Source organism: Equus caballus, chromosome 17 (assembly GCF_041296265.1).
Source record: "Equus caballus isolate H_3958 breed thoroughbred chromosome 17, TB-T2T, whole genome shotgun sequence".
NCBI classification, from domain to species: Eukaryota; Metazoa; Chordata; class Mammalia; order Perissodactyla; family Equidae; genus Equus; species Equus caballus.
Genome location: NC_091700.1, coordinates 95,019,453 through 95,163,631, shown reverse-complemented (window position 1 = coordinate 95,163,631; position 144,179 = coordinate 95,019,453). Strand labels below are relative to the sequence as shown.

The 144,179-nt window shown below is 41.3% G+C and overlaps 2 protein-coding genes across 3 annotated transcripts; both read left to right on the top strand.

Annotated features, from left to right (window-relative positions):
• Positions 1 to 36,774: 36,774 nt before the first annotated feature.
• ARGLU1 (arginine and glutamate rich 1) lies at positions 36,775 to 63,038 on the top strand. Of its 2 annotated transcripts, none has more exons than XR_011428085.1 (4): positions 36,775 to 37,392; positions 45,653 to 47,724; positions 48,151 to 48,234; positions 62,211 to 63,038. XR_011428085.1 is itself a non-coding variant. In XM_001493829.5 (4 exons), exons 1-4 carry the CDS (start codon positions 37,046 to 37,048, stop codon positions 62,373 to 62,375), a joined length of 822 nt encoding a protein of 273 aa, XP_001493879.1. In that variant the 5' UTR covers positions 36,775 to 37,045; the 3' UTR covers positions 62,376 to 63,038. The 2 variants fall into 2 exon arrangements, 1 of the variants encoding a protein (XP_001493879.1); XM_001493829.5 differs by having other exon boundaries at positions 45,653 to 45,878.
• Positions 63,039 to 70,473: 7,435 nt separating this feature from the next.
• EFNB2 (ephrin B2) lies at positions 70,474 to 111,621 on the top strand. Its single transcript, NM_001114943.1, is given in 5 exon segments — positions 70,474 to 70,595; positions 92,426 to 92,709; positions 108,838 to 108,930; positions 109,654 to 109,767; positions 111,233 to 111,621. Coding segments are annotated over 5 exon segments (1,002 nt in total).
• The last annotated feature ends 32,558 nt before the right edge of the window (positions 111,622 to 144,179 follow it).

Sequence of the window (144,179 nt, the reverse complement as noted above, 5' to 3'; positions counted from 1 at the left end):
TCCTGCGGCCAGTTCAGTTTCATTGTCTTCTGTCCCACAAAAGGCAAGAGAACGTCAAGCCTGCTTGTCCCTCATGCCATTGTCCAGTTTTCCAATTCGCATCTAAGGCTTGGGGAAGAACTAACAGACACACACACATACCCTCTAAGAACAAGCAATAATTTTTCAGGTGTAGAGTACTTTAAATTGTGATTCAAGGGGAAAAAAGAACATTGTCCATGATTCTGCGAGAACACAATCTTAGTAAAGTCTATAATTTACATGACTCAGCAGAACACTGACCAGCCCAGCGTGACGCACCTACCTTTATGTTATGCCACAGCAATCAAGGCTGTGCCAGATATCGCCCATCTGCCCTTCCAAACCCATTTGACCACCACTCACCTTGCTGTCTGCTTGCCCTCTGATCTGTTGGGAGTACAATGCCCTCCAAATTCCAGTTAGGCTTGGCCAGTGAGCAGTGCTGATGGGAGATCGGGAAGAGAATTAGAATATTTATTCCTCCAGCTCAGTCTCTGTAGGGTCCCCTGGAGCTGGCTATGTCCCTCCATCCTCCAAAGGCCATCCTGTCTACATGATTCTCCCAGGCCCCTGTAACTGCCCCTCTCCTTGTCTTTCTGGGGCCAGAGGTGGGAACAGTTCTGTCGTATTAGCACTGCTTACTGCACTAGTCTTTGGGACTCCCCAACAGCCCCCCCATACATGTGTAAGTAGTCCCTTTATTCAACGCCCCCACTCCTCCAACCCCCACCCCCAAATCATCCTAATTGAGATGTCACTGTGTCCTGGTGGGACACTGACTGACATAAGAGCTTTTCCAAGATAGACCTGCACGACTGAAAGAGCTGGGCAGATTTGAGCAAAGGAAGGGTCTTCTGGGAGTTTCTGAAACTGCTGAATGTTTTAAGTTCCTGTACAGTAGTGTTCCTGAGTCTACTTCTTTTCTCTTCTTCTGTCTCCACCCAACACTCTTCCTCATGCTATAGCCAGGCTTTTGTTCCCAAATACAATAAAGGAAAGTGTCTGAAAGTGAACAATACAAGTCTTGGCACCTATAGGCAAAATATATTCTTATACTTGTTTTCATGTGATCTGAAAAAGAAACAACAGGACAAGAAGAGGAATGTTATTACGAGCTGGCAACCTCCAGCCTGGTCTTTCTAGGCTAACGTTTATGACTTACTGCTTTAGAGTCTATTTTATAGAATATGTTGGCTACAGGCATATTTTTTCCTTTATAACCACTTGCTTTTTATATATTATTAAACATTTAACCCTGGACTGAGGTTCTATTGCATTTTTAAATTTTAATATTTCTCAAATGATTTGAAAATGTCCATTTAGAGTAATGTTAAAAGGGCCCAGAGATACTGTAATTATGGTGCTCTTCACTAGGGACTGGCAATTCTGCTTGTCTCATGACATACCCTTTGGGGACTGGGGAGCTGCATGCTACATTGGGGAAACAAAAGAAAATCAAATGTAAACAGTGAGATGGATGCAAAGCAGAAGTTTGGAGGCAGGAAGTGGCAGGGAGGGCTCTCAGCTGCCTGTGTGCCTGGCTCATGGATGCAGAAATGGGTTCAGGCAGTCTGGGGTAACGTGACCTCTGTTGAATATGGGCTGTAATTTTGCATTTCCCCATTCGTCTCTCACTGGGAACAGCATGCTGGTGATGGACGCAGCAGAGAAGAGAAGAAAGCCTTTCTGTTCCCCTCTAGGAGTCTTCTGTTCTCCAGAGAAGGTTCATGCAAGTGCATGTTAGGACCACCCATCGCATTGATTTCCCTCCGCCGGAAAACCATCCACCCACTGTGGTTTGTGCTGAGTGAATTGGGTTCACATGAGAATTGCCTCAGATGTCACAAACACAATTTTTGCCTCAGTTGTTTTCAAGAAGCTGGTATCACCTCACTCACTGATCTGGTTAGCTCAACCCTAGCAGGTCCACTGGGCCCTGCATTGAGCTGAGGGGGCAACGAGGCCTTCAGCCTCACTGCTGCCATGTGAGAGAAGGGAGAAGGAAGGAGCAAGAGAGAAAGTGAAATGCTGAGTTCAGGGGATGAAAAGAGATCCAAAATGTTGTTCATCGTGCCAGATGAGACTGTGGACTCCTTCTGTGTACAGTAGGGAGAAAGGGCCTGCTTCCAAGTAAGAGGAACTAAGTTCAAATCTGGAGTAAGAGGAACTAAGTTCAAATCTGGAATACTGCCTTTACGTAAATGGGTTACTTAAATTCTCCAAACTTCTATATCCTCAGTGGTAAAAGAGAGAAAATATCGACATCTCTAGGCTGATATGAAGAGCAAGATAAGGAATACGCAGGTGCGTGGCACAAAGACCCACACACAAGGAGCATGCTGTAATTTAATAGAATAATGTTAGAGAATGAATTTTAGTTTCAAAATTCCCTATTTTTCTTATTCCATGAAATGCTTACCATTCTCTCAACAGGCATTTCCTGAACGTTTGGTCTCAGTGAAAGGACTAGAATAGAGCATACTATGTAGACACCAATACAGTTTCAAAGAGTGACATGGGGAGTGTTTTGGCTCTGCTCTCCAGCATGCACCAGGTCTAAAAAAGGATGGAAACATCCTGGGCAAGACTAGAATGACTGAGAAGACGTAGAGGCCCAAACTACAAAATATGAAAAACAGATACAAAATGGAGGCTAATTAGCCTAAAGAAAAGAAGACTCTAGGGGAAATTACTAGGCACCTTCAATGGTAATAATAATGACAATCTGTTATTGAGTAGCTACTATATGCCAGAAACTGTGCTAGGTGTCTTACACACATTTTTCAAATCCTCACAACCACCCTGTAAGTCAGGTTTTATAATCACCATTTCACAGAAGAAGAGACCGAGGGTCAGAGAGAACAGGACCCTGTCTGCCCACAAATCCGTCTCACTCTACCCACTCCCTCCCTTCTGAGAGCCGAATGGCTGCCAGAGAATGGAAAATAGGCCTGTTTCTTTCTGGGTCTGAGACATGTAACTATGAACAATGGGTGGAAATTACAGGAAGACAGATTTCAGTTCGATAGCAGGAAGAACTCTGTAACGCTGGGGTTGTTCGCAGACAGAAGGCGCTGCCCTTGGAGACTAAATTTCCCATCGCGAGAGACATTTGAGACTTACTTGGAAGGGGGATTTTGGAGAGGGGAATGAGTACAATTCAAAAGTACATTTGCATTAGATGACTTCTAAGGTTCCTCTCCACTCACCTAAAATTCACTGTGTGTGAAACAGTCATTTCCCAGAGTCAGAGACTGAGGGACTCCTTTGCTCTCCCCTCCGTGTTCTCCTCTAATGACAGAGCAAAAAGCTCTGTAGTATTTGAGTGCTCTAGAGAAGACCTGCCCTCGTCCACGTCCAGCCCATCCCGTAAATGGAAGGGCTCTCAGTTCAGGAGATCAAAAGAAGCCCTGACACCAACCCCAGCATCTTAGCGTGTGTGATCTCAGCTTGAAAGTCCCCTGAGTCCGCACCCTCCAGAGAAGAACCACATCCAGGCCCTTAATCCTGACAACCATGCATTTGGGTGCAATAATGCAATATCTCACAAAATCTTAGCAAAATAAAATGAAACAAAATATAAAATAACACAACTTCCTTGCAAACAAAGCTTTAAAAAGAAAGCCAGCAAAGGTGTTTTAGACATCTCACAAGGTTCACATTGTATTGCAAAATTATTTTTAATGAAGCTGTTATTATGCTACGAGAATGCAATAAAACATCTGAAACCTGAAATTTCCTATTTTTATCACCTCCTGTAAAATTTTCAAAAAGGCCAAAATGATTTGTTTCAAAATGTGTACAGGAATAATTGGATTGAGAGTTTTCATGCCAACTTTCCATTTGGAATGAAATCTAGAGTCTGTTACTTCATAAACCACTGAAAATATGAACACAAAATGAAAAGGGTAAAATATTATGGACTATAAGAGTAATCAAACATAACATCCCCTGGAAGGAACCCGTGATTCACCATCTCCCAGTGTGTGGTTCAGCACAGGGACCTCTTTTATATGACAAAGTATTCACAAATAATTGGTTTTACCTGAATCCCCTAATTATTTCTGGAAAGAGAAATGCTATACACGTGAACTTCTGTATGTGAACGCACAATGCAACATGCTAATCCTGCACTGGTTAGTTTGTAAGCATAGTATTATTCTGGACTGTTCACAAAGATTAAATACTAGCTCTCAATTTTCTGTTTGCAACACAAATCTGAGTTATTCCTTGTTACAAACTCTGGCAAAAAATGTAATCTTTGGGTGCTAAGCAAATGCACTGTAACACACAAATTGAGTATGAGAAGTTTATTTCAGATTGTGATTTGTTATAACAGTCCTGCCAAATGACCAGAAATTAATCATAGGCCCAGATGTGTAAGCATACAGGAAGACGTTACTAAGCTGGAGTTTCAGATTTAATTTTCAGTTCACACCTTTCTTAAAGCCATTCTTGAAGATCAGTCACTTAGGGAACAGACAAACCCTCTTCAATTGCAAATCAAGTTTCTGTTTTTGGTGGAAGTCCTTTCCAAAACATTTATCTCTGTCAATGTATCCCATGCACGCTCCTTCATGAACAGCTTCCAGAATTAAGTAGAGCAATTCTGTCTACCATCTGGCTCTGTGAGCAAAAAGTTTTTTCTATGCGAAAATATAAAACTGACCTGCCCTCTAGTCTAAACTCATAAGCTTTCCAAGGATACTGTCCATAGCCCCATCCATTCCAAATGGATGGAATCTTAGATGGACCAGTAATCAGAGGTGAAAGGATTGGAATCTTATTTCATATGTTTACTTTAAGTTGTTTTTAAGAACATAGAAACTGGAATCACTTTTTTAAGAGTACCACCATCCCTGGGAATCAGCCCAATATTTACTTTTTACTATGTGACAATTGAGCACATTTTCAGAAATACAGTAGGAAACACTGCATAACAGAAGCGACACGGGTTGTATTTAACTGTTGCAGATGTTGGTGGTTAAAACTACCCAGATTTCACTGGTTGATCTGTAATTAGACCTCCTACCCTTGGTAACAGTTCTAACCACATAGATTTAAGCTAACATATTAGATAAAATTACAGTTGGAAAAAATTTAAAAAGCATAAAAAGTCACTATAACAAGGGTGAGTTTGATCTTTCTTTAATTGTTCTTTTAATCCAATGGCGCCTGTATGTGCAAAGCAAGCGGGGGTTTCAGTCACGGAGTTGTTTTTTCCCTCCACCTTTCTTGGGCCCACCAGAGCAATACACTGCATACTGACAAATACAGTCAAGGCCACAGCATCTGAGTTCTCCCAGCTTTTGCTGCTGTGAAACTTTTCAATTTATCATTTTTAAAACACTTAAATCACCATGAAAGACTTTCTTAAGAAATCTCATTGTCTTTGTTTTACAAAAAGTAATTAATGAAATGAGTGTCCACTGTGGGCTAAAGAGTATTCTCATCTGTGCCATGCAAATGTGTAGAATGGAGGCCACCCAGATCCCAGCTCATCAGTGTAGTATTCCGCCTAGAATCCGGAAGGCTGAGATAGAACCCTGCCTGCTAAATTAAGCTTCAGCACAAGACAGTCCCCTTTCAGACCTGACAGCACTGACAATCAGTCAGTGTTGCCTAAAAGATCTTGGTCGATCCACTGCGATGAGCTTGAGTCGTCTGGCCTAGAGTCCTACATCAGAAAAGCTCCTGCTTCTGGGCCCAGCCATGCCCTCCTCCAGCCAGAAGAGCAGTTCCAGCGGCGTGTGCTAACGCACGCGTGTGCTGGCCAGATTGCCGGCTGGAATCTGCCCCGCGTTTACTTGCTAAGTGACTCTAGGCAAGTCACTTAACTTCTCTGTGCCTCAGTTCATCTGCGCAGTGAATATTCCAATAGTGCCTACCTCATAACGTTGTTAGGAGGATTTAATGTGTTGACACTTAACAGGTTAAAGAAAGAATGAAAGTGATTCTTTCAAGCCCCTCACCTGTACTACTGACATTTTGGGGAGAGAAATTTTCAAAAGAACTCATGAAATATCAATTTTAACAAGCTGTGCCCGAGGAGAGCTGGAGGTAAAGCTATGAAATCCCTGTTCACAGTCTTTTCCCACCTTCTAGAATGCTCCTCCATCCTCTGTCCCCACTTCTCACTCTGTTCTTTAGCTTCCCTGGGGCATGAATTCACCCAGCTCCTTACAGGACCATTTTTCCACCTCTTTCCGGTGGTTCAGAGTTAGGATTTCAGACGGTTATCCATAGAAAGGAGAAAGAGCTGATAATTAATTGACTCTAATGACATATGCGTATCCATATGAACATATGACTTTAGTCCAAGGTAAGTGTACTATTTCAGACCACGTGACATGGTAAAATTTTTAGGCGCAGAAGAGTCTTCCTAACCTTTTTCTTATCACACAGCTCACTCCACCCTTCTTAAGACTATTGTCAGACGCAGAAATACAGGCATCCCCCTAGCATTACAGAGCTTATTCAGTAAAGCATGCTGACTCCACTCAAAAGGGCAATCAATGTGAGCAACGTCAATCTTACAGAATCAACTTCTTTTATATTGCAATTCAGATACAAACATTGAGATAAAAATGTTTTTATTTTTCATCAATTATATTTTATGTGTAATAATAGAAAAATACCTAAAAGGCTTGATTGTATGTTCTACCGAAAAGTTTGATTTATATAGTTGTAATTTTTCATGTGTATATTGTAATCAAATAATAAAGGATAAATGTCTCATGCTTTCTGACTGGACTGTCTGTTGTGGTTAAAAGAAAAGTTGAACCTCCTCTGAGTGATAAATGTTTGTCTTCTCCTGTTTTAATGTCTTTTCAGTCTGCAAGAGAGCAGGTAAGCCAGGGCTATTGTCAGCCACACGCCAACCGGTGATTGACCGTACTTGCCACTAGGAGGAGCTGCAGCTAAGACAGTGACCACACCAGGTCTGCAAAGAAGGGAGAAGGAGAAGCAGAGAAAAAGAGATGAGGAGGATGCCCAAATAAAGCAGGAAAGAGGAGGCTCGAGGAGAGAGAGGCGCTCCGGCTGGACATCAGGGAGACGTAGGGAATCGGGCATCAATTTCTTCAGGTTAGTGATTAGGAGTCCTGATAAACGAGCAAAGGTGGGGCCTGACAAAGCAAGATTGCCAGGAGCTTCCATTTCTGAGAGAAGGGGAATTTCTGCTCCCTCTTTCGTCTGTGCTCACAGGGAATGATGAAGGCAGGGAAATGAAGTCACAGGTTCCTGATGAGAACAGGGATTTGGGAGGAATTATCAGCCATGACATGGAACCCTCTAATAACATGCTTGGTTTCATTTTGTTTTTGTTTAGTTTTCCTGCTTAACACAAGCTCCTTCCATAACCTCAGTGAGACAGAGTTGGGGAGGGGGTGTTGGGCTAGGAGGGGACAATGCTGAGTGTGGGGGCTGCAAACCAAGCCCCAGTGACAGGCTCAGTAGAAATGAGCATTATACCTCCGAGTTTAAAAAAATCTCTCCTCCCAAAAGTCATGACCTACTCAGCATTTCCCAAAAATAATGGCAAAAGTCACCATTGAAATGGATTGTTAATTGTCTGGTTCCATCACTGATAAGAATAAACTTGCTGAGGCCAGCTGGGTTTTTCTCACTGTGGCTCGTAAGCAACACTGTTCCAGAGTGTGGGGATCCCTGGAGGATAGAGGAAGGAAGAGGAGACAGGAGGGAGGCCCCCGGGGCAGAGGGCCTGGCCCTCTGGGAAGAGCCTACCACCAAATGCCCAAATCCAAGGGGCCAGAAGAACCCACATCCCACCCTTGGCAGGGCCCAGAACCTGTCTCCATGGGAGCCTTTTGTGCCAAGTTAAAATCTGCACTGTACCCAGAAGACAATGGGAAGCCTTTGATAGCCAGGCCATCACTTTATCATATTATTCTAATTCTTGGCATGGCATTTATCACTATCTAATATTTATCTATCCATTCACTCATTCATTTCTTCATTGTAATTGCCTGCTCTCCCCACTAAAATGTAAACTCGATGAGAGCAGGGACTTGATCTGTATCACTCACGACAGCACGCCCAGAAAATAATCTAGGCAGGATGTGGCAAGTGTCCAATAGCTATTCCTGCATGAATAAAGATATGTATTGTAGAAAGCATCCTCCAGCAGCAGTGTAGATGATGGGCTGTGGCTTTGGGGGTGAAAGGAAAGAGCAAAATTGGATACTGAGACACAAAGTAGGAAATGTGCTTGTAAAGTATCCCATTTCCGCTCCCAGATGGGTTGTGATATCAGTGCTGGGAGACCGGAGGAGGCGAGCCTGAGTCTACAGCGTGTAGGGCAGGGAAGGCAGTTAAGGCACAAGCATAGAAGCAGTGTTTAGCGGGTGAATCAGAAAGTTGGCCAGGCGATGCAAAAGGGGGCAGTCCAAAGAGGCCAAGTGCAAACACAAGTAGAATCCGGCGGGTAGGAAACTGTGGAGATCCAGGCACAGGGTGTGGTTAAAGCATTGGGAGGAGATGTGATGTGCCCCCATCCTCAAAGGAATATGCATCAAAGAAAAAGCCTGAGAATGGAGCCAGGGGAGAACCAATGCTTAATAAGAGACAGATGAGTCAAGGGGAGTTTAAAGAGGGACAGTGGTGGCTTCCCAGGTCCCCTCATCATCCCCTAGCTGCTGGGGGTATTGCTGGCTCTGGGCTCTCTGCTGAGCCCCTCTCAGGGAGCTGCCTTCAGTGAAGAGAGCTGCCCTGCCCTAGTTCATGGCATCTCCCCAGGGGCAGCCCACATCCAATGACTGCTTGATGAAGGAGGGATATAGAGGCCTGGCCCCTCCCTCATGGTCGGACCACTCTGAAAGGCCATCCCAGCTCAGACTCCCAGTGGGATTGACTGAGGCCCTTGTTACTACCACCACAATTCAACGTCTAGGGCTACTTCCATTATTTCTTTAGGGTATAGACACCAAGGTTACTCCTTCCTCAGTAAACTTGTCTCACACAAATCTTCATCTCCAGGCCTGTTTCCCAGAGAACCTACCTAAAACAGTTGGTGCCAGGAGTGATCTGAGGAAAGAGACTCTAAAAGAGACAGAGCTGGATCATCCTCCTGAGAGTTAGAAACAACAACCCATCCCTGGTAGTACGGGAGGACCAACAATCCCTGGCTTCCTGGTGAAGTGCAATTGTTAAAACCTTCATTTGTGATGAACTGGGATGGGATAAAAGGAGTGGGAGAAAATTCCCAGGCTTTTGAGAGATTCAGAAAAGTTTCCACTTATGAGAACAATGGAATCTGGTGGCTCTTGTTGAGTCATTGAGGCATTAGAGAAAGACAATGTGAGGCTCAGGGCTATGAATCATCAATGGAAAGCAAAGTGTGAAAGTTGGAAAGCCTCATTGGTGGCATCCAAAGAGTGTCTTATCTCCTACAGCTGGAGGACAGAAAAAGCTGAGGATAGATAATGCCTAGGACTTAATTACGCAAATAGCAGCATTCCAAAGAAGTTCGAGTCCTCAGCCTGGCAAATCTGCTATGACAATGTCAGGGGCCTCATTGGGACTAGTGTCTGCTATGACAACATGAGGGGCCTCATTGGGAGAAGTGGGACCCTACGACTTGGATGGGGACATTACAGTTAATGCTCTCAAAACCTTGACACCCCATTCAGAGCTATGTGGGCCTGCAGAGGTGGCTGTCTTCTTTCTGAAGCTGTGCTTGTCCCTTGTTTGAACATAAGGCAGAAGTCGCTGCATTGCAAGACAACACAGGCCCCTGAAGGATCTACCCCCTCTCCCACAAGACCAGTAACTAGAGTCTAATGCAAAGAGCACCTGGCAGGGAAATGTTGGGCCTGCCGAGGGACGAAGGGAATACACCCCAGGGGGCTGCAGGATCCAGCCTGCATGTACTGGCCAAGCTGGAGATTGTTTATGGGACTGGATCCTGAGGGTGATGAATCAAAGGGAGTGAAAGAAAGATGCAGTTAGATAAGGGCGAGTTTATTTATACAGGAGCTGTCTCCTGGAATGTGTGATTTGCCTCTCTGGGAAGGACTCTGGGAGATGGTTGCATCACGCTGCTAGGATGACTCTTGGAACTATGGAGAAAATTATAGTCCACATTCAGTAAAGCTGAAATGCCAGAACTGTTGTCACAGATGGTAGAAGAAGTGATAAAACCAACCTCAATCCCTGAGCCAGTGTTCTGACCCAGAACTCACTAATTAAAGAGAGGTCAGGTCCTCAGGATTCCCTGTAGCAAGTGAATACAGTAATGATTCCCCTAGTCCTTTGCCAAAGGGATCTATAGTCATTTATTTAGGAAACCATGCACTGGAAAAGTGGAATATTCAAGAATGGAAGAGCCAGTGCACTGTAATCTCCTCCTGCAATAAGTCCATCAGGCAAGAAAAGGAGCAGTCATCCCGGCAGAGAGATTGACCCTGACCATCAAAAGGAGGTGGCCCTGCTTTGACACAATGGAAACAAGAACATATTTGGTACCCAGGTAATCCACTGAGCTGTCTCTTGGTGTTCTCATGACCAATACTGAAGGTAAGTGGACAAACACAGCAGCCACAGCCTAGGAAGGCCATGGTGACCAGGGGCTTACCCTATCAGAAATGAAGGTCACTTCACAAGATAAGTGACCTGTACCAGCAGAGGTGCCAACTGAGGGAGCAAGCACTCTGGAATTGGTGGTAGAGGAGGAGACACTGACTGTCAGTTGCAATCTCAACATCAGTTGCAGAGTCTGTATTTCACTCCGCTGTGGACTGAAGGTCTGTGTCCCCCAAAATTCATATGTTGAAACCTAACCCTTAATGTGATGATATTAGGAAGTCGAGCCTTTGGAAGGTGATTAGGTCCTGAGGGCAGAGCCCTCAAGAATTGGATTAGTGCCCTCATAAAAGAGATCCCACTGAGGTCCCTCACCCCCTCCACCACATAAGGACTCAGCAAAAGACAGCTGTCTGTAAGCCAGGGAGCAGGCCTTCATGAGACACCAGATCTGCTGGTGCCTTGATCTTGGACTTCCAGCCTCCAGAACTGCGAGCAATAAGTTTCTGTTGTTTATAAGTCAGCCAGTCTATGGTATTCTGCTAAAGCAGCCCGAATGGACCTAAGACACATCCCATCAACCTTCCTCTTGTAACATCCAAGGAAAAGAGACCAAACAAAGTCTTGAGGAAGCTGTGCCCAGAACTATTCTATGAAGGTAATGGACATGATAGCATAAAGAGTGGACTGTCATGGATGCTGTGGTGAGCTACTCAGACCTGCTCTATATCAGCTGAAGAGAGACTCACCCAAATTCATGCCCCCTCCCTGGGAAGCAGCCTTGACTCAACGACTGGTCCATGAGTCGGGGGTGGGGTGGGCAGAGTAATAAAAGTTGGGACAAATCCAAAGCACCATCCTATCTCCAGAGCTCCTCATAAGATCAGAGACCAAAGAGAAACGGCTAAAAAGAAATAGACAATAAACAAGGAAGTAGTATCCCAGAAACTAGAGAAGAGCTGCTAAAAGGAGTGTGTGGAAGTCTTCTGGGATTCGCTTTAATATAATCTAGTTAGAGGGCCAAAGACGGAAAGTGGAGCTATGTATACATGAAACTGGATTGGCCACGGCAATTGTGAAGTTGGGTAATGGGTACAAGGAAGTTCATTTATATTTTCCCTACTTTGTATATATCTGAAATTTTCTATAACAAAAAGTTAAAAAACAGAAAGGGTGTGGCTATCAATGAATACTGTTTAGGTGGCAAATATGGAGAACCAGGAAACCAAGATTTACCTTTTCCTCATCACTCAGCAGCACTGTCCCAGGCACTGGGGTTACAGTGGTGAAGCAAATGGGTAAAGATTCTTGCCCCTGTGAAGATTACATTCTAGTAGGGGGAGAGACAATAAACAAAATAATTAAGACTAGAAGGTGTTTTTGTGCACCTGTCTGTTGGCTCTCCTTTTTCTTCCCTCCCCTAAGGGTAAAGGATGTAGTCTTGGCAACACATAACTGGTTCAGAGATCAAGACAATGCAATGAAAATATTCCATGGAAGTACTAGGATCACAGATTGCATATACAAGTTCTTCCTGGACCATGCTGTTATGTACCCCCTAATCCATGAAGGAGAAATATAGTTTCCTCTGCCTCAAGTCTATCAGGACTTAGAGCATGGAAAGAAGCACCTATAGGGAACCCAGAGCCAATTTTGCATTCGACTGGGTTGATTTTTACTACAGGCTCCACAAGATGCAAAATGACTACAGCAGCTCCATACCCTACAACCTCTGTCGTTCAAGTTGGCCGGGAAGACCAGAGTCTCTTTCCCAAGATATTAATCAAAAACTCCATTATGTGTGATCAGCACAGATTGGACCATGTACCCTAAACCACCACTGTCACCAGATGTACATAAGCACTGATCAACTTAGGCTAAGTCCTATGCTCCTTGAGCTGAGGGTGGGGTCTTGCTCAAGGACAAATCATGTACTATGAACAGCATGATTCCTTTTGACAGTAGAGTTAACAGGACTTGATGAGGAATTTAAAAGGAATAGCAGAGCAGTGATTTCCAATGGTGGTGCCAGCACTCAGAAGGGAGTTTCAAAAATTTGTAGGAGCATTTCTGACTGTCACAATTATTAAAGGGAACTAGTGGCATTTAGTAGGCAGAAGCCAGGGATGCCAAATATCCTGCCTTGTACAAGGCTGTTTGCAAAGAGAAGATAGACCCGAGACCTGCACAATTTCCACATATCTCATCCAAAATTAAGCCTCCATGTGGGCTCTACAACAATGCGGGTTGCAAAGAGGAGATTTGTTTTCTGTAATACTATCACCACCCTTGACCCATATCATAACAAAGAAAATTATTTTGTCCCTACACTTACAAATAATAAATAAAGCTGAGCTCATTTATAAGATTACCATACTTCCTCATTTTTTCACTTTAACAGTCTTAGTCTGTAACTTGTCTTCACATGTTATCAATTTACCCACTTCAATTAAGGATATTTCCCTCATCCTCTTATTTTATGCACTTGTGGGGAAAAGACCACAGATTATGAAACTCCTCCAAGATTTTCCCCATGGTCGTCAGGGAAGGAAGAGCCTCATACAATCAAATAGAGAAGATGGTACAGCCTAACGCTCAGCACAGAAGGAAAAGGTGCAGTTGTACTCAAAAGTTAGCACACGTTTAAGGGGGGAAAAAGCTATTTAAAAGAGTATTGATGATATGCACTTTTAACAGGTTATATTTGTCCAGGAAAACATTTAGGTTCTATAAACAAATCACAGCGCTTGTGCAAGGAAGCAAAACATCAAGGATTTCATTGTTACTGAAGTTTTTTTTTAAAAGATTGGCGCCGGAGCTAACAACTGCTGCCAATCTTCTTTTATTTTTTTTCCTGCTTTTTTTCTCCCCAAATCCCCCCAAGTACACAGTTGTATATTTTAGTTGTGGGTCCTTCTAGTTGTGGCATGTGGGACGCCGCCTCAGCATGGCCTAATGAGCAGTGGCATGTCCACGCCCAGGATCTGAACCCTGGGCCACCGAAGTGGAGTGTGTGAACTTAACCACTTGGCCACAGGGCCGGCCGCAAGTTTTTTAACTTAGAATACATGGTATGAAGATCACTAGGCTGTAAAGGGGCTGATTTTTTGGTCAACACTGGAGTAATTCTGGTTTTCCTAAGACTAGTTTCTAATCTAACACTGGTTTTTAATCAGCGTCCACTCAGATCTCTGCTCTTTCCCATTCTTGAAATTTCTTTTCAGAATGACTTTTGATCCTACTTCTCTTAAATCCAAATGATTCCCTAGAAGTGGATGAAATAATTTCACTAATTCATCATGGATTGTTAGTATCTACTGCTGAGTAACCCTTTACCCCAAAATTTAGCAGCTTGGAACAACAACATTTATTATCTCACAGTTTCTCTGGGCCAGGAATCCAGGTGCAGCTCAGGTGGTTCCTCTGGCTCAGGCTCTCTGATAAGGCTGCAATCAAGATATTCACTGGGGCTGCAGTCTCATCTGAAGGCTCAACTGGGGATGAATCCACTTCTCAGCTCATTCATGTGGTTGTTGCAGGATTCAGTTCCATGCAGACTTTTGGGTTGAGAGCCTCAGTTGCTTACTGGCAGTGGGCCAAAGGTTACGCACAGTTTGTTTCAACATAGTCCTTTCTATGTGGCTGCTTCCTTCATCAGAATAAGCAAGAACCAGAGAGAGAGAGAGAGACAGAGAGACAGAGGATGCAAGTCACAGTTTTTATAATGTAATCTTGGAAGTGGTGTCCCATCATTTTGCTGTATTCTATTTACTAGAAGCAAGTCATTAGGTCCACCCTACAAACAAGGGGAAGGGATAATTTAATGGGAGCCATTTAAGAAGCCACCTACCACACAGCCCAAGCATTTGCAAATTAAAATATATTGTCCTATTATAGGGGCTGGCCCCGTGGCCAAGTGGTTAAGTTCGAGCGCTCCACTGCAGGCGGCCCAGTGTTTCGTTAGTTCGAATCCTGGGCGCGGACATGGCACTGCTCATCAGACCACGCTGAGGTAGCGTCCCACATGCCACAACTAGAAGAAGCCACAACGAAGAATACACAACTATGTACCGGGGGGCTTTGGAGAGAAAAAGAAAAAAATAAAATCTTTAAAAATATATATATATATTGTCCTATTATAAATTGCATTCTTTTTATTTCTCTATTTTATTATGGTTAAGGCATTTTATTACCATTTTCATGAGGTATAAGTTATATTATCAATGAATTTCATTTTAGGAAAGAAAAGAGAGCATTGCAAAATATTTTTTATAAAAAAGGGGGATATTGAGTCTGACAGAGTTGGGAAATACTGTCCCAGATTACGTACAGCTCCAACAGGAATAAAGTATCAGAGAGGAAAGATTGACAATGGAGCAGAGAGAGGTAATAGAAATCCTTGAGAAGCCAGAGGAGATGGGAATCAGAGCACTCTAGAGGGGTTGGATTTCAATAAGGACAGAAAAATATGTATCAAAGAAACTCAGAGGAAATGGGATAATCATTTTCAAATATCTAAAAGGCCATCCTGTGGAAGAGGAGTTAGATATATCCAATACTGCCCCGATTGATAGAATTTAGACCAATGAATGGGAATTAGAAGGCATGATGATGCATGAATAGGAAAGAAGAAATTTTTACCAAATCAAGCCATCCAGAAATAAACAAGGTTGCCAGGAAATGGGTTTAGCAAACCTTACTGAGTGCCTTTATTGGGCCTACACATATGTTACTTCATCTCATGACGGAAAGTTTAGAACACCAAGTGGCTGGAATAAATGGCCACTAAAATTCCTCCCAACCACAAGGTCCTCAGACATTCTGAACTGACATTTGCTGAGAGACTGTTTTGTGAAGACATCTATGCTAGACCCTTTTTGCATCCTCAAGGAGACAGTCTTTTAGAAGAAGAGAAGCATTGTCTTTTTTGTTTATATTCTGCTCATGTGAAAGCAGAAGTCAGCATCTACTCAAGGTTACAGATTCCAGAGGGCTGAATATAAGAACCAGAACAAGGACAATATGAGGCAAATGGATGAAGTTCACCAGAGAGTTAAATTAAATAATTCCTTCATTCAAAAATAGGTACTGAATACCTTCTGTGTGCCAGACTTGTGTTAATTATTGGGAACTGTGCTAGAGGCTAGTTACAATTTTAACAGCAAGATATCTTCATCTGAGTGAAACTAGGTCAGGGAGACAAAAGGAACTAGGCAGAACTTCTTAACTACCTCTGAAAATTTCACAGGTGATAGACTGGCAGCTTGGTAAAGATTAATTATGATGGTTAGAAATGCTTAATATTTGACACAGATGTGGAAAGTTTTCCTCTGAACATGCAGTGATGAGGCACAGAGGAACAGTATTATGCCGGGCTGCTAGAAGCAGAGCCTGAGAGAGGATACTTGCTCAAGACCTTTACTTAGGGAGTGACTTGGGAGAAGGGGGCACAAGATGCAGGTTAGAGCAGGAGGAAAAGCCAAGCAAGAACGTGGTTTCCCCAGAGACAAGCTTCGGTCTGATACCACAGGGAGGCTTGGAGTGGAGGCTGCACACAGAGTTTGTCCTACCTTGTGACAAGGGAGTGGCCATTTATACCCCTGTGTCATTTAGTCTTGGCCACAGTCCATGTGGATTTAGCAACAAGAACATCACTCATGACCTTCAGGAAAGTAGGTTCAGTGGTGAGTTGGTAGCACAAACCCACTGAGTGTATTCTGGAGGGAATGGGAAGGGAGAAGCTGCAGACAGCGGGTACAGACAACTCTTCTGAGAAGTACTACTGCATGTGGGAGCAGAGAAGTGGAGTCGCAGCTGGACAGGTACATGGGTTAAAGAGGGTCTTTTTTAAATGGAAAAAATTATCATATTTTTGTGCTGATAGAGATAATCTAATACAGTAGAAAAACTGATGATGCCAAGAGTAAGCTGAGACTTGAGGGAGTAAAGGAGAAGAAGCCAGTGCACAAGTAGGGGGCGTGGCCGTGGTGAGGGTAATTGATCTCTAGTATCACGGGAAAAGACAAGAGGATAAGAGAACATATACCAATAGGAGGGCAGGTATGGTGAGGGGAGGGTGTGGGAACTCTCTTCTGATTGATTTTAGTTTTTCTCTGAATGGAAAGCACTGTCACGAGTGGAAAGTGAGGGTGACAAAGACTGAGGAAGCAGAGATGTCGGAAGTTTGAGGGGAGAGGAGAAAGGGTGAAATAGTCACCTGGAGAGTGAGAGCAAAGGGGATGGGAAATTTAGGATTACTAATAACTTTACTAATTCAAGCAATCTTTTAGTTGATGATTTGAGATTCCCTAAACATACAGCCTGAAAATAAATACTTCTCATATTCTTTCTATATCACAGTGTGTCCTTTAGTTCTATTTCATTCTTATTCTAGTAGCCAGAACTTCCAAAACACTGAGTTCTGTTGATTTTCATCTCCTAAATCCCTCTCATTCTACTCCTTTCTCTTCATCTCAAGGACCACTACCTTAGGACAAGCTAACATTTCTCACCTGGATACGACAATAACCTCTTAATTAGTCTCCTGACATCTTGTCTGGCCCTCTTCCAATCTATTCTCTATTCCAAAGGCTGAGTGAGTTTTTCAACACACAGATCTGACCCTGTCACCATCACCTTAAACAGCGCAACGGTTCCCACTGCTTTTTGGCTAAAGACTCTAAACAACCTGCTCCTGCCTGTATCTCTGCTTCATCTCACGCCTCTCTCCTCACTCTGTGAGCATCAGCTACACAAGCCTTCTCAGCTTTCAAGTAATCACCTGCTGTTCCCCCTCAAATACTCTTACACCTTCCCAAGTTCGCTCACTTAATGCCCATTCGTCTTTCATTTCTTGCAAAATATGAAATAGAAGTGAAGAGCAATGCAAGGTATGTTGAGAAGATTAAAATGTGGTTAATTAGAGTTTCATAAGTAGTGGAGAGAGAAAGAGTGAAGAACAAGCAATGTTCTAAGATGTATTTACTGAGAACTTTCCACAAAGATATCAGTACATGTATTCAGGTACTCAGTAAATACTAAGCACAAAAAATAAAAAGAAATCCATACCTGGATACATCATAGAAAAACTGAAGAAGGGGCTGGCCCGGTGGTGTAGTGGGTCAAGTTCACGTGCTCTGCTTTGGCAGCCCAGGGCTCGCAGGTTCAGATCCCTGGCACAGACCTACCCACTGCTCATCAAACCATGCTGAGGCAGCATCCCGTATACAAAATAGAGGAAGATCAGCACAGATGTTAGCTCAGTGACAATCTTCCTCAAACAAAAAGAGGAAGACTGGCAATGGATGTTAGCTCAGGGCCAATCTTCCTCAGACACACACACACAAAAACCCTGCCGAAACTGAAGAATATCAACAACAAAGGAAAAAAAAAATTAAAAAAAGAGGAACCCAAAGCAAAAGGACAGATTACCTTTAATGGAGTGACAGTTAGACTTCCAGACGATTTCTCATGAGCACCAATGGAGGCCAGTAGACAAAAGAATGATAGTGTCAAATAATCATCATCAACCTAAAATTATGGACCACTGAAAATATCTTTTAAGAACAAGGGCAAAGTAAAAATATTTTTAAAGACTGAGAATTTGCCACGGGCAGTCCCTCACTCCACGAAAGCCTCAAGGCAGAAGAAAGTGATCCAGATGCAACATCTGAGATGAAAGAAATGAGGAGCAAAATGGAGTAAATAAATGAACAGGCAAACTGGTGATGTAAGGCAAGAATAGCGTGGCAGCGGCAAGAGTTTAAAGAAGGGTTGAGTCTTCCAAGTCCTTCGAGTTTCCAGCTGTAGGATAAAGCTATTGATTAATTTCTAGACTTTGAAAATGTAAGCATAATTGAACTTCTAAAATTCTAATCTTCGTATTTTAACTGGGGCATTTGCCTTATTTGCATTTGATTGATAAATTAAAGCTTAGATGTGAAAGGCAAAATTTTGAAACTTTCAGAGAAATATGGAAAATGTTTACGACCTTGAGGTAAGCAAGAATCTTTTGAAACAAGACACAAAGACCATTTATCATAAAAGACAAGATTGATAAACTAGGCTATATTAAAATTAAGGGCATGTGTTCATCAAAAGATGCCATAAAGAAAGTAAAATACAAGTCATAAAATGGCTGAAGGAATTTACAATATATATAATACCATTAGTACCATAGGATATAAAGAACTCCCATTACTCAATAAGAAAAGACAAGCAACCAAAAAGATGTAAACAGAAACATTACAAAAGAAGAAACTCATAGTCAATAAACACTTGAAATAATGATTAACCTTATCAGCAATATGGGAAACACAAATCAGAAACACAATGAACTAGCATGTCACATCCAACTGCTGGAAAAATTAAGTCTGATGATACTAAGGTTGTCAACAGTATGAAGCAATGGAAACTCTCACAGAAATCTTTGAGCAGTATAAATTTGTATGAGTACTTTTAAGAAATATTGGCAATATCCAGTTAGATTGAGAATGTACAATCTTATTACCCAGCAATTCAATTCCTAGAGAATCTTTTGCACTATGATACATACAATAATATTCCTATAAGCATTATTTGTATTAGCAAACAAAAAACAAAAAAACTAGAAAAAACATAAATATGCTTCAACCATAGAAAAGATAAATAATCTGAATACATTCATATAATGTTGTACTATACACTGAACATAATTCAGCTACCCACATCGACACAATAGAAATTCAATAATGATGAGCAAAAAATAACCTAGTCTTAGGATGCATACGATAAGATGTTTTATATAGCAAACCAAAAAATGTGTAGTTTAGGGAGACATACAAAGATGGAAAAACTGTAAAGAAAGGGATAGTTATCACAAAATTCAGGAAGTGGTTACTTCTGTGGGGGTTGGCAAGGGTATATGATTTAGGAACATCACACAGGAGACTTGCAAGGTGCTAGTGAGGTTCTATTTCAGATGTAGATTTCGAAATATATCTTCTAATTATACCAATAACATAGATTTACATATATAAACAAATACCTTTATGTTTTATATACTCTTGAATGCACAATATAGTTCACAATATATCTCACATCCTGAAAAATGAAAAGTAAATAGCAATTGAGAAAGCTACAGCAATACATATAGACAACTTTTCCAAGAAGTTTTTCTGTGAAACAAAACATAGAAATGGTCTGGTAGCTAGAGGAGTGTGACAGGTCAATAAAAGGTCCTTTAAAGCCAGGAAACAAAACAGCCTGTCTGATTCCCTTTGGGAACGACCTAGTAAGCAGCAGACAATGCAAACAGAGAGACAGGGTAACTCAGAAATAAAAGCCTCGAGCCAGCCCTGATGGCCTAGTGGTTAAAGTTCGCTGCTCTCCCTGCTTAGGTGGCCCGGGCTTGTTTCCCAGTCGCGGATCCACACTACTCATCTGTCAGTTGCCATGCTGTGGCGGCAGCTCACATAGAAGAACTAGAAGGACTTACAACTAGAAGATACAACCATGCACTGGGGCTTTGGGGAGGCAAAAAAAAAAGGGAAGACTGGCAACAGCTGTTAGCTCAGGGCAAATCTTTCCCTGCAAAAAAGAAAGAAAGAAATAAAAGCCTGGAGCAGGTGGGAGAGGGAAGATGGTGCTGATCAGAAGGGAAGGAGCTTGCCTTTGCAAAACAGCAGTGATGTCTCACTCTTTTTTTTTTTCCAGGAAGATTAGCCCTCTGCTAACATTTGCTGCCAATCCTCCTCTTTTTGCTGAAGAAGACTGGCCCTGAGCTAACATCCATGCCCATCGTCTTCTACTTTATATGTGGGATGCCTGCCACAGCATGGCTTGCCAAGCGGTGCCATGTCCACACCGGGGATAGGAACTAGCAAACCCCGGGCCGCCAAAGCAGAACGTGTGAATGTGTGCACTTAACCACTGCGCCACCAAACCGGCCCCTGATGTCTCACTCTTACAACAGGACGAAGGGGCAGATAGGTGTGTAGCTTTGGTGAAAGAAAGGTGAGGGATTTCCCATCTGGTTGCTTGGAAGTCAAGGTTGTCTGGTAAGAGACAGGGAAGAGCAGAGGAAGAGATGGAAGAGTTTCGAGAAGAGTTGAAAAGTAGGAAATATTGCAAAGAACGTAGTAGAACCACGAGGGAGTGTTGAGAGCTCACATGGGGCTTGTGGTCATGAATTTTCATTGCAAATCTCCCACTTGGTGTATAATTTTCCCAGATAACTTGTACCACCTAGCAGGTGACAGTGCAGAAGGGCTGGAGAATTGGGTGCCTGGGTTAACCAGGGTTGGAGGGTTCAGTTTGCTAAGAGTATGTGAACTCCATAAAGTTAAACTTTAGATGGGGACATAAATGTGCAGGGTGGACTTTGAGACCATAAAAGCGAGGATGAATGTAAAACTGCAGTACCTGTGATCTAGGTCAGCCCCTGCCTACTGAAAAACAGACGCCACTGCCTCCCACCCTCTCCTAGAGCCACTTCATTGTAAAGTCAGGTAAAACAAATACGCTTCACCTTTGTATGTGCAAATGAGATCAAACAAAACAAAAATCGAAACGTAGGACAGTTGGACAGAAAATACATTTACTTAAAATGACGATTGAGGCAACAAATGCTAATGCCAGAGAAGTACAGGCTGTGGGTGCAGAAGACAGGGTTGGTGAGGTCAGAGGATGCCACAGAGAGGGCGGGCAGGAGCCTGGCTTACATGGCAGGTCAGTAAGAGGAAGAAAGAGGGAAAATACATTTCAATTAAGATACAAATTAAGAAAATGAAATTATGGATAGTGTGTTTAGGAAAAATTAGGAGACCAATTGAAATAAAAAGAATGCTCTTATAGAAGAGCTGTGAGAGATAAGGGTGGCAAAGTTTAGATGTCTCACACACACACACACGTTCACATACACCCTATACACACACAGCATACACAAAGTACACAACATACACAATGTACACACACGTACACACAACATACACACGTTCACACACACATACTCTACACACACCCCCCATACACACAATGTATACAGCATACACACCACACACACAACACAGATCAAACATACCCCACTCACAATACACATGCACAATACACACACCATACACATACACAACATATACATAAAACACACAACAACACACATAATCCACAATACACACACCACACACTATGTACATAAAATAAGAGTAAATACTTAATTCCTTGATCCAAAACTAGTCATATTACGGACAAAATTACATTTATTTGTTATATAACTTAATTTATTCATATTTCTGTCGAAAAATATTTGTCTCCATCTGTTATGTTTCCGCCCTCCCCTGGCTTTGCACCCCTGCAGACATCTGGGGGGCTGGTGCCCGGTGGTGGACAGTGACAGGGGCGACCAGCAGTGTAACTGTTCTGTAACCGGACTTTCAACTTTTCCTCCTCCTTTTGACCCAGGCCTATCCATCTGCTACCACACCCGCCACTTCCTTTGGCTCACTTCTTCTTGAGATCCCCTTCTAGAAATGTTTAGATTCCAGACTCTGCCCCTCTCCTAACTCAACTAGCTACCATTTTGCTTCCACTTTCCAACTTGTAAAAATGTTCTGAATTCATCACTCATCTGACATTGTGTCTTCTCCTATTCATTTTGTTTTTGTGTTTATTGTTTATACTTTTGTATTAAAATGACTTTCCTGTCATCCTTTTGGGATTTGGGGAGGGTATGGAGATAGTTAATTACATGTGTTACTCTATTTAAATGAAAGTCCCTATAAAAGCTCTAATTGTGGAAATGAGAAAATTGTCTGAATAACAGTGATGATTAAAACTTATTCCCTCTCATCTGAGAGAAAGTTCTGCTTTTAATTCAGCCTCTAAGTTTTTTGAAATAAATGCACACAGAAGCACACACGGGCACATCCACTCCCACCCCACACCCAAGTACTGCAGGGCTTCTGAGACCAAACAAGGAGCACCACATTTAAAATAAAACCAGCACAGACTTCTGGCCGTAGGAGTGCTCAGCATGATATATGGCCTGTTTAGGCAAAAATAATAATAACTTTCCCCACAGATATAAATTGACTCTAAGCATGCATGACTTTGCATTTCAATCCTGTCACTATCGGGCAGAACCAACTTTTATGAGACAAACTTAAGCAATGGAAAGAAAAGTCAGTTATTTAAAAATGAGCTGGAGTCCCTACTCATCCAAACAAATAAGAAAATCATAGACTTAAATTTCTGCATAGCATAGGGTTTGGCTCCAGCCTTCAGATACTGGGCAGGTAAATAAAGCAGTATCTCATGCCATGCGCCAGGCTTTCAAAGGATGAGGCGGAGATCCTCAGCTTTCACAGGCTGCTGATACTAACATTCTTACTCTGCTACATCGTGCCTTTCTGCCTCACCACCAGTCCAGCCTCCGTTCCCTCTGCAAATACACACTCCATATTCAGCAATACAAGAAAGCAAGTGTTGATGAGCTCGTGGCACTGGTTTCAGTGCTGCTGCTGATAGGAAATTTAAAAGCTTTTTTAAAAGCCAGGATTGGTATGAGAAGGGTGTTACAGAGATAGTGTCCGGGAGGTTGAATTAAAAAAAAAACACTTTAATTTTTTTCTAAAAGACAATGAACTTGAACAAGGACTCTGGGATCCTCTAACACAAGCCCCAAAATGGAACTCCCCAAGTAGAATGGCTTTTGAGGCTAGGGGCCTTTGTGCTCCTTGTCATTGCTTTGTCTCCAGGATCCAGCACAGTGTAGGCACATATAGTTTTGTGGGGTGAATAAATAGAATTATTGAAGGAAAAATAGTTCAATAACAATCTGTACCTGTATTCTGGAATATTATGCAGCATTAAAAAAATGAGTTAACTCTGTATGTACTGGCAGGCAAAAACTCTAAGACATATGGTTGTCTCTTAAAAAAGTTAAATAAAATAATACATTTGATAAGTATAGGAAAAAAGTCTAGAGGCATATGCAACAAGTAGAATAGATGCTATCGCTGGGAAAGAGGATGGCGGGGAGACTTTCTTTTATCCATATTATATGAATACTTTCATCAAAAGCATATTCGTGTATTGCTTGGGTCGATAAAAAATAAAGCAAACGTTTCCAATTGCCAACTGATGTTTTTGTGTTTTGTGCACTAGTGATAAATTGTCATATTTTTTGTTGCTTTTTTAAATGTCCTGTTAATTTTCATTTTTTTAATTTAAAATTTTAAATTAATATTTAGCAATTCCTATTTTTCCTATTGATAATATTATTTTTACTGTAACAAATAACATCTAGTATTTTAAGTTATAATTTCATAAAATAAACACACATAAACAAATACTACATAATAACACACTTATTAACAAAAATTGTACCATACTATTTTTCACTCTGCATATTTTTTTACTAAACATTAGATCTTTCCATGTGCAGCATTATACATCTGTATCAGTAATCATAATGATTTCATTTTATTACTCTGTATAGATGTATTATAATCCTACAACTCCCTTATTTTTGGATATTTATGTTGTATTCCAATTTTTCACTGTTACAAATAATAATTCTAAGAAATATAAATTCGATTTGTTGCATTTTTAAAAAAGTTTTAGTAGTGCCAGTTACTATCCAGAAAAGTTTTACCAGTTTAAGCTTGTATGTGTGGCAATTCATTTTCCTCTACCAACACAAGAATTGACTTTAGCATTTAAAACAATCTGTATTATACGATAAGAGAAGAGAGTCATATTGTTTTAATGTACTATTCTTTAATTATAAGTGAAAAATGTTAATATTTGTCTTTATTTCTTTAGTGAAGTACCTGTTGATGCCATTCACCTACTGGGATATTCATTTTTCTTATCGATTTATAAGCTCTCTTTACCTATTAAGGCTATTTGGTCTTTGTAACATACATTGAAATCTTTTTTACACAGGTCATTTAACTTTAAACACTGCTTCTAAAATTTTTTGTCATAAGAAGCTTTAAGTTCTTATTTATTACAATTTAGTAATATTTTCTCTTATTGCTTTTTCCTCAGGGTCATGTTTAAACAATCACCCAAAATATAGATGTAAGAAAATATAAATTCTTAAAGCAATAATACGGTTTTGTTTTTTACTTTTAAATGTTTAAAATATGAATAAAAAAGAAAACGTGTACCAGAATATACAAAACAAAAATGAATCTAAAACATAAGTTTAAAACTTTAATTCATCTGGAATTTATGTACATATGTATGTATGTATTTATTTATGTGCATATGGGTAGGAAATGAAATTTATTTTTCCCCAAATGGTCAGTTAGCTAATTATCCCAACACCAATAAGTATCAATTATTTATCCACTGTTATGTAATACCATCTTCATTATATACTAAATTTTTATGTAAACTTGGGTTTGTTTCTGAATTTTCATTCATTCATTCATTTCTTCATTCAACCAAACTTTATTGAACACATACTATGTGCTAGACACTGTTTCAGGCACAAGGGACACAGCACTAAATGAGATGGACAAGAGCCCTGCCTTTTGTAGCTTTTGTTCAAGTGATAGGCACAGGCAATGAATGAACCGTGATAAGGAGGAAGCAGAGAAATGATGCAAAGTAAAGCAGGAGAGTGACACAGAGAGGAAGACAGGCGAGCTATTTTAGCAAAATGGTCAGAGTACACCTCGATGAGGAATATTTGAGTAGACACCTCAAAGAAGCAAAAGGAACATGAATAATGCAAGAGAGCCCCATAGGTAGTGAGGAAATAAACTTGGGAAAGTCTAGGGGTAGAGAAACAGCAAGTGCAAAGACCCTGGGGCAGGAACAGGTTTGGTATTTGGGGGAGAAAAGAAAAAAGGCCAAAGTAGTTGAACTGAAATAAATGAGCAGAAGTTCAGAGATTTGGATAGGGCTCTTTGCAGGCCATGAAGGAAGACTCCTTAGCTAGGGAGTGTGATCTGATTCACATTGCTTAAATGAGCACTTCTGCAGCTCTGTGGAGAACTGACACGGTGAGATGGGAACAGGAGAAGGGAGGCCAGTTAGGAAGCACTTGGAGTCTAAGAGAGACTAAGGTGGGAGTTATGAAGACGGTGAGAAGGGATCATGGGATTTAAGTGATGGAGCTAAGTTAGAGCTTACAGGACTTGGTGATTTACTGGACATGTCACTGTGCCAGATTTGTTTTTGCCCGCCAGCAGGAAAGCCAAACACTGAGATGACAAGACTGCAGCAGAGAGAGGGTTTAACCACAAGGCAGCCATGTGAGGAAGCGAGAGCATGAGTCTCAAACCTGCTTCCTCGAAAACAGGGATATTTATAGGGTGGGGGCAAGGTGGTCTGAAATATGGAGATAGGTGATTGGAGGTGAGGAGAAGTGAGACAAGTGATGATGTGTGCAAGCGCAGTCAGACTCTACGCCTCTTCATAGGACGCATGCTCAAAAAATGGCAGTGTGAGCATGATCTGAGGGCGGAGTTTTTAGCCTCTTGACCATCAAAAGGTCCCCCATCAGATATCTGGAGGGGCCCAGTGGATGGGTTGGTGGTCTCAACTGGTCTGGAGTTGACAAAAGGGTTCTAATTCCTGAAGAACAGCTCACTTACCCATTACCATGGTGACCCAGGCTCCAGGGAGATGTCATCTGTAGGAACCTAGTGAGAGTCAGATAGCATATTGCCTAAACAGCACAGTTAACAATGGCGGGGGGGGGGGGGGGGGGGGGGGGGGGGGTGGCGGTTAAACAGCTAAAAGCTACAATCAGTAATTGCAAAAAGGAAAAAAACTAGCTCCTGGCTATTCAATCATCAATGGCTACCTCTTTGTCAGTTTCAGACATAAGGAAAAGGAAGGAATTTGGAGATGACCTGAATAACCGAGGTGATAAAAACTGGCGATGCAGGAAGTTCCAGTAAGGAACATCAAGAGTTTTGTTTTGAACATGTTAAAGTTGGACTTATCAGTACCTATGCAAGTGGTGATATCAAGTGGGTGGTTGGACAGCAGGGGAAAAGTTCAGGCTGGAAATACTGGTTTGGGCGGGTCATTCACACTCCTGCAGGGCCTGGAGGATCTCCTGGGGAGACAGTGTAAATGGAGATGATCAGAGGGCCCCAGGGAAGAGGAGGAGAACACAGAGAAATGACCAGTGCAGGAGGACAGGGTGCCCTGAGACCAAGAGAGGAAGGTGTTTGAGGAAGCCAGGAAGGATCAAAGCTGCTGAGGGGTGAGTAAGATCAGGACTGCCAATGGCCCAGCGGGTTTGCTGAGCTGGAGGTCCCTGGCAACAGGGCCAGAGCCGTTGCTTAGAGGAGCAGGGCTCTAGCGGAGTAAAGGAAGTGGAAAAGAGAATAGGGCTGAAGACACAGAAATAGTGAAAAGAGAAATAAGTGCTCGGAGAGTGTGCAGAATCAGGGAACTTTTTATTTTTCTTTCTTTCTTTCATAGGAGCTAGTTCAGCATGTTTGCACACTGATGAACTAACCCAGGTGCAAGAAAAAATGATCTGTGCAGATGAGAGAGAGGGGACAAAGGCAGGCACCAGAGGGGACAGAACCTGGACCCAAATCAGGGCTTGAGCATCGTTCTGAGCAAAGACAGTCCTTTAATTTCCATTCCAACCCAGTCATCCGTCTCTCTAACCTTGGCCTAAATGCACTTAATTCTAGAAATCTGTGAAACATTTTAATGTCTGATAAAGTAAGGGATATCTTGCTGACATTATTTTTAATCCTTATTTTAAAAATTTATCATGAGTATTTTGGCACATATATATTTCCAGTTGACCTAAGTTTTTAGTATTAAGTTCATTTCACTTCAAGTGATAATACATTCATATGGTTCAAAATTCAAAAGTTACAAAAGGCATACAATGAAAAAAATCTCCCCTTTTGCTAGTATCTCCCAAACAGGTATTTCCCCTACCTAGAGGCCAACGGTGTCACCATTTCTTGAACATTCCTTCAGAAATATTTTTTTTTAATTTTGTATAGGAAAAAAGTATTGCACATCTCCAAGTTCTTTGAACTCTCATGGAGAGTTCCAGCTCTCAGCAACAGGTGGTATCTAACTCTACTCCCCCTAAATCTGGCCTTAAATTAGTTACTCACTTGTAACCAACGGAGCATAGCAGAAGTAAGCCATACAACTCCCAATGGTATGTGAGAAAAGGCAAGATAGATTCTGCCTCACTAGTTCTCTTGGGTCACTCACATTTGGAGCACCAACCTGCCATGAGGCCATCATGTTGTGAGGAAGTCCAAGCCACATGAAGAGGCCACATGCAGGTGATACAGCTGATAGACTCAGCTGAGGTTCCAGGCAATGGCCAGCATCAAATGCCAGACATGTGAGTACATGCAGCCCCTGGCCATCGAGTCACGGCCCTCCTTCCACCTTCTGCCATTGAGTCTTCCTAGCTGAGCCCTTAGACATTGTGGAGCAGAGACAAGCCATTCTCATCATACTGTATCTGAATTCCTGACCCACAGAACTTTGAGCATAATAAAATGATTGTTTTATGTCACTAAGTTTTGGGGTGATTTGTTATGCAGCAGCAGAAATACGAACATTATTTTTTCCCTATTACTAAGGACTTTTAGATGGGAAGCAAAGAGGAAAAACTCATTCCTAGTCTATTTTATCTTCACTCAAGGCCAACTAAAGCCAAAATACTGTATTCAATTTGAGAAGATAAATGAAATAAAACCTGTTTCTATATCTTAACTTTCTGCAGCACAGCTTCTTTGAGGAATAAATATAAGGCAATCCCAAGAGGTTTTTCTTTTTTAAATGTCACGAGATTTTCATATGATAAACACTTGCTCAGCAGTACAGTTCCCAAGCAAATATCTAGGCAATTCACACGTATACAAGATTTTTTCCTGTGGAGAAAATTTTTTGCTGAAAAATACAGCCTTACTTTTAAAAGTATTTAAAAGCAAAAGCAAACAAGAGGTTTCTCTGCTCTAAAGTAGAATATGGTCAGTTTACTTTCGTAATGTAAACATTTTTTTTCTAATTTTCTTAAGTCAAATAATGAGTAAAGTGGGATGAGGGTTTATATTGGTGTGAAGAGCTCTCAGCAGCCACTGAACGTGCTTGATGACAATCCAGCAGGGCAGACAGACACATTCAGAAACATGGAAAACCAAGGGGTTATATTAAGTGTTTCCATTAATTTCTTAGGGCCGCCATAACAAATTATCTCAAACTTGTCTGAAAACAATGGAATTTTGTTTCACAGTTATGGAGGCTAGCAGTCCTAAGTCAAGGTGTTGACAGGGTTGCATTCTCTCCAGAGGCTCTAAGGGAGAATCCTTCCCTGACTTTCCCAGCTTCTGGTGGTAGCCAGCAATCCTTGGCATTCCTTGGTTTGTAGCTGTACCATTCTACTCTCTGCTGAGTCTTCATGTGGCCTTCTCTGTGTGTCTGTGTCACACTCCTCTTCTTATAAGGACACCAGTCATATTGGATTTAGAGTCCTCTACTCCAGTATGACTTCATCTTAACATGATTGTATCTGTAAAGACCCTATTTCCAAATAAGGTCACATTCACAGGTACCAGGGTTAGGACTTGAATATATGTTTTTGGGGGACACAATTCAACTCACAATAGTGTCCTAAATAAAGATCTAAATAAAGTGCTGTAGTTGTGGGGAGACAGGATAATCAACTGCAGGGTATCCCTTTGTTACTTCTTTTGTAGTCTGAAGAACCTGGATTTAAACACTGACTAACTATGAAGCTGTGTAAAAGCCAGTTCACTTCTCCAGTCTCAGAGTATCTGTAAGTGGACATTAATTGAGACAAGTGTGGCCACACACCTGGGCATCACCTCATGAGAAATGCTAAAACTCAGGGACCTATAGCTGTTGCAGGGGGGTACAGTTGGCAGCCTGTACCAACTGAGCCAGAATTTGCATTTAAGAGATCTTTGCATTTTAGCCAGATCTCTGGATGATTCAAGTGCACATTAAAATTTGAGGAGCACTTAGCATAGTTCCTGGAGCATAATAATTTGGCAATAAATGCTAATCCCCCCAACCCATAAATACCACAAAAGCACGTAAATAAAACAGCTGAGTTTACATTTAATTTAATAACTGTGGACTACAATGAAGGACACAAGGGAAGAGAGTAGGCCATTCTTAAATCACTTCCTCCAAAAAGAAATTGGTTAACTAGCAATAGGCTAGTAGTGAGACATTAACTTTTAGGACTCTCTTAAATATCTGAACTTCTTTTTTTTTTTAATTTAAGGAAAGACTGCTCACACTAAATGGGAAAACGAAATCCAGAGAGGGGACACAGCTCAGACACACGTTTTAAAGATTTTGTTATCTGAAAGAAACAGGTGAATTCAGAGATTATTAGTCTGTAATTCTTGTTGGAATTTTTTTTAGAAATTATTTAAATGTAAAAAAAAACAAAAGAAAAACTTGGAAGTTACGTTTCCCTCCCTCAGAACAAGGAAAAAGCTGAACAAACTGAAAATCAATGACTTTTCTTAGATCTATCAGAGACATGAGGTCCACCCTAAAAACTGGAGAGACAGATGAATACAGACAATATACATCTTGTATACAACAGCTTCCTTGAAGCAGAAGCCACTGGAACCAGGAACAGGTAGGAGCACTTAAGTGGGACCTGCAACAAATTGCCAGAAGCTGAGGAAGGACTAACTCAAGAGTTAAAAACTCCTGGGGGCTCCATTCTAAGCAAGGATTCCCCTGCATTTTCATGGGTTTCCCTCCAGTATCCCCACCAGGCTCTCAAAGTGAAGAGAGGATAAAAATCCTCTCATGTTTGACTGGGGTTGGGGAGTAGCCGTTTTGAAATACACTACAACAAATGCCAGCAAGAGAAAAGACTTCAGGAGAGCTTTATCTAACCTGCGGTAAGGGACCTTAGCCAACTCCAGCCCACTCTAGCCTTCCCATCTCACTTGAGGGGAAGGAAAAAGAGCTGAGGAACTCTTATGAAGGTCACAGACCAGGGGTACAGACTCACTGAAACATAATTACAGTCATGCGTCACTTAACAACAGGAATATGTTCTGAGAAACGCATCGTTAGGTGATTTCATCATTGTGTGAATACCAAAGAGTGTACTTACACAAACCTAGATGGTATAGCCTACTGCACACCTAGGCTATATGATACTAATCTTATGGGACCACCGTTGTATACACTGTCCATCATTGACCAAAGCATCATTATGGGGCCCATGACTATTTAAGATTACATAATGGTTCCCTTCCTCAACACCTTACCATCAAATTAATAGGCCTCCTGTATTATAACAGGGGATTACAGCCAAAAGAACTGCAAGGCCCTGACTCTATTTAAGAAGGAGTCCCTAAGGAAACCCAAAGACAATGGGGAGACAAAAACAAGGACACTACAGGAAATTGAAGCCTCTGACACCTAAAGCTACAGTGAACAGTGAACACAGCATAACTCCTAGCCAGATAAACATAAAACTCCATACTAAAGGCCTACCTACTTCAGTTCCTATTACCCAGTATATCATGCCTGGCTTTTAACAAAAAGTTACAAGGCACACCAAAAAGCAGGAAAAAATACAATCTAAAGAGACAATGCAAGCATCAGAACCAGACTCAGATATGGTAGAGATTTTGGAATTATCATATTGGGAATTTAAAACAACTATGATTAAGATGCTAAGCACTCTAATGGAAAGAGTAGACTATATGCAAGAACAGATGGGTAAGGTAAGCAGAGAGACAGAGACCCTAAGAAGAACTCAAAGGAAATCTTAGAAGTCAAAAACATGGTAACAGAAACGAAGAATGCTTTTAATGGGCACATCAGTAGACTGGACAGGGCTGAAGAAAGAATCAGTGAGCTTGAAGATAATAGAAACTTCCCAAACTGAAATGCAAAAAGAAAAAAGAATGAAAAAAATTGAACAGACTATCCAAGAACTGTGGGACAATTACAAAGGTGTAACACAAGCTAATTGGAATTTCAGAAGGAGAAGAAAGAGAGAGAAAGGAGCAGAAGACATACTTGAAATAATAATGGCTGAGAATTTTCCAAAATTATTGACAGATATTAAACCATAGATTCAAGAAGCTCAAAAAATACCAAGCATGATAAATACTAAAAAATCCTACTCCTAGGCATGTCATACTCAAACTGCAGAAAAGCAAGGAAAAGAGAAAATCTTGAAAGCAGCCAGGAGAGAAAGACATCTTACCTATAGAAGAACAAGAGCAAGCATTTCATCAGACTTCTCACCAGAACCTGCACAAGCAAGAAGACAGTGAGTTGAAATATTCAGAGTTTTGACAGAAAAAAAAATACACCAACCTAGAATTTTGTTCCCTGCAAAATTATCTTTTAAAAGTAAAACAGAAATAAAGACTCCCTCAGATAAACAAAAACTGAGAGAATTTGTCACCAGTAGACCTGCCTTGCAAGAAACGTGAAAAGAAGTTCTTCAGACAGAAGGAAAAGGATAAAGGTCAGAAACTCAGATCTACATAAAGAAAGAAAGTCAGAGAAGGAACAGATGAAAACTCAGATTGTCCTTGGAAGCCCTTACAGTTGACAGTGTTCAATGTTACCTGAACCCCATGCTCCTGAGAAACAGTGAAGATTAAGAAATCTCCCACCCTCTGTATTCTGGGAAACATCTTACTGCAAAGAACTCCTCTTCACCAAATGACTAGATAAGACTCAACAGGAGCCCCCCTCAACTATCTAGCACAAGGCCAGATGCAGAGCCTCCAAATTCCCATTCTTTGCCTCATAAATGAACCATTTGGTCCCCACTGATAAACGGGAACAAAATGCATGTTAATCAAACTTTGGTTAAGCTTCCCTCCTGCCCCAGGTGCCTGAACTTCGGGCCACCCTCAGCCTGAGCCAGCAGGCGGCCCCTCCTGAGAACAGGCTGGCCTGGAGTGAAACGTTCTCTGCTCTACATCAGATCATGCCCCCTCTCACCCCACTCCCCACACCTGGGTCCTTCTAGCCTTGTTTAATCCTCTCCAGAAAAGGAAACCCCTTTTTGCCTATTTCTGGAGACACTTGCAGATCTTATGGTCATGACATTGTCCCTTTTTCCATAGTCCCCCTCCCCCATTGCAATAGGCTTCCTGCTCTGCACCCCACCCCCAACTCCTTGCAATAATCCTTTTGAATACAGTCTCTCCTTACTAAGTCAAGATTTGCTTCTTATTTGACACTAAATTTGGCTTTCCGCTTTGGACGGGCTCCACGTGACAGCCTGCCAAGTTCACACTCCCATCTCACAGAGATCAGCTCTAGTCACCGTCCAGTCTGAGCAAGTTTCCACAAGGGCTTCCTCTGCCTTTCTGTGCTCTCAGCGCCAAGGGCTTTTACTGCCTTGCTCTTCAGAAAAGATGGATCTCTGTATTTGTGGCTGCTGGATCTGTCTGTATGTGCTTCTCTGTCTGAAAACATTTTTTTCTGCTTTCTGAATAAAGGATTCCCTTTCTGTTTCTTAGGTAAACATTGGATTTTTTTTTTTTTTTTTGCATAGAGGCACACTACAATTTTACAATTAACCTTGCCTAGCATAGGGCCTCCTGACAATAGTTTTAGATGGAGAATTAGAGTAGCATTTGTCTTAGGGAAAAAAAGGCTGTATATTTTGTATAGAACTGAACATTTTGAAGTGATTCAAAGGACAGTTTTTGGAAGCTAGAGTTTTGCTGATTTTATTGCCAGAGCTGTGATGAAATTGGTTTACTCTATGTTCCAATTACATAATATTCTGTAATTTTGAATTGTCTAAAGCAGTTTTAAAATAACCTATGTTTTAAAGTTGCTAGGGGAAACTAGACAGCACATCCATGTTTATTTAGGCATTCAGATTGTTTTGTTGAATGCTTCCCATTTGCAAGATTCTAGGCCCAAGAGGAGTGAACAAATCAGACATGGTCCCCCTCAAGGAGTTCACTTTTTCACAAGAGAGATGGATACTAAATAACTAATTAACATTTTTTTAAAAAATTGCAAATATGAAAAGTCCTGCCAAGGAGAACTAATCTGCCAAACGGTAAGGAACTGAGTAGGGTAGGGAGGGCTGGGTATGAATAGGGTCTCAAAGAATCCAGGGAAAATTTAGGGAGACAATCTTCTAAGAAACAAGAAAGAAAACTGATCAGTGGATAAGTGAGAGATTGGTACCCAGTGCCCAAGGGTTCCACCTGTACTTTAAGTGTAGGTATAAATCCATGAGCCACTAGCACAGTATTTCGCACAAACCAGGCGCTCAATAATTGTGCCCTGAATAAATGATGCTTCATTAACACATTACAGGATACATCTCAAATTCTGAAAAGTTGGCAGAAAAGGTTGAGGATTAGTAATTTAAGAATGAATTAAAAATTAAGAATGAGTAATTTTAAGAATGAGGAGGAAAGATATATTCAGACACCTTGGTAGTATTTTTCACATTAGAAGATTGTTCTTCAGAATAATCTGGTTTTGAATGATCTGTTATTTATATTTGGTTATTGTATTTATTCAAAGAGGAACTGCGGAAACACTTTTATTGGGAGAAGGGAATGGAGGATGGGAGGCAACTGGAAATTTAAACAGTGTAAAATCTATGTACTCGCTGTACTAAATAGTGCAAAGATTTTCTTCCAAAGTCTTGTCTTTTATTTACACAAATATATTAACCCATTCATTTATACCAGTGTTTCTCATACTGTGGTTGATGGAATGCTTACAAGAAAATCATGTGGGGTGCTTGTTAAAAATGGAGATTCTGGGGCCCAAGTACTGTATAAAATTTCCCGGAATAAGACACAGGATTTTGTATTTAAAGTAAATCTCCAGGTGGTACAACCATTGCTCCACAGTCTCTTACTTTTATGTCTTACATGATTATAAAAAAAAAAGTATTTGCTCTTGAACATATTTAGATTTCAATCCATCTTAAATTTATTTTTGTTCCTGTTATGATGCAAAGATCTAAATTAACTGTACTTTACTTTTAATGTCTTTATTTTCTTTATGACAGCAGCCTTCATTAATAAACCATTCTTTTTCCACTAAATTAAACCATCATCCTTATCATACATCATTTTGCAGAGTTTCTCACATTCCTGTACGTTTTAAAAGAAACATCCCTTTATTGTTTTTCTAAAATATCATATACTTATTATAAAGAATTCAGGACATGCAGAAAAATACTAGGGAAAAGTTTTTTAAAAATGCAACCTTTGGGGCCGGCCCCACGGCCAAGTGGTTAAGTTCGTGTGCTCCACTTCGGCAGCCCCGGGTTTTGCCCGTTCGGATCTTGGGCATGGACCTCCCACCACTTGTCAAACCACGCTGAGGCAGCGTCCCACATAGAAGAACTAGAAGGACCTACAACCAGGATATACATCAGAGGAAAACAAAAATCCAAGCTGAAAGTAATTTGAGTGACCTTATTTGGAAATAGTGTTTGTAAATGTAATTAAGTTGAGGTCATACTGGATTGGGGGGAGTCCTAATTCAATCATTGGTGTCCCTCTAAGAAGAGGACACACGCACAGTGAATGAGATGTGAAGACAGAGACACAGACGGGAGCTGAAGAATGCTGAGGATTGCCAGCAACCACCAGAAGTTGAGAGTGGCACGGAACAGATTCTTGCTCAGAACCTCCAAAAGAACCAACCTTGCTGATGTCTTGATTTTGGACTTCTGAACCCCAGAACTGTAAGCAAGTAAGTTTCTGTTGTTTCATGCCACCAGTTTGCAGTGCTCTAGGAAACCAACATGCCAACTAATCAGAAATAACTATCTTTAACATTAGATGGGCATCCTTTCAGGTATGTGTGTGTGTATGTGTGTGTGTGTATGTGTGTGTGTGTACATATATTAGATTGACAGACATATTTCTAGTATAATGGGGTAATTCTATACATTCTACAGTATTAAATTTTTTTACTTGAATTTATCTGAAGAAAAATAATAGATCTATCCTTCTATTCCACTGATGATTTCCTATGTCTGTGCTAACACCTTGGTGATTAGTTTATTTTAATCTTTTATAGAACAATCCCTTACTACTCTTGTTTTTCAAGGGTTTCCTTGAAAATTAATATCCTGATAAGATGTTATCTTCCATATGAAATTTTAAATTATTTAGTTAGTTCTAACACATTCCCAAGAGAATTTGGTGACCCTGATGCTAATTGTGCTAATTTTCTAATTTGACTTGGGAAGAACTGGCCTATTTTTGGTACTGACTTCTCATCCAAAGATACAGAATGTTTTTCATTTGCTCAGGCCTTTTTTCTGCCTCTCAGCAAAGGTTGAGGGATTCCCTTATCAGGACTTTGTAACTTGTTAAAGTTTATTCCTAAGTATTTTATAGTTTTTGTTGTCATTGTGGACAAAATCTTTTTAATACTTCACTTTTAATAGGTTATTGCTTGTTCAAAGGGAAAATTTCTAATTTTCTTCTACTTCCCTCTCTTAAGTCTTTTGCTGAACTCAGTTTTAAAAATTGAGGCACCGAGCTTTTCAAGGTTTCCTATCATCTGTGAATAGTAATGTCGCCCCTTTCTGCGGCGCGATAGTCACACTGTGGTATCACATAGGAACATAGCTTTCCTGGCTAGGGCTTAGTGGGGTTTACTGTTTATGTGCAAGGGCTTTGCACCATAGGTACACAGCCCTGCTCTACCACGTGCTAGCTGTGTGACCCGGGCAACTTCTTCACCCCCCGGACCTCAGCGTCCCCATCCTAAAAACGAGAACCGAACGCGTTAACAAATGCAAAGCATGTAGAACAATGCCTGGCCCATGAAGCCCTGCATTAAACACTGGCTTCCACTGATCAAAGCCTGCTGCACACTTTATCTCCTGTAAGTCTCCCAACCACCTCGCGCAGTTATCTCCATTGCACAAATGAGGAAGCTCCGCTCAGGGAGGCAAGTGATCTGCCCAGGGTCACTCTGACACAATTCGGGGCTACCTGACAAAACCAGCGCCTCGAAAATAATGCAGTCAGTTCGTGCCGAGGCATGACTTCATTCGCACCCAAACGTGGACAGGTTCATCCTTACGATGTTGGCAATTTACAGAAAGCAAAAGCGCCTAAAGCACACGAGAAGGACTCTGGCTCTCGCGCGCCAGGCGGCGGCGTCGCGGGAGCTGGCGGAAGAAGCCGAGCGCGCTCGGAAACGTTCGCCTCGCCTTCGGTAACAATCGGCAAGGGGCGGGGCTCGCGCGACGGCGCGTTCAGCGCGGGGCATTGTGGGAAGGGCGGCCGGTGCAGCCGCGGCTGCCATCTTAGCAACTCCTGCTGTTGCGGCCTTGTCGTTGGAGGCGGCCTTCGTGGCGGCCGTCGACCTCAGGGAGCAGTAGAAAGTCAGCTGGCTGACAGCCGTCCTGTCCCCGGCCTCGACAGGACGGCCAGCCCGCGTCCGGAGGCGGAGGCGAGGGCAGCTGGGCGCGTGAGGGGCCCGAGGCCAGCGGTTAGTCACAGCGTCGCCCGGAAGGATGGGCCGGTCTCGGAGCCGGAGCTCGTCCCGCTCCAAGCACACCAAGAGCAGCAAACACAACAAGAAGCGGAGCCGGTCCCGGTCGCGGTCCCGGGACAAGGAGCGTGTGCGCAAGCGCTCCAAATCCCGGGAAAGTAAGCGGAACCGGCGGCGGGAGTCGCGGTCCCGCTCGCGCTCCACCAACACGGCCGTGTCCCGGCGCGAGCGGGACCGGGAGCGCGCCTCGTCTCCGCCCGACCGCATCGACATCTTCGGGCGCACGGTGAGCAAGCGCAGCAGCCTGGACGAGAAGCAGAAGCGAGAGGAGGAGGAGAAGAAAGCCGAGTTCGAGCGGCAGCGAAAAATGTGAGCGCCCGCGGGGGGAGGGGCAGGGCGATGGGAGGTGGCGGGGCTCGGGTGGCGAGTGGGAGACGGGGGGCTGGGGAGTGGGAGACGGGGGGCAGTGGGAGAAGGCGGAGCTCGAGGCGGGGAGAGAGGGGGCTCGGGCTTTGGGGGCCGCGAGAAGGGGAGTTGGAGGGGTCGCAGGAGCCGGCCCGAGAGGCTGCAGCCCTGGCACGTGGAAAGTCTGGGGCAGGACAGTCCCATGAGCTGGCTGGGAAGGTAAAATAGCGGGGCTCCTGCAGGAAAGGCCTAGAGCCGAGAAAGCGATTTTGGCGCGAGAGAGGAGGAGAGTGCCGGAAGCAGGGGGTGGAGTTCCGAGCGGGGTTGGGCTGCGTCGGTCGGAGCTATCGGCTATGCTGAAGATGTGGATGGTGAGCGTTTGCTGGCCCGCTGGAGAAGAGCAGAAAGCAGTTAAGCCGTGGGGTGCAAATCGCAGCTGGCTAGAGCGCTGGAGTATTGCGGCTTAAATTAGGGACAGGGCTTCTCGGGAGTAAGACGCGTTAGGTGTCCAACAGTACACCCCAGAAAAATGCGTTTTACTTTGGCGTATTTGCCTTGTTAAAGATGTCGCCATCACGTTTCTCGGGACTACTCGGTTTTTGTTTCTGTTGGGTTTTGAGGTGTAAAAACGAAATGCGTAAACATTAAGTGAACAGTACGATGAATTTTGACGTTTGAATTCAACTGCATAACTGCCATGCTAATCAGAGCCTATTCTCTTTGTGCTTTTTATTAATTTTGGTTTACATTTCTCCGTAGAAAACCGGTGCAATTCTGTTGTTTCCCCTTGTAGTGTGCTTACTGTTTAGAAGGCACTTGACTATTTGCTTTTATTTTTGCATTGCTCACATACAGAACTTTTATGTAGGGAAAATCAGAGTCACAGTAAGGTTCCTAATTTGAAGTACCGTTTGGGTAAAATTTACTTCTGAAAAAGTGTCACTTCTCAAGTATCTTTGGATCTAAGAGTAGGTACAAATAATCCCAAGTTAGTGAACTTTTGGGTTTAAAATGTAGGGTGTTGTTTTGGTTTAAGGCCATGGTACTCTGATGCTCTGGATATTCATTTTCCAAAGCCGTGTTGAAAGCTAAGGTTAGACAGATGTGCTAACCCTCCCTGTTTAGCCAGCCACCTTCCTCACTTCTTCAGTGCATGTTTAGAAAGTGCTCGTGAGGCAGGAAAGTTAGTGAATTTAGAATTTTTCTGAGAGAAATTTCTGTGTACTGAATTGTCTAGGAGTTTTAAATTTTTCTACATTTGCATTTGTGTTATATAGGTTTTCCATCAGAGCTTGTTTCTAAAAGCAAAGTTATTAAGAGGTAGGGGACCGGAGCACTAACTATAATATTACAGAGGAAGCAGTACCTGGAGAGCTATTTGGCTGCATTCCTTTAAAACATGCACCATGCTTTCATTTTTTCTTTACTTCTTAGAACTGTCAGTGATATACATGTATGTATTTAAAAACCAATTACAAGTAATTGTTTCACAACAAACGTTGATTATATAGAACCCAGTTTTTTGGTCTGGAACGAGATCCTTAACTGTAAAGATATGGCTCTCAAATAACTATCAACAGATGTACGTTTAAAAAATTACCTAGGACGTCTCTGAGATAATTTTCGCATGTGAAAATAAAGAAGACCTCTAAAGAGCAAAGAGTTGTTATTTCACTGAAAAGCTAAGACTCGTAGGAAAAGTGGAAGGAAACTTGGTATGCAGAGAGAAGCATTTAGCAAGCTACACATGAATAGCAGACAAGAAATCTAGGGATGAAATGAGAAAATAGAGCAGCTGTATAGTTCCAAGTTGATAGAAGAACCAAACTACCATTAACATTTATGAAGGGAGGAGGGGGCAGAGCTAGCAGCCACCTGGATACCATGCAGTAGACACTACTTAATATGGTCTAATGCCTTGGAAATAATGCGAAGGAAACAATGGAAAGACCTAGGTTTTGGAGCCTTGGGAATGGGCAGAAGTAGTTGTCTGTCTCCAACTCTGTGATGGTTAGTTCATTCATTCAATTAATATTTATTGAGGATTTATGTAAGATGATTGACCCCTCTCTAAGATCTTGATCTAGCTTGAAGACAGATAGGTAGTTAATAATGCAGTGTGGTGAATCCTGTGATGGTGATGTACCTGTAGAAAGGAAGCATTCTAGATGGGTAAACACATGAGATCTAGGAAGGAATGAGTGGCGGATAAAAATCCAAGACTGTCAGGCTAGGCATGGGAGGATGCATGTGACCAAAAGAGAGAGTCTCCTCCACCCCTGCCAAAATAAAGGGAGAGGGACAGAATGGTCTTCAAGTGGAGTACAAAGGTGAATGTTGACTGGAACAGAATGTTCTGTAAGTACTAAAGTCATGGAGTGACTGGAGAGGTAAATAGAAGGCTGGAAATCATGGGACGAATCTTGTATGCTGTATTAAAGAGCTTGGGTTTCATCTTAGATACAGGAAAGGTTTTAAGCAGGCAAATGGCATGGGGCTTTTTTTTTTTTTCTTCCCAAACAGATCACTGACTGTTGTATAGGATAGGAACTAATTACAATAAGTCTACAGAGGAGTAGTGAGGGAGTAGTTGTTGGAATGGAAAATGAGAAAGATTTAAGAAACATTTAGGGCAAATAGTTGGATGTGAAACTAAGAGAAAGAAAGCATTGATGTTGGCTTTCAAGTTTATATTGTGGCTATTGCATCTCAGCCACCAAATGTTTAACTACTGTGTGTCAGACACTGGTTAAAATGTCAGAAGTCTGATGGATAGAGAAGAGGGAAAAATCAAGGGGAGTTTCCTCTTGGCACTTGGGCTGTGGGCACTAATTTTTGGATATCGTGAGTTTATCCAAGGTTGATACAGGGGAGTGAAGCCTGGGGGAAACCTTAAGAGTAGATAGAATGACCCAAGAAGAGTATGGAGGGAGAAGAGCAATTAGTTCATGGCCTGAAAGAACCTAAGGGGGTCTTTGTATTTACAGTTGGACAGAGGACGACAAGTACGTGGTGGAAGCAAAGTAAGGGGTACCAGAAGAATGCACAGTGTCTAGAGGTCCAATGTGAAATGGAGAGAGACAGGAAAATTAGAATCTACTGTTGGGCTTAACCAGTTAGAAAGTCTGGTAAGATTGGAAACGAGGTTGCCTTGCCATTTACAGTTCTGAGGCCTTGAATAAATTGCCTACCCGTGAGTTTGATTTCTTATCTGTGAAATGGAGGTAACTGTCTTGCTTATTGTGAAGATTAGAAGCAGTGCATTAAAGTATCTGGACTGTGCTTGGCATATAATGGACCTCAATAAATAATGTTTTTAACATAGTTTATATACATCCAGATTGAACTTGGTGAATTTAAGAAGTGATCTTACAATGTAGTAAAAGGCAGACCTTAAAAAATTTTTTTCTTCCGGCCAGCCCTGTGGCTGACTGGTCGAGTTCACGTGCTCCACTTTGGTGGCCCAGGGTTTCCCTGGTTCGGATCCTTGGCGCGGACATGGCACCATCATCAGGCCACGCTGAGGCGGTGTCCCACATGCCACAACTAGAAGGACCCACAACTAAAATATACAACTATGTACTGGGGGGATTTGGGGAGAAAAAGCAGAAAAAAAGAAAAGATTGGCAATAGTTGTTAGCTCAGGTGCAAATCTTAAAAAAAATTGTGGGGCCAGCCAGTGGCTCAGCGGTTAAGTGTGCACGTTCTGCTTTGCTGGCCCGGGGTTCGCAGGTTCGGGTCCCGGGTGCGGACATGGCGCCACATGGCAAGCCATGCTGTGGTAGGCGTCCCACATATAAAGTAGAGGAAGATGGACACAAATGTTAGCTCAGGGCCAGCCTTCCTCCGCAAAAAGAGGAGGATTGGCAGCAGATGTTAGCTCAGGGCTAATCTTCCTCAAAAAAAATATTTTTTTTCTCATTTTTGACTAGCTAATTCACGGTTCAAAATTCAGATCAGTTGTTTTCTGTCTCCTCCCTGTGTCCCAGCCATTCAGTTTTTTTCTCTCTCTTCCCTCCCCTGCACCCTTATTATCATTTTCATATGTATTCTTTTGAGATGCTTTATGTTTGTTTATTAGCTGTTGAAAAAATGAGCAACTGAAAATGACTTGGAGTAAATCAGGGAAAGGTCAACGGCGTAGTAACTTGCTATAGCCTGTGGTATCAAGGTTGAAACATACTTAAGCGTTCAACTGCATGACAGATCAAGAGCCTTCTGAATTAGAGTATCTAAACCAGCTACAATCTATATGAGTGATTCTTAGAAGAATGAAAAGCTCATTGTGAGAGCAAAGAGCAGCTTTTATGAACAAATTCAGTATATGGAACTGTGTATTTCAGGGAGAGGAGGTTAGGGTTTTGAGACAACATTAGGGCATAAAATCTAGCTGAGGATAAGAATTTTATGAGTTTTTAAAATAGTCATTTTGGTGCTTAAATCTTTGTGCATGGCTTTGCCTCTCACACTGGTCCTGGAGAATCAGTGTAGGGTAGTAGACAACTTAAGGTCATTAGCTTTGGAGTCTACCTAGGTTAATTCACCTCTCAGCAACATGGAGTGAGCCAGAGCCCAGCTATAAACTGCTTAGCCACAGAAATGCAAATGATGACGTGGTGTATGAAGCTCTTGGCGCAATATTTGGTACCTCTTCAGTACTGTACTGAGTAAATGCCGTTTGCTAATAATATGAAGTGATTCCTGGAAGTAAGCTCCTGGGGTTGACTTCATACATTTTGAAGACATTTAAAAATAATAGTGCCAGTTGCTCTGTACAAAGTGATACTCATTTAATAGTGCTGTATTGCTGGGCTCTTGCTGTTTTGTTTTAATAGTTGCCATTTTAGAGTTGATTGTGACTAGTGTCACAAGCAAATAGCTGAGAGCATGGAGAAAATGGGGACCTAATGTTATACCATTTCCATTGAAAAACTTGAAGATTTTGATTCTACCCTTTCATCAGTGGCACAGTTTCTTGGCAAGCGAATGGATTCAGCAGAAGAGCCTGAGGAAAAGATTAGAGATCAAAGAACATCAAGAGAGTGGTACCTCCTATGGCAAAAGTTTTAAGGAATGGATAGGCAGTGATATTAGATGATACATCTTTTGTAAGATATTAATGACCAAAAGTGTTTGTGGTTTTATTTTTGTTTTCAGTAAAGTTTCAGTGCCTTTTATGAAAGTTAGCCTAACAGCTGCTTTATCATTGATTCTGATAATGAATTTATCATCAATAAAGATGAACTCATGCTTAATTCGGTTGTACAGGTGCCCATTGGTTTTCTGAATTCAGTGTGTGTGGGGAGGGGAATTAAAGCAATATTGGGCTTTGACGTTTTCAACACTGGATCTAAAAACTGATTTTAAAATTCTTTCTGATTACCAAGGTAGCAGTTTTAACCTGACCAAGAATAATAGCAACAACAGAAATTATATTCTTGATAATACTTGTAGGGGAACGGTTCTCCTGTGGCGCCCTCACCATGCCTGTTTCCACGTAGGACACAGCTGCTGTGGCGCCCTCACCATGCCTGTCTCCACGTAGGACACAGCAGCAAGGCTTAATTACAGTTGTGGTGGGATGCCCTGTGGTTCCTCCAGGAACAAAGGGAGATAAGCAGCCTTGTGAAAAACTCTGCTAGGCCATTTTTCATCCTTCCGGTTTCAGTTGAGCTTGGGACTTTCCACTTGCTCTCTCCTTCGGGCTACAAAACTACTGAGCTGTAGTTAGAATTGGTTCCTTAGCCGCAGAGCAGCCCACCACCTGTGCCTGCACTGCCCGTCCCTGGCCCAGCTGGTTTGGTGTCCATCAGTGGGAGCAGAGAGCAGAGTGGGAGCTCATACCATGTGGATCTGGCATTTGTTGTAAGTAATAAACTGAGTTTATTTACGCTCGTTTTCTGCTTACTGACCAAATCTATGGAAATGTGGCCCTATTAGTCATTGTGCTATAACTATTAGGGACTGCTTGACAAAAACCTGAACATGTATCAAGTCTCTTCCACCTTTCCCAAATCCCTGTTAGTTTGGAACTGTTTCTATTGTTAAGCTAACCTAAAGCTTTATCCTATTCTTTTCCCTCTTTTTTACTTTGTGTGGAAAGTTTTAATTGGAACTGTTCACATAGTCCTTTTAATAGTTGAATGGTACCATTTTTGAAATTTTAAAATAAAGTTTCTTTTTAGGTTTCTAATTTCATAAGAACCAACTAGCAAAAGTGTGTGTGTGGGTGTATATACTTTTGAAACTTTGTATTATGAAAACTTTCCAATGTATGCAAAAACAGAGAGATTGTTATAATCCTAATATTCCCATCATCCACGTTCAGCAATTGTCAACCTTACTTGTTTTCTCTCATTTCTTTCTCTTTGGATGAACTAGAGAAACAAAATTTTTGTATTGGAGGTATAATTTCCATTGAAATTGCTACCTGATTTTCTTTAGATATCCGTGGCAATTCATTTTTAGTGTTGAGGTAGGTATCTCTTCTCTTTTACTGAGCTGCTTATAGATAGAAGCTTATTGAAACTACCATAATACTAAATGTTATTGGAAGTTAAAAAAGAAAAGCAGTATATTTAGAATATGTGTGTTAGACTTTCATATCTTTTTTTTTTTTTTAAATAAAAGACATCAATAATTTTGTGTTGGGGAGGAGATAGGTATGAAGCAACAGAGTCTTCAGAATGGGTATTGCAAATATCTAGAACCTAAAAGAAATTATGCTTTCTCAAGTAGCTACTACCTCCTTAACAGAAAAATGTAGAGATTATAAATGCAGAAACTGAAATGCATCAGAATGTTAAAGATACATTGGTGTTAGTTATGGTAGCACTGTGAATAAGTCACAGGAGTTGAGAATGAAAGCACTTGAGTGAGAATTGAGTCACTCCCTAAAATAGAGTTGAATTGAAGTGGATTGGGGTGTTTAAAGATCACTTAAAAGCTATAAAGTCTTTACTAAACAGAAAAATTAAATGACTGTCTGACACGTATATATGAGTCATCAAAAGATATAAAGGATACAGGTTGTATTTAATTTTGTGGATTGTGAGAAAGTTGAAGCATTAATAAATTCGCCTCTTAGGATTTAGATACACTTCTCAAGCCTCTGAATTCATTCATTCAACACAAATTATTATCTCAAATAGTGTTGTTCAATAAAAATATGTGAGCCAGCGATGTAATTAAAAATTTTCTAGTAGCAACATTAAAAAGAACCTAGTGAAATTAATTTAATATAGTCCCAATCTATCTCAAAATGTTATCATTTTAACATATAATCAAATAAAAATATTTAAAATTTTTAATGTATTTTCTTCATACTAATCTTCAGTTCAGACTAGACACATGTGACTAGCAGCTATCATATTGAATATCAGTGGTGTAAAATGACTGGGGTTTCCACTCTAGTGCCTTGATAAATATCAGTATTTTCACAGAATTTCACTTTGAGTAAATAATCTGGTTTATAATATCTAAATGGAATTAAAATAATTAAAACAGTATCATGCTTCATTGAACTTTTTAATAGAACTGATAATAAAAATATTTCCTTCCACTTTGCCATCTCTAGAAGAGCTTTTAATTGAAAATCAGTTAACAAAAGAAAGAAGGTACCGTAAAGGGTATAAAATTCAGAACCTCAATAAGTTGGTCTGTATTTTCACTAAAAGCTACACTACTATTGCCTTAGCAGTCTGAATCTGTATTTATTCTGACTTTGCTTGGCGGGGTGTGGGGGAGAAGGGATTTAGCTGGTCTAAACTGCTTGCTATGTAATAGTTTCTCCTGACTTCTCTGTAACTCAGCTCTTAGGCGAAGTGGAATGGCAGATGAGTACATCTCTCTATTTACCAGCTTGTTCTTTCATTATAAAGTTGATAGCAAAAGTGGATTTCCTGTTTCATATTTATAGTTCCTAAAGTAAAACTAATGAATTAGGCTCTTTGTATGTACTAGTCTTTTTGTATTTAGAAAGTGATAGGAAAAAAAACACATGGTTTTATATTTATTTGAATGTCTGTTTTATATTTATTTGAATTTCTGTATCACTTAACATCTTGGTATCTGTCATTTACTTGAATGTTACGTTAAAATGAATAGTAAACTCTTAGAAATATATAATCAGGCTTAGTGTTTACAGGCTTTTAACTAGTTTTATTTCGATTCTTAGGTTTATTTCTTGTATTATCTAAGTCATTTTTTCCACTTTGTTTGCTAGTCGGCAGCAGGAAATAGAAGAAAAACTCATCGAAGAAGAAACAGCACGAAGAGTAGAAGAATTGGTGGCAAAAAGAGTAGAAGAAGAATTAGAGAAAAGGAAGGATGAAATTGAACGAGAAGTTCTCCGAAGGGTGGAGGAAGCCAAGCGCATCATGGAAAAGCAGTTGCTCGAAGAACTCGAGCGACAGAGACAAGCTGAGCTTGCAGCACAAAAAGCCAGAGAGGTAACGCTCGGTCGTTTGGAAAGTAGAGACAGTCCATGGCAAAACTTTCAGTGTTGGGTGTGCCTCCTGCTCAGTTCAGAAAGAGATGGAATACAGACTAATTCCTTTCTCATCTAAACTTAACATTGCTGCGAAAGTTAATCTTTTAGCCTATTCAGAAGTGCTGACTGACATTTAAAAGTTATTTTCATAAAACGTATTCAAGGATACTTTTTGATTTAACGGAACTGGCTTACATATTTGAGAAGTGTTTGAAACTTTTGCCATGGCTGCAGGACTTACATTCTTTTGTGGGAGGGTGGGGGGAGACAGGGAGTGGTAAAGGGAAAAGGTTAAAAATCCACCTGTGGTTGTGTATTCTTCTTTTCTGTTTATCACTCTTATTACCTAGACTGTGAGAGGCTTTTTGCCTTCAGTCAGATTAAAAAGAGCAGGGCCTAACATTGAGTGACAGCACCTGCTTTTGATAAATAGGTTTTCTTGCTCTTCTTTTTTTTCCTTTTATCCCTCACCCCCTACCCCAAATCGTGCTCAACACAATGGACTAATTCTAGCATTCTGATCATAAGGCCCTCCATTTTCCTAATGTGTTTTAAGAAATCTTTTTAGGAAAAATGTCCAGATTATTCATCCACTTTTTTAGTATCTACTAACAACTCCTTTTTTTCTCTAGAGAGTTATGAAGGAACAGGTTGTCCTTGTCTGGAGTCAAGCTAAACACATGATTTGTTTTATCAGCAGCTGGAGCAGAAGTTGAAAATGTCTTTCTGTGAGACAGTAATTTGCTACTGAAGCTTCATGGCTTATTTGCACTAATTACTCCAGGATCCTAAAACTTGTTGAAAGTCACTGAAACACTCAAGGCAAATTACTTTATAGCATTGAGTGTCCCTCAACATAGTTTGCATAATGAATATGAATTCCATTGGTGTGTGCCATAGGAAATGCTGTAATTATATTTTCTTAAAGTTAAGTATTTGATTCAAAAATATATGTCGTCATTTTTAATCTTGGCATTATGGTGGACAAGTTGACATCATTAAATCTGTCTGTTTAGCTTAGCTTTTCAAATGCATTTTCCCTTGTGCTGTCTTTAACTAGATATACATGTCTATATTTGGTGGATATCATAGACTGTGCAATTGAATGTATGAAATTTTTATATCAGTGCTTTTAATGAAGATATTTTTGGAGTAATGGTGCTGTCTTGTAGCGAGTTATTAATCATAGGAAGATTTTTTTCTCTTCATTTGCTTTTTGTTTCATGTTAACAATTTTTTTTTACACGGACACAACCCTCTGACAGTCTTTTCCAAATATTAAAATCATTTGAATATGTATGCTGTGATCTGAACACTGCCCAAACCATCAAGCAATCTTCATATAGTTTGCATTATAAAATCTCATTAAATTCTCCAAGAAAAATAAATGACAGAGTTTTATTTCCTGACCATGCACCCCCTGGATTCCTGAATTTCAGTTCAGACTGTAGATGACAAGATAAGCTGCCTTTAGAAATTGTCAACATCTGAATGTTAAGTCCATTTTCCCCATGGAAGAAGCCCTTAGTTCCATGAAGTATGGATTACCATTTGTATTTTTCACTAACAGTAAATGTATTTTTCTTATTAATTGTTTGCCTTAGGAATGATGAATTACATTTTTTGTTCCTTCTTACCATAAACATCTGCATTCCTCAGCTCAGCCTTCCTTGTATGTTGTTTCTTTATAAATGGTTGAGCTGCTGATGCAGGTATTGCCAAGCTAACAGTACAAATCATTTTAAAGAGGAAGCTGGCGCGTATGGCAGCCGAGGAGCACACTCTGCAGGACACTGGACAAGACAGTAAATATTCAACTTTTAATGCTGATTAAAGGAGTATAGGTAAAGAATACGTAGGTATACATAATTGGTGAGACAAATATTCACTTTATTTATATTTTATATATTATTTTTTTAATTTGGTAAATACTATCCAGTTTGTAGTTGTCCTTGTTGATTTGTGTGATATTAAAGTATTAGTAATAATTACCAGGAAACTATCATTAGGGAGGGATTAGTCGGTTGCTGTTTGGACTGGGAGGGATGATTTAAATTTAGTGCTAGAAACAAATTTTAGTGGCTGCACAGTTTATCGTTTGTCAGACAGAAGGTAGCTGTAAAGCTACCCTGTAAGTCAGATCAAAAGAGTTCAGAGGAAGATTAGTAAAGATTTATCAGTAAAAGTAAACATTTTATTTTTCTAACATCTTAACATGTCCTCCCCTTTAGGAGGAAGAACGTGCAAAACGTGAGGAGCTAGAGCGAATACTGGAAGAGAATAACCGAAAAATTGCAGAAGCACAAGCCAAACTGGTATGTGGAAGGCATATGTGAAAAATATTTTGTATTGCTTTATTTTTTTCTAATTTTATGGAATGATTTTGTGCTCTATAGTTCACTTATCTTTTAGAGTTTTCAGGGTTATTTTAAGGGATTTGAGGCAAGGGTAGGAATAATTGACTAGGTTTTAGCTGCTGTCTTCCGGAGGAATCTAGTTGGGGACAATCCAGGAATTCTAATTAATCTGGAAAAAATTCCAGAATTTGCAGTAGTTTAAAGCAGTTTTACTGGGGGAAATTATACCATCCTCCACCCCAGTGTTTTCTTTGCTAACCACATTCACACTTCTCCTATGCCTAAAAAACAAATAAAAACAAAAGCTTGAAGGTATTTAAACCAACTAAAATGTAGCATTTCACTTGGCACTAGTTGCCTTCTTACCAATTATTACACGAAATAAGTAGGTAGCATTTATTTGATAATAAGTGTACCAGATTAATAAATACTTTTTCTTATTCTAAATTTATAATCTAGCAAGGAATACAGAGACTTAAATAATTACAATATGATACAGAGATGTAAAAGGCAACACAGCAATTTTTAAATTTTAACAAGCCAGTGTACAAATATTGAGGTAATCTTTTTAAAATAGAAAAAAGTTAATCAGTATCACTTGTATTTTTTCTTTCAAGTCTATTTTTTAGTACTGTTCTGTATTCTGTTTTGTTTTTATTAAGCAAATAACTAGCATTTAAAGTGGAATAATACTTTCGTTGTTTTAGGGTTTTTTCATTTAATGAGTGTGAATATATTTTGAAGCAGTCTCAGTATGTGAAGAAGAAAAGTAGAATTAAAGGACCATGGTTATAAAGAATCTGAAAAACAAAGGAGATAGTTAGGCAGTACAAGGAAAAACTTTCTTTTTCCCATGTATGTGGCATATAGGAATTCTTCTTAAAAGTAAGAATATAAATCAGAGGTGGAAGGAAATTTACTTAGGATGAGTGGGGGATTAGTGGTATTTAGTGCCCAGGAATGAAGACATGCCTGAAGAGGAACTCTTGATTTTAGGGATAGCTTGGCCTCCTCTTTAGATTTTAGATATCTAGAAAAGCTTTCTCTGGTTAGAAACGTGTTGAGAATAAAACAGTCATAGGAAAACATTTGCCACTAAATCATACTGTTGACTGAGGAAGAAAAGCAAATTGTACATTCCAGTTAAATGGTTTAGAAAAAAAAATTCTGTGACTGTATTTATAAAGGTACAGAAAAAGATCTGGAAGGGTCTAAGTAATTAACAGTGGATCCCATTGAGAGTAGGGGTGAAGGAGGACCATAAATATTGTGTCCTATAGTTGATAAGAATGTAAACAGTTAAAACTGTGGGGCACCTGGTTCTAGAGCATGGTCTTTTAAAAGATAGTGTGCCCCACACAAGAGTCGATACTGCAAATATCCTAAGGAACTTAATGAACTTGACACAATGGATTCTTAGTTATCCCTGTTCTGGTTATTGTGAAGTCCGTAATAAAAAGGGAAGACTTAATCCTGCTTTCCCAATGAAAAGACCTTAAAATCTGCTTAGGTAGAAAAAGTGATATGAGAGAGAACGGGATGAGGAGTCATTTTAAGATAGATCACTACATGCTCATTAATAAGTATGTAATAATGGTTTTTTAGTTGATTCCATGTAAGGAGAAAATCTCAGTGCAGGTAGGAGGAAGTAAGAAAGTGTGAATCTTAATTTGAGTTTTGGAGTGTGAACTTTGAAGGGTAAATACAGTCTGGTTTGCAAGGCATGGATATTTCCAGAAGGGAGGAACAGTGTAATTGGTATTTAAAACATTGAAGCAAAATTACCAAGCAGGTGGGATAGAATCCTCTTAGGACGTGATAAGAGATTGGATAGTGAGTTCAGTTTGTGGGTGGCCTGGAATGCCAGATTATGACTTCTACAGCAAAACTCCTCAACTTGGTGTGCCCTGCCAAGATCTTGATCCCTTCTGACCCGAGGGGTGGCTGGGTGCTTAGGGATAGCTTGGCCTCCTTAGATTTCTCTAGCAGCCGCCTTTGTTTACCCACGTGAGCCATAAAAATAAAACTCTGTGTGGCATTACTGGGAAAAGATTAGCAAGCATGTTCTAGAACAGTGCTCCTCAAGTGGTGGTAATTGGCCAGTTGCTGTTTTTGTCTTTTAATCCCAGTTTGTCTCAGACCTCTACTTTTGCAAAATACTTTTAAAGTGAATTATTAGAAAAATGAGGTCAAATTGCTGTAAAAGCTTCTAGAACACTTATTCTCGGTTTTTCTGTGTCTTTTGGGGGATCAGTTAGAATTGGCGAACTGTCACTGGTTCATGGGCCATGCTTAGACTAGCGCTGTTCTAAAACATTTGAGTTTGATCTAACGGGCTGTGGTGACACCATTCTGACTGCATGTAACCAATAAAATTTCATTGAAAAGATAGTGGAAAAGGAGCTTGAATTTGAAAAAATTTGGGAAGAATTTGGACATAACTCATTTGCTTCTTGTGTTTGATAAAGTTGGAAGCATAAGAAATTATTGTTGATGTTGGAGAAAATTAATTTTTATTTGGTTCTATTGGGAGTCAGGCTTGCAGAGAAGTGGAGTATGTAGGAGAAGACAAAAAAATGTTACTGTATAAAGATGCAAGGCACATTTTGAGGTTTCTTTCATTTGTGTTTTCCTTTCCTCTTCCTGTCACTTTTGAGCACAGTTCTTTAATCTTTATACACGTTTATTAGGAAATACTGCATGGAATGTATTGAAAGTCCCATTAAAATAATATATATTTGAGAAAGGAAGGGGAATATAATAGATTGTTGTAGACAACATGGGACTTTCCTGGGTATGTCAGCAGTGGTAGTTTATCTTGAACTAAAAGTTCTGTTTGCTTCATGACATAACAAATATGCTAGAGATGTGGACAGGTTCATTGTTCTATATGAAGCAAGAAGAATAGGATGTATCCTTGCTTATAGAAAGTGAGGGAGGAAGAGAGAAGGGCCGAGTTTAGGGGCCAACTATTCACGTAATGTTTACTGAGAAACTATTATGTGTAAAAAGCAATTTGGAGATAAAAATAGACAAGACAGGAGCCAGCCCAGTGGCCTAGTGGTTAAGTTTGCGTGCTCTGCTTCAGCTACCTGGGGTTCGTGGGTTCAGATCCCGGGTGCACACCTACGCGCTGATCATCAAACCGTGCTGTGGAGGCATCCCATATGCAAAATAGAGGAAGATTGGCACAGATGTTAGCTCGGGCAATCTTCCTCCCCGAATGAATGAAAAAGACAAGACATTAAGTTCTTTTAAAGAATTGAATGTGTTAATGCTAGAGACAAGGACAACTCCAAGAAAAGTTAATATTTGGAAAGTGATGTGGACAATGTGAGATAATTGACATAATTGTCTTGGGGTGGCCCAGGAACCTTCCTGGAAGAGATGTCGCTGAGCTGGGCCTTGATGGATAATTAGAAATTGAATTTAGGATAGGGATAAGAGTGTGAAGAAATGAAGCAGGGCAAAGGCCTTTTGGGAAGCAGAGTTAGAATAAAGGCAAGAGTGTATGGGATCTCTCAGGATGGTGGGTAAAGTTGTAGTAGTGGTAGAAGTTGTAGTAGTAGTCCAGCTGTATGTGTACTAAGAAGTTTGTGTGATATTTAATGGGAGATGAAGTTTTGAAAGCTGGTTAAAGAGAGGTTGGAAGAGAAAGTACCCTGGGGGAGATTTCTTAAACATAACCGTGAAAGACTAATACAGTGTCTCTTACAAATCAATAAAGAAGACCAACTCCCTAACAGAAAAAAACTGAGTGAGAAATGTAAAAGAGGTAATTTGCACACACAGAATGAAAAGTAACTGTGGTAAATTCCTGAAGATGTATTCCAACTGCAGTAGGAGAGCAAGGAAATGCCCCACTCTTTTCTTTTTCTCCAATAAGAAATACCAAATTAGACAGAACTTCTTTTTTATTTCATTAGTACCAAGTGTTGGCAAGGATGTGGTAGGAAGAGACTACTTTTTTGTATGGTGATCCTGGGAGTTTAAATGGATAGGGCCACTTTAGAAAATAACAGTAAATCAGTAAATATCAGGAACCTTAAATTAGTTCTGCTTCTAAGAATTTCTCTCATGGAAACTGAATCTGTACAAATAAATTTACATGGAAAAATGTTCTCCATGTTATTTAGAATAGTGAAAATTGCCCAGATTTTTAGATAAATTATAACACATGCATACAGTGTATTTTTCTATAGTCAAAAGTATTTGATAATACAGGAGAAACAGCTAAATACAAAACTTACATATACATTATGATCCTGCTAATTTGAAAAGTATATTTGTACATTTTAGTAGATGGGAAAATATGCCGAAGTGCTAAGAATAGTTTTCTTTAATTAGTAGACTTATATGTACCTTTATACTTTCATCTAGTTTGTACATTTTCTACAAGTAATGTATATCACTCTTACAATCTCATAAAAATAATTAGTAAAAAAAAGTAAATTTAAGCCAAACTTTGACTAACTTTTAAGTAGGTCCTTATGGCAGGAATTCAAAGATTGGTTCCAGTAATGACTATAATAAGGAATGCATTAGCTTAGCCATGTGGGCTCTCATATCTGAAAATAACGTTAAGTGCTCTAGACCAAGGGTATTTTTTGCTCATTCCAATTCCAAATTGTTTATCAAGATATTTGATTTTGTCTGTCCATAAGGAGGCAGAAAATATTAACTGACAAACATAGTTGATTTATTAAATTAAACAAGAATTAATCCTAATGTGGCTTGGCTTGACTTGACTTGTCTTTTTGGCAGATTGGTTGCTAGTTCTTGGGTTAGTATTGGCAATGCACAACTATTATCAAATATTTGAAAGGCTTTTGTCAATACAGTGGAGAATTTTAATTTTCCTTAAAATGTTAAAGATAGTATTTAAAATTTTTTTAATTCTTCTTCACATAGTTTTTTTATGATGTATTTGGGAGAAGCCCAGATATTATTCTGAAATGTATATGACTCTTACTTATTTAGAAAGGGAAACAGACTAAGAATGGAGATAGTTGCTGCTGTGGAATAAAATGGTTTTTTTCCAGGAGGTTGTGTCAGTAGGATAAAATGACCCTCAAACTATCCCCTGGTGAAAATTGTAGTAAAATGGAATCTGGTTAATTAATCTGTGTATAAACACCTAGACTATAATAAGAATCAGACTGACAATTTGTAATAAAATTATAAACATGCTGATAAGAGGGACAAGTTAATTTTAACTGGGGGGATGTTCTTTGAAATTTTAAAATATATGCAAATTGTAAGTTCTAGATCTATAGTCTATTTCCTCTCTTTAGTATTGAAATAGTTTTCCACTTACCCCTTGCCAAATACGGAGATATACCATGTTAATCATGGTGTAACACTGAACCTCACCAGTTTGAGACATGAAAAAATAGTACCATGTTTGAAAGTTGAATATATATGAAGTATTCCGCATACAGTTAGTTGGCTCTCTGTATCCATAGGTTCTGCATCTTTGGATGCAGAGGGCTCACTGAGAGGCTTGAGCATCTGCAGATTTTGGTATCTGAGTGGGGTCCTTGAACCACTACCCAACTGATACCGAGGGACGCCTCTACTTAAGTTTAAAGTAAATCAGATCTCACTTTGCAATTAGAGAGCTCTGAAAAGAGTTCTCAGGAAAATGTAAGGAAGGATTTTTTAATGAGTTTGTGTGGGAGGCTTAAAAATACCCCCACCCCCCAAAAAAGATATCCACGTTCTAATCCCTGGAACCTGTGTATATTACCTTATATGGCAAAAAAAAAAAAAAAGATCTTTGCAGATGTGATTATGTTAAGGATCTTGATGGGGAGTTTATCCTGGATTATCCCCTGTGCCCGAAATGCCATTACATGCATCCTTATAAGAAGAAGGCAGAGATTATACCACACAACACACGCAGGAGAAGCTGAAGACAGAGCAGAGAGAGATTCGAAGATACTGGCCTTGAAGATTGGGGTGATATGCTTAGAGGGCAATCCTGCCAGCCGCCAGGAGCTTGAAGAAGCAAGGAATAGACTCTTCTCTGGAGCCTCCAGTGGGAGCACAGCCCTGCCATACCTTGATATTGGTCCAGTGGTACCAATTTCAGACTTCTGGCCTCCAGAATAATTTTGTGGGGTTTTTTTTTTTTTGGAGGAAGATTAGCCCTGAGCTAACATCTGTTGCCAATCTTCCTCTTTTTGCTGAGGAAGACTGGCCCTGAGCTAATAGCTAACATCCATACCCATCTTCCTCTACTTTATGTGTGGCACACCTGCCACAGCAGGGCTTGACAAGCAGTGCATAGGTCCACACCCGGGATCCGAACCTACGAACCCTGGGCCACTGAAGCAGAATGTGTGAACCTAACCACTGCGCCTGCAGGCCAGCCTCTAATTTTGTGTTGTGTTGTTGTTGTTGTTGTTGTTTGTTTGTTTTTTTAGAGATGGGCACCTGAGCTAACATCTGTTGCCAGTGTTTTTTTTCCTTTCTTTTCTTCTCCCCAAAGTTCCCCAGTATAGTTGTATATTCTGGTTATGAGTGCCTCTGGTTGTGCTGTATTTGAGACAACGCCTCAGCATGACCTGATGAGCGGTGCTTTGTCCACACCCAGGATCCAAACCAGCAAAAGCCCGGGCTACCAAAGTGGAGCACGCAAACTTAACCACTTGGCCACGGGGCCGGCCCCTTTTGTGTTGTTTTGAGCTACCAAATTTGTGGTAATTTGTTACCTAAAAATATGGAAATGGTTTTGGAATTGGACAGTGGGTAGAGGCTGGAAGAATGTTGAGGCACATGATAGAAAATGCCTAGACTACTTTTAAAAGACTGTTGGTGGAAATATGGACTTGAAAGGTGCTTCTGGTTAAAGCTCAGAAGCAAATGAAGAACATGTTATTGGAAACTGGAGGAAGGGAGGTCTTTGTTATAGAGTGGTAGAAAACCCAGATGAATTGTGTCATACAGTTAGGTGGAAGGCAGAACTTAGTGGTGGATTTGCATAATTAGCTGAAGGTAGTTCTAAGTATTGAAGGTGCTGTCTGGTTTCTTCTTGCTATTTATAGTAAAATGCTAGAAGAGAAAATTTGAGGAAAGAACTGATAAGTAAAAAGAAACAAGCACTTGATGTTTGGGGAAAATTCCAGTCTATCTAGATTGCAGAAGATGCTAAAATTAGGAGATTCACTGTTAGAGAAACTTTCTCTGGAAAGAAGGCCAAGGGTATGACTGGACAACCTTTTGCTAGTGCTGAGGAGATTATACCTGTACTCATAGGTTTCCTCAGCCATTTTAGCAAAAGCCAGGATTAGATGAGATTATCCAGGAAAGATCTATGGAGGACCCTCTTGTCCAATATCCTGACATACATGGGAAACCCACAATGTTTTTGAGGATGTTATATTAGCAGAAACACTGCCGATTTGTACTGAAAGGGACAGAGAGAACATAATGATGAAAGGCTGTCAGACTGTCAACAGACTCCACTCATAAAGGAAAAAGTGATATATGAAAACAGAATGGAGAGAGTTGAAGATACTGGCCTTGAAGATTGGAGTGATGGTTTTGCAAACCAAGAAACCCTGGCAGTTATCAGAAGCTGCAAGAGGCAAGGAACAGATTCCTTCCTAGAGCCTCCAGAAGGAATGTGGCCCTGTCAACACCTTGATTTCGTTTCAATGATACCGATTTCGACTTCTTACCACCAGAATAGAATCTTTTGTTGTTGTTTTAAGCTGTCCAGGTTGTGGTAATTTGTTAAAGCGGTCTAGGAAATTAACATAGCCTGAAAGAGAGTGGGACATTTATAGTAGAGTGAGCTTATATAAGTTGAAACAGCACAGCACTTAGGATAGTTAATAGTGATGTGGTTACACATTTTAAGAGACAGAAAAATATGATATGGCACCAAATGTGCATGTGAGTTAAATATTTTAATTTGAAATGGTGGGGAAGTTAGGATTTTCAATCTGTGAGAGACTCGATCCTAGTTGATAAGGTAAAAAACTGACTTAAGATTATGTTAATGTATTCTGGGCAACAATTTAAAAAAACTTTCTGGACGGGGGCTGGCCCCGTGGCCGAGTGGTTAAGTTCACGCGCTCTGCTGCAGGCGGCCCAGTGTTTTCGTTGGTTCGAATCCTGGGCGCAGACATGGCACTGCTCATCAAACCATGCTGAGGCAGCGTCCCACATGCTACAACTAGAAGGACCCACAACGAAGAATATACAACTATGTACTGGGGGGCTTTGGGGAGAAAAAGGAAAAAATAAAATCTTTAAAAAAAAAAAAAACTTTCCGGACATTAACGTATTGACATTGTGTAGGGTTGCTTGAAGGATAGAGACTGAAAACAAGAAGGCCACTGAAGGCCAGTCAAAAAGTGAGGGCTTGAATTGGTATGGTGGCAGTAATACTGTAACGAGAGAATAGATAAACTTTGTGAGTGATAAGGGTGAAGTGAGAGGGGAAGAGGAGGAAAAAGGAAGGGAAAGAAAGTCTGTTTTAGGAACCAGTGAAGACCTGATGTAATCATGCTAACAGGCAAGAATCACCAGGTGTTTAAGGACAACTTCCACAAAAAGGAGTGAATGACCAAGACAAAAGAACTCACCTGAAAGAAAAGAGAATTCAGAGTTAAAGATTAAAGATGAAAAGAACCATGTCTAGATGAGTATATATTTTTTTTAATTTTAGGACGTGAATCATAAGCTCCTGAAGGCACCAGCTCTCTCTTTTAACAGTATTGCAGAGCAGTCTCTCCAGAGCCCTGGAGAGCAGTGAGTTTTGCACCTAACATTCCATACCAAGCTCAACCGCCAGTCAGTTCCTTCTTGAAACAATTGTTTCCACTTAAGGTTATGTGGGATCTCAGGAGATGTTATCTAATGTTGACGTTTCAAAAACATATTTAAGGTTATAAAGATAACAAAAGGGGAATTAAAATGAGAAAAAAAGGGGCTAGAGGAAGTGGGTGGTGGTATGAATTCTCTTTAGATGATAGCTAATGATATCCAGTAATGATATACTCTAAGGAGGTAACTCTCAGAATAACTAAATTGCCATGGACCCCTGGAGGGTAGGGGGGATTGCTTTTTTTTAATCTTTCTGGGTTGTTTTTTAACCTGCTGTAAGAATAACTTTAGAAAATTTAATGTATAGTTTGCTAACGGTCAGAACTAATTACATCACATTTGTTTTTTTAACGGTTTCTTATTTGTTGTTTGCCTAAAGTGGGATATACGTTATGCTTCTTATGGAAGGGAAGATGAATCAAAGAATTAAAGTTACAAGTGGCAGAGTGGCACAGGTGTCTGTGTCTCAGAAGGTTAAATGCAGAAATCCACATTTCTGAGTAGTGGCATGATTCCTAATTGTAACGTTCATTCTTTCCTATCATTGCTACAATCATTCCTAATAAAAGATATTTCTATCTTTGGATTCTTTTTATTCTGTAAAATTTCATATGTATCTCAAGTACAGAGAGGTAGATTTCAGTATCCCTGTTTGCTAAAGAGACTCCTGCTAAGGGTCACCTTGATGTAAAATTATAGGCAATGTAAGAAGAACACTCTGAAAAGAGCAATTTTGGAAAAGGCAGTGGGACTTCTGGGTGAAGGGTGTTGGGACAGAACTGGGAGGGGTAAAAAGACCCTTCTGTAGTGGTATATTTTGCTCTTGTGTATTTCATCTCATTAATCACTCAAGTGGGTGCAGGAATGAAAGCCACCTATATGAGACAGCACAGAGTCCTGGATATAATGTCTAGAGAGGCCCACCCTCCTGTAATGCCTCCAGTATTGTGAGTGTTGGCTTTCTCTTTGGCCTGCATGACGTCCACCATGTAATCCTTGTAGGAGAGTTTGGTATTGTTCATCTGTACAAATACACATGCACATACACTCCCCCTATTGGGAATAATGCTTTCTTTTGTATAAATTTGAAAGAGAAGAGGGGACAGGAACAATGGATGTCCTCTGGCAAGGGGGATCATCAGGAAGGAAGCAGCACGTTAGGCAGTTACTGCAACAGGTGGTGATGCAACAGGTGGTGAGGGTTTAGAATACTTAGGAAGTAAGGTGTAGGGTCATACCACTTATAGATAGATGGGCAGAAAACCAATTTACGTCACTTGAGAGCCACTATATTAAAATGAAAGATGGCTTTGGTTTTTGCTTGACTTTTTTTTTTTTGTTTTACTACGGTGTAATTGAATAACATTCATGCTTAGTTTAAAGCTATAATAGAACAAAATACAAGTACTTGTATGTAAAGACAGGAAATTCACCTGCTCAATTCATTTTCAAAATTATTTGCATTATCAAGTACTTGTAATATGCTTAGCACTAGGGATAACACTGTTAGCTATAGTGCCTGAGAAATTACAGCTCCCCCTCTACACACATACACACTTAACATCCTTTATTTGTAGACTTGGGTGAAACTGAAACTTTTCTTTTTCTTTACCCAATCTAAAGGTAATTTCAGTGTAGTAGAATTAGTATTTTGTGTCTATGAAGGATTTTACTTTAAAAATCTTGGGGCTGGCCTGATGACGCAGCAGTTAAGTTCACATGTTCCGCTTCTTGGCAGCCTGGGGTTCACTGGTTCGGATCCTGGGTGTAGACATGGCACCACTTGGCAAGCCATGCTGTGGTATGTGTCCCACGTATAAAGTAGAGGAAGATGGGCATGGAGGTTAGCTCAGGGCCAGTCTTCCTCAGCAAAAAGAGGAGGATTGTCAGTAGTTAGCTCAGGGCTAATCTTCCTCAAAAAGAAAATCTTGTTTGCTTTTAATTTTTTGAATAGGTGATGTGATCACATGATTTAAATTTTCTTTCAGAAAGATAAACAGTGAAGTCCTTCTGCCTTTCTCTCCCATCCACCTTCTTCCCATCCTCATCTCCAAAAGGTCTATTTATTTATGTTTTTGGTTTGTTTTCCAGAGTTTAAAATGCATATTTAGGCAGATACAAATACGTATATTTTTATTCTCTTTTTTGCATAAAAGTCGGATACAGTACATACTATTTGATACTTTGCTTTTCTGACTTAGAGATTTTTCCATTTCAGTATATAGGGATTCCTGTCTTTCTGTTTTGTTTTCTTAACAGCTACATAGTATTCTGTTTTATAGCTCTTTCATAATTTATTTAATGGTCCCAAATTGGCAAATATTTGGGTTTTTCTAGTCTTTTACAAGCCATGTTGCAATAAATAACCTTATTCAATTTTTCATGTGGCAAGTATATTTATAGGATAAATTCCAGAAAGTTAAATTGCTGGGTAAAGTATTATGAAGATGTAGTTTTGGAAGATAGTGCCAAAGTGCTCTTCGTAAGATAGCATTTGGTATTATACTTTTGAATTTCTGTTAATGTGATAAGCTAAAAAAAATGTTATTTCTGTAATTTTAATTAGATTTGTGGGTTGAGGTTGTGTTGTTCAAACCTTTCACTCCCCAAGGTTCTAATCTGATTTCTTAGGGGCTGAGTTAGAACCTTAGGGAAAAGTGAGTCTGGGTGTTTATGTTGGTAAGGGTTTCCCAAGCACATGCACAGACACTTAGAGTCTTTACCTTGGTTCACTTGCACATGCCAAGCTGTGTGATAATGTGTTAAAACTGTGGATAAAGTAATTGGCATATGAATTCACTAAAGATGATCACAAGCAGATAATTCTGTTGTAATTATCAGTGAATGTCTAAGCAAGAGTGGTGATTTGAAATGGATTTTGATGTGTAGGTAGGATTTGAGTAGGAGGAAAGAATGGCATGTGAGCAAAGGAGAGGAGGAGGAGGCAAGATAGAAACGAAGGAAAATTTAAGAGAGAAAAGTAGAAACAAAATTGAACCAGATTATAGAAAGTCTTAAATAGTATGCTAATTTAGTAAGTTAAGCCCTGTTCTGTACACAGTGGAAATCACTGTAAGTTTGAGGGCAGAAGAGAGCAGTGCTCAAGAGAGGTGAGATTAACAGCATTGTGTAGGATGAATTGAAGGGCAGAGACTGGAAACGAAACTATTTGAGAGAGATGTGGGGCCCTGAACTGGTATGGTTGCAGTGGAAGTGGAAAAGAAACTCTAGCTGAGAGACTATAAAAGAATTAACAAACTTGATGACTATTTGGGTGTGTCAGGGGAAGAGGGAGGAGATAAAATAAAGCTGTAGAATACAGATGGCAGAAGGGAAGGTAGAAAGGGCTGAAAGTACCCAGAGGTCTCCCAGGTGGGTGTCCAGTGGAAATATACCTTAGGAAAAAGATCTGAGAGAGAGAAGGTATATTTTAGCTCCCTGTTGGATCTTCCACCTTATGAGATTACAGAAATTTAAAAATGTATGAAAATCCACTCTTTTTCTTCATCTTCCCTACCTACTAAATTCCCACCATTTTTAATGCTGCTCTTCCTCATCTTTGACTTTACTTGATTTCAGTGGATTTTCCCGGCTGTCCGTCTTCCATGTTTTAGTCTACACCCCGCCCCCCCGCCGCCGTATCTTAAAGTAAAACAAACCTTTTTGTATTACTTACCTATTTAAAAGTTGGGTTTTTCCTACCCACAAGATAAAATTGAAGCATTTTATGTTGCGTATCAGAGTCTATTACCTTCCCTATCTTCTGCCGTAAACCCTATAATTTAGTCACATTGAATTTTACTATTCCCAAAACCTATCAGTGGAGACAGACAGGACTGATCAGGTGGAAGACCTTGGTAATTTGAACCTAGTGTTTTGTATTAAAAAATTGTGGGAGGACAGAAATTTTTTTAAAGTGAACAGGAGAATGAATAAGGAGAAAGGTCACTAAACTTATTTTTAGTTTTTGACCATCTAGAAAATAATTTCAGTAGAATAATGAAGATGGAAGCAGTGACTCTTTAAAATTTAACTTTGGAACTAGGAAGGCATTCAAAAGATGCAGAGAATATTTTAAGATCAAGGTCAGATAGCATAAGAAGGACAACTGAGTGATAACTGAGATTAAAAATTCAAAACAGCAGGTTTTCTCAGCCTTGGCACTGTTAACATTTGGGGTTAGATAATTCTTTGTTGTGGGGGGCTGTCTGTGCATTGTAGGATGTCTAGCAGCCTGCCTGTCCTCTACCCACTAGATGCTAGGAGCCACCCCTCAGTTGTGACAACCAAAATCACCATCACATATTGCTTAATGTCCCCTGGGAGAGAGGAGTAAAATTGCGTCTGAGAATTAAGGAAGTGGGCATGGTATCTTTGGGAGTGAGGAAAGTGAGACTTGATGAGGAAGGAGACCATGAGTAAAGAGGGGAAATACATAGAGAACACAGGAAGGAAGTTGGTTGCTTGAGACTGAAGGAGTTGAAGGCCCTGCAGGAGTTAATTATACCAGTGTCCACTTGAAATTTATCAGATAGCATTTTATAGTCACCCATGTCAAAAACGTTTCCCGAGTTTTTCCCTCTCTGGAGAAAGGGATCTTCAGTGTTTCTTGATTGTGTATTGACAATATAATGTAGCCCCAGTAGGAATTTTTCCTATAATTTTATGTATGCCTTTCTAGTTACAAATTTAGTTACAGTAATTGCTAGATAATAGACTGGATAAATCCATGCCTTGGTTCATAATGACAGTTTTAATCTGATGCGCTGAAGGTGCAGACAAAAATAGGTAATAGGACAAAATCTACACTTGATCTCAAGACATTTGTACAAATTTCTTTCCATTTTCAAAATATGTAAGTGCTTTCCTATAATGTGTTCATGTATTTTTTCATAAACAAAATTAGAAAATATAGGAATAACTAATAAGGAGTGCTTTCTAATTCCTTAATATTTTCTTCTGTCACTTTTTGTGTGACCTTAGGCAAGTTTTATTAAACATACATTTGACTACCAATTGTCACCTTATTTCCCAAATACTACTAATAGAAGACATGAAATTCATAGAAAGTTCTGATTTTTGCTTTTAACTTTCAGGCTGAAGAACAGTTGAGAATTGTTGAAGAACAAAGAAAGATTCATGAGGAAAGGATGAAACTAGAACAAGAGCGACAACGTCAACAAAAAGAAGAACAAAAAATTATCCTGGGCAAGGGGAAGTCCAGGCCAAAACTGTCCTTCTCATTAAAAACCCAGGATTAAATTGCAAACTCTGAACTTTTTACAAAGAAAAATGGAAAAACTTTGTATGGTAGCTTCATGTTGAAGTGGTTTTTTTTTGTTTTGTTTTTGTTTTTTTAATTTGGAAAATCTGGAAAGTTAGCTTGTTCTAATAGGGGCTATGCTCTGCAATTCCTTTTTTTCCCCCTTAACTTTCATTAAGTCAAATCCTTATCAGATCATTGTTGTCTTCTAAAAGTGATATATTTTTCACCTGTTTGGATTCCGTATTAGTGGTCTGAGGAAGAGCAGATCACTTTGTAAACTACGGATGGTCTGATAAGGTTTTTACTGACCCACTGACTTCAGAGTTATACTCTGTTTATTACATCATAATGCTGGTTCTGCTGACTTTTTGTTTTTTTATATATTTATAAAAAAAGAAAAAGTTGGTAATTGCATTGGAAGCTCCCAGAGTGTTACTGGACCCATGTGGTGTATTGTTAAACCAGTGTCCTCAAGATACTGTTGCTCTTGATGTTCCTGATACAGGTAAGGAAACAGTTGGTCAGCTGTGATACAAAATATATATACAGTCAGTATTGTCTCTGTTCAGTTTGTTTTTATTTCATTGACAAAATCAAACCAGCATTCCCCATTGTGTAAATAAATGATTTTGCTGAATAAAGTCAAGTCTTAAATTCCTATGTTGAAGCAATTTTTTTTAAAGTTCTGTTAAGTCTTAAAGAGGGTGGTTTACTTTTTGATGGTCAACAATTTAAAAATCCTAGAGCTATGCTACATTTCCTCTCATTTATACTTTTAACATAGGATTTATATGTACATTAAATATACTTGTGAATTAGTATTTAATGGCTGTTTTTACAAATATCTAATTTATGCTGATACAATAATTACGACATCAGTATTACCTTTAAGAAAGACTAAGCACCCAGAAAAAGATTTAAATTCTCAATCCTGTGCCTCTGTTTTAGGATATAAGTCTTATCACCACAAATTATACTTAATAAAGACTAGAAAAATGCTTCTAAAAATTTGTAGGATCTTAGATTATTTTCAAAGTGGGCCATCAGAAAGAACTTAGCTTTCACAAAAGGCTAAGGTCATCAAATCATCTTCAGTGTAGGGTACCTGCACGTGTATTTTCGGGACAAACACATTTAAACTTCTTACAAGTTTTTGTTTTTGCATGTGGTATCTTATGGATGACTCTTTTATACATTAGAATCTGCCTTATTTATCTTTATATATGTTTGTTTTAAGGCTACTGGTAATAAAAGATTTATTCAAGAAAAGGGTATGGATATCAGAATGCTACCTAAGATGCATAAACATGTCATCAAAGTAGAGAAAATGTTCTCCAATATTTTTGAGACAGTTTGATCAATCTTTAAAAGTGAAAACATAATGAGATGACTAAACGGTAGATTATTTTGTGTGTGCATGCTAAGAAAAAAGCTATTGCTTTAGTTTGAGCTCTTCAATGAGTCTAATTGTGGTAAGGAACAATAAAATCAGTTTAAATATCTTTAAAGATAGAATTTTAAATAGGCATGAATTATAGTGAGAACTGACTTTTAGTAAACATGATGCCTATTACTCTAAAACATTCACTTTATTTACCTAAAGAACATAGATTGCTTACGAATCTTTTTAATCTCTAAATATAGATTAGCTTTAATTATTTTGTGATTCTTACACTTTTTTTTAATGTAACTTTTTTTTGGTTCAGAACCATTGTTCCTAAGTTGTGTACTCAAGTTTTGGGAAATGTCTATTTAAAAGTTGTTTTGCTATACAAGTGTTTTAAATATTGTATCTAAGAGAGTAGCCTGGACTTAAAATATTTGAAATCAGCTTATGCGTGCCTTTTAATTTTTTAAAAATTTCTTACTGCCACATATGGTGTGAAATCACAGTGAGTTGCTTAGTGACATAATGCAGTATCTGCTTGCTGTTGGAGCCTCACATCAGATATTGGAATTGTTCCTGTGCCAGGCTACAGGAAAGAGGATGTAATTGTTAATAAAATACACCCAATCTTTTCTGTGCTGCAACAATGTGTAGTAATTTGTTTTCTTCATTTGTTTCCACTGCCTTTGTGTGCATACTATAAAAGATCAAATTCTCTTCCAGTCTAACAGTTCAGATGTTCCCTAATTTATTAAATGCCTTTATTCACAATTCGTTTTTTTAGGTTATTCGTAATGCATTATAGAATTAACTAATGACTGTTTATTTTTATTACAGTATTTAAAATATGTAGTTACTGCCATTTATATTGTGGAGTTTGCAGAATTATCAATTGTATAAACTAAACCTTTAAATTAGCTTGGTGTGAGGACTCTTTAATGCTTGCAAAGAGGGGATGGGGTTTGTAGTTAAAGATTTATTGCTCCAGTTTCCCTTATGAAGAGGCAACATTATTCTCTATCCTCAGTTAACTACTGAGTCATCTAGTTGTGCTAGTACATGTCCGTAGCTTTTTTTTTATGGCCACCAGAATCTTAAGAATTTTCAGTGGTTTTGTACTTCTGTTCCATTACCTGAAGTAAAATAAGCATAGAATCTTGGCTAATTGAACTCTATATACATCATTTCTAATGCCTCATTTTATATTAAGGATCCTCCATTTGTCACTTAAAATTTCTCCAAAGCTGTTACTATTAACTAGCTCTTGTTTTCAGTTGTCTCCATTTTCTGCTCATTTACCCCCAGAACCATCCATCTGTTTTGTATTACTGGCCATGAGAAATTCTGAAGAAAGGATATCATAGTTTTTGAGACTTGCCACTCCCTCCAGGAGCTTACGAACTCTCAAATACCAGAGTGTTACTAACTAGTGAAAAGACCTAAAAGGACCACTGAAGGTAAAAGAAGAGCCAAAATCTAGAATGGGTGTTGAAGCCCAAGCAAGGAGGTCCCACTTTTTCATTTGTTGACTTGCTACTTAATGGTTAGTGGTGGTCTTGATTCCTTCACCATCACCTTTGTTATTCATAGTGTTTTTTGTTTGCCCTTGTGTTTCTTTTCTTGAACATTCAGTTGTCCATAATCACGGAGTTGCTAGTGGTGCAGCACCCTACATTTGCATTTGCTGATACACTGCACTATACATTTTGTAGCAGATATGCCATTGTTGGTTTTCAGATGATTGGATCACATTCCCTGATCTCTGTTGTGTATCTGTAGTTACTAGAGTAACTGATACGCAGCTAGGAAACAATGGAAGGGGGATACAGAGGGGACCCAATATAAATTAAAATGGTGGTTGGGGGGGTGGGATGTTGTAATTGAACTTAATTGGAAGTCAATTAAAAAGAAGTTGTTTTCCTGAGCCTCCAGTGGTTGATTAGAGGTTGGAACAGTTGTGTTTTTTATACATACTTCTTTAGTCTTTCTATGGCTGAAGCCAGTAAGTTAAAATCTTCCGTGATCCAGCAGTTTCATTATCACTCAAGCAAAGGTCTGTGTATCTTTAACAGTGTTGGTATGTTATTTAAGATTGGTACAACTGTTGATTAATAAACCTGGCTTATTAGAAGAAAATGGGGTGGTTCTTTGCATACTTTTGGGTAATGATTGTTTCCTTCCTCATTTTCCAGGCTTTCACTATGGATTAAGTTAATGACAAGTAACATAAGGAATTAACAAAGGAATACATAATTGCAGCTGGTTCTATGCGCTATTGAATCTCTTATTGTAAAGTGGCATAAAGAGGGAGCAAAAGTGGTTTTATGGTCCTACAAAAGGAAATTCGTTATCTCCTTATGACTGCTGTCAGTAATATCCCTTATATGTTTAGAGCAGAATTTAACTTTTTATTATACAGTATGTCTATATCCTATCGGTCCATAAAGTGGGAATCCTTTTTAGAGAGGTTAAAGTATTAGAATTAATGGATGATGAAATCAAAACTGCACAGCCAGCTGTTACCTCCTAATTTTTCTCCACCAAACTACCTAATTTCATTTGGAATGGTGACTGGAGCTTGGCTGGTCGTCTAAACCTGTTGGTTTGCAACTAAGGAAATGAGGTTTTGTGCCACGTGCCCAAGCTAGTTGGAGCCCTAACTGCATTCTTTCTACATACGCTGCTTTTGCATTAATATTATAAAAGCAGTGATAAATGAGCTACACATTTAAATGACCACTATTGTGGAAAATGATATTTTTGTTCCATACAGAAAATGTTATGGTCTACATATGAGTTGTCACTAAACTTCCCAAAGGAAAAAATGATTTTCTTTTGACCAGGAGCCCAATGTGATAACCAATACTTTTCCTATCAAACTCCTGTAAGTAGATGCTAATTTAAGATACTTCAGTGTGTAATAATCTGAATTTTAGAAGCGGACGAGGCAGGAGTGTATGGCAAAGTTGATCTAAGAATTGGTTTTATTTTACCCTTGTTTCTAAGGTCTTCCACGCAAGTAAATTGAGCAAAGTGCCATTTGCAGAAGAATTCTAAAAATTTCAGTGACTTGTATGAAACAAACTGCACGTAATGTCAGGAAACAAAGATAATAGTTTTAGCAGAGGTTTACAGCACCAAAGAAAGTTCATAGCTTGGACATCATCTAATCAATATACGTGTATCAAATTTCAGTAGTTTTTCTGTAATGGTAAATTTACATAAGGCTTTTGTTCTTTGTTTCTACAGAAGTTATGGTAAAGATGTGTTTTGAAATATGTCTTAGAGTTGATGGATTATTGTACAAGGGATACATAAGAAACAACCATCAGTTCTAAAGACCAGCGTGGCTAAAGATTCAAAAGGGCAGGATCATGAGTTTATATTTAATAAGGTGCATTTTCTTGGGCAAAATTGATTACCCTCTTAGTTTTTAAACTGGAATTATCCAACTTTTATATTACCTCATTCTACATTTATCCAAATTTATGTCTATCAACTTTTATAGATGACTATCTCCAAAATTCCCCAAATTTTTATTATTTGACTTTTAGAAACTTCTTCCTTAACTCTAGAAACATTTGAAGTAATTTCTCCTGAAATGAAATCTCATTTTTTGATGGGTTAAATATGTGCTGGTAAAATTACAGAATTTCAAAAATAACCACATTTCTTCAACAATTTAATTGTAAAGTGAAATCCAAATACAAAGATATTAAACTGATGTGATTGGTTTCTTCTTGGTTCGACATGCTTTAAAATGTCAGCTTTGTCTTGTACATGCCAATAGGACATCTTTTTGTCTGGCGTATGTACAAAAGTAGATACAGGTGGCTTGAGGTAAGGCTTTTAATTACTGAAATTACTATGTAAACAGCAGTGGAATGTTAGCATGTTGAAGTTGCAACTTCTGATGCTTTTCATGTAGTCTCTACAGCTAATTATTCCATATTTAAAATAAGTTGGTGCATATTCACACTCTAAATACCTATACAATAGAAATGTTTGTGTAGTATTTTATTTTCTTGGTCAAATACACACTTTGTTTTTAAAAAAGGAAAGCAATTTTTACATGTAATTTACATTTCTCCCAAGGTAAAATGCTTTGGATGTGAAAATAACCTGATTTACTAAAAATGGAAGCTAGGGTTCTTTTCAGACAATGCAAATTTCCGTTATTTCCTCTAGTTTACTTGGAGAGAGGATGTAGGAGCTAAGAGGTCACAACTTAAATTTCACAGTATAAATTTGCTAAATAAGAAACATGGTACTGAGATACTCAGTTCTTTTAACAGATCATTAAGCTAGCTTTATATTAAATTTCAAATGAATTCCTTCAATGTTTTAAGCTAGTTAAAAACGACTCCTTTTTTACCCTTGTGAAGTTAACGAATACTGCCTGCCCCTTCCTGGTTTTTCAGTTCTGAGAATCTGCCGATGACTTCGAATCGCTTTACAGACTTAGCCTTTTTAGAAAATAATTTCCTCAAATTGAAGGCTTTATTTAAAACTAGCAATTGCGGAAAGTGAAATTTTCTTCTCAAAGATCTTGGAATAATATGACTGTATTCGGTACCTCTTGTGCCTTAAGTATTTTCAACCTTAACAAACTAGATTGTACAAATTTTTAACACTCCTAGTTGAAAGGTAGATTAACTTATGTTTAATGTTTCAAAAAACGAGTATTTAGTGCACTAAAAATCTTCTAAAGTTGTTATAAAGAGCGAAAGAAGAACTAGTAAATGTCTAAACGAGATGTTTTCACTGTATATTTTTTCTTTTAAATTTAGCTTTGTGGGTAATTTGGCTAAAGAAATAGAATTTACTGTAGGAATACTGGGCAGTTCGTTGCGTTTGAAACATTAATCCTGGCATAGACAGAATTTTTTTTAAAAAGCATGTTGTGGGTATACGGCATTTTTTTCTAACTGAATTGTACATTTGTACTGTGCCTTATCTCTGCCGTGTGCTCCCCGCTTTGGTCGTCTAAGAAGATTCTTCCTTGGACTTGCTGGGTGACGAGATTCGCGGGGTTCTGGTTCCGGGCGCTGAGCCCATCGTGCCCTCGCACGCGGAGAAGGCCAGCCGCTCGCTAGTGGGCGCTGTGGCTCCGTGGAAGCCGTCGGCGTGGTGGCGCTCGTCCAAGCCCTTCTGTGGGCGAGCGCCTCGCCGAGAATCCAAGTGAAGAATTCCTGCCACCTCTCCATTTGGGCGCTATTTGTCACCGTCAGCCCTAAACTCTAGGTCACCTTGGGGAGGACGTGAGTGTGTCCCGGAGGCTAATTAAGGAGAAAGTGCCGCGGCGGGCGCGGGTGTGCCGGCGGCACTTGCCGAGAGAGCGCTGCCTTCGCGGCAGCGAGGCGCGGAGGTGCGGGCCCGGGACGTCTGCGCCCGGTGTCTGCTGCCCCGCCGGCGCCGCGCTCCCGGGAGTCGTGCGTCTCCCGGCCCCGTTGACTCAGGTCAGGCCTCAGCTGACGTCTGGAACCGAAATCAGGTGTGAACGCATCGCTGGGAGGCCTGGTGGGGGCAGCGAAGGGATGCGCGTGCGGGGCGTGAGCCAGTCCCTGCAGAGGAAACACTTCATTTTAAGGAGGAGGACCCGCCGGGAAACCTACTGCCTTCGACTCCGCAGGGAAAGTTTCGCTCTCGACGTCGTCCCTCTGTTGAAGTTAGGACACTTGCCGGGCAACGGAAGGCACGTGCTGGGCGCAGAGACAGGTGGCCCCGTGCTGTCCCCGCTCCCTGCTCGGCCGTTCCTATCAGGGTCCCCATCCCGCCCCCTTGGGGGGAGCCCGGTGCGCGCGCAGACCCCCCTCCTTCGGCGTCTCCCGGGCGCTCAGCTCGCGCCGCCGCCCGGGGCCGGGGGCGGGGCTCACCTGTCAGCCGGCGCCCCGCCTCGCGGCGCCCAATGTCGGGCGGGGGCGGCTGAAGGACGGGCTGGTCGCCCAACCGGCGCGCGGCTGCCGTGCGACGGGCCAATGGGCTGCGCGGTGCGGGGCGGGGCCCCGCGTTTATAGTGCTCTGACAGCGCGCCTGCCGCGCTGACTCTCCTCGGCGGGGACGGCGGCGCCGGCCGGAGAGAGGAGCTGCGCGCAGAGCCGGTCCCGGCGCCCTCCCCGCACACAAAGGCCCGCGCGTCCGGCGCCCGCGGCGGGGACCGAGCCCCTCCTGCCTGCTCCGCGGGCCGGGAGCCGCGAGGACTGAGGAGGCTCCCGCGCACCCAGGGGCGCCCCTCGCCGCTCAGCGCTCCGCGCTTCGGGACATGGAACGGCGCCGACACGGCGCCCGCGCGCTCGGGCCGCTGCCCGCCCCCCTGGATCTATAGTGCGAGGCAGCCCCTCTCGGGGCGCACCGCCGCCGCCCGCCCGAGTCGTCTCTCTGCCTTTGTGTCCCGGCCGCGCGCCTTCCCTGCCGCCCTGAGCCCGGCACCCTGGAGCCGCACGGGAGCCGGCCGTCCGAGCTGCGTCCGGCGCGGCGACCCGGAGCCCCGAGCCCGCCGCGCCGCCGCGCCCCGCGCGTGCGCTCCCGCCCCGCGCCCTGAAGGCCCCGAGGGGAGCGCCCCCGGCCTCGGCGACTGCTGGAGCTGCTCGGCGCGCCCCGGAGCTGCCTGCGGTCTGCTCCTTGTCTGCCCGGAGGATTGGGGTTCTCAGCCGCGCGCCCCGTCCCTCCGCCGCCCGGAGTGCGCGGAGCTGGGAGCGGCTCGGCCATGGCCGCGAGGAGGGACTCCTTGTGGAAGTACTGCTGGGGAGTTTTGATGGTTTTATGCAGAACTGCCATTTCCAGATCGATAGTTTTAGAGCCCATCTATTGGAATTCCTCGAACTCCAAGTAAGTGGCGTCCGCGATCTCCCTCGGTCCCCGCCCCGGGGTCCGCCGCGCCGTCCCGAAGGGAAGAAGGGTCGGACCGCGGAGCCTCGGAGCCTGTTTCTGGAACCTGGGTTTCCCCGCTGCCCTAGTTCCCTGTGCTCTATCCCCGCCACATTTCACTAGGTGGAGACTCCTCGTTCGGCTTTCCAGCCGGAGCGCCAGCCCTAAGGGGCGTCCTCTCCGCCTTCGTTCTCCTAGGCGCTCCCGACGCTAAAAAGCCCCTGGCGGCTCGGGTGTCACGTACGGGAAGGTGTCCGATGGCGATACCTGACCCTCTTGTATTCGAGAACGGAGATCCTGGCCACAAACAGGGCTAGCTGGCGCCCGGGGCTGGCGGGCTCCGGAGAGAGGCGGGGATGCTGCGCTCCGGAGGAGCGCCGGAGCGCGGCCCGAGCCCCGCGGGCGGGCGGGCGGGGCGGCGGGCCCGGGGCAGTGGAGCGTCCCCGGAGCGGGGAGCCTGTGGTCCCTGGGCCGCCCGCAGCGCCCCGGAGCCCGCGCGCTTCGCACCGCGCCGCCTGCTCTGCGGGAGAACTCGGGCGGCGAGCCTTCTCCTCCCCGCCCGGGAGACGGGCCTTAGGCTTCTTCCGGAGAGCCCTCCGCAGGTCGGCCTCTCGCTTAGCTTCTAAACCAATGGCCCCGAACTTTGTGCGGTCCCGATAGCTGACTCGATCTTAAGGACGCTTCCTGTAAAGCTTAGGGCCCTGCCCAGCCGGCACTGCTCCCGAAGCCTTAGCGCTTGGGCAGCCTGGGCAGGAATGGATCCCTGGATACGACTTGCTTTTATCAAACAGTGCAGCCGAAAGAAAGCCAGGCCTTCTGGAGATTAACTTTCAGCGTGAGCTACCAGACTCCTTTCAGAATTTAGAATAGGCAATCCATCCCTAAATATATATGGTCATGACTCGTAGTTAGTCATCTGTTCTTTCAGAATTGGATATTACCTCATTCTCGGGATACATTTCGAATCACAGCCAAGAATATTTTACAGAACCGTGGAATTTTAGCCTTGGGAAAGTTGGGAAAAGTATGGAAATATTGGCTGGTTCTAGGAGTAAGCATTTGCGATCAGAAGCAAAATCCATCGCCTAATTGAAGTCGAGCAAGTTTGGTATGAATTTAGGAGTAAAGAGATGGGGGATTAATTTAGAAATCACGTCTTAATTAAAAAATCGTAGCCACTCTTTAAAAAGCGGTAAATTTCAAATTTATCAGCAGGTTAATCAAAAATTCTCTTGCAGCTGTAAATCGGATTAAACAAATTCCTGTGTGATGCTAGATGGCACTTTCCAACACTGCGCATGTTTGAAAGTTACTTAATGCATTCCTCCTTCCAGGTAGCCTGATCTTGTATGGACTTCTGATTTTCGTTATATTTGTTGAGGAAGTAGTGACAGCGGCATCTTTACACCGATACCAAATCGTGAGGCACCAGGGGCTGTTGGGCTCGGACCTGCGCGCACAGCCGGCGTCCTGGCGAGGCAGGCCGGGGCCGGGCTTGGAGAGCGGCGGCGAGGCCAGCCAGTGCGCATGTTGTGCCTACAGAGGTCACTCTTCCATGCACAATGCTGTGCGCCAGTCCCACCTCCTCCGCAGGCGGCCTGCTCCGCTCCGCTTTGCACTTTCACTGATGGACTGTCTTTGGGGGCTGAATTTTTTCCCCCATCAGGATTTAAATTTATTTTTAAATCTTGCTTAAAGAAATTCCCATGAACCCCTCTGGCATTCAGCTCAGTATACGTATCTTTGCCTTAACTGCTAGTTTGTGTGTTATCAGAGAGGAGGATTAGAAATTCCTACTTAGGAAAAAGGTGGCACAATAAGTATTACCTCCTAAAGTTGGAACATAAGTATCTTCTTTTCGTAATGTGTTGGGGGGGGGGGGCGGGGAGTGTGACTGATGTTAACTCACCATCCTGTCGGTTAGGATTGGTCTGCTTTTCTGAGCTGTAGTCCCCGATGTAGAGGCTTGCACACTGGAGGGAGAATCTGCCTCCCTTCACTGAGGATGTTGCTCTTGGTGTGATTGCTCCGGCCTTCAAGAGTAGAATTTCTTTTAAAGTTCTTATGATAATGGCTTGCCTGGAGGACTGGATAATTTGTCCCTGGAAAAGGTTTACTTAAAGTATACAGCTGCCTGCTTGAGACATCAGGAGGATTTCTTCCTGGAATAATGATATGAAAGAGCCTTTTCTAAGTTTCAGAATGAGTAAAAACCCCTCGTGCCAAGGGGTTGCTTTATTTGCGGGAAGTTGCATATGTTTATTTCCAGAGAAAAGTTTCAGTCAGTAAATGCAATGTGGCAGGAAGGTCATCAAATGCATTGAAGTTTCACATCAGTTCACGTGAACTGTGGAACAATTCATTTGTAATGAAGCAACCATCAGTAATTAGATTTGTTTCGTTCACAGGTCAGCTTTTTTAGCAGGTGGTCGACATAGGGAGCCTGAAGCAGCTGTTTGGATCCAAGGTCCAGAAAATCCTTTGTAATTTCCCCGTCTCCATAACTACTTTACCCACACTATCTGCTCCCATCCCTGAGAGTTTCTGCAGTTATGGAAAGAAGTTCTATACACTGAAACATTAGCGACTGCCCTGTTAGGTTCTTCACATTGCCTCCATAGGCTCTGTTAGAGTTGCGCCTGTTGCAGCCATTTGGATTGTTTAGCTATTTATTTTTTAACTCGAGTGAGAATAGCAAAGCCTGGCTTTCATTTCTAATTTAACATTTCAGTGGAACAATTTTTTTCCAAGCAGGGTGTTATTGCTAAAATGAAGTAGTTGGCTCTTTTTAGAAAAATATTAATTTCACTTTAGGGTGAGCAAGCCTGTATTGGTATGGTATTCGAGAATGAATTACACTGACTTCGTTGAAAATTTCAGCAGAACATTAATTTCTTATGTCTTGCGGTGCTGTTGCCTATGCCCCACACACTAGTTGGTTAACAAAGCAGTTTGCTTTTCCCATATCATTTTTCCCTACATAATACTGAATTCCTGATATTGATTGACTTGATACAAAAGAATGGCTCGATAATATCCAGATAACCTATAATACGTGGGCTCCACCACAGTCGGGCTCTGAATAAATATGGACCTGTCAGAGACTGATAAAATAAACTACAATGGATAGTGCTGTTTAAACAGTCCATTCAATACCATATATAAGCCAGCCTGCCCTCCATTGTGTCTGAAATTCTTATTTTTGTAGGTAAACAAATGCACATTCAGCACAGATTGAATAGCCCCTTGAACTATGCTCCACAGTTTGCGTTTGGGTTAATCTTGTCAGTTTTAATATAGAGAGAAAAAAGCACACAGCACCAGGGGTGGAATTGTTAGTGCTTTCACATCCACATTCCTTACATTTTGTCAGGATGATAAACCGTAGGTAATGGACTGTCGTTGTTCTGCAGGACGACTGAGCCAGGGAAATCACAAAGACGAGCTCACGCGCTATCTCACAACATGCTTGGTAGCCTGCTTTTCAGAGAGAAGAGAATTTATTTGGGAATCGTGTGTCTAGGGACCACACTTTTTAACCCCAGCAATTACAGCCTCAAGCCTCAGAAACGGGAGCTGGAGGTTAAGATGATTTGTTAAGCACTTGGTTCTAAATCTTTCACAAAGCGTAGCTCTTGACACTTGTCCTATCCATGCAAAGAAATGCAAATTACTCCAACATTCCTGAATGTTTCTGACTCCTAGGCTGAAGTAAGAGGACAGGTGAATTAGCCATCATGGCAAGGCCAGCTGAAAAGGACATTGCAGTGGTTTCTCCATATGGAGTCAGCTGAAGAATAATCGGTATACTCAGATTAATTAGCATGAAACCTCTTATCTGTACCTTTACTGAGATAAATCCGTTGGTTGGGGGTCAGCACGATAATTACCCTCAGACCGACATTGCAATTGGAGCTACTGAATCCTTGCTACCTTGCCTTCCCCTGAAATGCCTCAGGTAGCTCCCGGAGGTCGAGTGTGACACCTGCTTTAGAGCGACGTTTCCCAGGGCGCTCACCTAATGGGGAACGACTTGAGATCCTAGCATGACTGCAGCGATGCGTCATAGGAATGGGAGTGGCAGGGGAAGGAAAGACAGACCCTCTTCAAAAAAGAACATTTTTTAAAGAAGGATATTTCTTTAACATTTTGTGAAAACTTTATTCCTAAACTCTTCCATTGCAAATTAGACAAAATGAAGCGCTCTTCTAAGAAAATTAACGATTACCATGGTACTCCTGTCTGCCTAATCTCTGCCTTCGTTTGCTGCTGACATAAAGAGCCTGTTTTTCAGGTCACTTATCATACATCTACATAGATTTGCTTATGAGCTCACCCTTTGTGTGGCAGAGGAGAGCCTTAAATAGGAGTGTTCAACTGTTTAAAATATTTTGATTAAAATATGCAGAACCCATAGAACTATAAGCTTCTAGTCAGGAATTAGCTCTTTCAGGGACGAGCCCTCCTGCCCCCCTGTTTTAGGGGAGGAATTAGAATGGAGCTGGGAGAGGAATATAAGAAAAGCAAAGAAGGAAGGATGGCGAATGGGACAGTGTTCCGAACAGCTTGGAAAAACTCCTGTGGCTTCATTGTCTCTCTAAAGCCAGAGTACAAAGACATAAGCAATTCAGCCCTTCTCCCATGATGGAAAATGTAAACCGTTGACATGGCTCCCCTGTTTAACTTGTTTAATTCTCATTTTAAATTCAGTACTATACTAGCCGTGTGAACTCTGAAGATTTCTTTAGTAATCCATTTTGTAGTTCCGAATCAAAAACAAAGTGAAAGGGTCTGACACAATTTGCTTTTATTTTTAGGCAAATCAACCCTGGTCATAGTTAATAAGGGGATTACAACCCAGACTAGGTCTTTACAGATGTAATGTAAATCAAGGGCAGAGTATAAAGAAACTGATCCCTTTTGATTGAAGTATGGTAAAAAGGCATAGAGAAACCAGCAGCAGTAATCTGATTGTATGGCAATAAAACCACCATTTTCTGTCTTTCAGATAAAAATAATGTGGTAAATCCATGCAGTTCATAAGATGTAAAGGCAGATAAAGGGTGAAGCCATGGCAACATATAGATTAGCTTGATGTTGGAAATGACACGTCTCTGAAAAGGGAGTAGAAGCGTAGGCCCTTGCTCCAGGCTGTTGGCTATTATGTGAGACCCACACAGACTTGGAAACTGGGATTAGAAAGTATGAAAGCCCTGCTTGTGGCCTGGGGATGGTTAGAGCAGGAAAGAAAAGCTGCTCAGTTCTTGCTCATTGGTGGCGGATAATACGGCAAAGGTAGATTTCATTGCCTGCCTGTTTCAGAGGTTGAGATTGGGCTGATTAAAACTTCAGATCAGTGCAGTTGTGAAGGCCTGAGAGATCTCCCTTTTAACTCCTGGCCTAACAGCGGCAGCCATTCTGTAGGATTAACTGCACTTGGCGGTCCTTGCCTTAATCTATTTGGGCTTCAGGCAGGGACATGCTGGGAAGGAACAGAGACCAGAGGGGATAGGTAGGGCTGGAGTTATCTGGAAAGAAAAGAGAGACCTTTTGATTTCAGCCATCTTTCAGACCCAGTGCCATCGCACGCCGCATGGGAGAAGCAGAGGTAAACATTATGCATTGTCCCTCGTCCTCAGCCAGATAGATCTTCTCAGTTTTGTCTTTCCCACCCTGAAAAAAAAAAATCTAATAAAATAAATAAAAAGGGGAATTGAGTTTTCACTCAAATCAGTGCTAATCCAATATACCCTAAACCAGTGGGCTCTATCTAGATGAAATTTTGCTCATAAATGTGAGTCTTAGCCCCTGCATTGAATCGGATAGGTGCCATTCGTGTGAACGATAGGATTATAAAAATGTTAGCGCTGCCCAGCTTTAAAGTTAAAAACAAAAAAGAATTGCCCTGCTGTGGAATCTTATTGCCTTCTGTCCTGAACAGCCTTGTAAATGAGCTGGACTTTTGTTTTTGCCTTCCACACTTTCCATTTTAGTCATTAAACAATATGAGCCGTTGAAGCCGTGATTGGGTTCCATGCAGAGAGACATCCGTAGTTGGGTCAAGCCAGAAAGGAAATATTTGCTTTATTGCCTCCTATTTGGTGTTGCAGAAAAGTCTCAGCACTTCTTCAGCAGAGTCTGAACTCTTAAGACATTGACAATACGGAAACTACAAACACCCCAAGTGCCTTTCTTGATGGAGTGGGTAAGGGCATTCGGTGTTCTCCTAACAGCAACTCGGGGCCTTTCTAGACTAACACGTTCTGTGAGTGTCTGAAGATCTTCATTAAATCCTAAATATTCTATTTCAGACCCATTTCGTTGATTTTGTTCCTAATTCTCAGCTGACTCCACCATCTGTTTTGGGCTATAGATTTATTACATTAGTTGCCTGTTTTTCTGGTCATTACTATGTAGCTTTCACAGATTAAAAACATTTAAAAATTATTGCACATAGACCTGTCATACCCAGTGCCTGCTACTTTACCTTCCTTTCTAGCATAATTCACAAGTCTATATCAAAAGATCCATTGCACTTGTCTAGATTCATCAGAGAAGGGACACCCCCTAATTTATAAGCTGGTCACATCTGAGCACCTTGTGTTCTGCATTTGACAATGATTGCTAATGGCCCATTCAGCTAAAGTATTTGCTTGTTAACAGGGAACAGAGCATGATAAATGTCCAGCAAGCTTGCGGCCTCCTTCAGCTTTTCAAATGCAGACTGGTGCATATTTATGGCAGGCAAATGACAAAAGAAGAAGCTGAATGGCCCTGGCCTCCAGCTTTCTATTAAGAACAGGGTTAAAGTGATTAAAGAAATGATGCAGGAAATCGCTGCCACTTGTTTACTAACGTCATCCAACAGTTAGCTTTGCGTTCTACCTGTGGTAACATGTTTCAGAAGCGTTAGAGATAAGGATGGTTGGATCTGGCGAACCAGTGGAAAGAGAGGTGATCAATTATGAAATGTTTTCCATGCACACTGAATGCCAAGTGAACCTATTTCTGTTGCTCCTGCAGAGACCCAGCAGTGGCTTTTTATTTTCCTTTTCATGTATAAATTCAAATATGTAATTCTAGTCCAAAGCATTTTGTGGCCGGTGAGTGCATACTTGCTGATTTCAAATAAAAAAACAAAGTAGGAGACAGCTCCATGAAAGGAAAACAGGTTGTTTCTGCCCTTAGTAATTCTCCAAACAAAACATGAACAAAAAATTCATAGTCGTAAAGTATTAATAATTTGCTGTTTCCGCTCTCTAAAGCACAGAGAGGTAAACGTTCTAACGTCTCCATGTTGGGCAGACATTCAGAACGCTATGAATGAACCACGGGGTTCTGCCTTGCTTTGAAAACTTCGTTTTCTTCAGTACTGTAAATTCTTTATGTTTTTTATATAAAACTATTAAAGAATTCAGTTCATTTTCTCGGTTTAAATTGGGTTGCATCCAGTTTTAATTACAGTCCTTGTACGTTCTTCCAGTAGTTGCTAGTCAAGTCCCTACTGCCCCTGAGGCATTAATCTGTGCTTTTCATGTCCTGATTACTCCCATATCACTCCAGAATTCTTATGAGTGCTACCCACATTTTTGAAACTAGTAGGGTCAGTGTGTTTGCGTTGGAGGGAAACAGGTGATTACAGACCATCCTAAGGCTTTGGCTTGTTTGGAAGGGCTGTGTGTGTGTGTGTGTGTGTGTCAGGTGCAACTCCCTACTATCCGCCCACTCTGCTGTTGCTCCCCGTCCACACTCCCGGCAAGATAACTAACCTTTGTGCATATCAGAATCTCTGAGCTGCCGGTCCACAGTATCTGAAATGCCTGTTTCCAGCATCTCTTCAGCCTCTCATGTTCCAGCTGAGGAACCTGAGGCACAGCACGGTTCCACCACCTGGTGAAATGCTTTCAAATCTCGGTCCTTGCTCTTTCTACCAGTTCAGCTGACCTGAAAACATTTACCCTGAGTCGGAACTGCCCAACGGGTGAGTGGGGCTGAGCCAATTATGTTCAAGGCCAGCTCAGAATGTATCTAACTGCAGAAGAAGTTAGAGAATGTTAGTTTCCATGGAACTATATTTTGGGTACATTGTAGATTAAAACAAGCTCTCATAAGTTCTGAATGCCCCTTTGTCTATGGGAAAATGGCTCTTCATTATAACAGGCTGTCTAATAAAGTTCACAATTTCCCCTAGATGAGTGCTCTCTCTTTATGACGTAGAGCAAACATAATTTGTTTAAATCTTTTCTCTGTAATCCTACAGTACTTTAGTTAAATATCTAGGGCATAGGAAGAACATTATACTGTGCACTGCACTGTCATGATTCATAAGTAAGTCTTAGTCGCCTTCATTGCCCTCCTTAGCTCTAGAAGTCAGGGACAAAAATGTTTTATTTCATCAATCTCTACCTACTAGCTAACATTGACATCCAGTAAGTATTAGTCGAATGAACAGACACAACCCAGATCTATGTTTATGGCTGCCTATGTTGTGTTAACATTTCACCTGTTACTGGAGCTCTACCCTCCAGACCAGCAGCTCTAAAACTTTAGGGCATCAGAATCACCGGGAGGACTTGTTAAAACAGGATTGCTGGCCCGCCCTGGAGTTGGGATTCCTGAGGTCTGGGTGGGACTCTCAGCTGATGCTGATGCTGGTCTGAGACCACACCTTGAGAACTCTTGCCCTAGATCAACTTTTTTTGGAAAATAACTCAACATTAGACCATCACCCTCTTAAAGGTTGTGTAGGAATCTCTGAAGAAAATCTGTGGTTCTTGTCTCACTGCTCTCTTCCCCCATTCTTGGAGATCATAAAGGATCATCTAGATCACTGCTGGTGGATAATTCACTGATTTATTCAACAGCATTTATTAATAGTGAGGGCTGTTACTAGACACTGAGAATACGAAGAGAAACGGCCTCTACCCTCAAGAGACTTAAATCCTAAGGGGAGTAGAGGGAATTCCTGGGGGAAGCAAGTGCATTCTGTGCTGTAGTGCGTGGGAACTGTGCAGCAGGAACAGAGGAAGGAGACGGCATTCATGCTGGAGGGCCGTCAAGAAAGCAGCCTCAAGAGAGGGGAAACTGAGTCTGGAGAGAGAATGAGCATTTCTAAGCAAGGTCACAGTAGATCTCTGAAAGAAAGAAAATGGTAAGCAAGTCAAAGTAATAACATTTCAGCTAAGGGCAGTGTGTGTCTACAAAGTGTACATCTGTAAGCATCTCAATTATTTCATACATCTGACCATAGCTCAAAGACAGATCCCGCAAATGAAACAAATAGACTCTGTGGGCTAGCTAACCCAATGATTTCAGCTACCTTTTTAATATGAGAATTAGCAGTACCTATTGGCTTTCAAAATGCGTGTGATGATAATGGAAAGGTCAGACAATTCGATTTAGCAAAGACAGCCGGGCAAGTGCTGTCTGAGTTTAGTTAAGAGCATATGCTTTGCAATCTGGCTGTGGGAGCCTGATCCCAGTTCCTCCACTTTTTAGCTGTGTAACTTTGGGAGCAGTATCTTCTATGTCTCTCAGTTGTCCTGTCTCTAAAATGGGGACAATAATCTGATAGTACTAGATAAAAGAGTAATAAAATTGTGCTCGGGATTAAATGTGGTCAGGATTTAAAGAGCAAAGCTCTGTGCTTGGCACAACGAAGCAATAAATGTCAGCCCTTGTTAATAAAAATTAATTGACTATCTACTGTGTGCTTGGCTATGACTCAGTTCGCCTTCCACATGCAAATGCAGAATAAATAAAACTAAAATGTTAATAAAGATTATAACATGGTGCTTTCACCTTTAAAGTCTCCGATGTTATATTTGTATCTCGCTTATCTGCCAGATTTCTGTTCATTCTTTAGTTAAGACTTCTCTGCTGTATGCAGTGCTGTTTATTTCCCTTCTGCTACAAGTTCCATGCTCTCTCCTCTGCTTCCTACCCCTGATACTTTGTTGTAACATTTATCACCCAAGACATACTCGGTCAACTTCTCCACCAGGGACAGAGGAGGCCTGGGCTGAATGGACCTTGTATTCTAGTTCAGGGTACAGTAAGAGACTGGGATGTTGAACGAATACAGGAATTCAACCTGTAGGGATAGGCATTATAGCAATTTTTGCATTGTTACATGATATTTCTTATTTAGAAACCCACTTACCTGGTGCACATGGTCTGTTTTATTTAATGACAGTTGTATGTAGCACTGACCATGTGCCAGCAGCTGTTCTAACTGCTCGACATTAAACCTTCATAGAAACCATCTGAGGGGGTACTTTTGTGATCCCCAGAATACCAGTGGGGAAACTGAGGCACAGATTGGTTAATTAACTTGCCCAAAGTCATATAGCTAATAAGTGGTACAGCCTGTATTTGAACCGGATTACTCTGGTTCCAGGATCCCTCCTAACTCTCTGCCTCTTTCTTAGGCTGTTGCATGGAATAATTAGCAATTGTAGATTTCTAATTAAGCATGCGTTAGCTCAAAGCAGTGCATACAAGGTAGATAAAAAGAAAATTTGGGATGTAATTCTTCTCTTGTCCATCTTGATTTATAGTCTTTCCTATGATGGGCAAGCAATTCTAAATGGATCCTTTGAATCTTTGATATAACAGGTTCTACCCAATGGAAACTAGGCAATTATGAAAGTGTATGATATTAATGCATTTAGTGAGTATTATTTCTTTGGCTAGTAACATTTTCCTCTTAAAAATTTAAATATTGGATTCTTTGTTGGAAGAAAAAGAGGTCATATTTTCTAGGCGAGTTACATTTGGTTAGATGCTGAGCGTGTGTCAAGCTAAGGAGATAGTATGACATCTTTTTTAGAGTCTAGTCACAATTAAATGCCATTTTATTTTGGATTTTGGGATCTGTGCCAGCTTCCAGCTTGTCAGAGCTGAGAAGACTCAAATCAAGTCCAGGCCTATTTCTACAGCAAACTGGGATTCTGGCTTCTTGCCTGTGGATTCATTCAGTATAGCCCATCTGGCTTTCGATGTTGTGCAAGTTTGGAGCAGTTTGTTCAGGAAGCCAGGCAGCGAGGATTGGTGGGCTTGGGGTTCTCTTGACTCCACAGTGAGCCTCCGTTTGCATTTTCCCTGGGGCTTATGGTCTGCTTACCTGCAGCCCAGCCAGAGCTCTCAGCCAACCAGATCTTTGTTCCTTTTAGCGCTCAGAACCCCAGGGCATCCTCATCTCTCTCCTTGTCCAGTTCCCTGCAGTTTAGTTCACTAGCAGCCTGTTTGAATAAATTATAGAATTTAACTTTTGATGTGCTTTTTGTTTTTTGGTCGAGGTAATTCCAGGCTGCTTCTAGTGACCAAGCAGGAAATAAATACATCATCCATAGAGTTATAATGGCATGCCATTCACACTTTTCTAAGATACACAGTTTTGGGATGATCTGTGTGGAAGTCAGGAACCCAATCTGGTTTTATTCCTTTCTGAGGTTAGCAGTGCGGACCTGGCCGTTGTATAGCCTCCTTTGTTCTTCCCATACTCTCTGAACTGTTGCAAAAGCCACGAGAGGTGCAGGAAGATGTCTCCCATCAGACGCCCACAGCAAACCTATCCCTGACCTGCTCTGGAGCTCGGGAAGAAGGAAGGAAGTGTCCAGGAGGCAGCCATTTCGGTGGTTTGAAGCCACGGCACACAGCCTTAGACTTCTTATGCTTGAGTGCCAAGGAGAATCTCCTCGTATATCAAGAGAGAACTAAAAGAGTTTTGTCTTTTCTTAAAGCTTGTTTGTTAAAGTGTTCATTCTATAATTACAGAAACACCTATTGAGCAGCCATCCCATGCAAGGCACTGGGGTGGGGGCTTGGTGATCCAGTGGTGAACACGACAGGCTGTCCTAGGGTAACGCTCCAGCTTGAGGAGCAGGAGTCAGATGCCCTTGGTGTACACTCTTTCTTTCGGTGCTATTTTTCACACCAAAGGGGAGAAGTTTCGTTCACCCATAAAACATGAGTGAATTGTTTTTCTAAATAGGCACCATTCTCTTAAATTAAAAATATGTGATGATGGGAAGGAAAGAGATGGAATGTCTTGATAGAAAACATACACGCAGACACTAGATTGTGATATTTCTGTGCACTAGGATCTTAATTCCATTTGTTCGAGTTTTTAAAATGCCAGCCCATTCCGTGTATGATTTATGTGTGCCTTTCATCTCGGTGATTCTCCCACTCGGGGAGATGAGCAAATGGATCTCCACACTGGTATCTAAAACAGCAGAGAACCAGCTGGCATTGCCCTTTGAATTTCTTTCTATATGAAAGCCATTCTTCTTTCTGGTGCCTCACCTATAAATAACAAGAGTTCCACCTTCTTTTATAGACTCTTACTAAAAGCATGGTTTGGAACAAGACCGTACAGGTGCAAACAAATTACAGTCGGGACAGAAGCTCGCACCGTCTCTTGCCTCTGAGCGTTATGAAATACTTGTTTCGATAATGGAGCCGGTGTGGTGGAGCCAGTGTGACAAAGGTGGCCTGAGTAGTTCACTGAGCTGTTCACTTTCCCACCACACATCATAGCATCCCCATCTTACTTTTCAAGCCCACCAGTTTGCCTTACCTGGATACAAAATACAAGCGATGACTTTTTGTTGTTGTTGGCAAGTTTTGAGGGTTTAGATCAGTTCCAGAAATAAAGACCTCTATCTTTTGTTTTTGAGGCAGGTGGTTGATTTTTGTTTTTAATTCCATGGCAAAGATTGGCAAGTCTCTGTGAACAGAAAACTGATATCTGGGCATCACACACTTCGTGTGACTTACAGATGAAGACATTTTTTCAACTTTAGGTCACTCTAGGCTGCTTTTCTGTGAACCGGAGATTTTTATTACAGTGAAAATCATGGTATGGAGAAAAATTAAATACTTGTGTTATTTTCCTGAAAGAAAATAACTATGAGAATATTAAACTATGAGAATATTATCTTTGAGCATTTTAAAATAAAACTTACTTTAACCACCACTGTTTTGAGCATTATATCACAAATAAAAAACAAGATTAAGATCAAAAGGAGTCAGTTTTCATTCACTTATGGAGCACTGTAGGCTGTGAAATTTAATATTATTTTGACTTGTAGGGTAACTGTAGAATGACAAAAGGAAATGGATTAAGCTTAAATAAAAGTATATATAGCAGCATACACAAACCATCAAATGTAAGTTGAGGTCATTGGGCCGAGAACAGGGCCCTCTCGCTCTGTCATTGCAGATCAGAATTTTATAAATAAAACTTTCCTTTAGACTGTAGTTTAATACTCCCTTCCAGCCTCTGCGTAGATGAAGAGGCACACATCCCCGGCGCTCGCCTTGAAGAGTTGCTGAACTGGTTTGTGTGCCCATAGGCTCACCGTCTATTTGAATTCTGCACTTCTCATCTTTCCTTTTCTTGAAAAGATTTTTCTTGTCGTTGGTGTGAAGTTTGAAATGCACACCCACCCCCCCCCCACTCTCAGTCTCGGCTTTATAACACTTTAATGGTCCCACATTGTATAGCCTTCTTTTATGCCTCTTTTCTTTTCCTTGAATAAATCAGGTTCAAGTTGCAAATGCTATTTGTTTTAGAAAAGTGTGAAAGAAGGGGCACCTGTGAAAACAGGCAGTTGTTCCAGCACACATACACACTCGAATTAAAGCAGAAAATGTCAATTAGAGCCTCCAATTACTACCTTATTTCTTGGAGGTTTAAAGCCACTGAGAAGACAGTGGTGCTCCCGCTTGAAGTTTGAAGGTAATTACTTGTTACTCCAAGCGGTGGTATCTGGTAACCTAATTCTGTATAAACCTGACACCCTATAGCTACACCCCACTATCTCTCTGGTTTCAGAATAAGTTTGTACAGAAACCTGTTCTGATGTTAAAGTGCAAAAGGGGGCAGTAAAGTGCTATTCACAAAAAAGGAAATTTTTTTTCCCCAAGTATTTCTTATGGTAGATAGTGCCTAAGTCTTTCTTGGGCCCTGCTTTTATGTATTCATTTTGTAACAAACTCTTCTGTTTGGGGCATTTAGAGACTGTCTTATTAAGCTGTAGCAGCACTCTAGCCTTCAGTGGAAGTAATGCAAGACTGAATATCCTGCCTGTGTATAAAATGTGCCATCAAATTCTTGTACTCACGAATTTAAGTCGTTCTTCAGGGGCTTTCTACTGCTAAGTGCACAGAGCGTTTCTGAAAGGAACATAGGGCTTTTCTGTGCTCATGCTGTTCCAGCTCCGTGTAGACGAGGCAGGCCCCAAGTGCACGGTGAAGCCGAGGGTCAAGGGTTGGGGCTTACCCGGAACAGCGTGCATCTTTTGTTAGGAGGTAACTAGAAAGACCAGCCAGTTCCAGCAGAGCAGCCCATGTGCTTTCCCTCGTTCAGAATTCCAGACTAACCAATTTACAAACTGACTGCTCTTCTTCCCTCAGCCTTTGACATTTAATTGAAATAAAAATAAAAGCATTTTTATGGAAAAAGTGCATGTTTTTCAAAATGTGGTAAACTCAGACTGTGCTTAATACAGAACTCTAGCTTGCAAATAAACCTATTATATGATATGATTTTTGGTGTGCCAACTGCTGGGGTAAACCTGTTCCTAAAGCTGCTGCTCAGATTCCCTGAAACGTTAGCCAACTCCCAGATTTGTGCAGTTCAATGATTAAGCATAAACTGCATCCCATATTTTTCATTTATTTGAGTAAACTCAAATGTTGTACGTTACTGCAGCTTTTGTAGACTGAAGAATTGATTTGTTAAATAGGTCAGAAGTCAGATTATAATAATTTTGTTTAGTTGCTTTCTAAGGAATTGCATCAAAAAAGTGAAAAATCTACCGGCCTTTAATATTTTAAATGTTTCTTTTTTAAGCCAGAGTTTTGAGAAATTGCTCAAGAACACGATACAGTTTGTTTTTTGAAACTGTACATTAGAGCATAATGTTCCAGTCTGATCACAAAAGCATTTAATGTTTATTGCAAAAAATTCTGAAAAAACCCAGAAAGCCAGAGACCACCCCGAATCCATCATCCAGTGCCCAAAGCAGACTCGGGTGAAGTCCCTGTGTTTGACCGTCTGTGCCATCAGCAAAACAGGCAGAATAACATACCATATAATTGTGATGTGTGTATATTTTCAACTGAAATTAGCCATTTACTTAGAATAATCATATATTCTAATGATGTAATTTTGAAATGAAAGGAAAATTAAAAGCAATTCTCCATGAAAAAAAGTTATGTGCGTTCACTTATGACTGACTCTGCTTGGCAATTTGCTCTGGAGATGGAAGGCCATCACCTGTGGGTCTCCTGTGCCCCACTTTGCATATTGGTGGGATTTGCATTGGTCCTGTTACATGAGTAATGTGCTCTTGTTTCTCAGGTGGATGATACCTGCCATAAATATGCAGGAATAAGAGATATTTAAATAGATTTTTGATGTGCATAATAGTACGTAGAAATGGCTCTGGATCTGAGCTGACACTTTTTAAATTCGAAGCACTGCCGTCATGTCTGTCTGGAGGGGCTTTGCCTGACCCGGTTATTTGGATACAGAAACTGGTCGTTCCTGTCTGCGTCTTTTTATTTTGTGTCAGCTTGATATTTTTGCATTCAGCTACAACATACTGATTTGTCCTTGTTTATATGATACTTTGTCATATTCTTTGATCATTTACTTCCACGTATTGCTTCCCTCAAGAGAACCAGGTCTTCTATATTTCATGTATATTTTCAGACTATCTTGGCATCAAGAGGCCACTCAGTAATTTGGTCATTCCTCGGTCATTCTTCTAGGTTAACCTACGTATTCTTGGCGAGCCTTGAAGAACAGTGTAGGAAATCGTTGGATGTTTGTCCTGAGGTGCATGTGTTATAGTCAGGGGCAAATGCAGGAGCGGGTAGGAGAGAAAAGAGAAGCAGGGAAAATGGGGCATCCTTGGTGGCATTGGGGTTCCACTGCACAGCTATCCCTAAGCATCTCAGCTACTGGCATCCGATGGGTCCTCCTGTTCCATCGGGCCAGGTTCAGAAGGCGATCAGGCAACCGCTGCTTCCATCTGATTGACCCTGCAAGACCTGGTAATGCCATCCTGGTCATCAGGAGACTCCAGACTTGAGATCACAATGCGTGATGCTCTGGTCGGTCAAAGAAAATGGTGTGTCGTGACCCCTGAATTCTTAAGTGGCTGATTTATGCTTTGAATGCATTAAACTAGTTTTTTAAACAAGCATGGATTCCCAGTGTGGATTAAAACATTAAAGGATATTGTGTCACATAATGGCTGTAGTATTGAAAAAGTTTCTACAATGATGAATATGAAGTTGAAATGTCTAATTTAGATTATGAGAGGTCGAATGTTTAGATAGAATATTTAGGTTACCAAATACTAATGTCTAATTTAGGTTATTAGATTAGTTCAAAGTATTCCCCTTGAAAATATGAGAGTCTAGTTTGATGAATGATAAAAACTTGGATGAAATTTGACAAGTAATCAGAAGATAAAAACAGATTTGGATATCAAATCATTTCAGGCAGGTTAACTTGGAAACCCTACTTAGAGTTTCCATTTTATTCCACAATATGTGTTATCTCTATATTTGATTCCGAGTCATCACCTCTATTGTCTTGCTTGGGAATGATTCATTGGGGAAAACCATAGGAATTGCCTATTTCTGCTCAGCACACCTCACTCTTGTACCATCCCCAGGAGGCCCCCTGAGAAGCATGGCGCCACAGCACCAGTGCCCCGGAAGCGTCCCAAGCCTCAGGTTCTCCTGTCTGGGCGATGTGGCTTCCCCCTTCAGAAGGGCAGCAGGGGGACTGCTCTGACTTCCAGGAGCCTGGCGCAGGGTGGGCACTGGCCTGGCGGGGTCCTCTCTCCTGTATAGGACAGGAAGGGCTGCCGGTCTTAGAAATCTTTTGTTTTGGATTAGAAACCAGTGGACTTTGTTAAGGGACACTTCTAATCACTTTTTGTTTGAGTGTAGTTTAACAAACACAACCTCGTTTGTGTGGTATGGGTTGTAACTGTGGGGCTTTTCTTCTGTGCTGCTTTTGGTTATGAGATGAACATTATCTCATGACACAGAAAAATATCTGTTTTTGACATCCACTACGGAGCGTCAGTTTAGTAATTTAAAATTAGCTGGTGGTCACCACCATCATTATTCTGTTTTTTAATACTTCCAAAGTCAACATAGGGTAAGTATATTATTGAATATTACCCCCAAAAAAGTATATTATTGAATACTACAAAATATTCAGCGCATAAGTGTGCTGTGCAGTCTGGCTTATTAAGGTCTCTAAGCAATCTTGAGGTAACAAAAGACAAATATAAATGTCCTAGCTTCAAAAATAGAACGCAATATTTACTGAATTGATTTTAACATATGGGCTGCATTGTTTTCCATTAGAAAATGGTATTATTAAAAAATAATAATATTAAAAAATAATGCTTTGGTGGCCCGGGTTTGGTTCCTGGGTGTGGACCTACACTGCTCTGTTAGCAGCCATGCTGTGCTGGTAGCCCACATACTGAAAAGTAGAAGAAGATTGGTAGAATGTTAGCTCAGGGCCAATCTTCGTCAGCCAAAAAAAAAAAATTCACCCCATTTTCTTTTCAGGTACATTCTGCAATTCTCAAACTGTCTGGAGTCCATCTGTAATATTACATTTAAAACACAAATTCCATGTAGTTGGTCAGTTTCTTCCTCACCTGTTGGCTCTTGGCCTCCTGGAACAGGGCAGGGATGCCAGAGTCTCAGGTGACTACCTCAGAAGCAGTAGGCTTTGGGCACAACTAACGGGCTTGGCACAGAGCTGGGCTCCATCTGATGCTCACAAGCCTGGGTGTGACTTCTCTTGATTTTCCTTAACTTCATGGCTTATCTATGAAAAGCTCAATTTAGAAAAAATGCATTTTATAAAACCAGATTCATGCTTTAATGTGATGCAGTGAGAACTGAAAAGTGCAGAGAAAGGGGCTTTTCCTGTCGTGTCTTGTGTTTGGCTCGGGCGTGTCTTCATCTGTTTTGCGTGTTATGTATGTGTGCAGTCATTAAATGAAGAGAATGTGATGTAAGGTGCGTTGATCAGCGCTTAGCAAAGAGTGAGCGTTCACAAGCAACAATGTTTTTGCTATCAGTAGTTCTGGAAGTGGTTGATTGCCTTGCATTCTAAATAGGAAGGAATCATAGAAGACTGCTGATACTCGTACATCCTCCAGAGAGAACAGTCCGAAACTCCATCTGCACTGCTCCTTGCTCTCCAGAAACACACAGTGCCTGGGATGGTGTTTTCTGGAAAGCCCGTCTCTGTTTTCTCAGCACACCCCTGTCCCAACTCTAGGTGATCCTCTCTTCGGAATTCCTTCCATGCCTGTGATCTGCAAATAGTTTGTGGCACTTAATTAATATGACTTAAATTTATTTGTGTGTATCTTACCTTCCATTTGTTCTTTCATATTGTTTTCAACTAGTACTTTTTTTTATTGAGCATCTACCGTATGTTGGCCCTTGGGCATCCAGCATTGACTCAGACACATATGGGACCTGCCTACCCTCAGGGAGCTGGATTGTACATTCCTGGTGATCAAGATCTTCTACTTTTCTGACTCTCAGAGCATCTGGCACGAAATACGTTGCTTTTGTTGTTACAATCACATTGCTCTTGTTTGCTCCCATGTTGCCTTAGAAACTGTGAGGGCTCCTGGGAGGCACAGGGGCTCTGGGACTCAGCTGCACCCAGAGGTAACGTGTGCAAGAAATCTGTGATTTGGGCTCTCAGCTCAACTGCACCTTTTGTCTGCTAAGAAACCATAATCTCATCAGTTAAAGTGATGGTGTGCTAACGGGCATCTATATATGCTTAAAAAGGAAACTTTAAAGCATTCCAAGATTGGGTCCTTTCAGATGGATTTAAATAAAGAAGCAATAATTTTTTTTGAGGAACTCTTAGAACCATTACTTTTTCAGGGCAAAGGATCAAATTCTAGCGTTCCGTTTTGTCACGGTGTATTCTGCAAATGTTGGGATTAACTTTGCTGAGCATATCAAATATGCTTATTGAAACTTGAGATTCCTCCCCTTGCCTTCCATTTTGATAAGCCATCCCATGGGCGACCCCTCCCCACACATCACTCCCCCATCGCTGACCAGTACATCTCTTTATGTGGTTTGTGCCTTCTGAAGTGAGGAGATCTTTGTGTGTAGCCAAACCGGTCCATATGTCATTCTTGACCTCACCCCATCTGCGCCAGCAAAAGCTGGAACTCAGATTTGGTGAGTGAGGAGAGAGTCATGAGGAGTTACTGACATGGGCAGGGAGGAAATCTCCACTGAGTCTTTCGTTAAGCAGGAAAAAAATCTTCATGAGGGAAACAGGATCTTGGGAGCATTTTGAATGAAGAAAGAGCTTAGTGAGCCAAACTTTAGACCTAGCTGTGCTGTGGGAGAGCTCTAAGATATGCAGAGATGATAGACGCTTGGGGGTCGGGGGAGTTCCAATCATTTTCTTAAAAAAACTGACTGTATGGACAGGAAAATGGGTCCATCTGGCTGCTGAGGACCCTGGTCTCTGAAGCCTGGGCAAGCCTGGGAAGTGGTACATGTGAAAGTTGATGGGTGTGAAGATCAGAGCTCTGGAAGGAGGGCAGGGACAGGCATCCAGGCTGCAGACCTCACCTGTGATTTACGAATGCTTCTAACAACAACGAACATGTGGTGTTTACTCTTTGCCAGCTACTAAAGGAGCAGGTTTGGGATAGAAAATGTTTCGGGTCAGGTGGGAACCGCAGGCAGGAGTTGGCCTCTGGTTCTTGGATGCAGTAAAGATTTCCTAAGAAGGTCAAGGAATACGACATGAGAAAAAGGAGGTCAGGAAGGTAAGCAATGTAATGCTCACGGTATTTCATTTGTACCTGCTGCCAGGCATCTTGGCCCTGCTTCCTAAACACAGCAACATATCAGAATCACTGTGAGGGGCGGAGGTAAAGACTAAAAAGCCTCGTCCACAAACATCCTCATTCAGTCCTTCAGTCTGCCCACCAGAACCCAGAGTTGTGCTCTATACACAGGGAAGATGGAGTTGCCTAGAGAGAATACACCGGCTCTCCGGAGGTGGAGGGAATGCACGCCTTGGGAGTCCTTCAGTCCCCTGGGGTTGACCTTTCAAAGCCTGTCCCCAGAAAACTGTGAAAATGGCCCAGAAGATCACAGAGGGGTTCTTACTAAGTGGTGATCTACATTTGTCAGAAGTTGTAGAGAATTCTTCAGGGGTACACACGTGGTTGTAGGAAATTTTGCATTGTTATAAAAAGTATTCATTTTGAGTTCTGCTTCACAGAGTGATTTTGTTAGATGAATCTTATTCACTTTGTTTTGAGTGAATGAATGTCATATGTTCTTGCTAAAGGAGCTCAGTAGGGAAAAAAAAAAAGGACCATCAGTTTTGGGGTATCTACAATCCATTGGGATTGTAAAATAACACATTCCCAAAGAAAATGACAAGCCACTGTGTGCAGTGTGCATTTTTCCTGCCATAAAGAGCATTAGTTTTTAATATAAATCTGTAACGTAATTTCTGTTGTGTTCTGTGACACTTCATAACCATCCTCATGCTCTTTTCAGAGAATTAATACCATTCATCAGCATAAATCATAACGTGTTCCCTCAATATGAGTTTGAAATGGGGGGTGCCCCGGCATCCTGGCTTTCTCTCTCAATGAATTATGACCCATTAATCCTGGTGGGCGTCCCTGGTGAAAGAAAGGCTTGGATGGAAGGATTCAGACGTGATGCTTTGTTCTGGGGCTTTAATATTTTAATGAGGCTGCAGGCTTGGCTGCTTATGGAGGAATGAGATGGGATTTCTAAGTGTGTTGCTTGTGTTAGCACTTGTAGAAGGACGTTCATTAGGAAGCTCTTGTTTCAGTTTCTCCGAGAAACTCCCCATTAGAAGAGATCTTTCAGCAGCATGGCTAGCAAGAAGCGAGAAGAGGGGCGAGGCTTTTAGCTTTAAGCGTTAGGGGATATTGGATCAGTCGTCTTAGTTCTTAAGATTTGCTTCTAAGAATTAATTGGAGCAAATACATCTCAAGGGAGGGGAAAAAAAAAGTTTGCGGAGCAAGGACAGTAGTTGCTGTCCTTGCAAGTCGGGGACTCTTCATCTTGCAGCTGAATCAATACTACGACTAATTATTTCTGGTTATCTTTTATGGGTTTGTAAGACATTTCTTTTGTTCGATGTAATAAAAAACCCATTGTTTGATCAGTGACTGACTAATTATGATAAGTAATTTGAAACATTCTTGATGAAACTTGTCTGTTAATTAACATCAACAGCAAATGGAAACTAACAGGACAACAAAGTGTTAGTGCATCCACTGTTCCCTGGAATTGATGCCATCTTTCTGTGGTGTGCCCAATAAACCAAAGCTGCCAATGGTTAAAAAATAACAAACAGGTGGGAAGGTCTGACTCACCATGGAGGAAAAGTTATTGTAAAGCTACACAAAGGAGTCCTGAAATACTATGAGGGAGGGGGTGGGAAAGAAATGTCAGGAGGTTGAGTGATCTACTGTGTAGTGTAAGGAGAGCGGTTTCTTTCTTTCCTTTTATTTAAAGTGTAATTCCTAAATACGTTCATCTCATGCTAATCTGAACTAAGATACTTTTGGTAAATTAAAGTTTGGATCCATAACATTGTAGTTTGGAATTATTGACATTGTCTAGCTATGTTGTAATTATCATTAATACTGTTAATTTTTATCAACTCAATGGCTTTCTTTTTATGCTTTTAGATTTCTACCTGGACAAGGACTGGTACTATACCCACAGATAGGAGACAAATTGGATATTATTTGCCCCAAAGTGGACTCTAAAACTGTTGGCCAGTATGAATATTATAAAGTTTATATGGTTGATAAAGACCAAGCAGACAGATGCACTATTAAGAAGGAAAATACCCCTCTCCTCAACTGTGCCAGACCAGACCAAGATGTAAAATTCACTATCAAGTTTCAAGAATTCAGCCCTAACCTGTGGGGTCTAGAATTTCAGAAGAACAGAGATTATTACATTATATGTAAGTATAATTCTATTCATTTATTTTATACAAATTAGGATAAGGTAAATAGGTTTGTATTGATTTTTATTTCCTTAAAATTATTATTGTGGCAAGTATTTGGTGAGAATCTTTGCTGAAGGTTGTCCATGTTTTTTGAAACCTTAATTGAATGTGGGACCCTGTACTAACAGTACTCATTAAATACAAATACCTAAAGAGAAAAAAACCTCCTAGAGTTTTTATAGTTTTGAAATAAGTAGATATATGTGAATATACTCGGCATCTCTACTGGCGAAACCATTTTTAAGGACCATTGGTGAGATTTTGATAGGTGAATCTTGTGCGATGACTTTTCTCTTCATCCATCCATCCATCCATCCATCCATTGACTCATTCTTTTAGTATTTCCTCTATGCCAGAAACTGCTTAAGTGCTAAGGATTCAACAGTGAACAAGATGGTATAATGGTACTCATTTCACATAAAGGTATCAATCCAGAGAAGATGGAGCTCATAGGTTCAAAAGATGGGGTTTACAGGCAAACCGCAATTATACATGGGCATGTTAAAACCAGATTTAGAAGAATAAAACAACACTTGGGTTTGCTTGATGAATTGCTCTTTTTTGTCAATCTATATAGTAATTTGACACATTGTTTCAGAAACAGATACTGTGTATCCTTTGGGTCATCTCTGAGCTACTGTTCACTCACAAGGCTGTGAAGTCAGATGATGCACCCCCTGGAGCACATGCCTACTAGGTGCAGATCACCTGCAGGCGCAAAGCAGGATCACTCTGGGGCCAGGGTTTCGCCAGAGTGCAGTCTGGGTGACTGGGACAGCTGTTCACGTCACTCAAGCAATGAAATATTTTTTCTTAATTTCTTTGGTTTAAAATTGTGCTCATGACTGGGTTGGGGTCTCCACTCATTTGTTACTCAAGGCTTCAGTTCATCAGGGAATGCTGAGCTGCTGTCCACTGGCTGCACCCTTCCAACTCGTGCTGATCAGATTGAAGCTCTGGCTTCTCATCCCACTAGCTGCTCTTTAGAGCACAGAGTCAACAGTTCACTGAGTACCTATTTAGTGTTCAGTAATATACTACGTCTTCCTACATTAGTAATTAAAACAAAGATAGTCGTAGCTGTCTAATTATCTTGTTGTCCTTTGCTGTGAACCTGAAATGCCACATAAATTGAAAAGCTATTTTTAAGCCAACTTGATACACAGACAATGGCTTAGCTAGAATAATTGACAAAGAAAAAAGGAAAGTGGTAAATTATAGATTTAAAGGAATAATTATCATAAAATGAAAATAAAAGTGTTCTGAGGGATGAAACAAGCAGATGGGGTGGTAAAGTGTGCAAAATATATAGAGATTTTCAGTCTGTATATATTTTCAAAATATTCAAAGATTTCAATACAGAAATCTTTGAAAATATAAAATAGTTATTTGGTAAAATAAATGGAAACCTTAAGCTTTTTGTAAGTCGAACAGTGTATTATTTGAAAAAAAGACTTTTTAAGTAAGACTGTTTACCAAGAACGCTAATGTTTAGCATACCATTTGTAGGGAACTGAAACTGACCTCTGATGAATTCATGAAGAAGGTTAGTGCCCCGGATTGGGTGGGAGAAAGAACATGGAGGATGCTGAAGAGTGGAGGCCCAAGAGTATCAGATGTTGCTACAGTGTTAAACGTGTGTCCCAGAACTGTGCACGCAGCCCCAGTCCACGAGCTGACTCTTCCATGGAGATAAGCCAAAAGACCCAGACTCTCTCCTCCAACTTTAGTTTTGACTTTTAAAGATGGCTTTGTGAATTCTAGGTTCCCACTGAGTGCAAGTCTGATTTCGGCAAACACTGTGGGTTGAGCCTTTAGTCTGAAATAGTATGCAAGAAATGCAAATAAATACATGGTTTATCAACATCTTTTTGTTTAATGTAGTGAGCATTTAATAACTACTTGTTATCAACATGTGACAGATTTGTGTTTAGAAGCACAACTTAATTTATAATTATAATATTAATCTACACAATGATGGCATCTCTTATTTTTCTTTTTCTAAAAACGTAATGTTAGGTTCAGTAGCAAGTAGCTGAGCTGTGCTGCCCTCCAGAACTCTCCTTAGAGTTATGATTTACAGTGCAAAAGCCTGCGGTAGCCTGATAAAAGAATCTTTCTTAAAATAGACTTGAAGGTTTCAAGTTTGAAACCATGCGAAGCTGTTTGGATGCTGCTGGCTGGGTGACTGGCACAGGGCTGGGTCGAGGGCCCAGGGCCCAGAAGTTCACCGGGAAGTCCAGGGAGATGCTCAGCAGAGTTGGAAGACTTCCACCACATCACAGACATAGGAAGACTCTCAGATACTTGGGAAAATGCAGAAGCCGATTGCCCACCCTACAGCAAAGCTCACTGATGCACGGCTTTCCCTGGAAAGAAAATGAATGATGAGAAGAACAAATTTTAAAATGGTTTAAAAAGCTAATGTTGACTTTCTGTTGCTTCTTCAAGAATCCCAAGATTTTTAAAAGTCACTAATTTCCACATCAGCCACTCACACGCACTCACTCCTACACGCAAAGACACACACACACAGAGTCACACTCTACTTAAAATAGTGCTATGCTAGGTAGCATGATGGAAAGTACTCAGATTTACAAGTGTATTTTTAACACTTCAAACCATCGATTCACTTTGAGACAGTTAATAATATTGGTATTTGAGTTGCTGTAATATGTATGACATGTGTTCAACTCCAAATCATAGTGTCTAGTTAGTGAGCACCTTCATAACTTTGAGAATTAGTGTGGACATCATCATTATTGTGTGCTAGTGTCTTTCCTCGGGAAGGAAAAAGAGAAGTTATTGTTTGGAGTAGTGCTTCATTACCCCAGAGGGGAATGGTCCAAACTGCCAGTGGACTGAGTTGTTGTTGGATAATTCCCTAGGTGAACTGGCCCCAGGAGCACCGGGCCAGCAGCCCAGAGCACTGGGTTCTAGTCCTGTCACTTGAGCTTAATGAGAAAGTCACTTTTTGTTTCTTTGAATTTTAATTTCTTTTCTAGAAAGTGCTTTTATTGTTGTTGTTGTTGTTCTGGCCATTGATGGCGGTCTGCAGTTTCCAACCTTTTTATGGTTGGACGTACACATCCAATATAGGACCTCTTGTTAGTGTGGCTCGTCTCCAATCGAAGTGGACAGGATCTGCGGTAAATTCTTTAAAGACATTTAATTTGATTTACGGTATTACTAGATTAGAATATAGGCATCACACGTTTGAGTTTTAGAAGTAAAATATTAATTTTTAATTGGAAATGTATTTTTAAACCTACCAAGTACCCACTAAATTCCCTTAGGAAATGACATGGCAAAATGAAACACATCCTCATTAATTCTTCTCATGGATGATTATTTGCTTTGACATGTGGCAAAATGACATATATGGGTTTTCTTAATGTTTAGAATTGACTTTTTCAAGTGACCTATTTCAGTAATTAGCTTTGGGCCTTATTTGCATAATAAAATCTCCTAATGTTACGTGATCCAAAGGTGGGGACGTTATGACTATTTGGTCTCTAAAAACCCCCTGTTCTTCATTACATTCAGATTCTTAATTGTCTTGAAAACATAGTAAGCACTTTACATAGGCTATGGATATTTTTATTATGTCTTTAAAATTTAGACAAGTTTATGAAGTAACTGTTCTGAAGTTGCCCATTTTCAGGGGAAGCTCTGTCTTGGTAAAAGTCCCATTAATATTAGGAAAGCATTCCTAACTGCCTTCTCGGCCTTCATCCATACTTGTGTCGCAGAGGTTTCTTGTAGATACTTCCTATGCTTGATTTGCAGCAGCTTTTTTTTTTTTTTTTGAGGGACTCCTATACTGTTTTCCATAGCCGCAGCACCATTTTACTTTTTGGTTTTTTTTTTTTTTGGGAAGATTAGCCCTGAGCTAATATCTGCTAATATCTCCTCTTTTTGCTGAGGAAGACTGGCCCATGCCACAACTAGAAGGACCCACAACTAAAATATACAACTATGTACTGGGGGGATTTGGGGAGAAAAGGCAGGGAAAAAAAAGAAGATTAGCAACAGTTGTTAGCTCAGGTGCCAATCTTTAAGGAAAAGGAAAAGTCTAGCCCTGAGCTAACAACCATGCCCATCTTCCTCTCCTTTATATGTGGGACGCCTACCACAGCATGGCTTGCCAACCAGTGCCATGTCCACACCTGGGATCCGAACCGGAGAACCCTGGGCCACCGAAGTGGAACATGCACACTTAACCGCTGCGCCACCAGGTCGGACCCCGCAGCTTCTTTTTAGAAGTGATAACCCAGAGCTGAATGAGGTGGCAGGTTTGATGTGTTGGCCTTTACAACATCCAGCCTTGTGAAGGTTCTGTGGGTTGGTTGTCCAGCCCCAGCAAAGGACCTTGCAAAATACCCACAGAGAGGTTTTTACCACACTACCAAAATTATGTGAGTCAGAGATGGAGGAAAAATGGGTGCCATTGTGTTAATACCTTTTAGGTGAACAGTGGCCATGGCAGAGTCATTAGACAAGGGGACCACATGCACGGGGCACCTCCCAATTTAGCTTTCCATGGCTTTCACGTTATTTTTCTTTAAAGCTGTAGCCAAGACATGGACTTGTGGAATGTCTAAGAGTCGTCTTTCCTAATGATTGATTAAAAGTTCTTGCGTACTGTATACTCTGCCGTGTTCACAGTGGTCCTTCCACAAGCTGTCCCTCGCTCTCCATGCCTTGGGAGAGTCTTCCTTGAGAAGCACTAAACGAATCTGAATGAGTCACCATTTCTTAGGCCCTTCACTTGGTTAGCACTCTAAGGCATTTTTTTTTTTAATCAGAGCATATAAAATTGGAAGGCTCCACAGTCAGCTTTGCTATTTTTTAGGCGTAAACTCCACTTCTGAACAAAATTGCAAAATAAATCAAAATGCTTGCACACAAATATAATGAAACACTATTCTTAAGCAAAACAGAACAGTAGATTCCATTCTTGTATTTTGTTGAACATATATATACATTTGTTTATTTTCCTTTTCTGTTTTTGGTTTGCTTATTTCTGGGAGGTAGATCTGGCAATTGGCACTAAAATATACTGAAGTACTAGAATCTCTTTCCCCAGCAAAATAGTTATAGGAGCTTTCAAATGTCCTTTTCCGTATAGATTTCTTGGGATATATAAGAAAATGCAGCCTCTGTAAAGTGATTATGTGCTATATTTTATGAATAAATTTATATGATATGTGTAGCAAAAGCTACATTTCCATCAAGGTTAATGATCTGGCAACATCAGCCTATCACGTCCTCTGACTTTGTTGTGAGGATTTATGTTTGATACCTTGCATGTAATTGCTGAATTCAAGCATTTAAACACATTTTTATTTTTAACCTAAAACCGTCATCTTTGTAATAGAATGTTCATCAGAATCTTGGGTATTTGGAGGATATATCCACACACCACTTAGAGTGACAGGTCAACATAGTAGTTGAGAGTCTGGAGTTCTTGAATGCCCGTCAAAAAGTGACTTACCAGTCTCTGCCTCAGTGTCCCTCTCTGTAAACTGGGGATGATGACAGTCCCTGTCTGGGGTTGATGTGAGTTTAAATGGGGTTATGAGGGTGAAGCGCTGACTTCCATGGCTGGCCCCTAGGAAATACAGCTGTCTCTGAGGGGGAGGACGTGGGAGGCAGAGGACTGAAAGCAAACCCTTGCTGTCTGGCCAGCAGCGGGCGGGGAAGATGGGCTCAGAAAGGATTGTTTGTTTCGAAAACCATCCATAAGGTGAAACTCCGGGGAGTTTACAAGTTTCAATAATGCTGCATAACTTAATTATAAGATCTTCTCTCTTTGTCTTCTTGGAGTGTTATAAAAGTTCTTTTGTCTTTGGACTCCCTTACCAAGAAACATGCATTTATGTATCTCTTAGTGGGTGGGATTGCCCAAACTTGTTAGCAAATCCTCTTAAGACCCAAAAGAGACAGACTGGGAGGAGTCTCGCCTGCGTGGAATCACTTTCCCCACTTGCCTTTCCACCAGCTCGGCCAGGGCTTTTCCTCACGCCCCTAGTATGCAGAAGAAGCGCTATAGTTTTACTGATAATTTGAGCAGCGTCCTAATGTAGTATAAATATTCTTCTAGAGAAAAAATGTGTCAGAGTTGCCTTGTCCCTGAGACTAGCTGGAAAGGTACATCATTCCCTTAGTCTAATAATTAGAAGAATGTGCCTCTTATTTTTTCCCATAACGTGCAGTCCTTTTCTGACTGGATTGAAGGCTCTCCCAGAGTGTTCCGGTAAGGCTCCTTGTGGAATTTAATAGGAAGAAAGCTTACGTTCTTTCGACCTAAGGAATAAAGTCTTACTTCTGCTTATCTGGAGATTGTGCTGAGAAACTTGTGGCCTGCAGCTCTGATGGGTCCTGGCCACTGGGATGTTGATCCCAGATCCCTCAGCGTTTAGGATAGGGCTGGTGTAGATCAAGGCTCTTCACGCTCACTAGTGACAGGTCATCTCATTTAAAGCAGACAGGGCAGAGCGAGTCCCGTGAACACTCTTCCTTATTCCCAAAGTAACCAGCAAAAGAATAAGGGGACTGATTCTTGAAGTGGATGAGGGGAAATGGAAAACCTCATGTGCAGAAGAAGAGCAGAGCAAGAGCAGATGAGAAATGCGGGCAATGACTTGGGAAAAGAGAATTATTATTTTAGAATTGCTCAGAATAAAACTACCTTCACTGTTTCATAAAATACATCTTAATATCTTTAGCACCTGTATTTCGGGCTTTTTAAAAGTCCACATAGATTTATAAATAATTGAACAATACTGGAGACCTAATATACACATGAGAGAGAACAAGTTTCTTTCATAATAGCCTTTAAATATTCATCATGAGGCTCAAAACTTAAAGCAAAATAAAGCACTTTAGAAAATAGCTAGGAGGCACAGATAGACATAAAAAGATTAGTTTGAGAAAACTTATTTGTATAGTTCTCAAGAGTCACACATTGTTCCTAACACTCTGAAATCTCAGGCTGGGTGTTTGATCACTTAGGGGCGAGTGTTGTGGCCTCACATATTTTGTGTCACTTTGTAGTCCCGAAACACAGGTGATAGAGAAAGTTTATCACTGTGAGAAAACCGAAGCTTAGAAAGTGTGAGTAGTTTGGTACAGTTCACACAAGCATGAAATGTCAGAGTCGGAGCTCAAACCAGGGCCATCGGACCCTTAGAGCAACGTCATTAGTTTATGGCGGTGCCTTCTTGGTCACCAACCACATAAGTACATACACAGCGAGAGGGAAGATAGTGTATGGACCTATTATGTGACATGAAGAGTAGAATAGAGAGTGTCCGCACATCCATGTCACATGCCTGGTGACAGTAGAGAGAGTATACAGACATACAGAACACATACATAGCAATGGCAGAGAAGCTACAGATACCTAATGACCTCTCTGCGTGTATCAGACCTGGGGGGCCTGATCCCTGTCCTGTGTTATGTAACACGTAACTAACTTCAATCATATTCCCAAAGTTGAGCTCAGAAAATCCTACAGGGCAGTAGGAAAGGAGAAAGGGCCATTGGGAAAAGGTGGTTGTAATAGCAATTTGTCAGGTCTTCTGAATTTTCTTTTTAGATCTAGTCTATTAATCAGTTTCATTTCTTCAATAAGACTACGCTATTTTCTGTTCTTAAAGTGTTAAGTACTTTGAGCCCCTTGATAGAAAGTTGCTAAATAGTAAAATTATAAAAAATAAAAATCTCTTAAATATGCAAATAGAGGCAGTAAGAGACTTCAGATTTCCTTAGCCAAGTACAGTGCTGCAGTTTGGATGGATGGATGGATGGATGGACGGATGGGATGGACAGATGGACAGGCAGACAAAACTTCTGGCAGGGGCAGAATTGATCACTTCACAGAGGAGCCGGGCTGTGTGTTGCTAGAAGACAGATGTGCTTCACAAATGACTCTTTTAGGGAGGTAGTCCAGATTCATTGCTCCTGACGCTAAGCCGGGAGATGAAGGTATTCTTTTATTGAAGCAAACATGTGGAAAATTGCTCTGGATTCTTAGAGTACAGAACATGTCCCCTGAATGGAATAAGGTTCATGTGTAGGGCAGATTCAGACAGGGCACTTCAGTGGGGTTACTGCTGGTCTCTAGGTGGTCAAAGCAAATAACATCATGTCCATCTAAACTATTATGCCATGAGAGTGGCGCATTTTCTCATCTGCAGTGTTATATTCTAAACTGTCAGCAAACATTAATTCAGTCACTGGTGAAATCCTACCGCCCAGAGATGAACTCTGCCTCAGATGGATGTTTTCCACTTCAGTGCTGCGGGCTTGCAATTACTGGGTCATTAATATCATTGCATGCGATTAGTGACAGTAGAATGAGCAAGAGGTTTGTGGGACGTGCACCCTCCCCACCATGAACTTTTTACTCTGACCCTTTGCTCTGCAGTCGTTTCCATATTTCCACAAAGATCTTTTAATGATTAAGACAGTTAAAATCTCAGGACTGGGCAATGGATTGTGTGCTAGAAATAATTCACTCAAACACATGCCTCTTCATGGTTCAGAGTATTTTCCTTAGATATTATCACTATCTCTTGACCAGAAAGTCTCATTTTTAAAAATCTGAATGCTAAAGTAAAGCTAATAAAGACAATAGGGAATTATGTTTTATCTTTAGAACTCTTAAATCATTCTTGTTTTGTTTTTTTGATGTGAGTTTAGTCATTATATTGAAGTGGTCATCTGGCCACCTATTTTTAAAACACAATTCTCTTTCTTAGTAAGTTTTGGCCCATGTTAAGGTTGACTCTTATGTATAAAGGTGATTATTCTTATACCGTTGACTATCACATTCTCACAATGTTAACTTTGGCTAAGTCACTGTGACAATAAGATAAACTCTAGTAAAGCATACTAAACGAAAAGCTTTTTTATGAAATCATGTTGAGTTTTTTCACCTAATGAGAGATTCTGCCAACATAAATCATAACTTCTGGCAGTAAAAGCTTAGACTTTGAAAGGGGTAGTTTTCCCTCAACAGAATCCATTAAAAATTAAGATGCTAAGGTATTGCAAGCAATATTTTGAGGGGAAATGAAGTAAACCACTCCATAAATAATCTCCTGTGTTTGAGCATGCCCTAGAAAGAAGAGAGACGGGTGGTTTATTGCCAGGCCTGTTTGATCTCTCTCAGAAAACTGTCAGTGTACCCAACTGAGCCTGGAGGGTATTTCTTTTATTGTAGTGCATGCACACACACACACGCGCGCACGCATACGCATTCACTGCTCCTTTGTCCCCCATCTTTTTCACTCTGGTTGTGTGTAATCAGTGACTTTCAGGACGGTGTTATCAAAGATAACTATGATAACTCGATAGGTTGGCCTCCCTCAATGACCACATCTTGTAGGATATATGAGATATGATAATATATATTATGTTGACACCTTCAGATTCAGTTCCACATAGTATCCTCAAATTTCCCCTCTTCCCAAAAAAGTAATATAAAGTGGCAAAGTAATATATGTCATTAAGTCTTTTAGTGAATACCAAAGCAGTTTAGTAAACTGTTTCAAGTTTGTTACATTTTTGAAAACACCTCATTTCTGAGCTAATAGAATATCCTATCATTGTTCATGATGAACATTTGAAATTGAGAAAATAACATTATATGATTTTATTCAAGATCATCCATTTTATACTCAGCACCTGGTATCTTTACTCATATTTTAATACTAGAATACAGGAGGTAAGGTCTAAGTTGTGACTTATTTTAAAATTCATTTTCCAAATCGTTCTGTCTGTGGGAGAAACTAATTAATTTCATCGTACAGAAGTCACTGGGGCTAAGCCAGTTATTACTGCTTAATGCATGATTTACTGCTTTAAAATTTCAAAACACAACCATAGTGATATGATTTTCATTCAAGTATTTCTTCTTATCCTACTGGAACAATGTTTCCTTGGGTGAGAAACACACAGATCCTACAGCTCTAGTAGTTTAGACAATGTTTCAACTGTGAACAATTCCCCACACACTGGAATCAGTTCACCAGATGTCAGTGAGAGCCAGCTCGTCAAGCAGAGACTTTAAAAAAACAACTTTCTGTGGATTTTCTATATTTCTTTTTGAAAATATCTTCCTTTGTATTTTTCTTTCTTCAAATTGAGGCCACTTTAAGAAGTATCTATAAAACTTTTACTCTAAGGTCAGGCATTATGAGATCAAATGCCGTATGATTTGAAATAATGCTGAACTTTTTTTGCTAGTACAACAAGCAAAAATAACGAGGCCCTTGGAAAGTCATGATGGAATATTCCTCATTTCTTTCCCTGTAAATCCACAGAGAAAAGCAGGTAGCAAGGAAGAAGCTAGAAGAAGTGAATTTTTCTTCTTCCTTTTGGCACTTTATACAGATGTTTCTGTTTCAGAAGTTTTTATTAAAGGAAAAAACATTTATTTTTGACGTTCAGTGAACGTTATCATTTCCATGTTTAGAATTTTTCTCCCAAGTTAATATCTTAAAGGATAACCATGATACTCAAGGCATGAAACTACATTGAGTTCTAGAAATTGAATCCCTGCTTCTGTAGCATGTATTTTGAATTTGCACCACACATTTTGAATTTGAATTGCTGTCAAAGTGTTAAGTGGATCTTAGCTTCCTGGGTGTATGTTCACCTTAAGTAATTACGTTTTATCAGCCTCCTTGTTTTTCAGCTTACATATCTCATTCCATTTTTTTTCTTTTCAACACTCACAAAGTTGCTAGCCCTGGTAGAAGAAAATAGTAACCCAGTTTGTGTATGATGTTTTTTTGAATGTCACGGCTTTACTTTCTGTGCTTCTCACTTGATTCTGCTTCCTTTCGTTCCTCACTTGGCCGGGTAATAGGCTTCTGGTTCTTCAGAAGTCTGTGTTAAGCTTACGGAGACTGAGATGTCAGAAGGCTGCCCTAAGAAATCACAATTTTCAGGGCCGACGTATGATGACATGGTGGAAAAGAATACAGTCACGAGTTGCTTAACGATGGGGACACATTCTGAGAAATGTGTCCTTAGGCTATTTTGTCATTGTGCAAACATCATAGAGTGCACTTACACAAACCTAGAGGGGATAACCTACTACACACCTGGGCTCTAGAGTACTAATCTTATGGGACCACCATCCTCTATGCAGTTGGTTGTTGACCAAAACATTGTTATGCAGCGTATGACTACAGTACAAAGAGGATGGGATTGGTAGAAGATTTTCATAAAATGCTGTTTGTTTCATAATCAAATAAGAGAGAATTATGTCATGTGCAGCTTTGTATAAAGACAAGGTTTTTATTCTTACTGGAAAACTGAGCTCTGTGGCTTTCCTGACTCTGTATGCTTTTCTCTCTCTCTCTCTCTGGTGGACTTCTCTGAAGTTGATAGAAATATTTGTTTTGAGTGTCCATTAATCCCCTACCCCATTCCAGCCCCATCCCACTAAGGTACCTTTTAAAATAGTTTGAAATATCCTCCATAGTGTCAGTGTATGTTGATGTTTCATTCTTTCCGTCATAAACTAAGGATTTTCCTTCAGTGTGATGTTATTATTCTGTAGGATGTTTTCGTGCTGCCCGCATTCTTAACCTCTTTGTGAATAGGACCCATATATGGGCACAAATCCAGCAGCTGAATTCTCCATCTGATTAGCACAACCTACGGATGTGATACACTTAAAAACAGCCAAGATCCAGTGCAGCAACTAAGGCTCCTGGGGTGCGGAGCAGTAACAATCAAATAAAGACATGTTAAAATGCAATAATACTTCCTCCGTGGGCACCACCTAAAAAACACAGCCACGACTATTCTTGCCCTTTAGTGTGCTTTACTCACTGATTCTCCTTTTTTCTACTCAGATAACCAGCGTACTGTTCCCAGTGAGTATGAAGTGCAGATAAGTTCGTGTGCAAATGAACGGGAAGCCACTGACGCTGGCTGTGTAGTTTTCAGATATTAAGAGAAATTTCAGGCAGTGTGAACTCAGGGTACTTTTTTGCTGAGCAAAGATCTCCACCCACTGAAGGTCAGGCCCTCGGGGACAGTGTAATGACTTCAGGACTCTGACTATGTGCAATTAGATCTCTGAAGCAAGAGCTTTTAAAGCAGGCTATAAAATGCCCATGTATCTCTATTAAACCTATTTTCTAACTAGATGGAGAAACTTCTCTAGTAATTTTTAATTTTATAAAGTCTAATTTTTCCATGGGCCAAGGGAAAAAAACTGTCTGGGCACTAAAAGCTTTGGTATAACAATGTTATTTTTTCTCTCTAAATGATTAAATGCAATTTCATCCATTTAGTAATACTATGATTGTGGGGGCAATAGATAATGCTAGCAGGGAGACATCAGGAAAACTAAGTATAATGCAGTAACAATTTATTTTTACTCTTTCTCTAAGTTAAAAATTCCCAATACATTCGAGTATTAAATAAATCACAAAATTGTCTCCTGAACTGAAAATAGAGTTTATTCCCAAACATTAGCAATTTCTTGTTGTTTTTCAAAGTCAGCTGCTAAGCCTTTTAAAGCTTCTTGGTGACTGGCCTTTGTGGCAGACATCAGAATATTAATCTTGTGGCTTTCTTTCACAGTTCACTGCTGGTAAAGAGGCGCGTTCCAGACAGGACGTTGTTGGCCCTGCTGTTGCTCAGGGCGGGGCAGGAAGCCCTCTGGAATTAGACCCACGCTCCCCACACTCCCTGATAAGGAGGTTGTAGGGGAGGGAGAGGTTAATTCTCATTATGGGATCAAATATAAAATAACTTAAAGTCACTCTGAATTATTTTATAATTGCTATAAAGTTTACCTTCAGAAGATTCAGTTGGTACTGACTTTCTTACAGGGTTTTCTGTGACAGCGTAAATCATTCCTAACTTAGGGCAAAAACCTTTCATGGCAGAACATCTAACTGTATTTTCAAGTTTAGCCTCTTTTTAAACAGCCAAGTATTTGGGATGCTATTTTAACGTTAGTAATGAATTTTTCAATATCTTCCGGTAACCTTTGCAACTTCCAAGTTGACTTAAAGGGGAGTCTGGAATGTAGTGGACAAACCGTCTTCGCTCACAGCGTTGTGCCCCTTGACCCGCCCGTGACCTTCACCCTGACTCTCCCCGAAAGCAATGGCCTCCGGCATCCCAGAACTCTGCCAAGGCAGCATCTGTGGATTTCCCTCGATGCGTGTCCAAGGCTTGAAGGCTTTTTACTCTCTGAAGAATAAAAAAGTCTCAACTGTGAAAGATGCAAAGCAGTTTCGTATGATTGTCCTCTACTTTCTTAGCATCTGCGGACATTCAATTATAGATTGCCGTTTTACTTGAATACTTTGAGTTCTTTGCACTTGGAGGTTATTCGGACATCACTTTGCGTAAACCTAGGGAGCTCTGCACAAAGGCATTGATATTCAGAAAAGGCATTGACCTACAAATTAAAATCAAAGGAAAATGTCACGCAAATTATGTGCACCTCCTGTGCTTCCAAAGTGACCAAGCAGAAGTAGCCAGTAGTTTCTGCCTCTGCAGATGCCGTTTTCAATTACATTGCCAGTGACTCATCTCCGTCAGGGCTTCTCTTAGCCTTCTGGGTGTTCATTTATCTTTTTTTCCTTTCAGACCTAAATCTTTGACCTTTTTTCCTCCAGATTACAATAAACAAAATGTATATTCTTCCCTTTTTTTTTCTGTGCACCAGCCTTCATATCTTATTTTTATCATTTGTCAGGTTAGTGTCAAGCTTTTAGCAAGAAAAAGTTAGTCACTTAACTTTGAGTGTGGTACACTTTTGCATGTGCGTGCATTTATGTGTATAAGAGCTAGAAAGCATTGAGATTCCACTTAAATTACGTAAACTAAACCTTTGAAACAGCCAACTTTGAAACTAAACTTTTGAGGCAGTGAAAAAAAGACAGCGGTTTTCTACTTGTTTCTGTATGAAAACACATCCTAATTTTTGGGAAAAATCAAATGAGAAAACTCTACATGGGGGCTGGCCCGGTGGTACAGCGGTTAAGTTCGCACATTCCGCTTCTCGGCGGCCCGGGGTTCACTGGTTCAGATCCCGGGTGCGGACGTGGCACCGCTTGGCATGCCATGCTGTGGTAGGTGTCCCACATATGAAAAAGTAGAGGAAGATGGGCGTGGATGTTAGCTCAGGGCCAGGCTTCCTCAGCAAAAAGAGGAGGATGGGCAGTAGTTAGCTCTGGGTTAATCTTCCTCAAAAAAAAAAAAGAAAGAAAAGAAAACTCTACATAGTTAAGTGAAGATTATAGAGCTGCTCTGAAATTGTCCAGAAACAGTGCCCCTCGTAGATATCCATACTGTTCTCAGCCTTTAGGAGGAAAGGATAATTTGAAATTTAGGCACATGTCTGGAGGAGGGAAAAGGAAAAGAGAAGGATGAAGAAATGGGGGGGGGTGGTAAGTTGATTTTTTGTTTTTAGATTCACAGAACCATGCAAAGTTTTTAGGTGTTTGTTTTAACTTGTCTGCCAAACATTTTTCTCAACAATCTACAAAAGGATGCTATCTACTTTGTACCCCCCAAAAATTATTATGGCAATTTTTGCCCAGTTTCCCAGGAGAAACTCAGTGTCAGCAATAGCAGAGTGAGATATGATTGTGAGACTGTGAACACTAAGGAAACACTCAGATAAGCAAACAGATATTTATACACGTTAGAGGCAGCCATTGTTTTTAAGGAAAAGGGTGAAAGTAAAAGTTGATAACTCAAGAACACAAAGGCTAGTCAATAAGTGCCCTGTTTTCCAGCTCATATAATTATCTATGATGTCCATATTTCTATACGTGCAGCTAGAGCTTGTTTCTGACCCACCATTTGGAAAACAAACAACCCTTTAAAAGAATGTCCTTTTGATTTGCTTTTGCCAGAAAGTCTGTCCCTTTTTCAGTCCCTTTAAAAGTATCATATTAGTAGACAAGACTTTGGTTATCAAAGTAGAAAATGATTTACATTGCAGAAAGGTATATGAAACACTTCTGTTCCTTGCCCCTTGAACTTTAGAGGAATGAAAATGTCTAGCACTCTCCACTTTCTTTTCTCTTCTGGAACTTGACCTGTCATTTAAATCCTGTTCCTCAGGAAAGTACCTGGCAGCCTCTCTTTACAGCTCTAGTTACCACGCTATTCAGAGAACTCAACATCCTAAAGAGACAGAACAGTAACCTGTTTAAACAGAGTAGAGCATAGGATATGTAAAAAAAATCCTGAAAATGGTCGAGTATTCTGTCCTCCTTCTGTCTCTCCCTCTTGAAGTGGAAAGGGAATGGAGCTGGTGAATGTGCGGCAGGTGGCTGCGGGAATCCTCACCTTATGTGCCAAGTTGCCACCGGACCTGACAGGTGTGTGTGGTTCTCTTCTGTCCATCAGAGTTGTCCTGCGAGAGGTAGCTTGGTTGAAGAGTTTGACTGAGCTCGATCGTGGTAATAACTCACTCGTTCTTTCTGGTTCACAAAATGATGGAGACAAACTTCAGAATTTGAAGACCTAAATTCTAATATGCTTCTTAAGCTTGAATACGGCTGGGAAAAGAAGAAAAGGGGCGTGGGAGTCTCCTCTCTTAGTGTTTACAGAACTTGGATGCTTGACAAACAGGGCGCATCAAGCTGATTGTTCTCAAGGCAGGAAATCTGTAGTAGAGGAAGCAGGTGTTGTGTGATGATTACCACATTTTGAAATTACTGTATTAACTATTTTGCTCTGAGGAGTTTGACCCCAAAATAGTCAGTAAGCTTTTTGGAAGATGCTATCCCTTTTATCTATAGACTTATTCTGCATCAGTTGATTACAAAGGAAGGAGAAAGTGCTTAAGTAAATTTGAAACCAGATAACATACATGGAGCAGTGTTGACAGTATCCATTTTTCTTTATTTCTTTTTTTTTATTTTTGGCTTTCAGCATCCCATACGTTCAGAGAACTTGTGACTGAGAGTGAATTCTTATTTTTCAGATTGTTTTCAGACATTTCATGTTCATGTAAACTTGGCTTATTGAGTTCCTGATTTTTCTTTATTTTTTTGTTTTGTCCATTTTATTTTTAATCAGCTACATCAAATGGGTCTTTGGAGGGCCTGGATAACCAGGAGGGAGGGGTGTGCCAGACAAGAGCCATGAAGATCCTCATGAAAGTTGGACAAGGTAAAGACCATCTGCCGCTTCGTGAAGCCACTGTAATCTGGTTGAGCCCCCAGCTAGTGTGGTGCAAATGTTGCTGACACCGCCTTCATTCACTCTTCTCTGTAGTTTTGAAAGCAAACCTTTCTCTGCACCTTGAGCCACTGACAGATTTTCTCAAGTCAATGTAACAAACTTCTTTTATTAGAGATACTTCTAAAAGTTAAGGTCAGCCGGGTAGACTGTCTATTGCCATATACACACATATATATTTTTTCTTCTTAAAAGCGAAACACCTCTTTGGTTCATAATTAAAATATCCACTATGAAAACTAAGTTTCTGCAGTTTTGCCCATTTCTGCATCTTGACTACAGAAGACTTTTGTTCACTGAGCTTTTTCACATATAGATAACCTATTGTGCAGAAAGAATTATTCTTCTAATTAGAAATTGGTATAGTAGTCAATCAACTCGCTCACTTAAATTGAAATGTCATCTGCAATGCTCTTCCTGCCAAATGCAAGGATCCCTATAGTTTCCACAGATGGCCTCACAATCTAAACCTCTGAAATAACTAGTGTAACCATTTTGTTTTAAAAGGAAAATTATATTCTTGTATCTCACAGTAGTTTGCATAAAGAATCTTATGTTCATTGCTATTCATGCCTTTTGAGATATATATCCAGCTCCTAAAGCCAGAACTTATCAGATGTCTGCGCTGTAAGTAATCGTTTGTTTTTCATATAGATGCAAGTTCTGCTGGGTCACCCAGGCATAATGATCCAACAAGACGTCCAGAACTAGAAGCTGGTACAAACGGAAGAAGTTCAACAACAAGTCCCTTTGTCAAACCAAACCCAGGTATGGCAGCATGACCTGTGTGTGTAGGTCTCTGGGCACCGTACACTTCCTTTCTCAAGAGGTGGAACAGAACCAAAGTACTTTGACACCAGTAGGGTTAACTTGTAGTTACCAAAGTCAGTCATCTTTGCTCACAGTTGGTTGTTATTAATTACTCAATAAGAACAAAATGATTCATTCCCATGAAAGTCTTGCATCCAAAAGAGTAGGATTCATCAGCTTTAAGTGTCAATTATTAACACTACTATCCCAGACCAAAGTTGTTTTCCTTGGCTGACGCTTTATCATGCTGGTTGCAACACTGGCTTAAAGCCAGTGTTAGTGTATATATAATTAATGTTCTAATCCGTCATCTAATTATATCTAATCCACAAAGAGCCTGATTGATCCTCTTCTACATTTTAGATGGTAACATCTTAAAATGTTGCATAATGCCATTTTTTTCAGGTAGTTATGTCGAAAATTTTTTTCACCTTTCCAGTGTAAATAAAATACTAAGCAGCTCCTTGGCAAAAGTTTAGAATACCAGATGAAATTTTCTGTCATTTAATTTCATTTTCTTAACGGTCTTTGAACAAATAGCTGTGTATCTGTTCCCATGCTAATGAATTTTTTATGTGGTGCTTGAGCAGACGTCAGCAGTTTTGTATCAGGGACCCGTAGGCCTGGTTGGTAGTCCTGTGAATTTAGCATCTGTAGCAATATTCCATCTCTTTTCAAGCGTCAAGGAGGGAGGTTGTTATTTCTAGCTTTCAATGACAAGATGTGTCAAATTCTTGTGACAAACTGATAAATGGATAATATAATGATGCCAGGCAATTTTTTAGTGCTTAACATTTGGGTTGGCAGTCTGTTCAGTGTGAGAGATTCTGCTGCCTTCCAAATATATTCTAAGTGTAAATCAAATAATACAAACGAGTTACAAGAGGAACGTTCTCCCAGGCCCCATCATTCCTCTCACAGGCTTCTGCCATTCTGCCAGTAGGCAGGGCCTGTCTCTGGAAGGCAGGCTGTTGGGAGTCCCATGAAGCTGCCGTACCTAGAGGAAAGTGGAGGAGCTGGACAGCTTGGGCAGTGAGTGCCAACCCAGAGAACTGGCTGCTTCCTTTTTCCTCCCTGCCGTGGCCTGGGGCTGGCTGACGTGGGTTCAGACATGCGGCAAGATCAAGGGCTGGCTGTCACAGCCCATCCACACGGCTGCCGGATGATGATATCTGAAAGGGAAACGATGTGGTTTGGGAGCAGTGTGAAAGTTCGACCTAGCCACATCTCCTTTCCTGTCGATCGCTGACTTCTGCCATTTGCATTTAGTTATTAAACCAGGTAATTGGTTTGTCAAAGTCTAGCTGCCAGTTAAACCTTTGGCCCTGCTTAGTTTTCACATTTTGAAGGGCCCTGAAAGCGGCCTTTTAGCACTCAGGACAGAGATAACCATTCTGGTTCTTCTCTTCCTCCACCTCTGCAGGTTCTAGCACAGACGGCAACAGCGCCGGACATTCTGGGAACAATATCCTCGGTTCCGAAGTGGCCTTATTCGCAGGGATTGCTTCAGGATGCATCATCTTCATCGTCATCATCATCACGCTCGTGGTCCTCCTGCTGAAGTACCGGAGAAGACACAGGAAGCACTCACCGCAGCACACGGCCACGCTGTCGCTCAGCACGTTGGCCACGCCCAAGCGCAGTGGCAACAACAACGGCTCGGAGCCCAGTGACATTATCATCCCGCTGAGGACTGCGGACAGTGTTTTCTGCCCCCACTACGAGAAGGTCAGTGGGGATTATGGGCACCCGGTGTACATAGTCCAGGAGATGCCTCCCCAGAGCCCAGCGAACATTTACTACAAGGTCTGAGACTTGGCGGTGCCTTCGCTTTCCCGGAGGAAACTTACTGTCCCGCTGCCGCCCAGAGGGTTTGATGACCCCTGTGTCTCGAATGGACTGAAGCACAGCGGGGGAGGGGGAACACTCCTTCTCGGAAGAGCCCTGTTGAGTTGGACAGCTTACCTAGTCTGTAGCGTTTCGGCCGTGGTGAATACAGATGCTCACCGACAGCTGGAAGACTTGTGTAGAAGATGCCCATTCGGACTGCGGCGCTCGCCTCACACCTCTCATCCTCGAAGCCATGGGCTGCAGTCACTCAGGCCTACACAGAAGCCAAGGGAAGGCAGAGCGGTGGGCGGACGGGAGCGAGCTGTGAGCATCCTGGGAAGATGACCCAGGATGCCACGCCTGGAAATGCCGTCTTCTGCCTCGGGTGTGTCCCTCCGAGGTACATCCTGGACTTGTCGCACAGACCTCTGGCTGAGTGAGGCTTTAAAGAGAGAGCTCTAGCTTCTAGTCCTCACTGTTGCACACACTCCCTCTGTTATCCAGGGCTCTGCACTACTTCACTGAGATTTCCTCTCGCTCCATGTTCTGCGTCACTAATGGGACATTAATGTTTGGAGTCTCCTAGTCCATCCATTTGCAACAACAGCTCCAGCTGAATGGGTAATGCATTTTTAGGAATTGTGTTTGCTAATAAGGAGCCCTCCAGCCAGACCCTAGGCTGTCAGCCAAGGAAGACTAGGAATTCGTGGGAAGGGGTAGGCCGGGGAAAAGGGCTGTCTGCAAATGTAGTTCCACGCTGCTGCCTCTGAAACACAGTTGGAGGGGAAAACCCAATTAGGTAGCACAGCACTTTGGTTTTGCTAGGATTTTAAGAGGCAAGAAGGAGACCCAACAACACGTGGTGGATTAGGGTGCATTTGAGGGAATTCACTGTTATCAAATAGCAATGTGCAGGAAAACACATAGTCCCTCTTCGCTGGGTGGCACAAAGGGGCATTGTTGGTAGAGGAGCAGGCTTGGAGGGAAGGGAGAAAGTAGGCCGCTGGTGATGGATTCGGGCAGGACTGTTGTGGTACTGGCAATAAGATGTACAGCTCCGAAGCTGTAGGAAAGTCGGTCTGCTTTGGATGACGTTTAAAGCAGACTCAGCTGCTATACTTATCACATTTTTATTAAACACAGGGAAAGCATTTAGAAGAATAGCAGAGAGCCAAATCTGACCTAGAAGTTTGAAAGCCAAAGGTCACACAGGCTGTAATTCCATCATCATTGACGTTATTAAAGAATGCTCATATATAAAAGGTAGGTCAGATCCCCCGTCCCCACAGTGCCCCTCCCCACCCCTCATCCCTGATTGAGCCTTACGACACTTTGGTTTATGGCGGTGCTGTCCCAGCTGCGAGGCCGCGGGGTAGGTACTGAGTGAGGCCGCAGCGCGGGTGCTCTGGATCAAGGTGAAGCACATATGGCAAACCTCTTAGAGTCCTTACGAGGGAAATAAATTATGATGTCGAGGGGCAGAAGGAAGATAGGGCGTATTTATAATAGGTATATAGAACACAAGGGATATAAAGTGAAAGATTTTTACTAATATATATTTTAAGATTGCACACAATACACACCAGAAGATGTGAAATTCATTTGTGGCAATTAAGTGGTCCCAATGCTCAGTGCTTTAAAAAAAGGAAAATTGGACAGCTACTTCTGGGAAAAACAAATCACTCCAAAAATAACAATAATGAAAGCAAATACAAAAATAACCAAGCCCTCTGAAGGCATCTCACGTAACCGTAGACTAGGAAATGCAAGCCCCAATACCAGGAAATCTATGTGACTGCACCATATATTTAACAATGACAAGATGTTCCGGCATTTATTTTCTGTGCTGTGTTTTCCCTTGCCTTATGGCTGAAGTGTTCGCTAGAATCCACCGGGTCATATCGAGGGGGTTTCAGCTGAAAGTTTAGCTGTAGCTCCCTCATCCCGCCTCCCCCCCCCCCCCCGCCCCCTCCCTCCTGGGAAACAAAAAGAGTAAACAGGAAACCTACTTTTTATGTGCTATGCAAAATAGACATCTTTAACATAGTCCTGTTACTATGGTAACGCTTTGCTTTCTGAATTGGGAGAAAAAAATGTAGCAACAGCATTTTAAGGTTCTCAAACCTCCAGTGAATACCTGCAAAAATGAGTTGTCACAGAAATTATTCTTCTCTATTTCCTGAACCTGAAAATGATGTTGGTCCAAAGTGCGTGTGTGTATGTATGAGTGGGTGTGTGGTATACATGTGTACATATATGTATAATATATATCTGCAATATATATTATATATATCTATATCATATTTCTGTGGACGGTTGCCATGGTGACCAGCCACAGTACATATGTAATTCTTTCCATCACCCCAACCTCTCCTTTACGTGCATTTGTACAAGATTTTCTTGTAAGCCATCAAAAATTACCTTTAGGATGGGGGAGAGGGGCAAGAAGGGGAAAAATGGGAAATAGTCTGATTTTAATGAAATCAAATGTGTGTGTCATCGGTTGGCTACGTTTTGGTTATATGCTAAACTGTGAAAAATCAGATGAATTGATGAAGAGTTACCTGCAACAAATTGACAAGTGTTCTGTGCGTCTGTTTTGTGTCTGGTGCAGAGTATGACAATCTACCAACTGTCCCTTTATTTGAAGTTGGTTCAGCTTTGGAAAGTTACTGTAAATGCCTTGCTTGTGTTATCATCCCTAGTCACCCGACTTCGGAATTTGCACCATAATGTTTAAGTGAAGATGCTGTAAATAGGTTCAGATTTTACTGTATATGGATTTGGGGTGTTACAGTAGCCTTATTCACCTTTTTAATAAAAATACACATGAAAACAAGACAGAAATGGCTTTTCTTACCCAGATTGTGTACATAAAGCAATGTTGGTTTTTTATAAAGTCTAAGCAAGATGTTTTGTATAAAATCTGAATTTTGCAATGTATTTAGCTACAGCTTGTTAAACGGCAGTGTCATTCCCCTTTGCACTGTAATGAGGAAAAAAAATGGTATAAAAGGTTGCCAAATTGCTGCATATTTGTGCCGTAATTATGTACCATGAATATTTATTTAAAATTTCGTTGTCCAATTTGTAAGTAACACAGTATTATGCTTGAGTTATAAATATTTTTTCTTTTTTTGTTTTATTTTCATAGCCTGTCATAGGTTTTCAATCTGCTTTAGTTCCGCATTGCAGTTAGCCCCCAGAAAATGAACTCCGTGAAGTCACATTCCACGTCTGTTTCAAACTGAATTTGTTCTTAAAAAAATAAAATATTTTTTTCCTATGGAAAAAGCGCCTTCAAAGTATTTTCCTTTCCTTCTTTTTTCTTTTCATTTTTCTTTCTTTTCTGTTTGTTATTTTAATTTGCCTTCTCCTTCTCTGTTTCTCTATAATTACAGTTATCTGGAGCCTTCTGCCCATGGGCATTTTGCGTGTCCATTTTTCAAATCAGGACATGCACGTAATGTGAGTGTTAACCTTGCAAAGAGCCGCGAGCCCATTGGTTTCCCCATAAAACTATTGAACGCACATTTCACTAATAACATTTTATCATCAAGTTGTATAAAATCCTAATCACCCTGAACAGACAGAGTCTCTAGTTTCACCTGGATCACAGTCTGAAGTGAGCTGTGAGAGGAAAAGGAGGGAAATGTATTTTCTCTCAACACTTCATTCCAGATTGATCTGGTTTCCATTCAAGCAGTTCAGTTTGCTATCGACAGCTTCATTTTTCTTCACAGAATAATCCCAGGAGGAAGGAAAAAATCAAATGTTCTTTGTAAAAATTTGACACTGATGGGGGCCAGCCTGGTGGCATAGCGGTTAATCTTGTGTGCTCAGCTTCAATGGCCTGGGGTTCACAGTTTCGGATCCTGGGTGTGGAGCTACACACTGCTCATCAAGCCATGCTGTGGTGGCATCCCACATACAAAGCTGAGGAAGATTGGCACAGATGTTAGCTCAGCGACAATCTTCCTCAACAAAAAAAAAAGGAGAAGAAGAAAGAAATTTAACATTGATGAAAGCACGTTTGTGACACCAGACTGAGGCAAAGCAGAAGCCAGTGGTGTATTTAACCATAGTTTCAATGCTGGCCTTCCTGGGGAGGGTGCCCGGGTGCCTTGAGGGTGGGAGTGTTGTCCCTTCCTCTTGTGGCCTTTGAGGTCTTAGACTTCCCACCCTCAGGGGAGATAATCACCTGCGGGATCTGAGGGTAGAGGTGTAGACAAAGCAGGAGCAGCTATTAGTTACCAAAATAGTGCTCCGATCCTAGCCACATCATCTCGAGTTAATCCTCCCCTTAAGGAGTGAAGTATTTTAGGCAGGGAGGATGAGAAGGGCCCCCGAGGTGAGGAGCCAGAAGATTTTTCAGGCCAGACTGACTCACCCGAGATCACAGCCCCAGTAAAGGGAGAATTCACCTATGTCTCAAAAGCTTCCCAGGAGATTCTCTGTAAAGGCTGGTTTGGGAAGCAGGCATCGCTGTGGCACCCACCTAGCGCACTCGTACTAAAGAAATGTTTGTCAAATCAATGCTGTCCTTCAAAAAAAGAAAAATTCTCCAGAAGTGCACAGTTTCAGTTGACGCTAGAATAGTAGTTGCATTTACTCCATCATTTTATTCCACTGCACCTAACTGCCCGTCCATTGCACACCCAAGTTTAGGGGCACAATTTACAGCCAAGTGACTAAGCCGAATGCTGGGCCTTACCTGCCAAGATCTGGCTGAAAGAAAAGAGCAACGAAGTATTGCCTTTTCTGCTTTCACTCGGTGGCCTCTATTACAATTTGAATTACCAAATACACCATGTCATAGTTTCCACCTTGTTTTTGAAACCACATTTTCCAAATAGAGTAAACCAATCTCAACTAGGAGAGAAGTAGAATGTGCTCAGTTGTTACTCTTCAACTGGCGAAAAGGAATCTCAGATACAGAAACTTCTCACGGAGGTGGTTTAACCAGATGCTCCTGGTGCTGTCTGAAGGGTAAGCCTGCCGTTGCAACATCACTGTGCTGCCTTGCTCAGTGTTCTCCGGCCCGCCGCTGGCCCACGTGACTTCAGAACAGCCCTCACCACCGGTAATTCCCTTTTTGGTAAAACAGTTGCCCATTCGAACATTGTGATAAAAGTTCACAATGGAAATGAGGAAAAAAAATCAATAAAGTATCAGTTGCTGGGTTACTGCTGTGCAGCTTGCTGTTAGTCTCTGGACCTAACCCAGAGAAGAATTAGTGACAGAAAAATAAATAAACAAAAGCCAGGGGAGTAAAACTCACTCTTCTACTGTGGGTAAAACAAGGATGATTACCTGCTTTTTGGCTGAGCAGCCAACAGGTCTTCAAGTGGCTCAAATGAGCCGTAATTGCTACCGTAGGACAAAGGGCACTAAGCCCGGTGTTCTGCTTCTTTTGTTTTTGTTTCCAGTGGATTTGGGCTTGTTTATTATATTTATGCTATAGATGTACTGGAAGGCAAATTTTCAGTGTCGTAATGGAAAAAGAGTATTGTCCATCCTACTCATTCTCATAAGTAGAGAAGCATTTATCGATAGTTGGGGGGTGTATTAAAATGCTATATTTATTTGTAATAAAACAGTGCAGCAGGTAGACAAGTCATTTTTTTAGTCACTAAAGTATGCCCCCAAAGCGGAAGGCACATTCATCTCAAGATTTTTATACTGTGATAAATAGACTAACGAAATCTCTTAAAAACAATTCTTCATATGAAGTTAGTTTTTAAAAAACGACCAACCCACTTGTAGAAAATCCTATATATTAATACGCAGCACGAGGAAAATAGTCCTAATAATAAAATCAGTTTATGGCCAATCATAGGTAGTGGGTAAATGTGTCAGCGCAATGAAAGGTGAGACCTGGCCTCCAGCTGTAGTTCTGCTGCTGCTCACTCCGTGACCTTCCAGCAAACCCCTTCACATCCTGTGCCTCAGCAATGTCGCCCGTAAAGTGAAAGCGTGGGACTCTAATGCGCTGAAGGTGACTTTTAAATTTTTACAGGAGTTGAAACAAAGCCATCAGCATTTTAAGCTATACAGAAGCATCTCCGCACGAGCTTCTGTTTGTCCTGGCATCCCACAAGCAAAGCTCTGGAGCCCTCTAGAGTGGGTCACAGTCAACCCCCCACCCCACTTTTGGCTGCGCTTGACTGCCCACTGCCGCCTCCGTCAAGAGCCCACATCCGGGGCTCAGAGTTCTGCTGTTCTCCATCCTTCCTAGCACCAAATTCAAAAGATCCAATAACTAACAATTTATACATACTGATTAAACTGGGGGCTGTGCTCTTGTGTTTTCAGCCTTTTATCTATAATTGCTCAGTAGTCCTTTTTCCTTTATTTAAAAACCATTTTCAGGTCACTGCGAGCAGGCCCCCAGCTTGTATTTAAATTTTTCATGAAGGCCCCCGGGTCAGGCAACATAGCTAGTGTTGCTGGTGGTTCTTCCACCAGTTAACTCAGCCTAACTTCACTGTCTTCCTGGTAGACTCGCGAGTACTTAGAATTTAATTCTTTTCAAGCTTGTATCTGGAACATATCCTAATTATTTATATCTCCTTTATTATTTATACTTCTGATTCTGTAGCAAAAAACTGTATAATGGAAAAAACATCCTTTAGTTGATAATAGAGCTATTATTTCCTAAGTGCCATTCATGCTTAATAAAGAGATTAGAGTTCTTGTGCGTGTTTTGTTTTCAAAGCCATGGTGACTCTTTATCTTAAAAAGTCCGAGAACAGCAGGGGCGATAAATGTCATCAAAGAAAACTACTTAAGATCAACTGCATGAGTCGTGACAAAGATTCCTCTTAAGCCAAACGCAACAAGATTCTTCTTCAGGTGTATCAATTTGTACAGTGGCTTCATTAAAACAACATTAGAGGAAGGCAAAAAACGTGGTAGAAATTCATGCCTAGCTCTAGGAACCATTGAGTGGGGAAAGAAAAAAAGTGATGCTACAGGAGGAGCTCCGGGCTTGCTACATCCATCATTAGGATCTAAGGTATTCAGTCTCTTAGTTCTTTATCGTCTGGGTAATCCACATCTTACTCAAGATGCAGAGAAAGGTGTGAGAGGTTTCCATAAACATAACTCCAAATTTCTTTGTTTTATATGTATAATTTAGTGTAGTTTGGATTCTTTTACATCCTTTTCATGAGGTGCCATTTGACTCAGAGAAAGCGTCCAACCCACAGAACTTCTGGCTCCTCGTGAGACCAGAGCGAAGCGCAGAGCTGCTCCCCCTCAGGCCAGCCGTCAGAACGCTGGTGCTTCGCGACACTCACGGGGACCTCCTAAGGTTTAACTCAACTAGGTGCGTCTAATTTTGAAGTGCGGCTTATAAAACAACAAATCAAAAATGATTCTCTCTGTAGCTTGTCAGCAGGGAACACTTACGAATTAGAAGGAACGGCGTTGAGGCCAACGCAGCACGTGCTCAGTTGGGCCTTTTGAGTTGACTGGTCCAGGACACTGACAAGGAGCCCACTGAAGCTGACACATGCTTATCTACATGCCAAAATCTTCTGTCTAGTGAACATACACACACACATACAATTAATTTGTTCTCTTATCCAATACACGTAATGTATGCCAGGTGGTGTGCTAAGCATTGGTGATGATGCCGTGAAAGACAAGATTCCTCCTACTGGGGAGTTCACAGCTTAGTCAGCAATTCAAAACTTTCACAGATAACAACTAAGCATCTCAGATGTGTGTATGAAAGCAGGTAAAACGATTATAACCGCTCTATGTTTTATTCCTGGAGCATCTTTTCAAAAAAGTATTTGTCTATTAGTAACCTCCTTTTCGACCCCTCTATCTTCTGTTACAGTGGGTTGAATTTCTTTCCTTTTAAACCTTTCATTACATATATGCCAACCGGCAGTGAGGGTGCTAAATTTAGAATAACTGTTCTTCAAAACATCTTAGGAGTTTGCCTTAAGTGCCTGCCTCTGGCCTTAAAGGGCAAATCAAAATGTTTCCAATTGGTTTCCAGCCCACATTACAATGTGTATGTGTATTTGAAAGACTGTTTCTTGGCTATAATTGGTAGTTTTCTTGTAGCTAGTTCTGAGGAAAGAATTGCAGAGAGCTTTCTGTCTGCTAACAGTAGTTAGCACTGAGCTCAAAAACAGTAGGGAAAAAAAATGAAGTCTGAGCATCTGGGATGTTTGCCAGAGTGCCCCACAAGTTACGTGCAGCAGAAGCCTTTCTGGCGAGCAGACACGGGGCTCCTCCTGCAGAAACCCAGGTCTCTGCCTTTCAACTTCCCTCCTTGGAAAGGGGAGAGGAAAGATAAGGGGCTCCTACCAGCTCCCTTAAATATTTTAGATAAAAATAATGACTGTTAATCTCACTCTAACTTACACAAATTTATTCCTCCATGCTGTTGGCTGAGTGTCAGGAAAAGACGAGAGCACACCATTTTCCAGGAGCACGTGTCAGAAGTTCATTTGTACCGAGCGGACGCATACAGGTTTATAAGTATATCCCTTGGATGTGATAGAAGCACTGTTCACCATTTCCAAAGAGCAAGCTATGGTTTACTTTGCCAAACAATGGAAAGTACACCTTGATGGTCTCTTCTCTCAAGCTCCCTCACCACACCATGGGGACAAGGTTTTGGCTGCAGAGAACTGCCGAATGTGGGAAACATCAGAGTTTATGTATAACACGATGAGCAGAATTCATCAACCTTTGTGCGCAGTGATCATTAACCACCCAGGGAGAGGCAGCTGTCAACTGGAATGGCAGCCTACCTCGCCTCCTAAAGAATGACCTGTAGGGACATACTTTTTCCCTGAGTCACCACCACCTGGAGGACATGAGAGAGAATGGATTAAAGTCATATGGCTGTGCATCCCCCTGTGCATTGTTTTTAAGAGTCTCATTTGTGCTAACTTTAAGAACAGATTCCAGAAAAGTGTTTGAAATATGGCAACAGAATTTTTTAAACAGCATCGCCAGCCAAGCAGGTCTGGTGATTACGACAGTGATTAAGGAGTTTAAAGAGTCTGGTTATGCTTAATAAGGCTGCCCAGCTCTTTATAGACCTGAACAGAAATCTTTTCAGAGAACTCGTTCTGCTGCATGCCATTGTCACCACTGTTTTCTGTGCTGTGTCTTGATTTCAGATTTTTGTGTGTGTGTGCTGAGGAAGATTAACCCTGAGCTAACATCTGTGCCAGTCTTGCTCCACTTCATAAGTGGGTCACCACCACAACATGGCTGACGAATGGTGTAGGTCCACACCCAGGATCTGAACCCGCAAACCTGCGCTGCCATAGTGGAGCATGTGGAACTTAACCACCATGCCATGCGGCTGGCCCCAATTTCAGATTTTGATGTCTGATTTATGACATTTTAATATGTCTAACTACAAACCCCATCTATCTCAACCCTAAGGTGGAAAGATGGACGATCTATGAAGCTCTGTGTTCTTAGGTGGTATGTTTTTTATCATTTTGTTTCATTTTATTTTTCTTAGCTTTTTACTTGGAAAATTTTTAGATATACAGAAAAGTTGAAAGACTAGAACAATGAACTCTGTTTACTACCATGTATATTCAACAATTAATGGTTTGCACATATGTGTGTGCCCAGTGTGTCTATACACACACACGCACACACACACAAACTCTGGTTGAAGCATTTGAAAGTAATTGCAGATCTCATGCTACTTCCTCTCCACCTCTCAGCATCTGAGAAGAAGGAATCCCCCTCATCTAACCACAATACCATTATCCATCTTGAGAAAATTAACAAGAATTTCATAATATAATCAACTAGTCTGTTAAATTTATCTTTTTACATTTTTATTTTGGATAAAAATAGTGCTGTACTTGCATCTGTAAAAATTAGATTTCTTTCTCATCCCCTCCTCCATCCCTCAAAGTAACCATCATAAACAGAATCCTGTCTATCTGTTCAGAAAAATATTGTAGGCATATACATGCACATAAATACATGTTTTTTAAAAAATTGTCTCTATAGGGATCACACTATACACATTGTTGTATGTCGTGCTTTTTGGTAAATAATACATCTTGGAGACCCTTCCTCCTTGGTACATTCAGATTAACCTTTTTTAACGACCATATAATATACCACAGTTCATTTCAAACATCACCCACTAGCAAAATTTGGTTTTTAAGCTCCTACTCCACAAGGCCTCATGAGGATCTCCTGATTAGTGACAGAGACGGGGAGACTCATCAGGTAATTTATTACTGCCCTATTTTTCCAGCCTCACTTCCCATTAGGTTGAGGGCAATGGGCCACAAGGAGAATGATGTATGAAGGATAAAAAAGCAGGTTTGGGGTCCCCATGCTCCTCTCTTCCTCTGCTGTGGTGATGAGGATGTCACAAGTTCCAGAGGATACAGCTCAAAAACGGTGGAGGCTGGACCAGCCTGGGTCCCGAGTGGCTGTGTGGAGCAGAGCCTCCTCCTGACCTGTATTACTTACTATGCTCCTTGCGTGAGAACTCAAATTTACATGTTAAGCCTGAAGATTTGAAGGATTGTTTGTTACCACAGCAAGAGCCTACCTATCCTAATTTGTATGTGCTTAACACCTTGAGTTATTTTTCCAAGTATATCCTGTGCTCCTAGTGGTGGAATTGCTGTATGAAAGAGAATACACGTTTGAGATTTTGAGAGATGCTGTCAGAATGCCTTCTAATAGCCTTCCTCTTTTTTTTTCTTTTTTTCTGGTTTAAATATATAGCTTCTGCTCCACTCCATTGCCTCCCTTCTCCAGTTTGTTTGTGTTTTTCCTCTGTGATGTCCTTTAAAACCTACAAGAGGCAAATAGGACGGATGAGATTAAGATTAACAGGAGCTTTTTGTTTGTGTGTGTTGCTGTATGTAAAGTACCTTCTCTGAAGCAGCAATTGCTGGGACACTATGTATTACTTTGGTGCTAAGCTCTGAGAGTTAGAAATGTCACACACACAATTATATATAACTGTATAAACATAAATGTTCATTAGTGTATTCAAGACTAATACAGGACCAATATCTGCCTGTATACCCAGAACCTGTGGGCTTGCGCTGAGATCGTGATGCAGAGAGACTTAGATTTTGCTTCTAGTAGAGAAGTGCCTATGAGCCACTTACCCACAGTCAGTTATCCCACTCATGCAAGTTGTACTAAGTATCCAAGATCTAATAGAAATTACACCCAGTGAGATTTAGGCCTTGTAGGACATTTGGTTCTATCCAAAACCTCCATAAGACATTTGGTCCATGCCAAAAGGTCCTTGATATCTGGTCATCTTTGGTCCTGTCCAAAATGTCCACAAAGACAGCTAGTCCATGCCAAAAGGTCCTTGATTTTGGTCCTGTCCAAAACCATTTGGCATTGACCAAATACGCTCATAGCCATTTTCAATAGGACCAAATGTCAAGGCATTTTTGGTGTGGACAAAATGTCTTATGGACCAAATGTCTTATGGACGTTTCACACCGGACAAATGTCTGCTAATTGATTTCGGCAGTCTAGTTATGACCCTTATAATGATGTTTCAGTCAGTGATGGACTGTATATATGAAGGTGATCCCATAAGATTGGTACCATAGAGCCTAGGTGTGTGGTAGGCTATACCATCCAGGTTTGTGTACGTGCACTCTGTGATGTTCACACAGTAAAATACCTACGACGCATTTCTCAGACTGTATCCCTGTCATTAAGCAACACGTGACTGTAATTGTCTCATGAATTTGATATACTTTGTTTCTTCTGTCTCTGTTTTTACTAAATGCACGTGGACTGGGATCCAGAACCAACAAGGGGATATGTTAATAGTTCTACGGAAAAATCGTAAGCCATGGGCTTTATTTAGTTCACCCCATATTTACTGGGTGTCTCCTCTAAACGACTCCTCATTTGCCTAAAATTGTGCTAGAAGCTTTGAAGGCGAAATAGAAAGCACCTAAGATAAAGCTGCTGTTAAAGTAGCAGTCACAGCCCAGTATTTTAATCTTAGTTTTCAAGAGGAACATGTTCTTGTTAGGAAAATAGACTTTGTTTATTAAGAAAAATAAAATTTTAGGAAAATGAACAATTGTTCTAAAAATTATAACTCTCTACTAAAGTAGTTCTGTAAACTTTGGTGCCCCGTCTTAAAATAGAGCTTCCTAGAACAATAAGGACTAGAGTGTGACCCACAGATCCTTTTTTCCCAACAAGCGCAGAAGATTGTTGACAGATAAGAGGCTGATCACAGCTTGACGTTTTCTCTCTCTTGGGGGTATTACCTTTTGAAACAGGGCTCAATCTCTTCAGTTAAAGGACATAAACTCTCTAACATAATTCTAGTGATCAGATAAGAAGAAGCAACGGAGATGAGGAGATATGCGTGTGTGTATTTTTTCTTAGATAATAACTTAGAACTCCTTAGAGCTAGAATAGAACTTAGATCTGGAACCCCCTAAGTCATGCTAAATGTGCGGTTGTCCATTTCCTCCTGGATAAGGCTCGTCCTAATCCTCTCAAGTCTCTGTCGTGGACAGACACCTACTCTCTAGGCCTCCTCAATGCCCGTCTGGACCTTGCTTGTCTCCATGGGTTATAGATGGTTCAGAAATAGAGATGAAACCAACAGATCAGAGAATTTACAGAGGGGCTGGCAAAAGGATCAGCCCTTAGAAAAATGGTGAAGCTGTTTTTGAGTGAGTTTAACGCACCTCTGCTTCGTCCTTCCTCCCACGTCTCATGTCCTGGGGCCTCCTGAGTAACAGGCAAGCATTCCTCCCGGCTGGCCCCCTTCATCCCATCACCAGGCTGCAAAGTTTGCTTTGGCATGAACCACACCCACTGACGTCTCCCTGCTCAGTATCTGAGTTCCTCCACCCCCAAATTTCAACTGTCTAATCTGATGAACAGTTTCTAAAGGTTAGAAGGCCTTGCTCAGGAAACATATGGTTTATTTAACTTGGGCCTTCTGAAGACAATGCCTCTGTTTTTCTTATTTTTCCAAATAAAACGTCAACTCTTAGCAAGTCAATATAGAAATAATTTTTTGGCAACAAAAGCTTCTCTGTAACATTCAAACTATGCCTTCCCCATCCAGACGTAGGATTGGCTTTGGCTCCAGTTCCCCAGAACAGTAAAGACAAGCATAATTTGTTTTTCTTTTCCTCTTTCCTCTTTTTCACACCATGAAAACTCTCAATTTTTTCTTTCAGGCATTGAGAAACTGGGTGAGGCGTTTAATTATTTTAGAAACACACACAATAGCTAATAGTGATATCCAAGAAAAGAGAATATGGAGTGCATTTGTTTTCTTTTAGATTCTTTCCCTTTTTTTTTTTGCCAATTTCCACATGCCGGGAAATAGCTCCCAGGGCTTGTGCTCTGTGGATCTGAGCCACAGGAGGTTTAAACAAAGCATTACAAAAACACAGTAGAAAAAGATCACATTGACCATATCATATTGACTTGACCAGCCAGTGCTATCTCCCCCTGAGTTTGGAATTCATTGGTATGCAACTCGGTGCAATGTTGCTCATCACCACAACTTTCCTACTTCCTGCACTGTGCCAAATCTGCAAGTGGTGGCCTTCCTGTTACATGGTATTTGACATGTAAAGGGGCTCTTTCAAAAATGCAGTGCTGGGGCCAGCCCTGTGGTCAAGTGGTTAAGTTCACGTGGTCTGCTTCAGCAGCCCAGGGTTTCACTGGTTCGGATCTTGGGCACGGACCCAGCACTGCTCATCAAATCATGTTGAGGCGGCGTCCCACAGAGCAGAGCCAGAAGGACCTGCAACTAGAATATACAACTATGTGCTGGGGGTCTTTGGAGAGAAGAAAAAAAAAAAGATTGGCAACAGATGTTAGCTCAGGTGCCAATCTTTAAAAAAAAAAATGCAGTGCTATCATGGTCACAGCTGTCATGAAAGATGGCTGAAAGTTCGTGTCTGGTGGCAATGGGTGGCAGTGGGAGTCTGCTCCTGCTGCTTTTTCACTATAAGTTCTTGAGAAAGCTACTTAACCTCCGGGAACCTCAGTTTCTTCATCAATGAAGAGGCCTATTAACCCCCACCTTGAAGAGCTGTTGTGAAGATTAGTGGAGATAACATACATAATTGGGCCTAGAAGATAACAGGCTCTCAATAATGATCTTTAAATGGTGCTTATTTCAAAGAGCTGATCTCTAGACTTGGCTTTGTAAAGATTTTACTCTTGACCCCAAGTAATCTGTGTTGCTGATTTTTCTAAAGCTATATTTCTTTTAATGGACATGCAATGCATGAATATTAACAATATCACATTATATATACAGCATCTTTAGATGTCTCTAAATGAAGGGAAAACCGTTAGCAATTTTTTTCCAGAGTAAGGAAAGAATAAACTTTGTTTTCACGTGACAGTTCTGCCTTTATTGTTTAAGCCCATGCCAACATGTACTTTATATGAAGGTGCTACCGGTTCAGACCTAAAGTGAGATCTTGTTTTTCCTGGTTTATACAATTGAGCAAAATACATGGTAGCTGTAATAATATAAAAGTGCCCATCGAATGTGTCACTGCAAAGTTTCCTGCTCGTGTCTGCATTCTACATTTGCTGGCTGCAGCCAGAGAACAGAACTTTCCCAAACAGGTCAGGGCAGGAGTGGAGGTGTTCCTAAGAAGCCGTTGATTTCCAGAGCTAGTGGGATGGTGATGGGTCTGCCTCTGGACATGGCCACAGTAGTGTCATTCTCCTAAGTTGGTAGAGAATCTGACCAACTTCACAGCATATTTAATGAGTGCACAAATTCCCTTCTAACCAAATGTTAGGGGCTGAATTGTGTCCTCTCTCAAATTTATATGTTGAAGTCCTAACCCCAATAACTCAAAATGTTACCATATTTGAAGACAAGGTCTTCACAGTGGCAATCGATTTCAAGTGGGCCCTCATCCCATGTCACTTGTGTCCTTATAAGAAAAGAAAATCTGGACACAGACACACACAGAGGGAAGATGATGTGATGACACAGGGAGAAGATGACCATCTGTAAGTCGAGGAGAGAGGCCTGGGACAGATCCTTCCTTCACAGCCCTCAGAAGCAACCAACCCTGTTGACACCTTGATCTCAGACTTCCGGCCTCCAGAATTGTGAGAAAATATGTATTGTTTAAGCCAGCTGATCTCTGGTACTTTGTTACATCAGCTCTAGCCAACTATTATACCAAATATCTCCCTCAACTAGTGATTGATCTGAAAGAAATCCCTAGACTCCTTGTCACCTGCTTGCCATAACTTATGGAGCTGGTATTAGAAAAAAAGATGCTCCGGTCAAAAACCGGGCATTCTCTAGAGCATGAGTTGGCAAACATTTTCTGTAAAGGGCCAGACAGGAAACATTTTAGTCTTTGCGGACTCCAAGGTGTCTGTTGTGACTACTCGATCTTGCTGTCGTAGTGTGAAGGCAGCTATAGACTGTAGGTAAACAAGTGGCAGAGGCCGTGTTCCAATAAAACGTTATGGAAACAAGCGGTGGGCTGGATCTGCAGGCTCCTGGAGCAGAGCATCATCTGGGTTATCCCACCCGTGCCTTTCTGTGCCTTTGAGCTAGTTTATAACTCTGTAAGTTGTAGATAACTGATAGCAAAGCACTGCTGTCCCAAGACATGGGAATAAATTCTGTGGAGGTGAGGTAGGAGTTCAATGGACCTTCCTCCTCTGATGTGGAAGGAGCTGCTTTTGCCCTCTTCTGCACTTTCATTTCCATATTCCTCATCCAAAAATTGTGCCTGTCCTTTACATTCTCTTTTAAACTGATTGTTGCATCTTACCAGTTCCCTCATTAATGAGTTAAGTAAAATCTTTAACATGTGTCCATTTTTATTTTTGTTTGAGAGTCATAGTTTGACCTATTTTTAGAAAATTATGCTTTTAAACACTGGCTAAAGTGATTGTGTTATCTGGGCAGATTAAAACATTGGCTATGATGTCCTATGGAAACTCTGAGAAGCCCAAGCGTGTGCGGCAGTGAATAATAAAGTTTTAATATAGCAGGTTGTTCATTTGTCCTGGGTTGATGGGTGCCAGCCTGGATCCTGGGCAGCCAAACAGGGAGGTGCAGAGCTTGGAGCAGAGGCCTGGAATTCAGCAGATCTTGGCCTGCACTCCAGAGGACTACTTAATTGTTTGTGACCTTGGGCATCTCCCTCAAGCTCTGGAGGCCTAACTTTTCTCACCGTAGAATGGGAACAGTAGTATGAAGTATTATAGGAATCAAACGAGACAATGAACATGAAAGATTTGTCAGGGTGTGTAGCACATTCTGAGAGCATAATACATGGCGTGTCGGCTAAGTAAATGCAGCCAGTCATTATTATGACGGCAAGAATGAAGGCATGTAGAGAGTTTGACGGGGTGTGCAACAGAGCAAGGGAAAAATGTTGCCCTACCGTTAACTTTGTCTGGGTGACAGCATTACGTTGTTAGAGCGGTGTGCGAGCAGAAAGTGGTGCTGCAGCCAAGAGGGTAACTCTTTCATATCTCCCAACCCGACAATAGCCAGGAATTTCCTTGGCAATTTTCTGCCAATGATTCATACTTGCAAATTTTATGATAAATAGGTAACAAAAACACACAGTCACAAAGCTATTCCCCCAAAGGGTTGTGGATGGGGACAGGCTGTGCGGCTGCTGGATCCGGCACGGCCAGAGCAGCTTCTGAGTCCAGAAAAAGTACGAGGGTCAGACTGCAACATCAGGCTGAAATAATTTGACTTCAGAGACCAGGAGATTTGTCTTCTTCAGGGTTGCTTTCTATTTCTTAGTTTAGATCTATGCTGATTACGAATGCATCAAGTCTCAAAACATGTTATGTATCAGTTACTTTTATGCATTTCTTTGAAGAAGTTGTTAATTTTATTTTTAAATGGTTCTGTTCAACTTACATTTCAAATGTCTGCACACACCAGAAGGAAAGCTCCTCAAATTCAACAAATGTGCAATGATCTGCAATTATGCCGACTTCCAAGCCAGGGGCATGGGGGATACAGGATGAAGATGGCTTAGCTGATCACCACGAGGCTTTCAATCCTCTGGGTAGGCAAGGATGCTCTTAGTTATAACCCAAGGGAGGGTGGGGCAGGGCCTCCATTAGGGCTGCTGCTCCAGGGACAACATCCACAGTAAATCACTCTTACAGAGGCTCCTACCGCCCCTATCTAGTTGCCAGGTTAGTGAAAGTTACCAGGAGAAATGCCTAGGTGGATCTGCTCAGGAGCGGGGACCAGAGGGAGAAGGGCAAGGAAGGCCTGTTGCCATAGCTCCCGAGTGATTATCATCATAAGTGAATCACGCTGTGTGTGCAGCTTCATTTCTTGGGGTTCTATGTTTAGCTCATGCCATGAAGATAATATGCTACTTTTGCTCTCACCATGAAAAAAACAGACAGATAGCTGTCATTGTGCTCCAAAGGCAAAGGGACATGATACCTTAGCTCCGATCAGGATAGGGAACCAGCTAAGTGTATTCAGGAGGGTCCAGTTAACTCAGCAAGTGCTCAGCCCTCACAGTCCTGCCCCTGGGCCACCATGCACAGCCTGGAGACAGTGCTTATAAACATCTTTTGACTGTAACCCAGTTACATGTTACATGGTTACCTAGTGCGTGCGTGCACACACATGCACACACGCACCATACAACTGAAACAAAAGTTTTATGCAACATTTACTATTATCCTATGTATGTAATCTAACATTTTGTGTACTTATTTTCTCTTTTTCCGTTTGAAAAAAAATCCAATCTAATTCATTACATTTATTTCACAACTTTTTCCAACTTCCTATGGTTCAAACCCACAATGTGAAAAACACTGGTAGAGGAGTTTTACCATTCTCTAAAGGAGTTCCATGTCATATGGGCATTAAGTTAAGGCCACTGAAGCTGTCAACAAGTGAGGAAATATTCTCGCATCCAAATGGATTTATTTATCCAAATAAAATCTTGCCGCATAGTGAGTGCAGTTTTCTAGCCAAGTCTGTGCCTCAGTTTCCTCATCTGTAAAGTGGGGACACTGTCACTCCCAGTCTCATAGGTTTGTCACGATGGTTAGATGGGTTAATAAAAGGAAAGTGCTAAAACTATACTGTCTGTAGTAAGGTTGTTAGCTTTTATTGCTATTATTATTTTTGTTATTTTATTTACATACAACAGATTTGGTGAATGGGTAAAGATACAAACGGTTTTGTAAATGATTATTTAATTTTTTAAAAATCGTAACTGAAGATGAAAGCTTTTCTTCCCTGCACTTTTCATTTTAGAGCAGCCATTAAAAACTGCAATTACAATGCAGAAGATCAAATCGGGAGCCCCCACAGAGTTTGTCTTAATAATCTTTACGAAGTTACAGCTGACACCGTTTCCGAATCATCTATTAGTAGCGCAATATGCCAATGAGAAGCGTACCAGCAAACCTTCGTTTTATAGACTCCACCAGTTCCATCTCTGTTACAAAGACCTCCTCCAAAGGCTCAGTCGACTTTTCTCTCTAAGGTGACGTCAGGACAACTAGAGGCTCAACTCCAGGGGTGGGCTCCAGGCCTCCTGGGCCTGAACTCCATCCTTGCAGGACGCGTGCCCGTCTGGGGCTGTGGGAGGATCAGGGGCATAGGCCTGCCAGAGGCTTCTGTCTCTGAGGAGCCGAGAAGTGTCCTCGGAAAGCGTCACTGGAAAACCAAAAAGAGATGGGGCTCGCCAATTTGATTCAAAGCCATGTGCCGAGGCTCCAGGGAGGCCTGATTCAGAACACGACATTCTGCCCCGTCCCTAGCCCCCAGGCCTAGCCCTCACCTGTTCCCACCAGAGTCCTGGGCAACAGACTGAAATCAAAGCAATGGACAAATTAGAAGAAAAATTTTACCAAAATCTCTGTTGCTTGGTGAGAGCACAAGGCCTGGCTTCAATTCAGAAAACATCTGGGCTCACAGACCACCAGCCGGGCACCGTGGCAGGCTTGCCTCTGAAGGCACAGCTTGGCACTGCCGGGATGGACACCTGGCACAGCATCAGAGCCCTCCATGCTGGGGGCCGACAGCACCATTGGGCCCATCTCGTGCAGCAGCCACAGCGGCACTGCCCTGGGCAAGAATGTCATGGGAGGGGGACTTCGGTGGACCCTGGGTAACTCAGTGACGTCGGGAAGCTGTTTCACAGTCAGCTGGAACTGAAAGAGGAAAAGGGTAAAGATCTCTTGGTAGTCCAGAAGGATTTGTAAATGCACATCAGCCCCTCCGGGGACTCCTACACTCACTCGGGGGAACTGAGAGAAGCTGGGGAGGGAAGGAGGCATGCCAGAGAAATACTGCGTCATGAGTGGTTGGGAGCTCATCACGCCGAGATTAACACCATCTCGGAAACTTGAGTCACCTTTCTGATCATCCACAGCCGGCTCGGGTTCAAGCCCCCGGATCTGTGAACCCAAACAGAAAACAAAACCAAACAAAACCTGCATCTTTATTTTCACTGACCTCTAATCGAAACTTAGCATTTCCCTCCATTTTGGGTAGAAGCATTTTCGTCATCAGCTGCACATTTTCCTCTGCAGGATCTACTTTATTTCCAAGCCCTCTCCATCATGGCAGGGCACTGGGAAGCCAGGAGACAGTCAGGGTGTGAGAGAAATGGGTGAAGGGGGTTAAAAAATACAAACTTCCAGCTAGAATATAACTAAGTCCTGGAGAGGTAACGTACAGCATGGCGACTATAGTTAATAAGACTGTATTGTATATTTGAAAGTTGCTAAGAGAAAAACCTTAAAAGTTTTCATTACAAGAAAAAACATTTTCTAACAATGCATGGTGATGGATGTTAACTACACTTATTGTGATAAACACTTCACGATATATACAAATACCGAATTGTTATGTTGTACACCTGAAACAAGTCTAAATAAAAAGAAGAGAGAGAGACAGGTCGGCTTGGGCGGACAGGTCATTGCTAGAGAGATCGGCTTAGTCAGGGGGCAGGCAGGTAACAGGAGCTCTGGCAACCGGGAGTCAGGCCCCGGGAGATGAGTCAAAGCAGAGATGGGAACTCCAGACAGAAGAAATGAGGGTAAAGGAGCGGGAGGGGGACAGACTGGGAAACCAGAAGTCAGACTTAGATAAGAAAAAATGCAGGCGGAGCTGGGGTTTGTAAAGGGGAGGTGGTGCTCCTCGTCAATTCCCATGGCCTTGGGCACAGCCGACTCAGCCCCGGCCAGGCTGCCCGCCCAGGTGAAAGCAGACTGATTCCAGACTCGGCCTGGCCCCGCCCCTCGGCCACAGAGGCCTGCCTCATCTGTGTGACAGGCGCTCGCCTTAGTGAAGGAGGGGCTAGCTGCCTATTTTCAAGAAGATTGCCTCACAGCTGAGAAGGGATGACTTCTGTACACAAGAAATGCATGAAAAGAGGAGTTAACCAATTTTTGAGCCAATTTTGAGCCAAGCCTTTAGTTATCTAGTGAAGCCCAAGGACCCCTAGTGAGAACAGTATTTTAAAGCCCATAACATAAAATACATAGGACACCAAAGAAACCAACTATATTGAAATAGAGTTATCAAAGGAAACCAAATATCTTGAAATGGTTATCAAAATATTAGCATAATTGGGATACAGTAATACAAGTGCCTCTTTATTAACTCATTAAGTAGCAAGATCTGCATGTAATTCAGAAGTAGTGATGAATGGCAATGATATTTCAAGGTATTTGCCCAAACTGCAAGGTGTTGTGAAAATATCTCCATTTCCTATTGGTGATAAAGCGACACTTCATGTTGCACACACTTTTAGAGAAAGAACACTGTGTCTGAGTTTCATAACATAGTCTGCTGTTTCCAAGGAGGACTTCCCTAAAAAGCTGCTTTCCCTGACACTGCTTATGCACTTCCGAGGGTCAACCATTCCATTTCTCAGATTCACAGCTGTGGGGAGGAGGAAAGTTACTGTACGGCAATGTTAAAAATGACTTGACAACATTGTTTTGGTTAAGAATGGGGGCTTGCAGTCAGACGAAAGGCTGCAATCCTAGCTCAGTTGTCTACTCCTTCTGTGACCAGAGGTAAGTTCCTTTATCTCCACGAGCCTCAGTTTCCCTTTCTGTCATAACATCACCCCTTAGAGAATTGTTGTGAGGAGCACGTGAGACCATGCTCCCAGGTGCCTGGCACAGAGCTGAGCACATGCTACAGACCCAATACATCTTGTTTTATTTTCTGTTATTCAGTACAAAATACACAGGCTCAAATGAGCAAGAATTTAAGGGGATTATGATTTGCTTATAAACTCCTATGTGGGTATTATCCATGAAGGGACTTAACCAAACCCTGTGTGAGACTGTTTGTAACGAAATGTCAGCAAGAGGGAGTGGTCTTTGGGAGATACAGGGAGAGAGAGGTCAAGGGAGGCAACAGGTGGGCGGGTGGGAAAGGAGCCTCAGTAAACATCAGGGCCCAAGGGGCCTGCACCCCATCCCAGGAGATGGCGAAGTATTTGAAGGCAGAGCACAAGAAAGCAAAAACAGAGGAGAAACTGCAATGGTCACTGGCATAATTGGAAATAAGAGAAATTTTATTTTTCAATAAAAATATTTTCTCTGGAAATAGGAAAAGGGATGCTTGTAAAGATAATGCATTAACCATTTCCTTTTTTATTCACTTGAACATATTCAAAGCAAAAAGTGTTTTTATTTGACTTTCCTCAAAACAGTTCGTAAAATTAGAAAAAGTTGGGCATAAATAGTTGGGAATAAACTGAAAAGTCACTCCCTGCATTGCAGTTTGCTTTCTGATATTACTAAGGCTCAGCCACCTAAAAATATAAATGGCATTAACATAGGTTCTGTTTGTTTGTTTTCATTGTTGTTGTAATCAATAAGATCTTATTTAGAACGAAATAAACCATCTAGTAACTCTGGCAGTTTGGTCTAAAAAGCTCTTTTCAAAACTGAACTTGAATGGAGAGGCGATAGACCCAGAAGTGGCAACCTAGCACTGAAGGAGAGGAAGAAAGTTGGAGGACCGGCACGACCCAATTTCAAGAGTGACTATAAAGCCACAGTAATCAAGACTCGTAATATCAGTGACAGAACAGATGAAACGGTCAATGGAACAGATTAGAGAGCCAAGGAATAGACCCATGTGATGAGAGTCAACTGTTCTTTGACCAAGGAGCAAAGGCAATACGATGGAGCAAAGGGAGACGTTTCAACAAATGGAGTTGGAACATGGACATGCATGTGCAAAACACTTAATCTAGACACAGACATTACACCTTCCACAAAATTAACTCAAAATGGATGACAGAGGTAAATGTAAAATGCAAAACTACAAAACTCCTGGAAGATGACACAGGAGAAAACCTAAATGACCTTGGGTCTGGTGAGGGTGTTTTAGATACAAAACCAAAGGCACAATCCATGAAAGAAATAACTGATCAACTGGATTTCATTAAAATTAAAAACTTCTGCTCTGTGAAAGACATTGTCAAGAGAACGAAGAGACAAGCTATAGCCTGCTAGAAAATATTCACAAAAGACACATCTGATAAAGGACTGTTATCCAAAATATACAAAGAATCCTTAAAATTCAACGATAAGAAAACAAGCAACCAAACTAAAAAATAGGCCAAAGACCTGCACAGACACCTCACCAAAAAAGATATATACAGATGGCAAATAAGCATATGAAAAGATGCTCCACATCATCTGTCATCAGGGAAATGCAGATTAAAACAATAAGAAATGCCACTACACCCCTGTTAGAAGGGTCAAAATCCAGACACTGACAACACCAAATGCTGACAAGCATGTGGAGCAGCAGGAACTCTCATTCATTGCTGGTGGGAATGCAAAATAGTGCAGCCACTTTGGAAGACAGTTTGGTGCTTTCTTATAAAACTAAACATACTCTTCCCATACGATCCAACCATCGTGCTCCTTGCTGTTTACCCAAAGGAGTTAAAAAACTGATGTCCACACAAAAACCTGCACACGGATGCTTATATCACCTTTATAATTGCAAAAGCTTGGAAGCAACTGAGATATCCAGTAGGTGAATGGAGAAATAAACTGTGGTCCATCCAGACAATGGACTATTATTCAGGAATGAAAAGAACTGAGCTATCAAGCCGTGAAAAGACACGGAGGAAGCTTAAATGCATATTACTAAGTGAAAGAAGCCAATCTGAAAAGGCTACATACTGCATGACTCCAACTATATGGAATTCTAGAAAAGGCAAACTATGGAGACAGTCAGAAGAGCAGTGCTTGCCAGGTGTTTGGATGGGGTGGTGGCGGGGACTGAACAGGTGGAACACAGAGGACTTTCAGGGCAGTGAAAATACTCTGAATGATACCATAATGATGGATGCACATCACTACACACTTGTCCAAACCCACAGAATGCGCAACACTAAGAGTGAACCCTAAAGTAAACTACGGACTTTGGGTGATAATGATGTGTCAATGTAGGTTCATCCATTGTAACAAATGTCCCACTGTGGTGGGGGTTGTTGATAGCTGGGGAGGCTGTGCATGTGAGGGGCCCGGGGGTATATAAGAAATCTCTGTATCTTTCCCTCAAATTTGCTGTAAACCTAAAAATACTCTGAAAAGAATAAAATTTATTTTTTAAAAAATCAAAACTTACCTTTTCTTCCGGAATATTCTCCCTGAGATTTTTCTATTTTTGCCAGTGGTAAGAATATTCTTGTAATCATCCAGGCTCAAAACTGTAGTCAAAGGATAGCACAAGGAAGCAACCACAGAAATACAAAATGTAGGCCCTTCTACATGCTAAGTGATGGAATTTCCACACATGTTAATGACATGAACAAACAAACAAAACTCAGGGGAGACAGCTCTAAATGGCACACGACTTGTGAGTCATAACAATCAAACAGAACGTATTGACCTTGTTCAGGCCTGATTTGAACAACCCAACTGTCAGAGGACATTTTTGAGACAGTTGGGGAAACTTGTGTATGGACCTGGAACTAGATGACTCAAGAGAGTATTGTCAATTTTGTGGCATGTGATAATGGCCTTATAGTCATTCAAGGGAATCAGTGTGCTTGTCAGAGAGGCGAAACTGCAGTGACATGCTCTTTGGGATTTCCTGTAAAGTACTTGAGAAAAGAAAAAAAAAAAGCACAGATAAAGAAAATACAACAACATCTTGATAATTATTAAATTTGTGTGATGAGTACGGAAGTTCATTGCCCTATTCTATTTTTGAATATGTATGAAAGGTTATGTAATAAAAATTTTTTAAATTCTTCTTTGATTTCCCCTCTCTGCTCAAATATTTCCCATGTTCAGTCAAATTTGATGCCCTGAAAACCTGGCAAATTGTCCTCTCCTTTCCTCCTTCACCTCTGTCCTTCCTGACCTGTCAGGGCTACTGCAGGCCCGGGACCAACGGGTGTCCCTCCTCCGCCTGGCACCTGTCCCCACCTCTGCCTGAGAAGCCAGCAAGGCCCAGCTATGATCTCCTCACTCTCCTCTTCAAAGGGATAAAAACAAACCTAAAAGTCAATCAAACAAAGAGAGACTTATGTTCTACACATTCAGGGTTTCTGAAAGAAAAAAGAAGTCCTTGTTTGTATGCAGAATGTGGAGCGAAAGTCTGGTCTGAAGCGAAATATGCTGGAGAGCTCGCCTTAACCTTAGAAAGCCATCCTACTCATGAATGTTCTGTTTTCACCTTGAATTCTTCAGTTTGCAAGGTGAAGAGCTGAGTAATGATGCCACAGCTCTGGTCAGTGGCCGAGTCACTGCAGGCCAGCCCTCTTCAGGGCTTTGGGCCTCGGCTTCTTAGTCGCTCTCGGTTCCTGATGGGATCCCTCCACTCTTTGCTGGTGCTCTCTCGGCAGGCAGCCTGTAAGAGGAGTCACGTTGAGCAGGGAATGGAGGGTTTCAAAGGCTCTGTTTGCTCCAGGTTAGAAGGTGAGTTTCTCCACATATTTTTCCAGGACCGGCTTCCACGCTGTTATGAAGATCAGCAATTGTTATCAAAGCGATTTCTCCACAGTAAAATCATCTCATCTTGTGGCTGTGTTCTCACCACGGCTGGTGCCAAGGGCTAGACTGTTTCTTGCAGGTGGATTTCAGTGGAGGGCTCCATCCCTTTCATGTGCCGGCTGGATAAAGCCCTGTGGCCAGATTAGATTTCCAGAAGCACCTGTGAATTCTGCCCACACACCTGCAAGGAATCGGGATTTTTCTCTCTGGGCGCACGAGGATTACCTGCACCTTCCACTGTGTGCTGATAAAAAGTGGCAAAAGTGCTTCCCTTGGCGACTTCAGTTTCCTAAAGAAAGCGGAGCTTTAACAGTATAGGATTGTGTCTCCAAGGCAACACGGGAAAAGAAAATTGCAAAGAATCATGTCAGTAGTTGTTAGGGTAACATTTTTTAACAATTCGTCAACACTTTCTAGTCTAAAATACATTTTGTCTTGGATCCCAAACTATCAAGGTGTCAACATGATTATTTCGGAAACATCCAGGGAATGGAAGGAAACCATATTTAAGATCAGAACACAGAATGATGAGCTTCCGCCTTTTATAGAAAAGTCAGGTCTGAACTTGCCCTCTTACCTGCTTGTCACGTTCCACCCGTCCCCGGAGGCAGGCATTTAGGGACGGCTGGACTTGTCAGAGTCCTTGTCCCGCCATCTCCCAATTCCTTTCTCGGATTCGATTTTGTTACTTCCTGAGTTAACTACTGTCTCTTTTTCACATATTTGGCTGTGTTGCCCCATCTGAGGTAGCTGATGGGTGGCCTCTGTGCCAGCTCACAGGCTGGCCAGCTCGGCACAGCAAAGTGCTAATTGAAAGGTGCCGTCCTCGCCCGGGGCTCCCAGTTGCCTCCTCTGGACGGCTGATGCTGCTGACAATGTTATCAGCCAAGGCTGCGGGTGCAGATTGGTGAATTGGGGATGTGCAAACCCCCACCTTCACATTGGCAGGGGTGCCTGGCATTCTTTGCAAAGCCAGGAGGTTGGCACGTACCCGAGGCCGCTAAAAATCTGGCATTTTCACTTGCGATCCAATTCCGATAGCTTCCTGGGTCGAGGAAAACACTTTGATCCTAACCTGTGTGTTTCTGCTGAATCATTGACTGAGGCGGCTGGGTTTGTCTACTTACATAATAGAGGGGAAAGTTAAAAGAAAAAGGTCTCTGCGCATTACCCGTGGGCTCCCAACTCTTGTTTGGCTTCTAAAAGAACAGCTTTGAAAGGACCTAAAAAGGAGAGGTTTAAGGTAGCCACCTCCCCCTTCCCCGCAGAGGGGAGATGCCAGCCCAGCAAAGGGCAGGTCAGAGGGGTCACTGGAGGTAATGGAATTTCAAAAACATTGTAAAGGAGCTGTCAGGCCTGGACGCGCTGGGAGGGGAATGAGTCCACTCCCGACAATTTGATGTCCAGGAGTAAAGCAATGATGAGTCTATTTCAGACAATGGAGCCGTCAAGAAAAATAGCGTCGCTTCAGAGGAACCTTGGAAAGCTTTCCTTACTGGCCTTCAAAGTATCAATTTTCAGGTGCTAAGTGGTAATTAAAGTTAGCGAGTTATAGTAGCGTTCGGTGAAATTAGATCACGTCAGAGACCACGGAAGGGGTCAGGGTGGGTGTCCATTCCCAGGGACGGAACGTTCCAACCAAGCTGATGTTTACAACACTGGAGAACACTCTAGGTTGAAAATGGGGATGCATCTTTTTACTTCATCAAAAAGCTCTGTTCTCACAGGTTGAAATTCTCCTGTGAGAATGGTTTCTGCCTTATCTTTAATACTCAGAGAAATAGTTCATTGTTGTAAAAAATGATTTCCTCATTAAATCTTTTATATTTTCTTAATGTTCAATGGCAGAATTTTTTTTTCTCCAAGTGGACTAACAGGCTGTATTTTATAATTGTCACATAACTTGTATTAATTCACAGTATCTCTTCTTTTTTTTGGTCATGATTGCTGTGAAGCTCGAAACTGTTACAAGCACCATTGAAATAACTAACTATGGGTTAGCCTTAGTTCTTTTGGTACAGTACCCCCCACCTTCTTCATAAGTCGATCCTTACTCTGTTTTTCTTATTTTAATTGTTTTACTATATCTATGTATTTCTTCTGAGTATTTATTTTAGAGAATAATTAGAAATAGATAAGCTAAATTAATAAGTGAAATAATAGTAGTAATAAACTAATACAAATTAAACTTTGGCAGCAAAGCGAGTTAGGCCAGGTCCTGCCCATGAGGCTTTTCTGGTGGGAGGATGGGTCCCAGGGGCCAGTGGACCAGGATGGGTGATGACGGGAAAGCTGTTTGTTTTATCAAAGAGTTGGAGCAGAGAGATGAAAGCCAGGGGCTGAGGTTACAGACCAAGAGAAGGTGGATCATGCATCAAATTGTAATGACAAGGAAAGGTATAAACAGAGATTAGACCAAGAGAGCGGTAGCAAAGGAGGATGGAGAAATGGAACGAGGAGCCAGGTGTGGGCTGTGTGACATTTGACAGTTTGGGAACTAAATCTTCCAATGTTAGGCATCCAGTTGGGTATTTCTTTTATGTAGACCAGGCCAGATAACATCTGTATAATACCCTAATGCTGGCTGGTCGGAGAATCCCACTAGAGGGATAAATGAGGGGCTGGAGTGGCCGCAGGTGCATCCATCATGTGAGTGGCAAGGCTAGGTGGACAGGGCAGTGCACACTCCATCTGCTGGAGCCGCCAGTTAGCTCCAGCCCACTGGTGCCTGTGGGAATGGGATGCTTAGTTGCCAGAAATACAACTTTTCATAGGAATGCACTGAATTATTATTATATGTTGTCATGAACTTACGAAACTGTGTAGGTCAGAAAAATAATAAAAACATGTCTATGGACTGCATATGGCCTCTGGGGACCGATTTGTATCTCTAAATTACAGAGCTGTGTTTTAGAGTTGAAAGAACCCAAGTCCCAGCCTGTCTCTGCCACTTACCGGCTGTCTGACCTTGGCAAGGACAATAGGAGCCCACGGCCACCTGGGAATCCTCTTTATCTGTACCGATCCCTGGGTTTTTATCAGTACCGCTGGATGCTTTCCCATATGCTTATGTCCAGCTCGCCCAAGGGCTCCATGAGGGCTGGGGAGACAGGTCCTGTGGGTTACATTTCTTTGAGTCTCCCTTTCACACAACTATAACAAAGACATAATGAGAGCTGAACAAATATTAATTGCTTAATGGATACCTGTGTGATTGCCAGAGAGTAGAGTTATTCATTTTATATCCTTTAGAACTTTCTTCTCTCACTCCATAATACCAGAACTCACAGTTGTGACCAAATGGCCTCTGGAATTTTTCCTCATTTCTAATTTCTTATTTTCTAATTAGGTTTTTTTCTTAAATATTCCCAAGCTGTGCATCCTGATTCTTTATAAATGATAGTAAATAAAATACTGTTATAAAATCATGTCTCATTTTTTAATTAAAAATAATGCACACAACAAAATCTGTTGTGACATTCAGACATGCTAGAAGTGTTACTCATCTCTCCAGCTCTGAAACCCCAAGTCGCAAGCTAAAGAATGTTCAGAAGGAAAGTTTTCCATGTATGCAGTCTACTTCTTATTTTTCTCCTCATTTAGAGGTTGGATTTTTCCTGCTTTCCTCTGTTATATATGGTGACTATAGGGAATTACAGAAATTCTAAATCTCTGATAAAAGAACACTGATACAACATAGCATTTCAGTGATACCCTCAAGCAGCCATCAGCAGAGCCCTGTAAACACTTTCCTTGGTACACAAAGTTACTTATTCGTTTCATTTCACTCGTGCTGCTGCCACCGCTACTTCTCTGCATTCCGCAACAACTGTAACAGTTAGGACAGGCACGGGTATGCTGTGACAAGAGGGACCACTCCATCTCAGTGGATTCCAACAATAAAAGTTTGTATTTCATTCCTGCTTTGTGTCCTTTTAGGGTTGACTGGAGCTCTGCTCCCTGTTGCCTTTCCTCTGGGACCAGCATTGAAGTGGCCGCTATGTGGAAAATTGCTGGGCAGAGGGAAGAGAGAGGCATGGGGAGCCAGGCGCGTGTTCTTAAACTTCGGCTCAGAGCTGACACTCCTCACTTTCTGTTCATGCTCCCTTGGCAGGGGTGCACAGGACCAGATTAGCATGATTCTCCCGCCATGAGGGCTGGTGCACAGAGGCGGGCCCTGCAGAGAAGACCGCCAGAACATCTGGCAAATAGTGTGCAATCAGCCACAACGCCCTTTGTGATTTGTGAGGCTTTCCCTGATTCTTAAGCCATCATTCATAAAAAATGCGGTCTAAATGGTCAGGCCTCTATAAGATGTGGCCAACTCTCTTTTTGTTAGGAATCTCCAAGAAGTCCTGATATGTTTTCTTGGAAAGAGAGATTGATTCAATACCTTTAGAGAGCAAATTGGCAGTCATTAAAGTTTCAGATATGCAATTCTGCTTTGAGGCATACATCCTAGACAAATTCATGCTCATGTGCAGAAGGAGACACAAACAAGGGAATTCACCATAGCGCCGTGAAGGGTAGAAAAAACTGTGATGTAGTCTTATAATGGAATTCAAATGAATGCACAACCATTAAAATGGGGAAACTAGATATGGCGCATTCACATAGTGAAGTTGAAATAGGTACACAATAGTTGAAATGGATAAGACGGATGTGTATCAGCATGAATGGGTATCAAAAACATGCTACTGAACCCCAAACAGCAAGATGTAGGATTATATAGTCAGTACAATATTGTATATATGTACACTTAAAAAAGCAACACTATATAATTTGTGTGTGTATGTGTGTATAACACGGATGGGAGATACAGACATCAAATCGCCACAGTGGTTGTCTCTGAAGAGCTAGGGTTTGGGACTCGAGATGCAAATGAGAAGGACAGTTCACATTATCAGGATGTTTTATTATTTTCTTTAAAAAAAATTAAAAACACTGATGTTGGTGTTTCTTGATTCTGGGTAGTGGCTGTACAGGTGTTGGTTTTGTTATTTTCTGTACTTTCCTGCACTTTTTTTTAACATAAAAACAAGTTATTATATTTGCAGATATTCTCTGTTCATGTAATAGTGTTTCTCCAACGTGTTGCCTTCTCCACCTGAAGTTTTTTCAAAGTAGATAGCTATTTTTTCTCCATGGATTTCAACTTTTCATCTGGGTATCATCAGGGAGCTCACTTAATATTCATTATCCAGAATGTATCACCTGCCTTTTCTTCCACTGCCTGAAACTTCAACCCAGGGCTGGGGCTGGCAAGGACTCGCTGTTACCTCATCTCGTCATTCAGAGTCACCAGTATTTCATTCTCAAATTGCATAGTGTTTACCTCTAATCCAAATCTACTCTTAGTGACTGAAGTGAAATATGTCAAGAGTTGTCAGATATATTTATCTGTGGCCCAAGTGACAAAACGATTTCATTTCTTTTATACCCATCATGTTTCCAAACGTGTAAATTATTCCACTTTCCCAATTTACCCACTAAGCACACCATGCAGGGAGATTCTGGGACTCGTGCCAAAAAGCACTGCCCTGCTTTAGACAAATGCAGGTTTCTTGATATGCCTTTATAGGTAGCCAAAGGGATGCGGGAGGATAAGAACTAAGGCTTATGTGCTGCTCACTACTTTAATAAAAATCTTCATTTTTTCCCTAAGTTGAGGTTAGTCAACAACACTCTGTCTGATAAATGTCTGGGTTTTCCTTTCAACTCTTCAGCTGATCTCGGTTTGGCAAGACAAAATGAGCATGTCACCTAATGATCCGCTTTTCGTAGCTTAATAGATGACTCTTAGCCACACTCCACCCGTTAAAGTCAGCATCAAACCTTTTGACTGCGACACTGCTGTTGAAACTCCTGCAGATCTCTGGTAACTTAAGACTCACAGCAAGAAAGCCAGAGGCAAAAAACAGTATAATAAACATGCTCCTTCACACAGTGGCTAGCTATGGGGAGAAAAAAGATTCAGAAATGTGAGCCCTTGGCTCACTCAAAATCATTTTTCCCTATCTTTATGTTTCCTATCAACCAGCAAAACTGTCTGCATTAGCTAAACTTTCACTCGACACAGTCTGCACCTTGAATGATCAAAAACTCTCCACGAGTCTTTGAAACTCTAGAAGTAGCCAGTGCTGTGTCCTCACTTCCGGATTATGCCATCTACCCCATGGCGCCAAGTGTCCTGTTCAGGCTCATGACTTGAGCCAAACTGTCTCTAGAACTTCAGATTTCGATACCTAACTGCTGAAAACACCTTCGTCTAATGGTCCCACAGGTTCCACAAATTCAACGAGTCCCAAAGTGACTTCATCAGCATTGTCTCCTGTCTTGTCTGTTGATAAACAGGCTCTAACTGCCCCCTTTCCCAACCCACTGCCCCCTGCAATCCATACTTCTCTGGTAGCCATAGCAATTTAATTAAAACTCGAATCGGTCCACAGTGAGCATTCTTCACAGGGTCCCCACTGTCTAGCGGCTGAAGTGTGTGGTCATTAACATGTCGTGAAAATCCCTGCAGGTTTTCACTATCTTTAGACCTCGCCTCCTTCAGAAAGTCTCCCCAACCCCTGAGCTGGCCATGGGTGCCGGTTTTTTTCTCCCATAATAACACTCCCCTTCTTTGTTTTCCTTCACACTGAAGCTTCTCAGACACTTTCTCTTCTTCATGTTGCTATATCCAATGGTTAGTGCCATTTCTCCATCTTATATTAAATTTTCAGCACCATTTAATGAGAGTGCCACTGCTTTCTTCTTGAAACAGTTTCTACCCTTGGTTTCATGAAACTCTACTTTTCTGTTTTTTTTCCACTTCAGTCTTCATTAATTTCTAGTCTAATCTGCTGGCTCGTGATTCCCGCCTCAAACATTGTGGGGGAGGGTTCTAGGATTAAATCATAGTCCCTTTCCTCTATTTATACACCCTCTCTCTAGAGGGTCTTATTCCCTTTCTTGGCTTTAGAAAGCGTTATATATCTTCATCTGAGGCCACTCTATGAGCTAGCTCCTCACTAGCATATCTCTGTTTGACATCATACCAGTGTAACAGTCTTATGTGTCAACATGGCTAGTTACAGAATCCAGTTATTTAACTAATGTAGATGTTGCTTGTGAAGTGTTTTGTGGATGTGGTTAACATCTACAAGCTGTTGACTTTAAGTAAAGCCGATTACCCTCAATAATGTGTGTGGGTCTCATCTAATCAGTTGAAGGCCTTAAAAGCAGAAACTGAGGTTTCCAGGAAAGCAAAGAAGTTTTCCTCAAGATAGTGTTGTGAAATCCTGCCTGAGTTTTCAGACATTCAATCTGCCCTACAGATTTAATTCCTTAAAGTAAATCTATCTGTCTATCTATCTATCTATATATCCATCCATTTATCCATCCATCCATCCATCTATTTATCTATCTATGTCTTTCTGGTTCTGCTCTCTGGGGAATCCTGCCTGATAAATGGCTGTCTCACAACCACCTCGAACCCAACCTGCCTCAAACACTCACAGCCTGATCCACTCCCT

Coding starts and splice junctions, on each gene's coding strand:
- ARGLU1 (XM_001493829.5), top strand. CDS start 37,046: ATGGGCCGGTCTCGGAGCCGGAGCTCGTCCCGCTCCAAGCACACCAAG. Junction 45,879..48,150: donor CAGCACAAAAAGCCAGAGAG/GTAACGCTCGGT, acceptor CCTCCCCTTTAG/GAGGAAGAACGTGCAAAACG. Junction 48,235..62,210: donor CAGAAGCACAAGCCAAACTG/GTATGTGGAAGG, acceptor TTTAACTTTCAG/GCTGAAGAACAGTTGAGAAT.